This window comes from Squalius cephalus, assembly GCF_949319135.1.
Source record: "Squalius cephalus genome assembly, chromosome: 10".
Classification (NCBI taxonomy): domain Eukaryota; kingdom Metazoa; phylum Chordata; class Actinopteri; order Cypriniformes; family Leuciscidae; genus Squalius; species Squalius cephalus.
The window spans coordinates 26,531,999-26,676,177 of record NC_137131.1 but is presented as its reverse complement, the minus strand read 5'-3'; the positions used below and the strand labels follow the sequence as shown (position 1 = coordinate 26,676,177).

General features: G+C 39.2%; 6 protein-coding genes and 1 long non-coding RNA gene across 20 annotated transcripts in view; 2 read left to right on the top strand and 5 right to left on the bottom strand.

Moving 5' to 3' along the window:
- Positions 1 to 16,299, bottom strand: part of rab11fip4b (RAB11 family interacting protein 4 (class II) b) — a 42,210-nt gene extending 25,911 nt beyond the window's left edge. Inside the window, exons 1-3 of one of the 5 annotated variants that reach the window (XM_079882581.1) lie at positions 16,213 to 16,253; positions 15,988 to 16,114; positions 12,913 to 12,952 (exon numbers count right to left, since the gene is read on the bottom strand). Coding sequence is in view for 2 of the 5 variants with exons in the window: in XM_079882577.1 (XP_079738703.1) it covers positions 15,988 to 16,078 (91 nt within the window). In the remaining 3 variants the exon portion in view is untranslated. Of the gene's footprint in view, positions 1 to 12,912; positions 12,953 to 15,987; positions 16,115 to 16,212 lie in introns of those variants that run through there. The other 4 variants (XM_079882577.1, XM_079882578.1, XM_079882580.1 and 1 more) reach the window with 4 other exon arrangements.
- A 15,264-nt stretch (positions 16,300 to 31,563) lies between these two features.
- LOC307165192 lies at positions 31,564 to 34,281 on the bottom strand. Of its 3 annotated transcripts, XR_013822425.1 has the most exons (4): positions 34,220 to 34,281; positions 34,063 to 34,118; positions 32,594 to 32,690; positions 31,564 to 31,687 (listed from the first exon to the last, which is right to left on the bottom strand). It is a non-coding gene; the product is annotated as an uncharacterized lncRNA (long non-coding RNA). The 3 variants fall into 3 exon arrangements; XR_013822426.1 differs by lacking the exon at positions 34,220 to 34,281 and having other exon boundaries at positions 34,063 to 34,202; XR_013822427.1 differs by lacking the exon at positions 34,220 to 34,281 and having other exon boundaries at positions 32,594 to 32,687; positions 34,063 to 34,202.
- Positions 34,282 to 72,200: 37,919 nt separating this feature from the next.
- On the top strand, positions 72,201 to 89,598 carry trim25 (tripartite motif containing 25). Of its 6 annotated transcripts, XM_079882565.1 has the most exons (11): positions 72,201 to 73,117; positions 83,386 to 83,481; positions 83,688 to 83,921; positions 85,774 to 85,942; positions 86,058 to 86,084; positions 86,243 to 86,335; positions 86,433 to 86,498; positions 86,641 to 86,700; positions 86,935 to 87,033; positions 87,528 to 87,587; positions 87,897 to 89,595. In XM_079882565.1, exons 1-11 carry the CDS (start codon positions 72,524 to 72,526, stop codon positions 88,427 to 88,429), a joined length of 2,031 nt encoding a protein of 676 aa, XP_079738691.1. In that variant the 5' UTR covers positions 72,201 to 72,523; the 3' UTR covers positions 88,430 to 89,595. The 6 variants fall into 6 exon arrangements, with proteins under 6 accessions (XP_079738691.1, XP_079738692.1, XP_079738694.1 ...); XM_079882566.1 differs by lacking the exon at positions 86,058 to 86,084 and having other exon boundaries at positions 87,897 to 89,598; XM_079882568.1 differs by lacking the exon at positions 86,935 to 87,033.
- A 2,978-nt stretch (positions 89,599 to 92,576) lies between these two features.
- On the bottom strand, positions 92,577 to 124,104 carry dgke (diacylglycerol kinase, epsilon). Of its 2 annotated transcripts, XM_079882559.1 has the most exons (11): positions 123,189 to 124,103; positions 119,786 to 119,942; positions 118,171 to 118,290; positions 117,906 to 118,049; positions 117,470 to 117,627; positions 117,327 to 117,375; positions 116,086 to 116,199; positions 100,621 to 100,692; positions 99,284 to 99,411; positions 99,032 to 99,143; positions 92,577 to 92,865 (listed from the first exon to the last, which is right to left on the bottom strand). In XM_079882559.1, exons 1-11 carry the CDS (start codon positions 123,620 to 123,622, stop codon positions 92,644 to 92,646), a joined length of 1,710 nt encoding a protein of 569 aa, XP_079738685.1. In that variant the 5' UTR covers positions 123,623 to 124,103; the 3' UTR covers positions 92,577 to 92,643. The 2 variants fall into 2 exon arrangements, with proteins under 2 accessions (XP_079738685.1, XP_079738686.1); XM_079882560.1 differs by lacking the exon at positions 100,621 to 100,692 and having other exon boundaries at positions 123,189 to 124,104.
- Positions 124,105 to 124,847: 743 nt separating this feature from the next.
- Positions 124,848 to 127,459, top strand: cUnh17orf67 (chromosome Un C17orf67 homolog). The gene is made up of 4 exons (XM_079882562.1): positions 124,848 to 125,104; positions 126,247 to 126,334; positions 126,538 to 126,676; positions 127,203 to 127,459. Exons 1-3 carry the CDS (start codon positions 124,966 to 124,968, stop codon positions 126,653 to 126,655), a joined length of 345 nt encoding a protein of 114 aa, XP_079738688.1. The 5' UTR covers positions 124,848 to 124,965; the 3' UTR covers positions 126,656 to 126,676; positions 127,203 to 127,459.
- Positions 127,460 to 128,174: 715 nt separating this feature from the next.
- Positions 128,175 to 130,708, bottom strand: cbx8b (chromobox homolog 8b). Its single transcript, XM_079882872.1, has 5 exons — positions 130,356 to 130,708; positions 130,199 to 130,242; positions 129,881 to 129,946; positions 129,719 to 129,785; positions 128,175 to 129,507 (listed from the first exon to the last, which is right to left on the bottom strand). Exons 1-5 carry the CDS (start codon positions 130,422 to 130,424, stop codon positions 128,692 to 128,694), a joined length of 1,062 nt encoding a protein of 353 aa, XP_079738998.1. The 5' UTR covers positions 130,425 to 130,708; the 3' UTR covers positions 128,175 to 128,691.
- A 5,051-nt stretch (positions 130,709 to 135,759) lies between these two features.
- Positions 135,760 to 139,807, bottom strand: LOC307165175 (E3 SUMO-protein ligase CBX4-like). 2 transcript variants are annotated; one of them, XM_079882544.1, is made up of 5 exons: positions 139,642 to 139,807; positions 139,394 to 139,437; positions 138,874 to 138,939; positions 137,693 to 137,759; positions 135,760 to 137,583 (listed from the first exon to the last, which is right to left on the bottom strand). In XM_079882544.1, exons 1-5 carry the CDS (start codon positions 139,708 to 139,710, stop codon positions 136,195 to 136,197), a joined length of 1,635 nt encoding a protein of 544 aa, XP_079738670.1. In that variant the 5' UTR covers positions 139,711 to 139,807; the 3' UTR covers positions 135,760 to 136,194. The 2 variants fall into 2 exon arrangements, with proteins under 2 accessions (XP_079738670.1, XP_079738671.1); XM_079882545.1 differs by lacking the exon at positions 138,874 to 138,939 and having other exon boundaries at positions 139,642 to 139,783.
- Positions 139,808 to 144,179: the final 4,372 nt, after the last annotated feature.

Sequence of the window (144,179 nt, the reverse complement as noted above, 5' to 3'; positions counted from 1 at the left end):
AACGGGTCTCTCCAGCAGTGGCTTAGCGCACGCGGGGAGGACCGGCATGAGCTGCTTCCTAGGACCAGGAGGGGGCCCCAGGAGCTTGCCGTCATACACATCCCTCTCTTGGTCGGTGGCATTCTGGAGGGCCGGCCATTCGATGCCGAGACGAGCGGCCGCTCGCTCACACACCTCGAGAAGGACCGCGTGCGGCAGTGTAGCCGAGCCACTAACCGGGGCAGCTTGGGCGGACGGGATGGTTTCCTCGTCGCCCGAGCCATCAAGTATAGCGGGATCCTCGTCCTCGCCTGAGCCGGGCAGCTCATAGTCGAGCGAGGAAGCACCGGGAAGAAATTCCTCGAGTAAACCCTCAGACTGGTCAGCCCAGCTGAGAGAAGGCAAGCTCTGGGAGGCCCCCGGAGCTGCCACGTTTTCACCTACTCCCACATCCGAGTCGTACTGATCATCCTCGCTTTGGGTGGACGCAACCTTAAGTCGGCGTCGGAGAAGCTTCCTAGGCAGGGCGAGGCAATGGCTGCAGTTTTCTGGAAGTGAAAGCGCTTCTACAGCGTGCTTTAATCCCGTGCAAACCACGCAAAAGGGATGGGTATCCCTCATGGCGATGAGTGAACCGCAGTAGGGATGGGCGATATGGCCTAAAAAATTTATCACGATAATTTCAGGTATTTATTGCGATAACGATACACATGACGATAAATTATTTTCTTCTGTAAAATATCAGATTATGTTATGTTTAAGTTGTGTTGTGTTTTGTTTAATTCCATTTTTCTTTATTTATATTTAGTTTTTCTTTATTTAAAATTCGTTTTTCTTTATTTAAATTTCTTTTTTTTTCTTTATTTAAATTTCGTTTTTCTTTATTTAAATTTCGTTTTTATTTATTTAAATTTTGTTTTTTTATTTATTTAAATTTCGTTTTTATTTATTTAAATCTACCCTTTACTGTGTCAGTAATTTGTTAGTCAGAAAAATATTAGACTACATTTTTAAAAGTATTGCTTAAGTTAACAGACCTGTGTGTGTGTGTGTGTGTGTGTGTGTGTGTGTGTGTGTGTGTGTGTGTGTGTGTGTGTGTGTGTGTGTGTGTTATATCACTAGTGCAGTGTCCGTGCAGTGTCCGTTCTCGGAGCATATAAGCCCTGCTCGCGTGATGTGAGCAGACACACTCGGTCTCTCTCGCGCACTTTCGCTCGCGCGCGCAGACACACTCGGTCTCTCTCGCGCACTGTCGCTCGCTCGCGCAGTTCGTTTCGCTTTTGTCCAGTCCGGCGCCTCATATGCCGCTTCCCGCTCGCGCTGTTCTGTAGTTTCTGCAAACTTTACATATTACGGTAGTTTGCTGCTCATCTGATTTTCTGTAACCAAACCAGTTCCAAATTGTGGAGGTAGCTCCTCGCTTAACAACAAGCTTCTCCTCAGCCTCACGTCTGCCTTCCGCCATGCTTGTTTTCACTCCGCACGTGAACAGTGAATCGGGCACGCACAAAACTACGTCATCAACTAGACTTATCGTTATTATCGCGAGGAGACAAATTTTTATCGTGGGGAGAATTTTCGGCGGTATATCGCAAACGATAAGATATCGCCCATCCCTAAACTGCAGGCGGCAGGACATGCACGCGACTGCGAATCAGACGGGTTAGCAGGACCGGAGGCCATACTAACAGCTTGTTTGTGATCCATGGGAGAGGTGAAAGCTAAGACGCAGGCGGGCAGCCTGAGCGAATCCAGGTAGCGAGCGTGGGTGGCTTGCAACCAGAAACCAATCGCAACTGAACGTAACCGACTAACAATCACGCCAAGCGGGGGCTGATCAAAGATGATATATCCTCCTGTTGACTGTAGTGAAGTCAGCGAAACACGTAGAGCAGCGAAGCAAAGAGGTTGCGAGAAGCAAATAACAACTGAGGTAAGATGCTTGCTAGTGCTTGCTAGACGCGTGCTAGTGGTTTATACACTTGGTAAGGGGCGGGTCCCTTACCGGGCATTGGTCACGCGCTTCTGTCTGTCAGGCCAGACTTGGTGCAATTGGATGCTTCTGCAGAGGTCAGGTGCGGATGCCCTTCCCATAGGTGGATCTCGAAACGAGATGATGAAAGAGAACACAAAAGTTTCATCACAGCTACTGGCTAAAATTGTGTAGAAACCCATGCTACCTCTTTGCATTCTGCTTGGCATTTACAGAAGAATGGACAGAACTGGGAAAGCATAAAGCATTCTCTTCCCAATTTTTAATCAATCAGACACTGCTTCTGTGGTTTACAAAACTGGCTCTACAACTAACAGTCACTTTTGTAAGTTGATCTCACAGCAGGTGGGTGTGAATGTGTGAGAAAGAAAAAAAAGTGCTTTTTAGTATTCTGCTGTGCTGAACATGAGGGGGTAGGGATACAAAATGCCAGTGTGTGTGGTCAGGGTGCTTGATCAGCGAGTGGTCCTACAGACACAGACACACACACACACACACACAAAGAATTTTTTCTTTCATACTCTCTCACATTTCGTTGCAAAGGACAAAATCAAATCAGGTCGCAAAACTGAGGTAATTATGTGCTCTTCTATTTGTGAATAGATCTCCTCCTCCACAATATGATCATTAACTGTCTCAGCAGAGTATGGTTACCCATATTTGAGCACCCGATTAGAAATGCACACAACACGCCGCAGCGTGAAACATGACATTCAAAGCCCTGCAGGAAGCTCTTACATAAAGGATAGCAACATCCATTCGTAAAGCTAGAAAGTGAACCGTCTAAAACTCTGAAAGCATTAATATGCATTTGTGAAAAATGCACAAAAGTTAAGTGCTTGCCTGGCAAAAGCTGTTAAATTTGCATTTCACAGTGCAATGCCCCTTTAGGATAGCATTACATAATGGTCTCTATAAAAGAATATTAACATTCATAATAAAAAAAGTAAGATGGGTGTATTTTTCAGATGTTGAGAAAACTTTTCAGTTTCCAGGTACTGTACTGGACAATATGTAACATACAATATGCCATACATGAAACTGGAAAGGTCTGAAATGCTGTCTGAAAACATGTTCTTTATGAACTTCTGAGACCTGACATGACTTTACACAATTAACAATTGTGCAGGTTATGATGCAGATTTATGTTAAACTTTCTGCTGTTTTCTTTGTTCAACTGAAACCAGTTGGTAAACAGAGCACGAGGCTACTTCAAATAACCATGACAGGATGAAAACAATAAACATATGAATGATCAGGAGTATCTCTTTTAAAAAATAAAATAAAAGAAGTGCCTAAAGGAGTGCTGCCCACAAGGATATTGGCTCTGACTTCAGGAGGATCTCTTGATAAAAATCTGTTTATTACAGCACAGGGGTCAATGATGAGTTTTATTTTTTTTTTCTGTTGAAGTTGATAATAATAATAAAAAGACAAGACACTCTTTTTTAGAGTTGGCACTCAAATGTCAGGTTGATGCAACTATCCTGATATCCTAAGAAAAACATAAAGAGTAAAATAAGTAAGTAAGTAAGTAAGTAAGTAAGTAAGTAAGTAAGTAAGTAAGTAAGTAAGTACACAACACACACACATATATATATATATATATATACAGTGGTGTGAAAAAGTGTTTGCCCCCTTGGTAAATATGATCAAATATGGCTGTAAAAAATAAATCTGCATTTTTAATCCTTTTGATATTTTATTTAAAAAAATGTGCAACAATCTAACAGTCTAAAATCTAAAATAATTGAAAGTGGGGGGGAAATCACATTATGAAATAAATGTTTTTCTCCAAAACACGTTGGGAAAAATTGTTTGCCCCCTTTTATTAAATACTTTTTGCAACCTCTTTTTCCAAGATAACAGCTCTGAGTTTTCTCCTATAATGCCTGGTGAGTTTGGAGAACACCTGACAAGAGATCAGAGACCATTCCTTCATACAGAATCTCTCCATCCTGTTCTCCGTTATAAGACTTCTAGAACAGGCTGTCAGGTTTAGTTTTTTATCTGTTGGTATTTGATCGAATGCGTGATGTCATGTATCTGAACAAGATGTCCAGGACCTCTGGCAGAAAATTAGGCCCACAGCATTAAAGATACAGCAGAGTATTTCATTTTACACATGGGGTACTTTTTTATCCCTGTATGAACCAAACACATCTTAAGTGTTTGCTGCCAAAAAAGCTAATGTTTTTGTTTCATCTGAACATAGAACATTTGAAAAGTAACTGACACTACTGGAACTTCAAACGGGACAGATGAAACAAAAACATTAGCTTTTTTGGCAGCAAACACTTAAGATGTGTTTGGTTCATACAGGGATAAAAAAGTACCCCATTTGTAAAATGAAATACTCTGCTGTATCTTTAATGCTGTGGGCCTAATTTTCTGCCAGAGGTCCTGGACATCTTGTTCAGATACAGGGCATCACGGATTCGATCAAATACCAACAGATAAGAAATCTAAACCTGACAGCCTGTTCTAGAAGTCTTATAACGGAGAACAGGATGGAGAGATTCTGTATGGAGGAATGGTCTCTGATCTCTTGTCAGGTGTTCTCCAAACTCACCAGGCATTATAGGAGAAAACTCAGAGCTGTTATCTTGGAAAAAAGAGGTTGCAAAAAGTATTTAATAAAAGGGGGCAAACAATTTTTCCCAACGCGTTTTGGAGAAAAACATTTATATCATAATGTGATTTTCCCCCCACTTTCAATTATTTTACTTCAATGAAAGGTTAGATTTTTGCACATTTTTTAAATTAAATATCAAAAGGATTAAAAATGCAGATTTATTTTTTACAGCCATATTTGATCATATTTACCAAGGGGGCAAACACTTTTTCACACCACTATATATATATATATATATACCTAACAACAGGATGACACCTAACCCTAACCCTTAATTGTTTGCCATAATCATTTATTATTATTTATTAGGGAAAAAACAGCTTCACTGCTGAAAAAACAAAACCAAACCATAAAACAGACATGACTGTAGCCGCGTTTCCATTACAGATTTGCGCAAATGTTTTGCGCTATTATCTAAATATCGATAAAAAACTATTGCGAAATGACGGCGTTTCCATTAACCGATGTTATGCGACTAAAACGTCCTTTTTTCTCTCGCGATAAGTCATTCCAAAAATCACGGCAACTGACGTTGGTTTATATAATATCACAGCCACCGCATTAGACATTATTATTATAATGGAACATTATTATTAACACGTGGCGTGTTATCCAAGCATTAATGGCAGGGAAAGACCCTTATAATGCGAACGACACATGGAGTTTCTGGGTGTTTCGCCCTCATTTCTGCTCCGAGGTTTTGATTGGGGCATTTCTTTGAGATTTAGAATCCAGTATTCCTATAGTCTAATTATTTTTTTTTTTTAATGAATTTAATAAAGAACTCTGTCTCGTATTCTGTCCAAACGATCCATGTAGGCTATTTTGTGTCCATTCGTTTTTCCTTTTTTAACCCGTAATTGAAAAACGAAAATGAAGGGTTGTTGTCTTTTTAAAACGCAAAGTTGAACACCAAAATTTTAATTTGAACTGGCTACACCAGCTGCTGCGCAAAAAAGTAAATATCGACGAATTTTCAGATTTTTGTTTATGACTTTTTGCCCCTTAACATTTAAAATAGTCACAAATTAATATGGAAAACATGTCGATTTTACTGGTTTTCTAAGAACAAATTAGAACCTGGAATTGATGTTTTCCCGCAGTGCTGAATGAGAAGAGCCATTAATATTATTAATAAACTATTGTTTTGGCTAAAATCACATCTCCATCTCCGCTCCGCTGAGAAATGCACCTTTCATACGAATTACAAAATCAGAAGGTATTAGCTTTCGATTCGAATTTGTTCGTTTTAAAGAGAACATTTCAAGCTTTAGCCTATATTTTGTTTCAGTTCTCGCGCTCCAGTTTACGGAGATCATGAAAGTGCGTCTGATTGTTTTCTTTTACTTTACAAAAGCACAACGTTTTATTTTGTTATTGTGAGTTTACACAAATAAAAGTAGTTGAGAATAATGTATTATTATTTTCTGTATGACCAGAAATGATAGAGTATTTTTAAGTTGTTTCCACTGTTGATAGGAAAATGCAAGTGTTCGCGCCCGCGCCTCCGTGCCATGCAGTGCGCGCTCACACTCAGCTTTGTTCTCTTTTTTTTGCATAAAAGCGTCTTCTAAATATAGCCTATTAAATGTTAAAATAAAATAATATAAAATAATTATTAGGCCTATTTGCGTAGCTATACATAGACCTCAAACACACCGCGTCTTCTAAGTCAGGTGACTGTAAATGCGCAAAAACTGTTTCCATTGCAGTTTTGCGAAATATTCCTTTTTCGAATTGCCTGAAAAACCACCTCATGAGAGCGTAAAAACTTGTTTGCGATAAACGGGAGTTTTTGCGAAATTGACGTGTTTCCATTGAGCGTATTTTTAATTCGCAATTTCAATTTGCGCAATTTGAAGGGTAATGGAAACGCGGCTAGTGTGTCAAGGTCATTATCTTGAAATGTCACATAATTTTACTTTTTTTTTTTTTGACAAAGCAAGATTTCAGTTTATAAATAAATACACAATAGGCTAATTTAAAAAAAAATGTTAATGTAAAATAGTTTTACTTTGATTGTAAAACCACATTACATTTTTTTTAGAGCCAATAAACTTGTTTATTAAATTGTATAATAAAAATACGAAACCATATAAAACCAACATGAATAAATAGGTACATTTCTAGAAATGTGAAACGTGTTTGTAAGTTTTCTTTATCACAGACACACTAATATGTTGGTCACTTCGACATATTTTATCATCTTTCCCAGCCTGTCTGTCACTGAGTACAATATCTAAAGATATTTTCAACAAAACACAATGTTGTTAAGGACTGAGAAATTGTGAAATAGCAATGACTGACTGTCTAGTTAAGGACTTGTGAGTTTTCCACAGATGCATTATGAAGACACAAACTTACCACCCAGCAGCCAAAATATAATACTTTAATGGGTTTCAAGGCCACTGTGGGCAGCTGTTTCATGAGTACAGTGAGCTAAACTAAATGAGGCTTGCTGCACATGTACAGTACAGTAACTATATGGGCTATTTTAGACAAAGCAAGCGGTGCCCCATTTATGAAATGACTTACAGCTGAAGTGAACAGGAAAAAAAAAAAACACACTTGTAACAGTGCGGATTCAAACACAATACTAGAATGAAATACGAGTAAGAGTAAGCTTATATGACAAACCTCTCCACCTGCCTCTTACATCATTCTTGGAGAAGTCTTGATCCGTTTTGTGAAACACTGATCCCAAAACAACAAACTGGTTTGGTCAGGTAATTACATGAACTACAAAAACAGAATCTAGGAAGGTAAACTCATGCAATATCACCAAAGAGAAATAAAAAAAAATATGATCCTTCCCCAGGGCAGAATGGGTGCAACTAAAGGCAACTACAGAATCAATGGCGTACATCAGGGTCTCCTATACCCTTTTTGGAGTGTGAGGTCTCATGTTCGCCCTTGAACTGAAGAGCCATAGGGCCCTGTTCTCATTTCCATCTTATTAACAACTTATAATCATAAGCTCTATTTAACTGCTCACTGTCAAGAGAATTTAGCAATCCTCACGAGGCTGCTTTACTAACTAAAGGCACATTTGTGAATCAAAGCAAGTCAAACGCATCAAATGCAACAGCACTATAGTGCATACACTCTTGGCTAAGATCATTAATTTACACAGTCACCATATCTCAAGAACTTATGAGGTTTTGTGTCAAATATTTAATTACACAAATGCACTGTAAAAATTATTGTTGCAATTAGCTATCATAACTTAAAATTTAGTTTTAGAATAACTTCCCTGGATAACTTCCCTGGATTATAACAGCATTGTAGAATATGTTACAATATTCTAATATGAACATATGTTGCCATATACAGTATTTGCTACTGTAAACTGAAGTAAAAGGCAAGTAAACAAAAAAGGTTCTATGTATTTAGACAAGGATAATATAATGAAGGTACATTTTTAAGACAAGTTTATTTCTCAAAAATATTAGGTCGGGGAAGTCACATTTTATTGAAATGGATTTTAATGGTTATAAACTTACATAACTTAATTGCAACATCAGTTGGCCAACCCAATGGTTTGATATATTTCTGCTGTTTCATAATTGTTTTGGTATAAATAGAAATAAATGAATAGGCTTTATAATGGGTTGTTTAATGGCAAGTTTCTGGTAGCCAAGGAATTAAGTTATGTTCATATTGAGAAAATAAAATCTACTATGACAAATATTCAGCAGAGTAAAATTGATTCTAAACTGATTCTAAAAACAAAAACTGAACTAATATTAATCATACTTTTTAAAAAAAAAAAATAGTAAAAAAAAAAAACATGACTCTGAACAAAACATGATTGTTCCATTAGGTCAAAAACAGGCTCAGGTGTTTTTGTCGCATAATGGGAGGAGAGGTTGCTATAGCTGAAGGATTTCTATGTAATGTTCTTATATGTCAGCTGTAAGCTCAGAAAATCTTTGGACAATGCTATGTGTGACCTACGGGAGGTATAGCATGATGTCACAGCTAAACTACACTGCATCTCAAAGCTAATTGTGTCTTACAAAAGTTGTTATTCATCTTTGATTAAAATATCTAGATCCAAGAGAATTACAGTAGGAATTACACTTGTGATCCTTGATATTACCACATTGGAAATGAATGGGAGATGAATTTCATCTAGTGGAAACTTTTAGTGCTGCGCCCAAACAAAATCAAAAGTTCAAATTTAGATTCTTGGCTTTATTTTCTTGCAGTTTTAGAGTAAAACGTGTTTTGAAAATATATATTTCATATAAAAATTTTAAATAGTCATTTTGTGCATTTTTTATAATAAATGTAAAAAAATGTAAAAGTAAAACTTAAAGTTCACCTTTTAATTGTTCAACTTTTTCACTTCAGCAATCTAAATGAAATTTAGAATCAGAATCAACAAAATCCATCTTACCATTTATCAGATTCTATTTATACTGTAATTACAATTACCTAAATAATGTTATGAGATTATTAGATTAATGTTTTAAATATAACACTTAATAAAGAAATGAAATAAAAATGAAATGATCCTATATGATTAAAGAAAATAGTCCAACGCCGTGGTACAATGAGCACATTTAGGCCCTTAAGAGAGCAGCTAGAAAAATGGAGCGCAACTGGAAGAAAACAAAACTAGAGGTATTTCGCATTTCATGGAAGGAGAGCTCTATTGCTTACAGAGAGGCTTTAAAATCTACTAGATCTGCTTATTTTTCAACCCTATTAGAAGAAAATAAACATAATCCTAGGTATTTATTTGAAACGGTGGCTAAACTAACGAAAAATAAAGCTTCAAGCCCAGAAGTTTCCAAGCAACACAGCAGTAATGACTTTATGAACTTCTTCAATTATAAGATTGATAATATCAGGGACAAAATTATAACTATGCAACCGTCTACTACAGTATCACATCAGGCAGTGCATTGTAGTCTCCCTGAGGAAAAATTTGATTCATTCGTTGCTATAGGAGAGGAAGAATTTACTAAACTCATTAAATCATCTAAATCTACAACATGTATGTTAGACCCTATACCGACTAAGCTACTGAAAGAAATACTTCCAGAGGTCATAGATCCTCTTCTTAATATCATTAATTCGTCTTTGTCTCTAGGATACGTACCAAAAAACTTTAAGCTGGCTATGATTAAACCGCTTGTTAAAAAAACGCAACTTGATCCTACAGAATTAGTCAATTACAGGCCGATCTCGAATCTACCTTTTCTGTCAAAGATATTAGAAAAGGCAGTATCCTCACAACTGTGTTCCTTTCTTGAAAGAAATGATATCTGCGAGGATTTCCAGTCAGGATTTAGACCGTACCATAGTACCGAGACAGCTCTCGTTAGAGTCACAAATGATTTGCTCTTATCATCCAATCGTGGTTGTATCTCTCTATTAGTGTTACTTGATCTTAGTGCTGCATTTGACACCATTGACCACAACGTTCTTTTAAATAGATTAGAACATTATGTTGGCATTACGGGAAATGCACTAGCATGGTTTAAATCATACTTATCTGACCGTTATCAGTTTGTAGCAGTAAATGATGAGATGTCTCATCGATCACAAGTTCAGTATGGCGTACCACAAGGCTCAGTACTAGGACCGTTGCTGTTCACTCTGTACATGCTACCCTTAGGAGATATCATTAGGAAACATGGCATTAGCTTTCACTGTTATGCCGATGATACTCAGCTCTATATTTCTTCAAAACCTAACGAAACTTATCAATTCACAAAATTAACGGAATGCATAGCGGATATAAAAAATTGGATGACTTGTAATTTCCTACTTCTAAATTCTGAAAAAACAGAGTTTCTAATTATTGGACAAAAAACTTCCTCACGTAATAATCTAGAATACTGTCTAACACTCGATGGCTGCTCTGTTAAGTCTTCGTCGTCGGTTAGGAACCTGGGTGTGCTCTTTGATACCAATCTTTCATTTGAAAGTCACGTGTCTAGTATCTGTAAAACTGCATTTTTCCATCTTAAAAATATATCTAAATTACGCCATATGCTCTCATTGACAAATGCGGAACAATTAGTTCATGCGTTCATGACCTCAAGGCTAGATTATTGTAATGATCTACTGGGTGGTTGCCCTGCACGCTTAATAAACAAACTACAGCTGGTTCAAAACGCAGCAGCTCGAGTTCTTACCAGAACCAGGAAGTATGACCATATTAGCCCGGTTCTGTCAAAACTGCATTGGCTCCCTATTAAACATCGCATCAATTTTAAAATATTGCTGATTACTTACAAAGCACTGAATGGTTTAGCTCCGCAGTACTTGAGCGAGCTCTTAACGCATTATAGTCCGTCACGTCTATTGCGATCTCAAAATTCCGGCCAGTTGATAATACCTAGAATATCAAAATCGACTGCTGGCGGTAGATCCTTTTCCTATTTAGCACCAAAACTCTGGAACAGTCTTCCTACCATTGTCCGGGAAGCAGACACACTCTGTCAGTTCAAAGCCAGATTAAAGACACATCTCTTTGACCTAGCTTTCACATAATACATTATAGACTTCTATAATTTAATGTTAGGCTGCATATATTAGGTCAGCCGGAACCGGGAACACTTCCCAAAAATCCTGATGTACTCGTTACATCATGAGAAGAATGGCATCTACGCTAATTTTAGTGTCTGTGTTTATCCCGAGGTTTTCCTGCAGCCTGCCGGATCCAGGCCGTATCCAGATCTGACGAAGGACCTTCGCCTGGACCGATGACAACGCAGTGCTGAAGTGCCAACTAGTCTCTCCCTATGGAGGATCCCACTACCACTCTACAGATAAGGCGTTGTCGGGAAAATTCGTTTCGCGTTCCTACCCCAAAGCAACAAAATAAAATAAAATTCTTTATCAAAATTTATAAGGAAAGACAAGTACTTTGTTTAGGCTTGGCTTGTAGGGAATTCCAAACCTGCGTATATTCAAACGCACATAACTATAGAACCCATTCTAAATGCGCATGTGAACGCCATCAGCATTTCTCACAGGTTCGCGTTTAAAGTCTGTGTAGAGGGAATGGTGTCGTCTTAGCGGCCCCTAATTTAATAACAAATGATCATTGCGACGGAAGCAAATCAATCAAAACTAACTTTAGATGGAAATAACTTAACTCTGCTGTAAAGCCGAAACAATCTCTGTTACCTTAAATTATACGCTTATCTCTGTAAAGCTGCTTTGAAACAATCTACATTGTTAAAAGCGCTATATAAATGAAGATGACATGAAACAAAAACAGCCAGTAGGTGGCGGCAAGTCGTAATAAGTGAATCATAGAATCATTAATTCATGATTCAACCAATTCGTTCAAACAGGCTGAATTATTCATGAATTAAGCAAGGCCCTGTCCCAAATGGCACACTTAATATGCACTTTCGGTCTTGTGGATTTCCAATGGCTGCTGCGTGTGCAAGTCCATGAGACCATAGGGTGTCCCATTTGTCATTTTAGGTTTCAGAAGGGTGCTCACGAGTGTCCCCTTTGAGGTCAATAATATATGCGCCCTCGATGCGCACTTTTGCTGAGCCCGCACTGATGCGAGCTCTGCGTCTGCAGCAGACTTCTTCCTGACAGTGAAAGTGGCGTTACGTCACGAAAGTGCGGACTCGTAGGAAGACCGCAAGTGCTCAGGGTGCCATTTGGAACAGGGCCCAGGTGTCCCCTGGCTTTATGAATGGGTCATTGAATCATTGATTAGTTCAAAAACGGTGAATCATTCACGAATGAAAGACGCTGTGTATTGCTGGGAGATGCAACTTTTCTGCTTTGTTTGGAACTATTTTCGATAGCAAAATAGAGCAAAAACAGTCAAAATTGACAACGTTGTGTATAAAAATAGTAAATTCATATAAATCAACTTATTTTTTATTGAACTGTTGTTGCATAAAATTTATTTCACATTTTGCAATCGTGCTGATATTCGAATTGCTCATATGTGCTCATATGCGACAAGGGATGTCGTTGTAGAGTGCGGTCTCGTAGAATTATTAAGAAGTTCTCGGACACGCTGAGAATTGATTGAGAATTGAAAATTGATGCCACGGGCCAAGTTTAAACAAAAGCTAAAACATAAAATAATAATAAAAAAATGTTTTGCAAAAAGTGCACTTATCTAGTCAGAGGCCAAAAGGGCAGTTTCTTGAGCACCACGAGTCTAATAATATTGCTGCATGTACATCTTGACTAAATGGCCCATCTCATGATATTTTACATAGCCTACTAAAAATATGGAACTAGCACAGTTTCTGAACTGAAGAAACCGATCATAATGATCACAGTCAGTGTAATGTATCATACTTACTGATTCACATCTCACTCATCTGAGGAGACAGTTTTCCCTCCTACACACACCCAGGAAAAAACAAAAAGATCTGTCAAGGCCGAGCTGATGCACAGGAACCAATGAGTCACTATCCTGAGATGCATTGCAGTTTTTGCAATCCAAAGAAATACACAACATGCCCAAACCAGGGTATTGCCAATAGCAAAAACTCCCTGCCAAGACCAATTCACTTCCTGAAATCTGAATAATGAATAATCATAAACCTACAGTTTCTTTCTGTGTAATGCTATATATTAGGGGTGTAACATACACAAAGGTTAGGATCAGGGGAAGGGGTGTTAAACAGGTTAAACAGTGGTTTACTGAATAAATTGTGTCTCTATCTTTAAATGAATTCAGTTTAGAAGTTTAAGGATAAAAAAATATCTCTGCTAATGCTGTAAACTATGTAGGGAAGCCCTTACTTGCACATTACTATAATATTAAAGGTTAACAACAGAGCCCAAACTATTAGCCTAAATTCAGCTGCTATATATATTTTTTAGATATAATCAACACTCAAATAACAAATTCCATGCAAACATGTAAACTGCACATAAGGCAGTTTTTGCATTACCTTCTAAATTTAATTATATATTTTTACTCCAATTCGTTGTTGAAATATAATCATTTACACACTGGGTGTCATTGTCATGACATATATTTTACATACATTAAATAATCAAGATAACACTAACAGGTTAAGTAAAATATAGGCTAATGAATATATAGGGAAAAGGCTAATGAATATATAGGCCTAGGCTAATATAGTGCATATATTTAGTGAAAGAGTTCATTTTTCTAGCTGACTATAGTGACTAACAAGCTGTGGACACTGAATGACTTGCCTGATGTACCCTAATGTAATGCTACGTGGGATAGCTATTGTTTATAAGCTGTTTTAATGATGTCTTTCCGCCATTGAAACACTAATTGAGAGATTACATGAGATATAATACATTTCAGTAAGTTGTACTGTAACTTTCAACATACCTTCAGATGTTCATTCATGTTTTTTTGGAAGAGATAATCGCATTCACTGCTGCTTAAAGTGAGGCATCTATAATAATAATAATAATATTAATGATAATAATAATTATAATATAATATAGGCCAGTGATCTGTCACGCCACATTAAAGAGCGTCAAAACGTTATTTATTGTTTGAATTTCGTGATAAAATTGACATAATTTGAAAAATGACACTGTTTCTTATCGAAAGTAACAAAACACGGAACTTATTGCGATTATTGGTGGTTAGGCTACAACGCTGTATTCGTCTTGTACACATAAGACACAAAAATTCACGGGACGAACACGTGTACCGTTACACCCCTTACTTTTAAAATGACTTTTTAATCAAATGTCAAGGAAGAAAAATTTGTTTTGCGACAAGGTTAAGTGAGGACAACCTCAACAATGGGCTAGGGCTTAATGGGTAGCAGGGCGCATGCCATGAGAGGATGACGATACATACCGTGGTGATGTATCGCGTTTTTTCGGTTCGGTTTTAATATTGTTACACCTCACTATATATATATGGATTGTTGTTTTTTTTAACCAATATCCAGTTAACAAATATATAGCCTATAGTGTGTGTTTGTTTAGAGAGAGATTGCATTACCAGACCAAATCGCTTGTAAAGTGCATCGAAACCTGCACTGTGGTAAAGCAGTAACTCAAGCCGAGGGGTTTTGTGTGAGCGATAAGCCAGAAAAGCTGAAATTTCTTAAGGAAGCTTCTCAGAATGTCATACATATAAAATAAATGTATGTGTTAAATATCATATTCACAATTGAATAATGGTCAATGGGAAAAAAAATAATTCTGACAGCTTTCCAGAGGTTTTTATGAAGGCTGGTGTGTGAGTATTTTTATACAATATTAAGTGTGTGAAACACAAGTGAGCAATTAAATGCAACTATGTACTGGTCCTCTTGTGTCTATATTTAGCAGACTCAAACTTATTGCGAAGAGAGAGAAAAAGAGAGACTGTTTGCAGGGGGGAAAGACAGGTGACATAACAAATGTCAGCAAGATGATAGATAGGAACAGCAGTGCAGGAACACTAGCTGAAACACATTTACACACACTTCCATTACTAGTTTATTTTTAAAATCCTTTTTAAACAGTTCAGTATTTAAAAAAAAAGCAGTATGATAAAGTTATCCAAAATCAGTGTAATTGTGATCTTTCTCGAACAATGTGCCTACTTTTAGTAACAGCTGTCTGCAGGTTTAAACATCCCCTTATTTCAGCTAAATAAACCAGACAACAACAATTCTAAGAAAATGCTATGTTTGTAGGTTTCAGTTAAGCAACTGACACCCATATTCAATGACACTTGAATCATACAACACTCAAGCATTAACCCAGAACACATCTGATGTCTAGCTACATGATGAGGTGCATTCCAACCTATGTGTTCCACGAGCATGATTACTGTCAATTATATGATTAAGAATAAAAAAAATAAAAATTAAGACAAGATTGAGAAATTACAATGAGTATAGTATAAAAACCTTACTGTTGTCTAACTTTTACCAGGTTTTATGGAATATGGAAATTATTATTATATTTATTAATATTATTATAATTATTATATGCTAATAAACACTCTTCCTCCTTTTTTTTGTATGTATTTGTGGTTTGAAACTAACTGTGAAACAATTTAACCTACATATTAATTATGTCTGCTAGCCTACTAAAAATGACTTTTAGGTTTATGAACACACAAGCTGCCAGCTGCCCTCAATTAACAATTAATCTCATTATCATCTGACTGCAGGGCAATCAGACAGTTTAACAATGAGAGAAAGACAGGTACAACAGAGAACTGTTTGGAGACCAAGAAAAGACAGTCTAGCCATATTAGTGTGAGAAAATGAGGTTAAGGGGAAAACAAGAGAATGTTAGAAGTAACACAGATGAGAAATAAACAGGTAAATGTAATCATTAAGTGAGCAACACAAACCTGAAACCCTTGACATTAATTATTCATGTTCAAAGTCCATTCCTTTCCCCTGCCAAGCACAATAAAAAGAGCTAATTTTACCCTGTCTCTCACAGTTGAGGGACCATGATCTCTTCAACTCCTCACAGTCGACTGTTGTCATCCAACTCAAATCCAACAGGTGAGGCCTCATCCACTGGTAAGCTTCTGTTTCAAAATCCTTAATCCACTGCCAAGGACAAGAGAGAGAGAATCCTTATGCTGACTATTTTCATCTGCTCACTTCTTGAATTAATCTAATAGTTTCTGAAACTTGTGAAAACACACCGCACAATTCAGGCTTGCTTGACCACACACCCTCCCTCTGCACACTCACAGAAGCTCTGACAGCAGTTGTGTGTTTCCAGCCACTCCTACTCTCCCCTTCTCAAGCTCAATGGCTGTTGCCAGGCAACCGGGTTTCAGGGGAGGTCTTGTGGGTGGAGCTGAAAAAAGCTGCACACTGGCTCCTGTATAAAGCATTTGCATAATGCAGGTACACTGTGGCAAGTGCATTTGTTTGGAAAGTTTAGAGGCTTAGGGACTTGAAACATTAAAAAAAACTAAAAAAACTAAAATAAATAAAAAGTGGATCGTTTTCAGATCAAGTTTCAAAGTTAAAAATACATAAATAAACACATGAAAAAATATATATATATATATATATATATTTTACTTTCAAACTATTTGTAACACCACAAAACAAGGGGAAGTTGGAGGAGACTATATTAATTGCAACACACCACACACAAAGGCACCTAACCTCACAATTTCACTTCCTTCTTTGCTAGACCAGTTTGTTTTGTGTGAGTGTGTTTGAGCATGATTCATTGTGAAACTGGATTTGTGTGTGTGGTTGTTTTGCACTATTGCAGACTTGGGAAAAAAAACCTTTTATATTTGCAACAGTCTCCCAGAGGTGAAACCTACTCTTAAACTACTGTTACATCTGCTTTGAAATCTAATCAAGAAACAAATATGTACAAAAGCATTAAATGCTAATATATTTCCTTGAACTGTCCTGTTTCTTCCCACTCTGATCATTCTAACAAATGACCTGTGATTTCTAAAGCCCAACACTTTGTCTTCTGACCCTTTTTATTCTCACAGTTCCTGTATGTCTCCTCATATCATGTTTCTCACTGTGTGTTTGGCATTAGCTCAGGTAAATTTTCACCATCCACAAACCTGTCTTCAGTTTCCCGCTTCGCGTCACATTAATACAAGTGACTCCAAATCATACAAAAACACAGCCAGATCTTTCCTAGTGATGAAGGAATTCTAGTGATGAAGTAACATCTATCACCATATAAAATGCTTTGCAGGCCTGTGCCAATAATGCAGCTTCACTCCAGGGCAATTCCACGCAAAGGTCATCCTTACCATGAAAAAATAAAGTTTTTACCTAAAGATCAAAACCCCTTTTAAGTTGTCCATTTAGGTCTGTAATATACTGTATTAATGTGCTGCATCAGAAATTAAGAAAATTGCCTTGTTTTTCCACCACATATGAGGTGAGCAACAATGCTAAAATTTTAATTTCAACCAGCCATATTTCATGCTTTCAAAAGAGGTATCAAAGACCCCCCTTTTAAAAACTTAATTTGAACAAAGCATTTTGCTGAAAGATGGAGGCATGCCTGAGAAATAAATATACTAATTTGGTCATAACAGCACTGCCTGTTGAATTTATAAGGGCTTTAATAAAGAGGTCTCGACGCTTCAGTGCTCCGTCACGTCCGTAACGTTTTAAAGATTAAGTTTATATAATATAACAATTATAAATGCAGATAACTTGAAACTTTATATGCAAAGCTAAACTATGTTTATGCTTACTAGGATCGACATTTCATTCCACTACTTTGCTCTGAACAACCATAATAATGCGTTACGGACGTGACCGTTACGGACGCTTCACGTCAAATCATATGCACTTGTGATCGGTTTCAGGCTTACCATATATTCAATGCATATCCAATAATCGCAATAATATTTGTGCTTTGTTAGTTTTAATATGAAAAAAATGTCTCAACTTTCAAATTCAGTCTATTTTATAACAAAACGTAAACAATAGAGACCGCTCTTTAATACGGCGTGGTATATTTCTGTATATAGCGCCTCAGTGCGCGGCGGATAAAGCACACATGAACGGATCTTCTCTTCCTCTGCCAGTTACAGGACGAAATATGAATATCAGAAGGTAGTATATTGTCACAGGTCGGGGTGGGCCAAGCCAGACTGCACCCACCCCTGGAAACCGGGTACCACCTCGAGGAACGTGTCAAGGACCAGACAGACAAGGGAATAAAGGAATAACAGTTTTCTTTATTAAGTTAAGAGCAGTAATTTGAAGAATCCTAATTAAAATCTTCTTTCTTGTCACCAGAGGGAATTCGATGGCCCCCTGGACCGTAGAGGGGAGAACGATCGTGGCGGCCCTGCAGCTCGTTGGAGAGGGATCAGGAGGAAACTCACACCGTCTAGGTAGGTCACTGGGTAAGTACTCTTTACAGGACTCAAGAGGAAGTCGTGGTTATACGGACCCCATTTGGACTGGAACCAGGTAAGTACTCATGGGCGGGAGTGGAACAAGTCCCGGATGCTGCCCCAGAGGTAAGTACCCAGGGAGCGGTTGCCTCAGACTCGGACGAAGCACAGGGACACAGGTGGCGAGCGGACCGGGCCAGGAGGGGAAACAGGTAAGTATATCCCGGTAAGTGTCCTTTATGCCAAACCAGTTAGAACGGGGGCCTTTAGCCGAGACGTGAGGGAACCTTGGACAACAGGAAGACACTTCGATCGAGGCACGTGCCGCAGCTATTCCTTTTCCTTCTCAACAGGGGCAGCGGCTTGCAACGTAGGCATGGAGGGCCACCAGGCAGAAGAACACTTTGAGCGAGACGCTCCCCTTCGGCTGTGTACTGCAACAGTACAACAGAGTTCAACGGTTCAGCGGTATACAAGCGCTCAACAGTGATACCTTCTCTCTTTCTGAACAGGGCGGAGGCCTTCAATGGGGCATGTGGAGACCACCAGGCGGGGAGGACACTTTGAGCGAGACACTCCACTTCGGCTGTGCGCTGTAACCAGGTAGCAGGGTTTAACTATTCAACAGCACAATAAACATTGTTGAAATACCTTCTCTCTTTCTGAACAGGGCAGAAGCTTTCGATGGGGCGTATGAAGACCACCAGGCGGGGAGGACACTTTGAGCGAGACACTCCACCTCGGCTGTGCGCTATAACCAGGTAGCAGGGTTTAACTATTCAACAGCATATGAAACATTCAGCTGCAATACCTTCTCTCGTTCTGAACAGGGCAGCGGATTTCAATAGGAGCGTGTGGAGACCACCAGGCAGGAAGGATGCTTTAAGCAAATCACTCCACTTCAGCTGTACACTGTAACAATGCAACAGGATTTAACCATTCAACAGTAGATGAAACATTCAGCTGCAATACCTTCTCTCATTCTGAACAGGGCAGCGACTTTCGATAGGAGCGTGTGGAGACCACCAGGCGGGGAGGATGCTTTAAGCGAGACACTCCACTTCAGCTGTACACTGTAACAATGTAGCAGGGTTTAACAGTTCAACAGCATATAAAACATTCAGCATTAACAGAGCCGGGCTATCTCAAAATGGTAAGTTGGGCGCTTGATATATCAAAACCTTCCTTGGAGACGGCGAGTGAAAGACTGTAAGGAGAGAGTGCACAGCAGACTACTATTACTTCTCCACACGATGAACTTCACTCCATAACACAAACCGTGTGAATCGTCACTTCAGGCACTGCATTCCACTCGCACACCGTGCATTCGGGCCAGCACTCACCCACCGGTCTTTCTCCCACCAGATCGACTCTCGTCTCTCACAAGGGCTCAACTTCTCTCCAGAGACAGCAGAAAACGGGTGCAGCGATCGTCACATTCAGCGAGGAGCGGACAAAAGTTGGAGACAGATCAACAATTCACTCGGTGTACTAGTTCACTCGTGCCACACACTTTCCAAACTCTCAACACCACTTCAGTGTTAGTGCATATAAACAACGAATCCGATACTCATCACTTTACGTCTTCCCCACTGCTGACGATATTCCTTGGGTTTTCGTTGATAAATACTTCACTCTCTTCTTTCCACTCCTCAGCTTCAATCTTCGCCCGCTTCACAGCCCAGCCTCAAATACAAAACAGCCCGCCGACAAACACAGTATCTCACGGGAGGAGAACCACCCGACAGTCTGCTTCCTCTCTATTTTTAAAGCCCCATCTGAATACGTGTCCCTCTCACAACACTCTCTGTAATTACTCCACACCTGCTGTCAATCGGGCAATTGGCCTTGCTGCCATGGCAACAGATTCGCAGTGCAATAGAGATGGGTGTCCACTGGAGGTCTCCACAACAACACTGCATTCACAAGGACTTTAGTCTTTTCTCTAATTTTTGTCACACCGTGACAATATGATACAGTACAACTTAAAGAAGAGCATATGTCTTATTGCCATAGGATAGGACACTTCCTTCGGGATGTCGCGTTTTCCCTCTTGGTTAAAACATGAATATTCATCATAATCCCGCGATCAAACTGACAAAATAACAGTGATATTGCAATCATTTTGACTCACGACTTAAAAGTAGTTTAAAAGTAGACATTTCAGACGTCCTATAGATATATTTCTCAGGTATGTGAGGCAAGTAGCCTACATTATACGCGGAGTTTCGGTTCATTTATGAGGCGCGCTCCACTTCACGCGACGGCGCCTCTGTGTCCTGATTATATTGTCTGCTATAGCCTATTTGCTTCTTAATTAAAAAAATCCAGGCAATTGGTTGATGAAACATTGATTAAAATTAAGATACAATTTATACAAAACGAAATTCACATTAAAGAAAGGCTTTCTACAAAAAAACTAAAAAAAACTAAAGAATTGGTCAAAATCATGTCTGCCCACTGATATACCGTATCCGATATATTTGCATCTTATGATCTTACTCATGCTGTTATCCTTTCATATAATCAACATATGAAATAAAAATACAATTATTTTATTTAAACATTAATATGAGACTAAATGCCTACTCAAATGTAATGTTGGAGCGGGATTTGAGTGAACGCCGTCTTGCGTGAGCATGTTGGGGGAGAGGTACGATTTTCGAACAAACATCGAATATTATTTTTGCTTATAATGCCAATCCTTAATATTTGGTGTTTTAAATGCCAGTTTGAGGTCTCTGTGAACGTTTTAAAGCAGTATTTTAGTGCCGCTTTCAGAGCGGTCACGTCCGTAACGGAGAACTGTCACGTCCGTAACATTGTTTTTTCCTCATAAATGCGAAAACGAAAAATAACATAAAATGAAAATTTTATGTTCTGTGGAGAGCCAACCCTTCTTCATTCGGTGGGTACTATTACTTTTGGTTTTCACAGTGTAATTCACAGAATTACTAAAAAATATTTTGGCAACAAAAAGTTAGAGATTTTTTTTGTCACGTCCATAAGCATGTGTATTTCCCTCATATTAAATATAAAACGCATGCGTAGACTGATATTTTCTAATGTCTGGACTCCTTTATTAAGGGAGTATGGATATATAAACAGACGTTTACAATATATTGGTATTAAATGCATTTTCTGAGAATTTATATTTCAAGTTTTGACTGCAAATGTCACGTCCATAACGCTGGAATTGCCCTCCAGCATATTCCTGCCAGAAAACTGTCAGAACTGGCAAACTGCTGAGATCATCAGATTGATTTCTAAGAGTCCCTCCTGCCTGCACACACAGAACCCCTGCAGTTTGCAAGCTCTAACTCAATTCAAATTCCAGCGGATTTACCCCCATGAACAAATATTCTTCACATGAGGTCTACACAAAAGAATTCGATAAAGCCTCAGCTGTTCCTAGCACCTCTGCATAGCATTCAGCCAAAACTAAGCAATATTAAAATCAAACACATTTAAAGGGATCTATTTTAGTTCAATAAAAACTGATTTGTTCAAAAAACTTCCAATGGAAATTAGTTTATTTTTTATCCAGATTCTATGACAGATTCTTGATTCATGACTAATAAGCCTTCCACTCCATTTTTTAGAACATGGAAACCTAACAATGTGGCTAGAAGTTAAGCTTGCAGAACTGAGCTGCTTGTAGAAAAATCCCCTCAGCACAAAAGCAGCTACATGCTGACTTTGTAGTCACAGGAAGGATAAAGGAATCGGTCAGAGGCAGAAAGACATGCCAGGCAAAAAGTGGAAAACTATGAGAGGCCGTTTGAGACGAAACCCACTGAAACACTTGCAATACACACTGAAAGACTTGCAATACACACTGAAACACTTGCGCTACACACTGAAACACTTGCAATACACACTGAAACACTTGCGCTACACACTGAAACACTTGCAATACACACTGAAACACTTGCAATACACACTGAAACACTTGCGCTACACACTGAAACACTTGCAATACACACTGAAACACTTGCGCTACACACTGTCTGAAACACTTATGCTACACACGGAAACACTTGCGCTACACACTGAAACACTTGCCCATATATGTGAAACACTTGCGCGCACATGTGAAACACTTGCGCGTACATGTGAAACACTATATATATATGTGCATATATATGAAAGACATGCGGTTACATAGAAACTCTTTGCATAACCCTGTAATCGCCCACGTATGTTGTACCTGCACAAAGACTGCACTTTTCAAACATTTGCGCGTGTGAGAGAGCACAGACATTTTCAGTGTGTCCAGAAGTCATTTCATTGCAAACGGAAGTTTGGTTCATTTGGAAACAGAAGCGCAGTTTATTTATCACTGTAAAGATGTACAATTCTTAGTTTCATTCATGGTAGTAACATGAAAAATTAGCCATAATCTAGTCACTAGTGGAATATTGCTGCAATCTCCAGGACAAACTAACACTTAATAACATGAAATTTTAACAAAAGCCACTAGATTTCAAACATAGCCCACAATCAGACATCATTTCAATGTATTTATTTATTTTGTTTAGCTATAGTAAGTGTGAGCTTAGTCATCAAGTGTCATGCCATTTAAATGAATGGAAGGTCAAGAATAATTTGTAACCTTTGTCCAATTTCGATCTTGTCACAGCTCCCTGAAAACTATCAACAAAACGGACAACATCTGCTATTCTTACTTTTGTCAGATATATTAATGACAGAGAAAACAAGCTGTTCACAGTCCAAGTTACGAAGATTTCAAAAACAACATGGACTTTGGAATCCAAAACACTCAAGGTTTTGGAATGGAATAGAAGCTTGCCTTGAAAGCATTTGTTTCTTTTGTTTAGTATCGCAATATCGCAAGTGTTTCAGTGTGTATCGCAAGTGTTTCAGTGTGTAGCGCAAGTGTTTCAGTGTGTAGCGCAAGTGTTTCAGTGTGTAGCGTAAGTGTTTCAGTGTGTAGCGTAAGTGTTTCAGTGTGTAGCGTAAGTCCCAGCAAGCAATAGCCGTCTTTTCAACGTCTGGGTTAAATGGGGAGAGCGGGGCACAACCTAACGCTTTTTGACTTTCTCAGTTTGTGCAAATCTACTTATGGTTCAGAGTATTTATTTTTTCCCCACATTAATTTCCCACATGTCTAGTACAATTATGTGTTTTTATTTTATTAATACAGTATATACTTTTTTCTTGATATAGCCCGAAAGAATGGAAGTGAAATGTGACAACATGCCCCATAGGTGGGGTACATTGTAACATGTGTGGGGCACATTGTAACATGACATATGGCAGCTTAAAATGTTATCTGATCTAATAAAAAAAATATACAAAACAAACTAAAATATTTTCTAAATAAAATACAATTAAAAAACTTTTTCATATAAAATAATGGCAATTTTTAATAATTAAATAGAAACTCATTTTTGAGTTTTGACTACGAACACATGAAAACACAGCTATACAACATAGTTCAAAACAAATAAATAATTAGTCATTTCTGGACATTGACTCTCAGTCTTTATTCACCTTTTCCTCACGTTTTCTCAATAAAATTAATAAAAGTATAGAATATAATAGCATATTTCTAATAGGGGCACATTGTAACGCAGTGTTACAACATGGCCCCGCCTGCACAACTGCGATTTAAACCCTGCTAGTGTCTTCTGCTAGTTAGCGAAGCATTAAAGAACTATCTCAACTGTTAAATAACATCTTGGAGATTAAAATAATATCAGATTTGTCTTATTTTAAATAAATACAAAAAATAGAGATGAAAAATTAACTTAAGTAAGAAATTTACTTTTGCTATGGTTTAATAAATGTCTATGGATATCTTCCAAAAAGAAAATAATTTTGGCGGATTTTTTTTTTCTATATAGTGTTGATATGGCAACTAGTAAATAAACAAAGTTCCGTCATCCAAGCATGTGCGGAAGTATTTAAAACAAGCGTGTTACAACTAACCCCGCGTTAGGTTGTGCCCCGCGCTCCCCTAGACCCGATATAGTCCGGCTATGTGTAACCCACTTTTAGCCCAAATAACATTTAATCTGGATAAATGTATTTTTTTCCAAAATAACTTGTGAGATGTATGATATTCCATCATGTAAGCAAAGTCTACCGTGATTACAAGTTGTTTGGCTTACTTTATTTTAGGCTACATGTTATCTAGGCTGTGCGTAGCCACGATTTAGCTGGTATTCAGACCCGGCTATGCGTAACCCACTTTTAGCCCAAATAACATTTAATCTGGATAAATGTATTTTTTTCCAAAATAACTTGTGAGATGTATGATATTCCATCATGTAAGCAAAGTCTACCGTGATTACAAGTTGTTTGGTTTACTTTATTTTACATGTTATATGTGTAGGATGTGCGTAGCCACGATTTAGCTCGTATTCAGACCCGGCTATGCGTAACCCACTTTTAGCCCAAATAACATTTAATCTGGATAATGTATTTTTTTCCAAAATAACTTGTGAGATGTATGATATTCCATCATGTAAGCAAAGTCTACCGTGATTACAAGTTGTTTGGCTTACTTTATTTTAGGCTACATGTTATAGGCTGTGCGTAGCCACGATTTAGCTCGTAGGCCTATTCAGACCCGGCTATTGTAGCCCACTTTTAGTCAAAACTGATTGTAGTTTTTTGCCAGGCAGTGCATGAAATGGTTGATATTCCATCATGTTCGCATTGGTATGATATCTACAAGGTTCAATATGTCATTTCACGACATGGTCGATCTGTAGTCACGATTTAGCTCCGAATTGGACGGCTATATGCGGTCTGCTTTAGCCCACCTGGCGAAATCAAAGCAATCTGGTCTACGTACGGCTTGGCTATAGCCCAGATTCAGACCAGCGATCTAGTATAAGAATATTAGTCTTTTAAATGTTTTCGCTCACACAGCTTAATATGTTTTATGTCAAACATTCATACACAATCTACGATAAAAAATCAAATCAAATGCAATTGCATTTCCCAACCGCTAGATGGCACAATCGAAACACTACTGAGACATGTCTACTGGGACTACTGGCATTCATTGCGCGACTAGATCACTTTAGCCAAATTTCGCGAAAACATTTCCGCCATTTTATTTTACACGAGGCAGCTGTCGGAGAGCAACGGTCTGAGTGAAAATCTGAACATTTATACTTCGATCTTGTAAGTATGCGTGTTATTTTTGATATGTTCATTGTTTAAATTAGTTAGTTGTTATAATGTGTAGGAACCGTGACATTTTAACATTAACATTGCAGAGTACTATTTTTCTCCAAAAAGTTAACGTTACCTGCACGTGTTATTGCAAATGTATCTAAATTAAATGAATGTGGTAAGCATGAAACTATGAAACTTATCATTACTATTTTTTTATTATTAATAAGATACCAGTATATTTTGGTTTTTAAATTACAGTTGATTTAAAGCAAATTTTGTAAGTACTTTATATACAATTTAACAGCAGCATAGTGCAACACGAAAAGAAAAAAAACATAGTCTTGTTTGTAAATAATTAAAATATGCAGCATACATTCAGTTTTCAGTGAATTTGTTTCAGATATAAATCTGAATGCTGCTTCTCCATGTTTTGTTTTGACTTTGGAGATATAAAAGTAGCTGGCTACTGTCCCAGATGTCCTGAGAGGTCTGCTCTGGATAGTTCAGTGCATCAGAAGATTAGAAATTTACTTTGGTCTTAAAATGTTACTTTAATAACCAACTGTAGTTTTTTTTTATATTAATTTTTTGACAGACAGATAGCCAGTGTAAAAACCTCAGAACTGGAGTGATGTAATCCACTTTATTTGATTTAGACACTGTTTATTGCAAATTATCCTGCAATCAGTCAACAAAGTACTTGTCAATGACTACCATTAAATGTCTTGTTACCAACATTCATCAAAATATATTTTTTTGTGTGTGTTCAACAGAAGAAAGACATACAGGTTTGGAACCAAGTGAAAGTGAATAAATGATTACTTGTTTTTTTTTTAAGTGAACTACGCCTATAAGTATCTTTTTATGTTTATTAGAGTTATATGAGTAAGTGATAAAGAATGATTTATAGTGATAGTTCACTTTGAAATTAAATTTTGATATGTTTTAGCTCACCTTATGGGCATCCAAGATGTAGGTGTCTTTGTTTCAGTAGTTTCAATTTTTATATTTTTAGGTCAAACTGTTCTTGTCTGTCAGTCATATAATGCAGGTCTATATGGTCACCACCTGAAAGAGCATGCACAGAGAAGTCCAAATTAAACAATTCCCCACCATAAGTACACACTGATGGCCTAAGACACGAAACGAGCGGTTTGTGTCAGAAAACGAACAGTATTTGTATTGTTTTTACCTCTTATACACAGCCACGTCTAAGTGATCTGAGGGCGCGCGTGCTTCGGTGTGTGCGCGTTCTGGCTTAGTCTAAGTGCGGCGCTTGCGCGAATTAAGCCAGAACGCGGACGCATCACACACCTGGAAGCACGCGAGCCCTCATATCACTTGGACGTGGCTGTGTACAAGAGGTAAAAACGATATAAATACTGTTCATTTTCTCACACAGACTGCTCTGAAAAACGCTTCAGTGAGCTCAATTATAGTAACGCCACATTTTTAATGACAGTAACGAGAACGCCGTTTTTAATGGAGGAAGCAATAATTAGTTTGATTACTCATTATTGAAAAAAATAACGCCGTTTATTTATAACGCCGTTATTCCCATCACTGTATATGTATATGAAGAGTTCAGATGCAAAAGCCTCTAAGTGCCATCTGAAATTTTCTTCTCGAATGTTCATTTTTATCAAGCTCATATATGTAAGTTCAGTAATTTCACTTAAATGACAATTAATAGGTAATTTTCATTGCCATTTAAGTGAAATTACTGAACTTGCATATATGAGCTTGATAAAAATGAACATTCGAGAAGAAAATTTCAGATATATATGTATATGTATATATATATATATATATGCCTTGTACAGAATTGTTCAATACGCGTATCGTTACACCCCGTATTGCATCACCATTACGCGAGCAAAAATGTTCAATTATTGATATTCATTTATTTATAATATTGATATAAATTATTGTCTATATTGATATAAATTATATAGTCTCAATCTATATTCTGTTAACTCTATATTGGCCAGCTCTAGTGTGCATCCTAGCAAAAGTGATTGACTGTAATTAGTTAAATGACTGTCAACAATGCTTTTCTTGAGCAATAATTCTTTCCTTTTTCTCATTTGGCAGACGCAGTGATGACCAGCTGTCCATCAGCTACGGAATGTGAAATAAAAAACGTTATTTCAAATCATTTCAAACAAGCTCCAGGGAGGGCAGGGGGTGGGGGTTATGGATCTAAATAAACAGTTGTTAATTAAAAATTTTAATATCTTAATTTGTTTTACATATTTTTCAAATGTTTTATTTGTTCATTTTTATGTTTGAATGTTGTCTATATAATTGTTCAAAATAAATCCCTTTATATTCAATTAGTTTGGATGGATTTTCATTTATGAGAACCTGTTATATTTGAGTGAAAAGAATCCTTATGCCTCATTTTGTTGTCTATTACATGTATATGTAGTGTAATTGATGACTAGTCTATTCTTGGGCTATGGTTAGACGTCTATTAGATTTTCACTGACAGCCCAAAATAAGCCTTGTTTTAGCCTAGACCCATATTGCCTGTCTATTAGACGTATATATGTAGTCGTTTAATAGTGGTCTAATTGATGACTAGTCTATTCTTGGGCTATGGTTAGACGTCTATTGGACGTATAAATATAGTCGTTCAATAGCTGTCTATTCTTGGGCTATGGTTAGACGTCTATTGGACGTATAAATATAGTCGTTCAATAGCTGTCTATTCTTGGGCTATGGTTAGACGTCTATTGGGCGTATAAATATAGTCGTTCAATAGCTGTCTGATTGTCTATTCTTGGGCTATGGTTAGACGTCTATTAGACGTATATATGTAGTCATTCAATAGCTGTCTATTCTTGGGCTATGTTTAGACGTCTATTAGATTTTCACTGACAGCCCAAAATTAGCCTCGATTTAGCCTAGACGTCTGGGCTGTGTTTAGACGGCTATTAGACGTCTATTAGACGCGAAATTGCTTGCTGGGGTTTAGTCAAATATTGATTGTTTATAGCTGAATTAGTTATAGGCTATATACAATTATACACAACCGATTTTATTGGTTTATAGCCTACAGCAATCCTACGCATACACGTCTGGTACGAGTTTATGAATGATCTATGACGCTGTTTGGCCGTAGGAAATATTAAGTGATAACGATTTCAGTAACAATCAATTGGATAATGTTTTGATGAACTTATGAATCAAGTTAGATGAAGTTACTGTAAAAATGTATTCGTATAGCCTAGAGCTCAATTCACATCGTTTTCGTTTCAAAGTTTTACAAAAAGTCATATTGTAAGCTTTATGGCTAGACGATATCACGAAATATGTTGCTGATAAATGATGCACTGTTTGAGAGTTAGCCTAGTTATATTAAATTAATTTACCCGATATATCAGTGCCACTTTTAGTGGGCAATGAGCATGACTGCATGAAATTACTGGCATGTCAAAGTCTGATATAGACAATATTTTTTCCGCATGCTATGCATGGCTCCGTAATTTTACTTCATGCTTCTTCGTTTTTCCATTAGGATCTGTGAATAAACACAACATCGGGATTTTACACATGGTGTAGGCCTAATAATTCACTGTAGGCTATTTCAGTAAAACATCAGAAAACATCTTTATTTTAAAGCAAAACCACCGTGACAAATAAGACAACAGCTAACATGAGTCCAGCGGGCCAGTGGCGGACCACCGGTGGCAAAGTTGGCGGCCCACCGGCGGACGCCGCCGGCGGATCACTGGCGTTTTGCTCATCGTTATTCTAGCGGACCTCCAGCGGCAGCCGCCGCTTTCCCGACGGTGGTCCGCTATCGTGCCGCTGGTTTATAATAAGTGTTTTCTGGCGGACCACGGTCGGTCCACGCGGTTTATAATCAGTTACTCATGCTAACCAAAATTCACTATAATGGATAAAAAAAAAAAGCAATGTACACCAGTCTCAATAGCAGTTGCAAATTTATTTTTATTAAATTAATTTTCAGTGAACAGATGAAATGGATACATTTGCATTACATTTATCAGATTCTTTTATCCAATGTGACTATTAGTCAAGTACATTATAGGATAAGTTGTACCCTTATGAAAATTAACCATGGTTCTACCACAGCATTTGCAGTAAAACCATAGATTCTAACAAAATGAACCATGGTTTCACAACAACCAAGGTTTAAAAAAATACGTTTATAGTCATGATTACCATAATTTTACTGCAATTATTACAGCAATATTACTAGTTGAACCATGGTTTGAAAAATAAATAAATAACATGGTTGGTACAGTTGTACCATAGTAAAACCATATAGTGCTTTTCACAATACAAATTGTTTCATTTATGCTTTACAAAAAATGCATGTTCAAGGTTATACAATCGCAAAATATCCTTTAATCAGCCAGAGGCGACTGCTATTCACTGGAGAGCATCTTTTGGCAACAAAGTAATGTCCATAAGATAATACAAGTCATGAGTTTAAAGTCCTAACTGCTATCCTTCAACATTTTTAAAGGGTTAGTTTGCAGATTTTCAACCCGCTATTCTTACAATGTTGGTAATATGTTAGAACAATGTTTACTCTTTCTCTGAGTTACGTGTACTGAGATATTCCTGTTTATTTGTCAGCAAAACTGTCATGCAAACCTTCCCTTACCTTCCCCGGTTTCACAGAAAAGGCTTAAGATAGTCCCAGACTAAAATGCATGTTTGAACTGTCTTAACTGGAAGCAACTTGCACTGACATATCTTAAAATATTTCAGTGCCATTGTTTTGTCTCAAGATGCACAACAGTAATGTTTTTTTTTTCCTTCTTTTTTTTTCTAAAGTACATTTTAAAAAGCTACTTAAATATCCTAATTTCACTAAGGCCTAATCCTGGCTTAATCTAAGCCCTGTGTGTGAAACCAGGCCAATGCAATATAAGGATAATATCTGGCAGTTTTGTGTCCATCTGTAGTTGCCATCATCTGAAGTCTTCTTGAGTGTTGGTGTCATTAGAAGTCTTCACAAGTGAGGCTGGATCCACACTGGAGCTGCTGTAATCTCTAGAGAACTTGCTGAGCATCCTGAGATAGAAACAGGGAAGCAACAGGAGAAAGATTAGCATAGCTGCTGTTCATATTATTTCAGGCAAAAGATGATCATGTGCACTTTTTATTGTTTCATCACATATAACTGTAGTGCAAGATTATGAGATGTGTAAATTGAATGCTTGGCTACAGAGATGTGTCTTTTAATCTAGATTTAAATTAGGATCATGTTTCTGGGCCCCGAACATTATCAGGAAGGTTATTCTAGAGTTATTCCCTTACATTCTATTGAATTAATAGGAAATCGTCAGATTTTAATGAGAAAACATGACCTAACGAGTCAGCATTTTTATATTTGAATACTATACATTCTCACAATGCAAATGTCCTAAACATTTCTGAGTATTATCAATGTTGAAAACAGTTGTGCTGATTAATATTTCTGTGTAAACCAGTCTAACAGTTTAATCCATTTTCTTTTCTCTCTCTCCAGGATTAATTGTTAAATAGACCCAACATATATAAATGGTAGTTTACACTACTATTCAAAAGTTTGGGTTCAATAGAATTATTATTTTTATAAGAATAGAAAATAAATATTTTTATTCAGCAAGGATGCATTAAATTGACCAGAAGAGAGAGTAAAGATTTTTCAAATAAATGTTTTTTTTCTTTCTATTCATCAAATAATCCTGAAAAACAACAATGTGAAGCAGCACAACTGATTTCAACACTGATAATAATCATAAACGTTTCATCAAATCATCATAGAATGATTTCTGAAGGATAAAATGTGATGCTTCTCCATAGAAAACAGTTTGTTTTAAATGTTTTAATATTATTTCACAATATTATTGTTTTTACTGTATTTTTAAATAAATAAATGCAGTTTTGGTGAGCATAAGAGACTTCATTCAAAACATTTTTTTTTTTTACCAACAACATTAGTGTATGTTTGAAGTTTTAGTTTAGTTCCTTTATTGTCCACAAGTGGAAATTTGTCTTTGGCTTGGTTTTACTTACTAGTCATATGGGTGATAGCGCCTTAGAAATTATGATCAGCTCAACTCTGCTACGGTTCAGGACATCAGCATGGAAGGATCTAGGAACACAACATACCATTTGTCACAGAGCCAACAATATTATGCAATGACAGGTTTATTAAAAGGAAAGAAGCTACAGCAGAAGTGAAATGCAGAAAAGAGAAAGAACAGACAATGATTTCTTAATTATGATAACAAAATGTATGTTTTTAGGTTTACTTTTTCATTGTGTTGTGTTTAAAACCCTATAACACTTGTGGTGTTCCCGGTCAAAAATAACTGGCCTACAAAAAATAGCTTATAAATCACTTGTTATGCTATATTATCACCCAATTCTGGATTCAATCTTTTTGTCAACTTGTTTTCTTTCAATTAGGACTGTTTTTATATTTCTATTTGCATCTGATTAATCGTGGGACTCATTTGTCTGAGAGTAGGTATTTATGAATAATTTTGGAAATATTAAGTAAAATATGAACATGTTCATTATGTTCATGAACACATATGTGCATGTGTGCTTGCAAACATTGAGCCCTTGGACCTGAGCATGTGTGGATACATGCATACACACGCTACCCAAACACACACACATTAAAACACAGAAACTATTTTGAGTATTACACACATTCTTTTTCACAGAGAGAAGCTTGATCCTACCCTGAACTTCATCTAATATTAATTTATCCATCTGACATTGATACACACAAAACAAATCAAACTTCCTTTTGAAACATTAAAGTAGACTAGTTTGATCAACAGTGCAATATTTTTCATATTTTATTTAATATTTCCAAAATTATTCATAAATGCCTACTCTCAGTTAAATGAGGCCCACAATTAATCAGATGGAAATAGAAATATAAAGCCAGTCCTAAATGAATGAGAACAAGTTGACAAAAATACCAATGAGATAACATTAACTAGTATTTTCGGGAAAAAGAAAATCTTCTTTGTTGCTTCCTCACCTCACCTGTGTTTCCCACTTCTCTGGCAGCAGCTTTCTTCAGAAATGTTTACATTGTGGAGCTTTCCTCTGTTGTACATGGATTATTTGTGTTGCTGCTAAAATCACAGAACAATTTTTATCAATATTTGTTAACCATTGAGCAATTTTTAAGCACTCCATGTAAGTGACGTCACCGATTAACAGTACGTTTACGTTAAATAAATTAGCTCACGTCCAAGCAAAATCCAAGCAAAATACACATAAGATGTGATTAAAGGCCCAAACTTTCATAAACAAAAGCTCAAGCTATAAAGTTAGCCTAAAGGGGGTCGCACACCGGACGCGCAGCTCAGCGCCGCGCCGCGCAGCGCCACGTCTTTTAAATTCGAACACATTATTCTCTATGAGAGTACACACACCGGCGGCGTCTGTCCGCGGCGCCCAGCAACGGCTCAAGCGGGTCGCACACCGGACGCGCAGCTCAGCGCCGCGCCGCGCCACGTCTAGGACAACTGTCAACTGAAAATCCGATAACATCAGCAATTTTCCGATTTCTGTAAATAAATATAAAACTAAATGTATATTGCAGCACAGGGTTAAGTCCATATGTACATTAACTACGATTTGAGACACATACATGTAAATTTAATATAAAACTATTTAAATGGCGCTCTGTGGCGCGGCAGGATTTTGAACACGGTCCTGAAGCCGGCCGCACACCGGACGCGCAGCTCAGCGCCGCTCAGCGCCACGTCTAGGACAACTGTCACCTGAAAATCCGTTAGCATCAGCAATTTTCTGATTTCTGTAAATAAATATAAAACTAAATGTATATTGCAGCACGGGGTTAAGTCCGTATATACATTAACTACGATTTGAGACACATAAATGTAAATTTAATATAAAACTATGTAAATGGCGCTGTGTGGCGCGGCAGGGTTTTGAACACGGTCCTGAGCCGTTGCTGGGCGCCGCGGACAGACGCCGCCGGTGTGTGTACTCTCATAGAGAATAATGTGTTCGAATTTAAAAGACGTGGCGCTGCGCTGCGCGGCGCTGAGCTGCGCGTCCGGTGTGCGGCCGGCTTGAGCCGTTGCTGGGCGCCGCGGACAGACGCCGAGAGGCGCCGCCGGTGTGTGTACACTCATAGAGAATAATGTGTTCGAATTTAAAAAACGTGGCGCTGCGTGGCGCGGCGCTGAGCTGCGCGTCCGGTGTGCGACCCGCTTCAGGACCGTGTTCAAAATCCTGCCGCGCCACAGAGCGCCATTTAAATAGTTTTATATTAAATTTACATTTATGTGTCTCAAATCGTAGTTAATGTATATATGGACTTAACCCTGTGCTGCAATATACATTTAGTTTTATATTTATTTACAGAAATCAGAAAATTGCTGATGTTATCGGATTTTCAGGTGACAGTTGTCCTAGACGTGGCGCGGCGCGGCGCTGAGCTGCGCGTCCGGTGTGCGACCCGCTTAACGTTACCTCTTCTGAAAACGGTTGAGATGCTAACGGACTTTTTCGAAGACACTAAACCATTTCTATAAAGTAAATATTCAACAGAAGCGTGTCAATTACAAGTAAGATAAGTGTCAAGAACAGTTGTGTGTATTATTTGTGTGATTTTAGAGGCTAAACTCACCTGAAAGCAATGAAAACAAAAGCGAGAGACGGAGTTTTGCTGACAGTTGCAGTAGTGCGGTCCCGCGCCGTTTCCATGGCAACTCATCTCCGCTTCCGTGTTTGGGTTTGAAGCTGAAGGCGACTCGAGTGTTCACGCGCACGCACATTAGGCTACCAAATAGAACACAAGCCCTGCATGGCCATTGGGTTTTGTGCGTACAATGGGAATAAAAACCGCGCAGTGCTAAAATGTGAAAATAAATAAAGATATATATATTTTTTACTAAAACAGATATTATGTCGATCTTTAGAAAATAGTATTATGTAGCCTATAGGCTACACGTGCTCAAGAGCGTATTTAAGCAATAGGCCTACATGTTATCACTTCTCTGCTGGGTATTGTATTATTTTATTAGGCTATATTATAGGCTAATTGCACAGATTTACAGCAGTGGTTTTTATGGTTATGCAGATAGCTATATGTGAGTGTTAATATTTGAAAACATTTTTATATACATTACACGCAGATTAAAACATGAACACACAATGCGGGGGTAGATAAATAAATAATTGGATTTTTAATGTCACAGTCGTAGGGCCTATGTGTCAGGTTTTAAAATCATCGGTGCCGTCACCAAGCGTTTGTTTGCAGCCGGTGTGAAAGCACAATGGGCACGCACGCGCAGCAAACGCTCTTCCGACGCGCCACTCAGGCGTGCTGTATGAAACCGGCCTTAAAATAATTGTAATGTGGCGATCGGGTGCGGATCTATAAATCAGAGAAAATTATGTTGCGGGTGGGTGGCGTTGCATTATTAATTAGAAGCAGCCGATTCGGGTGACGTTTAATATGATCCGCGCATATTAAACGATCAAGCTTTAGATGATTTTTTTCCACAGAAAATGAATGACACAAAACCATTTAAAACTTACCAGATACATACATGAAATAATAGCCAAGAATGCGTTATGCAATGATTTAATAAATTATGTTGGTTGGAAGTCTTATTTCTCTGATGATTGGCTACACTGAATTTCTGAAAATTTCTATAGTTCATAAAACGTCTTAAGTGTGGCTAGGCTACCCTGTAGCCTATCTGGAAGCTCTACAGCATGGCCACTAGTTTGAGAACCACTAGGCTAAAATCTGTGTTAAAGGACTTTACAATTATATTACAAAATGGAGGTATGAACTTAGATATTAAATTCGATATTTTATTAAGATATTACATAAGAATGGGGTTGCTCATGCCAATATCTTATATCGTTGGATTCTTTATTGGATTATAGGGGAGAGCGGGGCACAAAGTAACGCTTTTTGACTTTCTCAGTTTGTGTAAATCTACTTATGGTTCAGAGTATTTTTTTTTCCCACATTAATTTCCCATATGTCTTCTACAATTATGTGTTTTTGTTTTATTAATACAGTATATACTTTTTTTCTTGATATACCCCGAAAGAATGGAAGTGAAATGTGACAACATGCCCCATAGGTGGGGTACATTGTAACATGTGTGGGGCACATTGTAACATGACCATATGACAGCTTAAAATGTTATCTGATCTAATAAAGAATATATACAAAACAAACTAAAATATTTTCTAAATAAAATACAATTAAAAAACGTTTTCATATAAAATAATGACAATTTTTAATAATTAAATATAAACTAATTTTTGACTTTTGACTACGAACACATGAAAACACAGCTATACAACATAGTTCAAAACAAATAAATAATTAGTAATTTCTGAACATTGACTCTCAGTCAGTATTCACCTTTTTTCTCACGTTTTCTCAATAAAATTAATAAAAGTATAGAATATAATACCATATTTCTAATAGGGGCACATTGTAACGCAGTGCGACAACATGCCCCCGCCTGCACAACTGGGATTTAAACCCTGCTAGTGTCTTCTGCTAGTTAGCGAAGCATTAAACAACTATCTCAACTATAACATAGAGATTGAATAATATCAGATTTGTCTAATTTTAAATAAACACAAAAAATAGAGATGAAAATTTAATTTAAGTAAGAAATTTACTTTTGCTATGGTTTAATAAATGTCTATGGATATCTTAAAAAATTTTTTTTTTAAAAATACTCAAAGTTTCGTCATCCAAGCATGTGAGGAAGTATTTAAAACAAGCGTGTAACAACGCGTTAGGTTGTGCCCCGCGCTCCCATAGGCTATATTCTATCTATGTTCCAAATATAATTGCGTTCTACTTATTCAGCTATAAACAATCAATATTTGACTAAACCTGGTCTATTACCTGTTTGCGTGAACTTTAACTTTGAAATTTTTTAACTGGTGCCCCGCCTCTTACTTTTCAAACCTCTTACTTTATGCCGTTCTATGGTATCGTGCTGGGGAAACAGAAAATAACATTGTGCTTTGCGAATTACCCATCGCTTGTTGGTAAATGGCGTGTGCCACAGTTTGCTTTGCCGATTGCTAGACGTGATTGGCAAACGGTTTGCCAGAATATACCCTGACCCCCAGGTCAGTTCTCGTTTGAACGTGGTTGTGTCTGTCCTGCCTGAGTTAGTTTCAATAAAGACTGTTGTTACCCTCATCTTCGTATTGTGTCTTCAACGACCACAACAGCGTTACAGTCTGCCTTCACCACAAAGAATACATGTAGTGGTGCCTAAAATTTGATCATAGCAAGATTTCTTACAAGGCAGAATAAGTAGTTGCCTACCTTTTGGAACAGCATTCCCTTACGAAAAAGAAGTTTATTTAAGTGTGCTATTAGTATACTTATTTTAAACTAAAAAATAAGAAAGTATACTTTCAGTCTACTTTTTATATACTTCTCAGAAATATACTTTATGTACTTCTCAGAATTATACTTCAAATTCCACTTAAGTATACTTGACTTATACTGACAGAAAAGTCTAAGTATATTTGGCCTATACTTGTTGATCGAGATATACTTAAAAGTATAATTAAGCATTCTAAGTATTCTTGGCTTGTGCTTGTGTTTACTATTTTGATTGAGTAGCTTATTAAATACTTTTTTAAAAACATAATATTACACACCATCTTGTAAACTAGCCTAACATGTTCAGCTTTATATAGTAACAAACTTTCGGGTGGAAGAGCTTATAGAGCAAATAAAATAAGCATGGAAAATAAGTTTATTCAATTGTTCTATTAGTATACTTTTCAACTAAAAAGAAGAAAGCATACTTTCAGTCTACATTTTATATACTTCTCAAAAATATACTTGATAACACTTACTTTAAGTGTACTTGACTTATACTGAGAGAAAAGTCCAAATTTGGCCTATACTTGTACTCAATCTTTTGATCGAGATATACTTAAAAGTTTAATTATTCAAAGTATACTTGGCTTGTAGTTGTGTTAACTCTTTTGATCGAGTAGCCTATTAAATATACTTTTTTTTACATTGTTTTTCATATAGTCTTATGAAACTTTGTTTGAAAATATTGATTAAAATATTTATATAAAAAAGATATGTTTCTAATTCTGCGTATCTGGATTTTAGTCCACTGGTGTACATAGGAATTTACTTTAATTCAACTTTTCCCCACCATTGCCTGAATTTTCCAGCTACCCATGTTTTCACTGGTATACGTTAGGGGGCGCTATGACACGTCTTCTAGTACAGAATCTCCGGATCAAAATACAGGAGAAGAAGCTGAAACAAGCGATAGAAGATTGCTCACTCAAATGTAAAATAATGTGATCATCAAACATTAAACAGCTTGTAAATCAAAACTGCTTAATGTTTCCAAATGAAATGAAGCGTAAACCATGAAGAGAAAACGACTGTGAAGCTGTGGGGGTGTCGGACTCGATCTACTCCATCTGTGTTTTGATCATCGTTCTGAATCTGATCAAGGCGTGTAGTCTTTGACAAAAATGTGATTTTCTCAACTATTTTGTTTAAAATGTTGCCTTTCTTTATGAAACTTACCGACATTCAATTGTTGATAAAAAGGATGCAAGCTAATAAAATGTTTTTAAAATTAAAGTAGAGTTAAAGGTATTTTTCAAGTATAAAAAATAACATTTGATCATAGTAGTATAGGCCTACTGCAACTGCAAAAATTGTATATAAATAGTAAACTATAAGTATAATGTTAAGTTCATTTAAAGAAAACTTGTAGTATAAAACTACTAAACTAGTAGTTTACTGAGGGTACACTAAAAGCAAAAATAATATATAAATGGTAAACTATAAGTATGATGTTAAGTTCACTTAAAGAAAACTTGTAGTATAAAACTACTAAACTAGTAGTTTACTGAGAGTACATTAAAAGAAAACTACTAGTTTAGTAGTTTTATACTACAAGTTTTCTTTAAGTGAACTTAACATCATACTAATAGTTTACCATTTATATATTATTTTTGCTCTTTTAGTGTACTCTCAGTAAACTACTAGTTTTAGTAGTTTTATACCGCAAGTATACTAGAAAGTTTTCTTTTAGTGTACTCTCAGTAAACTTGTAGTATAAAACTACTAAACTAGTAGTTTACTGAGAGTATACTTCAAAGTTGCTACAAGTATTACAATAGTGAACTACTAGTATACCCATAAGTTCACTTGCAGTACAAATGAGAAACGTAATTATGAACTAGATGTGCACTTAAAGTTTACTACTGTTACACTTATAGTACACTTAAACATATACTTTTATATACTTCAAGTGGGCCAATTTAGTCCCAAGTGGTATTAAAATAGTACACTTACAAGTTTACTACTAGTACATATTGACATTAGTATACTTACTACATAAAGTATACTTAAAAATATACTTGAACATTACTCAAGTATACTTCATAAAATGACCTTGAAGTATACTTTTTTTTCGTAAGGGTTTGTATGGCTGTGGTTCCTTAAATGCTTCTTAGGTAGCAAGCTCACTAGGTTTTTGGAACAGAGATAGTTCTTATAGGCCACATTTACACATAGCCTGGTATTTAGAGAAACGAATATTTCAATAATAACATTGTGCACACAACATCGTTTTCAAAAAAGTTGTCATTTACATCAACCCGCATAAATATGCCGTCGAGTGCCATCATACACTCTAAAAAATGCTGGGTTGGTTTTTAACTCAGAATGCTGGGTCAAGTCTGTTGGGTAATTTTGTTGGGTTATTTTATCACATTTTAAACACCTTTGGGTAGTTTTAATTTTCCCGTTTTTGGGTTAAACCTGCTGGGTCGCAACGCTGGGTTGTATCACGAGCTTCCCGCCTTGGAGATGTTTAAATTCGCTCCCAAGCTGTCATTTTGAGAGGACAAAGGGGCAAAGCAGCTGGGTGCAACTGTTTTAAGGTAAGTTTATACAATGTTTTATTTTATTTTTTATTAATAATTAGTTTGAATTAGCACAATTATAACTTTTTTCGCACCAATAATTCTTAAACTTATATAGTCCCCACCCAGCAAAAACTCGTTGAAATGACGTCGAAAAGACGACATTGCCAGTCGTCTAAACAACGTTAAAATTTGGTTGAAAAGTGAAAGGTGAAAAGACGTCTTTTTCAGGTCGTTGAAAAGACGACAATAAAATGACGTCCCAATCGCGTCTAAATTAGGTTGTAAAGTGAGTTGAAAAGACGTCTTTTTCAGGCCTAATTTCAACCGTGAATTCATGATTATATTTAATTTTCATAATACGAAAATTCACAAAAGAGTTTATAAAACCATTTATTGACACATCAAATACATCTTTCACATAAAAAACACTTTCCTGATCACATCTTAAGCCTGCATTTGATCAAGCATACCCTAAAAAAGTTATATTGTGAAATATTACTACAATAAAAATAACTTTTCTTAAATATACATGTAAATATACAGTATAAAGTGTGTAATTTATTCCTGTGATGCAAAGCTGAATTTTCAGCATCATTACTTCAGTCTTCAGTGTCACATGATCCTTCAGAATTCATTATAATATGATTATTTGATTCTCAAGAAACATTTATGATTATTATAAGTTATACAGCTTCATATTTTTGTGGAAACTATGATACAGTTTTCAGTATTCTTTGAATAGAACTTTCATAAGAGCAACATTTATTTGAATCATTTTTTTAAACAATTTTAAAGTTTTTACTGTGACTTTTGGTCAAATTAATCTATCTTTTCTGTATAAACATTTTTTCAAAACAATAAATCTTTAAAATATTTATAAAACAGAACAATGACCAATTATAACCACATTAGAAAACAGTAAAGGGATAGTTCACACAAAAATTTAAATTCTGTCATTAATTACTTACCCTCATGTCGCTCCAAACCCATAATACTTTTGTGGAGAACACAAATGAAGATATTTTTAACAGATGCCTTGTGTGCGTAAACAATTACGTCTTTATTCACAAATGATGTATCTCCGACGCATAAGATGGCCGGCTCTCTCGCCAACACAACACTGATGAATCGTGGTGCTCCATGAACACATGTCAGAGACGTATATTTTGTGAATAAAGATGCCATGTTTTTTTTTTTTGCACACACAAAGCATTCACTTCGCTTCATAAAGTTGAGGTTAAAACCACTGGAGTCATATTGATTATTGTTATAATGTCTTTACTACCTTGAAAGTTGTAGTGGCATAAACTGTGAAATGGAGGGACAGAAAGCTCTCAGATTTCATTAAAAATATCTACATTTGTGTTTCAAAGATGAACGAAAGTCTTACAGGTTTGCAACGACATGAAGGTGAGTGATGAAAATGTTTGGTAATGTTTGGCGCATTAGGTAAATGAGTTCCTCAGGGGCACCAGTAGATCTCTGCCTGATCTCTGATCTGCTCCTTCCACCATCCCAGTCCCGGATTATTGAGCCACGACAGAAGTTTCCACTCTGAATGCTTTAGCCTGGCTGTTTTTTCTCCAGCATCTAAAGTGAGAAAGAAAACAATAACCAAAATGTAAATGTAAAAAAAACAATGGTTGTCCAAAATGTGAAGTATACACTTGAGTTTTCCCTCTATATTTGTGCAAGATTTCAGTCATAGATAAATTGTAAATGTTTGCTTGATTAGACATTACCTGTCTAGCGACGTATGTTTATGCTGAAATATAATATTGGTTTGTGAATTGGTTTGGTTTGTTAAAATCCCCCATCACATGTCATTTTGTAGCGAACTGTCTTGTGTGATTAAAGTTTTGAGCTTCAGAACTTCCGATAACATAGTGAGTTTTTAGGGAGCGAATGTTTCAGTGCACTTTAAGGATTTTGTGATAAAGACGGCCCTTAACCACTGACTACTGAGCTAGAGACCAGAGTGATATGCACCCAGAGTTATGCACCTTGATTAGCTTGTTCAGGTGTGCTGGTCTAGGTTGGAGTAAAGCTCTGCATGTAAGTGGACCTTGAGAACAATGTTGAGATCTCCTGCAATATGTTCTGAACTTACAACACTGGTGTCCAGACCAAAGTTCTGCAGAGTTTCTGGTGGTCCTGGATCAGCTGCTCAGGTCTGCTTAATTGGGTTTGGAGCTAAACTCTGTGAAGCTAAACAAACTGTAAAGGGGAGAAGACAAACAATATTATTATGTTATAAATAATTTGTTCTGTGTTCATCTGCTTACCTGTACAAAGTATGCATCATGAATAAGCGGTATATATTGGATTTGATCTTTTAATTACACTGTTTTACTACATTAATACTAACTGCAAACCTGATAAAAAATGGCTGGTGGGCAATGGAAAGCCTCCAGGTGGGCGTAATGGTGTGACGTCACGTGATAACTATGAATTAACCATACAGTGCGTACTTTTAGGTTAAATAAATTAGCTTATTTCCATTCATCCATTGACCAATTGTCAGCAAAACCTTTACAAAACTATCAAAATATCTCATCTACACATAAGATGTGATTACAAGCCCAAACTTAACGTTACAGCTCAAGTCTAGTTAACCTAACGTTACCTCTAAGTTAGTTAGCTAGATGCTAACGGACTTTTTCGAAGACACTAAACCATTTCTATAAAGTAAATATTCAACGGAAGCGAGTGATTTACATGAAAGAAAGTCTCAGAAACATTTGTATGTACTATTTGTGTAATTTTATGGACTGAACTTACCTTAAAGTAGTTAAAACAACAGTGAGAGACGTACGTTTCGCTGATTGTCAGTTGAGCTGCCGTCTCGTTTCCATGGTAACCCCCTCCGCTCCAGTTCAAATGCGGCTTGAATGTTCAGCGCGCGCGCCCATTAAAACACGTAGAAGTCACGCAGCATTTACATACATTTAGATTGATGGAGTGAATTATTTGATAATCAGCTAAAATATCCTGAAACCTGATGTATTATTAAGTGGATAGTAGGCCTGTGGCCATCGCAAACTGTAAATGGAATGAAAATATGAAAGCATTGAAAATGTAAAACATGTTTGAAGTCATAATAGGCTACATTATAATATAATATATGTCTACCTTTAGAAATGGTAAACGTGGTGTAGAAATAAAATAGCAAAAACTACATGATATAATTATGAACATATTTTTCTCATAGGCTACACAAATTTACAGATGTAACACGAGGAACAAAGCTTATAAGTATTTTTTAAATGTATTTCAAATATACAAAATGTATTTCAATATATTTAACAGTGCTTCACATATAAATTAATATATTAATATTCACATGTGAATATATTATTAGTGCTGTTGTTTATCGGGGTCTACGCAGTGCTTAATTTGTAAAGGGAGGATCCTCCCCTTACACTGCCTAGTTTTTCGGCACCAGAGAATTTTTAACATGTGCTGAGGGGGTGCTAGATCATTGACGGGGGGAGCTGCGCAAAACTTGGCCACTAAATATTTAATATTCAGTTATGTTATTGATCACAATTAAAGTTTTAATTTCATCAAATTGAACAAGCGCAACATTCAGCATTCAATCAAATATTCTAAAAGATAGGCTATTATTAACAATAATGTTATTTTAACACAATATCTTATTATTTCGACATAATATGTGTGCGTGCAACAAGCAAGATGTGCATTTGTAAATCCGGTGACGCGTGTATTGATTTTTATTAATAAACAAGTGTTTTCTCTGATAGTGTCGACTCAGCTGCATAGATGAAGTTGACGATCGCCATCTCCGTGTGAACGCGCCTATAGAGAGAAATGCACATAGGCCGAATGGATTACATAATCATAGAGTAGCCTTTTTCTTTTTTCGTTTTGAATTATTTCGTTTAAAGACATTTCAAGCTTTGTGTATTTGATGTATTTTTCATGTCTGTGCGAGGCATACTCTGAGTTTCGTTAAGTTAGGATGAGATGCGCTTAACGTGCAATGCAAGTGACCGCGCGGGCACCTCCATGATTGTCTGTTATATTTGCTTCTTATTAATTAAATCCAGGCATGGTTGATGAAAAATTGATTAAAATTAAGATACAATTTATACAAAACGAAATTCACTTTAAAGAAAGGTTTTCTACAAAACAAAACTTGATGAAGTGGTCAAAATCATGTCTGACCCGCATGTCTCATATTGCGCATCCCATCTTACTCGGTCGTGCTGTTCACTTTTCATAATCAACATAAATGGAAAATAAAAATAAAAATAACACTATAATATTTTAACAAATATGAAACTAAATGCACTTAGTTGAAAGTTGAAAGGCATTTGTTCAAATCAAGTTCACGGATAATTGTGTGTGCATTTATTAATCATTATTATGATACTAAAATCATAATGCTATGTACAAAAAAATCAGATGAGCCCAGAATATGAACACAATTACACGTTAAGCATTTTCCTCCCACAGAAAACCATTATAAGAACGCTTAATGTGGCTTAATGCAGATTAGAATGTCCCCTATTTTGTCGAAATAATGAGATATTGCCTATGTCAATACTAGGCTACTGCTGTGTCCACCGTGGTCTCCACATTCTTGATCAGCGGAAACGATTTTTGCTTGTTTGGGATCTGACTGGCCAGGATTTATGCCAAATAATGTAGGTATTAATATGATTTGCGAATGTAGTTTTGTGCTTACAAATAATTTATTTCTGGCATGTGCAGTGACACGTAACTTTGAAACTATTTCTACAATCTATTTCTTCACTTGCTACAATAGACTTTAATTGTATTTATGCTACATTAGGGCTATATGTGGTCCAAAACAGACGAGCGTCTTGGGTTAAATAAACAAAGCCAAATTTTCAAGTCTTTTTTTGGGCTAAAATTGGACCAAATCAGACGGACCAAACAAAGCCCAATTTTCAACGTCGACGTTTGGGCTAAATTTGGACCAAATCAGACGGACCAAACAAAGCCCAATTTTCAACGTCTATGTTTGGGCTAAATTTGGACCAAATCAGACGGACCAAACAAAGCCCAATTTTCAACGTCTATGTTTGGGCTAAATTTGGACCAAATCAGACGGACCAAACAAAGCCCAATTTTCAACGTCTATGTTTGGGCTAAATTTGGACCAAACAAAGCCCAATTTTCAACGTCTATTTTTGGGCTAAATGTAGACTATGACGGGCCGACTTGATTTAGCCCAAAAAGCAACGTCTTAATGACGTCTGGTGCTGGGTGGGTCAGACTAAAATTGGTGATGCAACTTGTACGACAAACAGTTATTACCTCAGAATCAGATATTGACTCGCATAGTCATTTTAATGTGAGACGACAGATTAATACAGTTAATGATTCTGTATCACACGGAACTATGAAATATGTGAATATCTGTGAAAACAGAGGAAAGAGTCTTTTCTGTCACTGACAAGCGAATTGAACAAAGTGAGTCGAGTCACTCAAAACAAAACAATTAATTGAGTAATATGACTCGCTGCTCTTAGGTAAAACGCCTGCAATTGTCCTTACCGACATGTAAAAGGCATAAAAAGTAGCCTACGTAAATGTCGTGGGACCGCAGGTATAAAAGAAACTACCATCCGGTTCAAATAAACCGGTTCACACTTGCAAGTTTGAAACAAAATGATTCCCGGAAATGAATCGACTTATCAGCACCGCGAACACTTTCAAAGTGCGTGCGTGCATACGTGGGTTGGACCAGTGAGGTGATTTGGTGTGGTAAAAAGTATTTTTTTACATAGGCTACATAAATTTGTTTTTGTTAAGTGATGTAATTTAAAATTTCGTGTTTTTTTTTTCTAGTTAGAAAACCATATGGATATGAACTCTTCTCTTCGAGTGGCAGTTACCCAGTCTTATCGACAAGTTTAACGGTTAAGTTCATGTTTATTATACACTTTTGCTGCTTTTACATCTATAATTGACTGCCTGTGATAATCAACTCAACCTCGCGGAACTTAACGCATAAATTTGATCCGTGCTTAAATATAGGTAGCTCACAAGGCTGCCAACTTCTGAATTTACCAATTTATACCTAAGCTTTTGGTTCGATTCCGATCTTGATTCAATGTCGATTCATTTGGATAAATATCAGTAACGTTAGCTACATGTTCATTTTTTAATGAACCTACTATTCAAACCTACTATACTATAGTATGGCCCTACTATTCTTTTTCATTTTTCCAACTTTAGTTAGTGTGTTGTGTTGCTGTTTGAGCATAAAACAGATCTGTAAGGTTACAAAAATCAGTCACTCCAAAGGGAGATAGCCTATTTTATGTAACAGAATTTTAAGGATTGCAATTAATTTAGAAAAATTGAATCAGTCTTCTTTGGAAAATATTCCACAAGGTGATGTTTGTTGTTTTAAATCTTTAATACAACATAAAAGGCAAGGTATTTAGTATCATTATTGCATATTTATTTTTTATGTCTGTAGCTTGTTGCACAAACTTTAGTATATTTGTTGTAGCTGGTCCTGTTTCTGAGATGTTATGTCTCTTTTCTGCAGTGAATAGAGGTGATTTTGCTCTTTTGGTCCTTCCCCTTCTTCCTGCCACAGTGTATTGGTCAGAAGGTAAATCGGCCATCTATTGACGAAGCTAGAAAGGCTTTCATTGATCTTCAACTAGTGAGTATAAAACCGCATAACTGCTATTTAAATTGCATTGTAACCTGACTGGAACTGCCTGTTCATTACGCAAGGGATACTGTACATCCAGCCAGTTGATATTGCAGAATAAACTTCAACAGGTTTTATCAACACAAAGTGGAGGGATCTCGTATCACCCTGAAGGAGTTTATTTTGTGATGAAAACTGACTGGATGTACATTACCTCAAAACAATTCCTGTTAAGCAACTTTGATCCTAGACAAAAAAACAAGATCAAACAAGACATAATGTAAAGCATACCACTTATTACATGGCTTTTCGCCCAAAAAAAATATTGACTGTTGAAATCATGATAAACTCCATTTCATGATAAACTTCACACAGTTATTGAACTGAATTGAATCAACACTGAACTGACTTCAACTGAATAATGAAACCGTTGCCATTTAAACAATCTGTATTTTTGTGTTTATTTTCTTTTATAGGTCGGAACGCACATGGTGGATTTTCTAAACCGGGCAGAGTCTACAAAACCCGCGTCTAAGAGTCGTCTTCTTCTTCGGAGTCAAAAAAAAAAGTAAATTTCACTGTGTACATACAATTTTGTACATCTGTGAATTTCACTTTAATTTCCTAAGAATTAAATGGTATAAATTACATTGTTCAAAACTAATTTTCTTTCGTTCTTAACTGTATTTGACTTTATTTAACTATACTTGTGTACATTTTTGCATATTTTAAAAATGATTTTGCATTCGCTGACTTTAAAATGAATGGTCTGTTGATTTCACTGCGTATTTAGACCGTTACACATGTAATAGTTAAACGTATAAATGTCATTGTTCAGAACTAATCTTCTTTCTTTCTTTAATTGTATTTGACTATTTAATACTTGATGTATTTTTAAATGATTTTGCATTTGCTGAATTTAAAATATAATTGTCAATGTCACTGTATTTAAACCGTTAAACATGTAATAGTTTTAGAACTAATATTTATTTATTTATTAAAACTGACAATATTGAACTACTTTGATGTCAGCACTAAATGATTTTTGCATTTAAATTTAAGGTGCAGTTTGTTGTCATTGTTGCCAATTTTAACACATTTGTGAATGTCAGTTGACAAGCATTAAAAGAACAGTCTAAACATGTTCTTCATTGTTTCTTAATTCAAAGTTTTACAGTAAAGCACAGGTGAAATTATAAGAAAAATAAAAATAACCCAGCAAAAATAACCCAGAATAGCAAATCCATTAATGGTAAAAAAAATTACTACATCTTGGGTTTCTAGACAACCCAGCCTGCTGGGTTAAAATGTCACTGGGTTAATTTAACCCAGCATGTGTTCTGTCCAATATTTACCCAGCACTGGGTTGCCAATTGGGTTGTTTTTAACCCAGCCAATTTTAGAGTGTAACTATGCCAAACCTATGGGCGGCAGTGTAGGGAGAAGGATAAAGCCATGCAAGCCAATCAGAATCCTCAGAATCGACAACAACAAATAACACAAGCAACTTCCTGGCGCTCACATGATGTTAAGCATTTTCTGAAGCATAATGTGACGTTTGAGAACCGAAAACCTTTATACAATACAATACATTATACAATATTGTTTTAAAGAGGCTTTAAAGTGATAACAGGAGAATGATTCAATGATACTGTAACATAGTGATATTTAGACCAGGCTGGGAAGCGGATCCACATGCAGTAGATTTATTAAAATAGTCCACAATTTCAGAGAACACAAGGTAGCTGGGGTAAACAAAGGTAAAACACAAGATCCTCCAGGAAACGTACATACAACAACTGACAACCAAACTAATGTCAAGCAGGGTTATGAATGCTGAGCAGAACCAATGAACTAATGGAGATGTGTGGTCAAATGAGAGTCCATGGCAACAAACAAGGGAACAGAGCAGCAGGGGAAACATGAGGTGAACAAAGCAACAATGAAAACACAGAATAAGAGATTTAAAAAAATAAAGAGTCAATGACAACAGACACAGGAGACACAGGCAGGGATTGTAACATACTGCAGCTGCAGCTTTAAAAGATCAAAAGTGTCATTGTTCATCTGAAATTAGTTCAGTGTTGATTCAGTTCCGTTGTGAAGGTCATTAATTATTAAATTAGTTCATTTCATCTATAAAGCAGTTCTACAGAAAACAGTGATGTCATAGTCCAGCTCAGTTCAGTTCCGGATCAAAATCTTAACATTCAATTTTATGTACATTTTTTATATTATGGACTGTGATGGTTAAAATTGAAATTCATAGGGGTTGTTTTTTTTATTTTATTTGGGAGAGTCAAAAGTACCCGTAGTTGCAGAAACACCCTGTAACATGTATGCTCTGTGTCATGTTTCCCTGTGACCTAGTTTTCTTACAAGAGGTTTTCTCGTATTGCATAAGTTAGCTTACGCTAAGGGAAAGTTATCTTTTCTCGAGATCTGAAGCCAAAAATGATCCTTAATTTTGTATTTATTGTCAACGCAGTGTGACAGCCGGCAGACCATGGCACGCTACATAAGCGTGCTCATTGGCTGTCCAGCGGCAACTGCTGCAGCCTACCAGTGAGCCCTGTGTGACGTCGCGCCCTCCACACCGTCAGGATGGGTGTGGCCCGCGTGTATAAGAGAAAGGGCTCACAGGCTGAAAATCTTATTTTCTTGTCTTCAGCGAAGCCCTTCGCATCGCTGGATCTTGAGAGCCGCTGCCGTTGAAACCAGCGACCAGCAAGCTTAGGAGAGTGCCTGAAGAAGCCGGCTGTCTTCGCCGCCTTCAGCCATCCGTGCCTGCTACGCCATCCGGCGACATATCCTTTCATTGCTGTGTGTGCTCGCCCTGCGACACACACTTTCTCTCATTTCTCTCCTAAAAGAGCACGAGGCGTTTTTCTAAAAATGCCTCGTTTTTCCTGCGGCTCGTGCCGCTCCCCGCTCAGCAACGGAGACCGCCACCTCATCTGCGCTCTCTACCTGGGCGGGCGGCTGCCCCGAGTGCGAAGAACTCTCAATGTCGACCCTGCGGGCTCGACTTGAAGTTTTCGACCAAGCTGTCGCTCCGCCTGTCTCTGCTGGGCCGCGCGGGAAGAAGCGCCGCTCGCAGAGCCCACCGGAGACTGATGTGGCACAGAAGAGCTTCTCCCTCGCCCTCTCCGCCCCCCCTCCCGGCCGCTCAACCGCCGGCTCTAACCGCCCGCGCCGCCGCCGCGTCAGGGGATGAGGCGGATGAGTTAGACGAGGATGCCGCCGCTGACAGCTGTTCCATCCTGGCTTCTGACAGCGAGGTGTGGTCTACCGCCTCCTCGTCAATCCAGGATTCCGGCCGCACTCGAGCAGCCGAGGACGCAGAGCTTTTGCGCCTCCTCACCAAGGCCGTTGACCAGCTGGGCCTCGAGTGGTCTCCTCCTAAGGAGCCAGCGGCGAACAGACTCGACGGCTGCTTTCTTCATCGCCGCCGCCGAACACCAGCATCCAGGACTGCACCTTTCCTGCCTGAGCTCCACAGCGAGCTTTCTAAATCGTGGAATGCACCATTCTCTGCGAGAGTCTCTTCCCATACCTCATCGACGCTCTCACAGGTTGACGGCGCCGCTGAGAAGGGGTACAATGCCATTCCCCCCGTGGAAGAGGCGGTTGCAGCGCACCTTTGCCCGCCTTCTGGATGGCGCTCAAAGGCTGCCCTCCCGTCAAAGGCTTGCAGGACCACATCAGCCCTCGTCAGTCGTGCTTTCACCGCCGCCGGACAGGCTGCATCTGCCCTGCACTCTATGGCCGTGCTGCAGATTCTCCAAGCTGATCTTCTCCGCGATCTGGACGAGAGAGGCTCGGAGTCTGCTTCCATCACGGATTTACGCAGCGCGACGGATCTCTCTCTTCGCGCCACGAAATCTGCTGCCCAGGCCCTAGGAAGGTGCATGGCCTCTCTGACTGTTACAGAGAGGCATCTCTGGCTAACACTCGCTGACATATCATATATCTTTGATACCAATCTTTCATTTGAAAGTCACGTGTCTAGTATCTGTAAAACTGCATTTTTCCATCTTAAAAATATATCTAAATGACGCCATATGCTCTCATTGACAAATGCGGTACAATTAGTTAATGCGTTCATGACCTCAAGGCTAGATTATTGCAATGCTCTACTGGGTGGTTGCCCTGCACGTTTAATAAACGAACTACAGCTGGTTCAAAACGCAGCAGCTCGAGTTCTTTCCAGAACCAGGAAGTATGACCATATTAGCCCGGTTCTGTCAAAACTGCATTGGCTCCCTATTAAACATCGCATAAATTTTAAAATATTGCTGATTACTTACAAAGCACTAAATGGTTTAGCTCCGCAGTACTTGAGCGAGCTCTTAACGCATTATAGTCCTTCACGTCTATTGCGATCTCAAAATTCCGGCCAGTTGATAATACCTAGAATATCAAAATCGACTGCTGGCGGTAGATCCTTCTCCTATTTAGCACCAAAACTCTGGAACAGTCTTCCTACCATTGTCCGGGAAGCAGACACACTCTGTCAGTTCAAAGCCAGATTAAAGACACATCTCTTTGACCTAGCATTCACATAATACATTATAGACTTCTATAATTTAATGTTAGGCTGCATAGATTAGGTCAGCCGGAACCAGGAACACTTCCCATAAATCCTGATGTACTCGTTACATCATGAGAAGAATGGCATCTACGCTAATTTTAGTGTCTGTGTTTATCCCGAGGTTTTCCTGCAGCCTGCCGGATCCGGGCCGTATCCAGATCTGACGAAGGACCTTCGCCTGGACCTGATGACAACGCAGTGCTGAAGTGCCAACTAGTCTCTCCCTATGGAGGATCCCTCTACCACTCTACAGATAAGGCGTTGTCGGGAAATTCGTTTCGCGTTCCTACCCCAAAGCAACAAAATAAAATAAAATTCTGTATCAAAATTTATAAGGAAAGACAAGTACTTTGTTTAGGCTTGGCTTGTAGGGAATTCCAAACCTGCGTATTTTCAAATGCACATAACTATAGAACCCACTCTAAATGCGCATGTGAACGCCATCAGCGTTTCTCACAGGTTCGCGTTTAAAGTCTGTGTAGAGGGAATGGTGTCGTCTTAGCGGCCCCTAATTTAATAACAAATGATCGTTGCGACGGAAGCAAATCAATCAAAACTAACTTTAGATGGAAAATAACTTAACTCTGCTATAAAGCCAAAACAATCTCTGTTACCTTAAATTATACGCTTATCTCTGTGAAGCTGCTTTGAAACAATCTACGTTGTTAAAAGCGCTATATAAATGAAGATGACTTGACTTGACTTGACATAAGGGAGTCTGAGCGCGCGGCGTTTCTTAACGCCCCTCTCTCCCCCACCGGCCTGTTCGGCCCAGCGGTAAACAGGATCGTGGACCGCTTCTCGGAGGTGCAGAAGACCACACAGGCAATGAACCTCTTTCTGCCTCGACGCTCGAGCTCAGCCGCACGCCGTCCTCGCGACCAGCCTGCACAACGCTCCGCCCAGCGTCCAGCTCGAACTCCGTCCTCGCAGTGACGACAGGGCGGCCGCCCTAGATCGTACTCGACCAGCCGAAACAGGCCGCCTCCCCCGCGGGGACCCCGGCCGAGGATAGCGGTGAAACCTGAGCCCCCAAAATCCTCCTAGCCCAAGGAAGGAAAAGACGGTTAAGTCCCGCTGCGGCTGGACCACCGTCAAAGCTTCACGCTCTGTCAGTCCCCGTTGCCACGGCTACTGCAGATGTTTACCTCGCAGCCAACGAGCCGGTAAATCTACCCTCTCGCCTGCACACAACCGTTTTTACGGCGACCCAGAGAAATCTCAAAAAGAGTATAATGTCTGGTTGCACGGCTCACGCCGCATGTGTTTCAAGTGTAGTGAATGTGCCCACGTTTCTGTGTTCACCCCTGCACACAAGCACTATAAATCCCGTGTCTCTCACAGAGCCCACTCTCATAAAGCGGGCAAAAGCCGCTCGAGTGTTAGAAGTAGGCCCACCGTGCCCACACCTACTCACTGCCAGCTCTGTTACACGGCCTCTCACTACCGGTCATGTTTCAAATGTAAGTCCTGTGCCCGCCCTCGAGCGCTCACACATACTAACAAACATTTCGCCCCCGACGCCACCCTCGCACGTTGCGCCTCACACTATATGTTCCCTGTCCAAAGCCACCGGGACACTGTGTGTAAAACGGCCAGCCATCGCTGCATGCGAGCCGTCGTATCTAAGCACAGAGAGCGCGCGCGCTGCGCCCGCGCCTCCGTATCAAGCTCTCGAGCCCACGATACGCGGCAATCAGAGCCCGGAGGCCATTCTGCCCCTAGCTGCACACGCGAAAGCGTGGGAAGCTATCCCAGGCGCGTCAGAATGGGTGCTGAGCACAGTAAAAAAGGGCTATACTCTGCAGTTCGCTCGCCGCCCCCCGCGCTTTCAAGCGCGAACCGAGACGAGAGTGAATGGGAAAGTAGCACATCTACTTCGGGCAGAAATAGCGACACTTCTGTGCAAAGGGGCTATAGAACCGGTACCCCCTTCTCGGAGCGAGTCAGGCTTTTACAGCCGTTATTTCCTCGTTCCCAAGAAGGACGGAGCTCTCAGACCGATTTTGGATCTGAGATATTTGAACAAAGCTCTTATGAGAAGACCGTTCAAAATGCTCACAACCAGGCAGATCCTCGCGCAGATTCGCCCGAGGGACTGGTTTATCTCCCTCGATCTGAAAGACGCTTACTTTCAGATCCAGATAATACCCCGTCACAGGCCATTCTTGAGATTCGCCTTCGACGGTCAGGTATATCAGTACACCGTCCTGCCGTTCGGCCTGTCTTTAACACCCCGTACATTCACGAAGTGCATGGACACGGCTCTCGCTCCCCTGAGAGGTCAGGGAATGCGAATTTTGAACTATTTGGACGATTGACTGATTCTAGCACAATCAGAGGAAGAGCTTATCGCTCACAGAACAGTGCTTCTCAGCCACCTGGAAAGCCTGGGTCTCACGGTCAACTGGACCAAGAGCTCATTACTGCCCAGTCAGTCAACCTCTTTTCTGGGTGTGGAACTGGACTCTGTGGCAATGACGGCCCGCCTGTCGACACAGCGCACGCGCTGTATCCGACGCCTGGCCGCGTCTTTCCAGCCGGGCAGCACCGCACCTCTCAAGACATTTCAGAGGATGCTGGGTTGTATGGCTTCAGCTGCAGCAGTGCTTCAGCTGGGTCTACTGCGTATGCGCCCGTTGCAACGCTGGTTGAATGCCCGAGTGCCTCACAGAGCCTGGGCTTCCGGCAGCATTCGAATCAGAGTGACTCAGAGCTGCGTTTCAGCACTGAAGCCCTGGTTAGCGGCCGACTGGTACCAGCGGGGAGTGACAATGGGAGCCGTCTCGCACCGCAAAGTTATCTCGACGGACGCATCCAACTTAGGTTGGGGCGCTCTTTTCGAGGGCAAACCGGTCTTTGGCCTGTGGTCAGACCAGGATAAATGCCTCCACATAAACTGTTTGGAGATGATAGCGGTCGAGAACGCGGTCAAGCGCTTCCTCCCACTCATACGGGATCACCATGTGCTAGTCCGCTCAGACAACATGTCCGTGGTGTCCTATGTGAACCGACAGGGCGGTGTCAGATCCAGGAACCTCTGCAGACTGACAGAACGCCTTTTCATGTGGGCTCATCACTCGTTGCGCTCGCTGAGAGCTGCGCACGTTCCGGGCCACCTGAACGTCGGCCCAGACAGACTGTCCAGAGACATCATTCCCCCGGGAGAATGGTCTCTGCACCCCCAGACAGTCCAGTCACTCTGGCGCCTATTCGGCAGGGCGAAAGTCGACCTCTTTGCGTCAAGAGACAACGCTCACTGCCCGATGTTCTTCTCAAAGAGCGAGGACGCGCTGGCCCAAACCTGGCCCAGCCTCCCGCTGTACGCTTTCCCTCCGATCTCCCTGTTACCACAGGTCATCAAGAGGATCAGGGAAACGCACCACCCAGTGCTCCTCATAGCCCTGCGATGGGAGAACCAAATCTGGTACCCAGAGCTAGTGAGGCTGTCGCACTCAGCCCCATGGCCGATCCCCGTGAGAAAGGATCTCCTCTCTCAAGCCGGTGGATCAATCTGGCATCCCCATCCAGAGCGCTGGTCAAGTCAAGTCAAGTCATCTTCATTTATATAGCGCTTTTAACAATGTAGATTGCTTCAAAGCAGCTTTACAGAGATAAGCGTATAATTTAAGGTAACAGAGATTGTTTTGGCTTTATAGCAGAGTTAAGTTATTTCCATCTAAAGTTAGTTTTGATTGATTTGCTTCCGTCGCAACGATCATTTGTTATTAAATTAGGGGCCGCTAAGACGACACCATTCCCTCTACACAGACTTTAAACGCGAACCTGTGAGAAACGCTGATGGCGTTCACATGCGCATTTAGAATGGGTTCTATAGTTATGTGCGTTTGAATATACGCAGGTTTGGAATTCCCTACAAGCCAAGCCTAAACAAAGTACTTGTCTTTCCTTATAAATTTTGATAAAGAATTTTATTTTATTTTGTTGCTTTGGGGTAGGAAGGCGAAACGAATTTTCCCGACAACGCCTTATCTGTATAGTGGTAGTGGGATCCTCCATAGGGAGAGACTAGTTGGCACTTCAGCACTGCGTTGTCATCGGTCCAGGCGAAGGTCCTTCGTCAGATCTGGATACGACCTGGATCCGGCAGGCTGCAGGAAAACCTCGGGATAAACACAGACACTAAAATTAGCGTAGATGCCATTCTTCTCATGATGTCACGAGTACATCAGGATTTTTGGGAAGTGTTCCCGGTTCCGGCTGACCTAATATATGCAGCCTAACATTAAATTATAGAAGTCTATAATGTATTATGTGAAAGCTAGGTCAAAGAGATGTGTCTTTAATCTGGCTTTGAACTGACAGAGTGTGTGTGCTTCCCGGACAATGGTAGGAAGACTGTTCCAGAGTTTTGGTGCTAAATAGGAAAAGGATCTACCGCCAGCAGTCGATTTTGATATTCTCGGTATTAGTAACTGGCCGGAATTTTGAGATCGCAATAGACGTGACGGACTATAATGCGTTAAGAGCTCGCTCAAGTACTGCGGAGCTAAACCATTTAGTGCTTTGTAAGTGATCAGCAATATTTAAAAATGTATGCGATGTTTAATAGGGAGCCAATGCAGTTTTGACAGAACTGGGCTAATATGGTCATACTTCCTGGTTCTGGTAAGAACTCGAGCTGCTGCGTTTTGGACCAGCTGTAGTTTGTTTATTAAGCGTGCAGGGCAACCACCCAGTAGGGCATTACAATAATCTAGCCTTGAGGTCATGAACGCATGAACTAATTGTTCCGCATTTGTCAATGAGAGCATATGGCGTAATTTAGATATATTTTTAAGATGGAAAAATGCAGTTTTACAGATACTAGACACGTGACTTTCAAATGAAAGATTGGTATCAAAGAGCACACCCAGGTTCCTAACCGACGACGAAGACTTAACAGAGCAGCCATCAAGTGTTAGACAGTATTCTAGGTTATTACGTGAGGAAGTTTTTTGTCCAATAATTAGAAACTCTGTTTTTTCAGAATTTAGAAGTAGGAAATTACGAGTCATCCAATTTTTTATATCCGCTATGCATTCCATTAATTTTGTGAATTGATAAGTTTCGTTGGGTTTTGAAGAAATATAGAGCTGAGTATCGTCGGCATAACAGTGAAAGCTAATGCCATGTTTCCTAATGATATCTCCTAATGGTAGCATGTACAGAGTGAACAGCAGCGGTCCTAGTACTGAGCCTTGTGGTACGCCATACTGAACTTGTGATCGATGAGACATCTCCTCATTTACTGCTACAAACTGATAACGGTCAGATAAGTATGATTTAAACCATGCTAGTGCATTTCCCGTAATGCCAACATAATGTTCTAATCTATTTAAAAGAACGTTGTGGTCAATGGTGTCAAATGCAGCACTAAGATCGAGTAACACTAATAGCGAGACACAACCACGATCGGATGATAAGAGCAAATCATTTGTGTCTCTAACGAGAGCTGTCTCAGTACTATGGTACGGTCTAAATCCGGACTGGAAATCCTCGCAGATATCATTTCTTTCAAGAAAGGAACACAGTTGTGAGGATACTGCCTTTTCTAATATCTTTGACAGAAAAGGTAGATTCGAGATCGGCCTGTAATTGACTAATTCTGGAGGATCAAGTTGTGTTTTTTTAACAAGCGGTTTAATCATAGCCAGCTTAAAGGTTTTTGGTACGTATCCTAGAGACAAAGATGAATTAATGATATTAAGAAGAGGATCTAGGACCTCTGGAAGCATCTCTTTCAGTAGCTTAGTTGGTATAGGGTCTAACATACATGTTGTAGTTTTAGATGATTTAACGAGTTTAGTAAATTCTTCCTCTCCTATAGCAACGAATGAATCAAATTTTTCCTCAGGGAGACTACAATGCACTGCCTGATGCGATACTGTAGTAGACGGTTGCATAGTTATAATTTTGTCCCTGATATTATCAATCTTATAAGTGAAGAAATTCATAAAATCATTACTGCTGTGTTGCTTGGAAACTTCGGTGCTTGAAGCTTTATTTTTCGTTAGTTTAGCCACCGTTTCAAATAAATACCTAGGATTATGTTTATTTTCTTCTAATAGGGTTGAAAAATAAGCAGATCTAGCAGCTTTTAAAGCCTCTCTGTAAGTAATTGAGCTCTCCTTCCATGAAATGCGAAATACCTCTAGTTTTGTTTTCTTCCAGTTGCGCTCCATTTTTCTGGCTGCTCTCTTAAGGGCCCGAGTGTGCTCGTTGTACCACGGCGTTGGACTATTTTCTTTAATCTTCTTTAAGCGCAACGGAGAAACTGTGTCTAAAGTGCTGGAAAAGAGAGAGTTAAAAGTTTCTGTTGCAATATCTAGTTCTTCTAAGCTATCCGGGATGCTGAGATGATGAAACTGATCAGGAAGATTATTAATAAAGCAATCTTTAGTGGCAGAAGTGATAGGTCTCACATATTTGAAACACGGAGTCGGCTTTGCAGCCTTGGCTAAATGCAAATTACACGAGACTAGGTAATGATCTGAGATGTCATCGCTCTGCTGCAGAATTTCAACGGCATCAACATCTATTCCGTGTGATAATATCAGAGGTGGGAGTAAGTCACACATGTGCAAGTCACAAGTAAGTCTCAAGTCTTAACCTTCAAGTCTCAAGCAAGTCCAAGTCAATTTTGTGAAAAGCAAGTCAAGTCAAGTCAAGTCACTGCTTTATGTCAAGCAAGTCAAGTCAAGTCGTAGCTTGGGTCACAAGTCACGGCAAGTCATACAAACGTTTGATGATTTCACAGAATTTATATATTAAAATAAGTTAAAACTACATAAGTTGTGGACTATGGTTTTATTTGCAACATTTTTTTAAATATGCATTTCCACATACAGCTGAGTGGTTAAAAATCTAAAAAAGAAATAAAATTTCAAACTACATAGCCTAAAATGTAAATGTAACTGAAATTAGGCCAACATTAAAGCATGAAAAATAAATATGCCTCAAACATTGCAGTAGACCATTAAAAGATATTAAACAATTCACAATTCAAGTATAATGGTTCCTATGCCACCAAATGGCATTCTTCAAACTGGCATCCCCTTTATGGAACATGAACACATCCTTAACAACAAGTTAGATCTTTCCTTTTAAACAAAAGAATAACAAGAAAAAAACAGTAATAATTGAATTGACAAAACTTACACCTGTCAATCAGGTGGGTTGACTATTGTACATTATTAATCTGTGTGAGTGATTTATTAATATTTGTGAATGATGTGTGTGCATGTGTATGAGTGAAAGGTGTATTGTTTGCATGTCCATGGTTGTGTTTGACTTTCTCTGTGTGTGTGTGTAGCAAGCCAACAAACAAATTAATTCAATAAAAACAGGATTTCTTTTTTGATACATTGTTTTTATAATGTATGCCAGGTTAAGACTACTGTGAGGGCTCTTCTGTCCCCTTGATGATTTACAGGGGTCTGAATGGAGAAATGGAATCACATTGGTTGGCACTGTGAGCTGTTAATGAAGGCTCATGTGTGTCAGTGTAAGTGTTTGTGTGTGAAACCAAATGGCCACAGTCTGCAGGAGGTGGAGGTTATCCCTGCTGTGAGCATCTGGACACTCAACATTCACACCACCACAAGTGTCTTCCACTCACCACTCACACAACTCAATGACATTTAAGGGTCATCCTGAAAGCAAAGTTTGTGTTCAAGCATGAAATAGCATTATTAATCTTCCCCTCTCTGTATTCAGTTCCTTTAATGCAGTTCCTCTATGGAGATAAATGACATTATAAACTTCTTCACTGTAAAGGCTGGTGTGCTGCTTTCTGCTAACAAAGACTTAAAGCTGAAACAGAAAGTTCAGAGAAAAATGATGCATTGTCTAACATCATTACTGTCACATGTCAAGTCAAGTCAAGTCACCTTTTTTATATAGCGCTTTTTTACAATATAGATTGTTTCAAAGCAGCTTTACAGTGATAACAGGAAAATAATGCTTCAAAGTTTGTATGAAATGTAAACAGGAAGACATTTTCTAAGACCCTATCATTAAGTATAAGGCAGACTGGAGAGGGGGTTGACTTGTTTGTTTTTAACTGCCATACTGTGTAAATTATTATTAATTACAAATAGTGTTGCTCTTACAACCTAGCCAAATATTAAAAATAAAAGGATTACATTGTAAAAGATTAATATTGTGTACATAAAGATATGGTTGAATCCGGCTTGTCCCATAGATGGTCTGCTGGCGCGCTTAACCTCGCACGCGAGCAGATCCGTTTGCGCTCTGGAGACGCATTCAGTCTTTCCGCGTGCAAATTCCGTAATGTAAACCGTAGCAATCCACCAAGGCGCGAGCGCAACTGGCTTTTAAAGGGAATGAGAGATGAGACTCTGGTTGGTTTATTTCACGTTACGCCCAAAACACACCCATTACTCATTAAGAGAATAGGGACAACCCTTTTAGACCATGCGGTGGGCGCGCCGACCATTTTTCCCGTTGTTAAACTAGCAAAAGTGGATTCGGACATGCCTTAAGTGCACTTGCGCACTGCACTTTAGACCATGCGCTTATATTTTTAAAATAGGGCCCATTGTCTGATTGACTTGAAAATTGACATGCGGTATCTTCGTACAAGTTGCCAAGACTGCCTTTGAAGACATTCATGTATCTCGAAAAACGCAGCAGGCGGAAGGCGCCAATGAAGTTTGAACAGCTATCAGAGAAGGTTAACGGAAGCTGATCGGAATGAAATTCGCTGGGCCTGTTTGACTCACAGCCCTAGAGGCCTGTGAAAAATTTGGAAAGAACTTCACATGTGTAAAGGATTGTATACCCTGTGATTTTGGGCACATGCCCACGACATTCATACTGCATGATAGAACTCCTCATTCTGAGCAACTTTGCCTCTAGGACCACTGTCAATTGAAGCGTTCGTTAAATATTGGAGATTATTTCAAAAAACAACTTTCGCGAACTAGTCCTAGTTTTTTGGCTCAACCTCAATAAAACCCCTGCGGCACATTATTCTCGGGACTCTCTAGGTCAATAATTACCAAAATTTTTTTTTAACTTTGGCCTTTGGATAACTATAGCTGGGATTTAGAAAATAGGTGTGGCCAAGTCCAGCCAAATGCCTATCATTCCTAAAGGAAACCTTCACGAAAATAGGTGAGAACATGCGACATATGTATGATTCTGAACAAGCATGCAAACTTTTATGGAGATCCATAGGTGGGGCTATAACTGTTAAAAAGGTAAAAATGCTGCATTTCCAAATCCCATGAAATAGTTTAAAATGGCCCTCTTCCTGCCTGATTTGCGTAGAACTGCACGAAACTGTCTGTGCACATGCGTCACATGATTCTAAAAAAGCATGGAAACTTTTGTGGACATCGGGTTTCATACTTGCTAATAATACCTTTTTACGCATGTTCTTAAAGGCCTTAAAGGCCTTAAAGCACTTGAACCCCGTTAATTGCTGCTCACAGCTATATTTACCAAGATCACTGATTACCCCCACCTGTGTGTAGGGTAGCTCTTTATGTGTAAGTACTCCCTGTTTTGTTCAGTTCACTGTTGGTCATCGTAATTTTTAAGGTTTATGATTTTATGTTTATGTTCTCCTGAGAGTCCCCTGTGTATTTCTCTTTATGGATTAAAGACTATTTATATTAAATTCTTGACATTCATGTTGGATTTGAACCACATTTGTGACAGAAAAACCGACCCTCAAATTATTCAAAATATGGACTGTCTTTTGCAAAACAAACACACGCTGAATGAGTATGTGGAGGAGATTTTGGAGCAGTACCACGAGGTGCAGTGGGATGATGTGGCCCTCAAGTACTTTTTCTGGAGTGGGATGGGCAACATCTTGAGACAGAAGCTATTGCAGAAGGGGGTCACCGACCCCTGATCGATTTCATCGACTACACCTTGTGCCAGATCCTCTTTCACCATGGGAGTCATCGAGGAAGACAACATCAACTCTGACTCCCCAGAGCCAGTACCACCTCCAGCAGCCATCTCTCTGTCCGCTCCAGGAAGAACACATCGTCCCACCCCGGAGTTCCCCGGACGACCAGAGAGATTCTCCACTGCAGACCCAGAGACGACACCCATATGCCTACCACTGACACAGAGCCAGCACCCACCGCGGACCATAAACTTGAGCCCCCTCCATCCCTGGAGCCAGCCACAATGTCCACCCCTGAGCCAGAGCCAGTCGCTGCATCCGTCCCAAGAATAGAGCCAATCGCCAGGTTCATCAAGGAGTCAGTGCCAGTGAGACAGTCTGTTGATAAGCCAGTTGAGGAGCAATGGCCGACAAGCTTCTGCCTCGCAGCCCCTCGGCTCTGCCCGCATCGTTAGCCGCTGATAACAGCTGCTCTTTGAATGTAATACAAAAGCGTCAGTCATTACCTTGGTAATGCAAGAGTTTACGATATGAGATGTTTACAATAGAGTTTACGATAAGCGACCTTGTTATGGAGGATGATCAGATATTTCTTTTAATTTTATTATTAATTTGGGGTTTGCATCGCTTAAATAGAGTGCTTAGCCAGCTGAAGAGAAACTGGTAGCTAGGCAACAGACAAGTGACCAATTCTGAGTTGTGACGTCACTTCAGGAATTCTAGCAGCACGGTTCACTGAGAAGTCCGTGCCGAGAACGGTTTGTAATATGCCGTGCAGCTGTTGACTCCATCCAGCTCATCGGCTCCACCTCAGGCCACTTCACCACCAGCATGACTCTGTGAAGCAGATACCTTGGCATCACATTGGGCCTTCAGGCCCATTGCCCAACCACGGCCTGTCAGCCCTTCGGCTCCACCTTGGCTCTGCGCTCCCTCAGCTCCACGGTGATGCGCCATCATTCAGGCTCCACCGGGCTCTCTGCAGGACTGGGCCGTTCTATGAAGTATGAAGCTGGTCTGTGAAGTATCCCTTACGGAACAAAAATATATGGGAATATACTGCAAAATATAATGCGATATATTACATAATACATTTCTATATATGGGAAACTAGTGTTTATATTTTTCAATATTCTGCAATATATGCATTGACCATGTATGGCTATATATTACTACATATAAAATATTTATAAATGAAGAAAAAAATTACATGTAATATTAACAAAGGTTTATCCTTTATTGTGTACATATATTGCACATATACACTCACCTAAAGGATTATTAGGAACACCATACTAATACTGTGTTTGACCCCCTTTCGCCTTCAGAACTGCCTTAATTCTACGTGGCATTGATTCAACAAGGTGCTGAAAGCATTCTTTAGAAATGTTGGCCCATATTGATAGGATAGCATCTTGCAGTTGATGGAGATTTGTGGGATGCACATCCAGGGCACGAAGCTCCTGTTCCACCACATCCCAAAGATGCTCTATTGGGTTGAGATCTGGTGACTGTGGGTGCCATTTTAGTACAGTGAACTCATTGTCATGTTCAAGAAACCAATTTGAAATGATTCGAGCTTTGTGACATGGTGCATTATCCTGCTGGAAGTAGCCATCAGAGGATGGGTACATGGTGGTCATAAAGGGATGGACATGGTCAGAAACAATGCTCAGGTAGGCCGTGGCATTTAAACGATGCCCAATTGGCACTAAGGGGCCTAAAGTGTGCCAAGAAAACATCCCCCACACCATTACACCACCACCACCAGCCTGCACAGTGGTAACAAGGCATGATGGATCCATGTTCTCATTCTGTTTACGCCAAATTCTGACTCTACCATCTGAATGTCTCAACAGAAATCGAGACTCATCAGACCAGGCAACATTTTTCCAGTCTTCAACTGTCCAATTTTGGTGAGCTCGTGCTAATTGTAGCCTCTTTTTCCTATTTGTAGTGGAGATGAGTGGTACACGGTGGGGTCTTCTGCTGTTGTAGCCCATCCGCCTCAAGGTTGTGCGTGTTGTGGCTTCACAAATGCTTTGCTGCATACCTTGGTTGTAACAAGTGGTTATTTCAGTCAAAGTTGCTCTTCTATCAGCTTGAATCAATCGGCCCATTCTCCTCTGACCTCTAGCATCAACAAGGCATTTTCGCCCACAGGACTGCCGCATACTGGATGTTTTTCCCTTTTCACACCATTCTTTGTAAACCCTAAAAATGGTTGTGCGTGAAAATCCCAGTAACTGAGCAGATTGTGAAATACTCAGACCGGCCCGTCTGGCACCAACAACCATGCCACGCTCAAAATTGCTTAAATCACCTTTCTTTCCCATTCTGACATTCAGTTTGGAGTTCAGGAGATTGTCTTGACCAGGACCACACCCCTAAATGCATTGAAGCAACTGCCATGTGATTGGTTTATTAGATAATTGCATTATGAGAAATTGAACAGGTGTTCCTAATAATGCTTTAGGTGAGTGTATGTTCCCATTTAAATGTGAATGTATAGTTCACACACACACACACACACATACATATATACACACATTATATTTCTTTTGATTTTATTATTAATTTGGGGTTTACGTCACTTAAATAGAGTGCTTTCAGTCAGGATTTAGAACGTATCTGTCACGATGTGGTTTTGTGTCCTGTCATGTTTAGTGGTTCCCTGTTTGTCTATTAGTCATCCCAGGTGTTTCTGATTAACCACACCCCCTTGTTATCTTGTTTAGCTTGTATGCCTGTGTATATAAACCTCTGTGTTTCAGTTGTTGGTTGTCGGTCGTTGTTTGCTGTAGCTGTTGCCATGTTTCTGTCCTGAGTTTTGTGTTCCATTGTTTGCCCTGGTTTTCCTTGTTGTTTTATTAAATTTAGTGCTTGCGTATGGATTCTCTCTCCGCTTCATTCCTGCCTCATTACAGAACGACCGACCAAACGATGAATCCAGCAGCATTAAATGAGTCTCTTCACGTCATGCCTGCAAAGCCTGAGTCTCTTCGCGTCATGCCTGCAAAGCCTGAGTCTCTTCGCGTCATGCCTGCAAAGCCTGAGTCTCTTCGCGTCATGCCTGCAAAGCCTGAGTCTCTTCGCGTCATGCCTGCAAAGCCTGAGTCTCTTTGCGTCATGCCTGCAAAGCCTGAGTCTCTTCGCGTCATGCCTGCAAAGCCTGAGTCTCTTCACGTCATGCCTGCAAAGCCTGAGTCTCTTCGCGTCATGCCTGATTTTCACAGCCTGACCCGGGAGTTTGCTGGACAGATCGCGGCCTTGGCCCTGGATAGCCTCGATCTGTTCCAGTACACCTGGGGATTTGTTTCTCTCGCTGCCTCTTGCTCTCTGGGTGACGAGGCAATTAAGGTGTGTTACCGGCTGGGGGCTAGGGAGGTTGACCCGAGGGAGCTCCCCGATCTCTCCGGTCTGGATTGGAGAGAGGCACTCTCCAGATGTCTGGAGAGCTTCCTCCCGTGGCACGCAAGGTCAACACCTGATCTTCACGTCCCGTCCAGTTATGCCGCATCTTCGCCGCCGCTGGTCCCGTCAAGCTCAGAGCGCACTTCTGCTGATCCAGAGACTGTTCACGTCGCTTCTGCTGATCCAGAGACTGCTCACGTCGCTTCTGCTGATCCAGAGACTGTTCACGTCGCTTCTGCTGATCCAGAGACTGCTCACGTCGCTTCTGCTGATCCAGAGACTGTTCACGTCGCTTCTGCTGATCCAGAGTCTTCACAGCTTTACGTCTCGTGTGCCCAGCCTGAGAATCTTCACGTCATGCCAGCCACCGGATTGGTCTATGGCCGTCAAGGACTGGTTTCCAGCGTGGCCGATTCCCCGCTGATGTCAGCACGTGCTGCCACGAAGGCCATCGTTCCAGGGTCTCGTCCCGCCGAGCCAGAGCTTCACGTCAGTCCTGCCGAGCCAGAGCCAGAGCTTCACGCCAGTCCTGCCGAGCCAGAGCCAGAGCTTCACGTCAGTCCTGCCGAGCCAGAGCCAGAGCTTCACGTCAGTCCTGCCGAGCCAGAGCCAGAGCTTCACGTCACGCCTGCCGAGCCTGAGCTTCACGTCACGCCTGCTGAGCCTGAGCTTCACGTCACGCCTGCCGATCCAGAGCCTGTGCACGTCACGCCTGCCGATCCTAAGCCTGTGCACGTCACGCCTGTCGATCCAGAGCCTGTGCACGTCACGTCTACCGATCCAGAGCCTGTGCACGTCACGTCTGCCGATCCAGAGCCTGTGCACGTCACGTCTGCCGATCCAGAGACTGTTCAGGTCACGTCTGCCGAGCCAGCGTTTCCAAACCAGATGGCCGCCGCCGAGCCTGTGTCCCCTGACAAGATGGCCGCCGCCGAGCCTGTGTCCCCTGACAAGATGGTCGCCGCCGAGCCTGTGTCCCCTCACAAGATGGCCGCCGCTGAGCCGGTGGTGTCTGTTCCTGAGCCGGTGGTGTCTGTTCCTGAGCCGGTGGTGTCTGTTCCTGTTCCTGAGCCGGTGGTGTCTGTTCCTGTTCCTGAGCCGGTGGTGTCTGTTCCAGTTCCTGAGCCGGTGGTGTCTGTTCCAGTTCCTGAACCGGGGTCTGTCCGGGTCCATAACCCCATAGCTGCCCCCAAGAAAATTTTGGGGAGGGGCAGTAGGTCCCCTGATGGGATCATGGCCACGCCGCCATGGCCGCCCGAAGGGTCTTCTCCGCCGTGGCCGCCCGAAGGGTCTTCTCCGCCGTGGCCGCCAGAAGGGTCTTCTCCGCCGTGGCCGCCCGAAGGGTCTTCTCCGCCGTGGCCGCCCGAAGGGTCGTCTCCTCTCTGGCCGCCCGAAGGGTCGCCTGCACAGTCTGCTCCGCCCTGGCCGCCCGAGAGAAAGTCTCCAGGCCCTCTGCTGCTCCACGGGCCTGGCCCTCCATCCCACCCCCGAGACCGCCTCCGCTTCACCGCCCTCCTGAACTTTTTTGTTGTTTTTTATGGGCGTCAGGAGCCGCCCATAGGGGGGGGGGCTATGTCACGATGTGGTTTTGTGTCCTGTCATATTTAGTGGTTCCCTGTTTGTCTATTAGTCATCCCAGGTGTTTCTGATTAACCACACCCCCTTGTTATCTTGTTTAGCTTGTTTGCCTGTGTATATAAACCTCTGTGTTTCAGTTGTTGGTTGTCGGTCGTTGTTTGCTGTAGCCAGGGCCTGAAGTTAACTTTTTTGACCACCAGCCACTGTGGCAGGTGGATTTAAAAATCCACCCGCCACAGTGACTTTTTACCAGCCAGTTTTTTTTTTTTTTTTTTTTTTTGCCTCATAAAAGGTGAAAAAAAAAGGAACTGCACAAACATTTGTTCTTTAACTTGTAAGAATACACATTTAAGTGCTGTCAAGTTATTAACGAGATCCATACAAGTAATAATAACTCTTAGAATACAGATATAGACCGAGTGCAGCTCGTAGGCTATGTAAACAAATCACACGCGGCTGTGTTGATCGCTGGGCAGCTGTTAGTTACAGCGTTCAGGAACCGTTATGTTGCGTTCGCACCGGACGCGAATAGCGCGTCAGGCGCGAATTTAGACGCATATTCGCGTTTGGTGCGTATGGCTGACTTCGTTTAAATGTCAAATAACAACAGTTGCAAAAAAAAAACAAAAAAAAACAAAAAAAAAAACGCAAAGACCCAGCCGCTTTAGTTACTGTTTCTATGTCCGACAAGCTACACCGCGCTCACGCCAAACCATGATCTCACGCAATGAAAATCACATCGCGCAGCAGAGAGGAGGACACTGACAACACGCTGACAGACAAGACAGTCCAGGTTACTTTTGATTTTAAACAAAGTATCAACGTTAAAATTTGGTCATTTTTAAAGAAATTTAGACAATACCGTTTTTGTGGCTCTGTAATGTGTCTTTACAGATCGCTGTGGTGCCTGCTTGTGAACCGATCATCTCTTCTTTCTAGTTAATTTATAGCATAAAATAAACATGAATGAACATAAGAAGGAATGAAGTTTTAACTGCGGAAAGATGTCAGTAGGTCTACTCAGTACACTCCGTTTTTTCAAGTTCAAATCATCCAACGTTGAACTCTCCTGACTGCTTTGTCGGACAAAAAAAAGGCGGATTATGATTGGCCAGATCGCCGTCAATCAAACTCCCCGCGAAGGGTCGATTCTCATTGGCTACCTGCCAATGTGGCAGGTAGATTGACAGTGTTACCCGCCAATTGCAGAATTCACCCGCATTTGGCGTGTGGTCGGGTGTTAATTTCAGGCCCTGGCTGTAGCTGTTGCCATGTTTCTGTCCTGAGTTTTGTGTTCCATTGTTTGCCCTGGTTTTCCTTGTTGTTTTATTAAATTTAGTGCTTGCGTATGGATTCTCTCTCCGCTTCATTCCTGCCTCATTACAGTATCACAGTACTGAGACAGCTCTCATTAGAGTCACAAATTATTTGCTCTTATCATCTGATCATGGTTGTGTCTCTCTATTAGTGTTACTCGATCTTAGTGCTTCATTTGATACTATTGACTAGGGCTGTAACGATATTCGAACCGAACCGAAAAACCGCGATACACCACCCACGATACGAATCGCGATACTCTCATGGCGTACCGAACACGCCCGCCGGTATGATGAAAGATACAGTATACTTACTGAAAGGCATCATAACTCGTGTAATCGCTCAGTCAGTGTTTCAACAGCGGAAATACGTCAATAAAACGCTTAGTTTTTCACATAGCTTTATTTACCTCAGGCAAGTCGTTCAGTGTCCACAGCTTGTTGGTTTGCTAAGGAAATCAACTCTTTCACTAAATAAATGCACTATATTAGCCTATACATTATATTTTACTTAACCTGTTCATGACATCTCGATTATTTAATGTATGTTTAAAATATCTGTCATGAAAATGACAGCAACTGTGTAAATGATTATATTCAATAATAAATTAGAGTAAAAACATGTTAATGTAAAAACTGCCTTATGTGCAGTTTACATGTTTTCATACAATTTGTTACTTGAGTGTTGATTATTATTATATCTAAAAATAAATAGCAACTGAATTTAGGCTGAAAGTCTAGGCTCTGTTGTTAAGCTTTAATGTTATAGTAATGTGCAAGTAAGGGCTCCTATATAGTTTACAGCATTAGCAGATCATTTTTTTTATCCTTGCGAAACGTTTACTTGTAATTGAATTAACCTCTTAAGTGTCACCGGCCCACCGGTGGGCCCAAAATCATTACATATTTAAAACAGTAATATCCTATAATAAACATAAACTAATCTTGACAAACTATATATCATTTGAAAGCTTACAAACTCTAGTTTTCATATTTGGTGAATGATTTCCAAAATAAATTAGAGAGGAGCTGTAATTTATCAATTTGCAACAAGAATATTTTCATATTCCTAAGGCGTGTTCAGACCTTTATTTTGAAATAGCAATGAACATGAAAAATCATGAAAGAATGGATGAAACTTCAGTTTGTTTTCATGCCAAGAGTTCAAAAGATATCATCCATTCAATTATTTTAGAAAAAAATATATTAATATGTTTTTAATAACACATATGGAAATGAAGGCGCCCTTATATGGGCAGTAATGGAGTCTGGTTGTCACCTAGTGAAAATGTTTGGTACTGCGCCCAAACAAAATCTCACTGAAAGCTCATTTTTTGAGATATCAACCTAAAATTTGAAACACAACTTATTCAGATTTTTGGCTTTGATTTTCTAGCAGTTTTAGAGTCGGCCAGGTTTTAAAAATATATATTTTATATAAAATATGAATAATTAATTTTTTTAAATTGTACATTTTCATAAACACAAACTTATATAACTTTTTTTTTGTTTCACTTTCTTAATTTATTTCACTTCAACAAAAATCTACCAAATGTCTTCTTTAAAACAAGACCAATTTTACGTCTATACTCCAAAGCATTCTTTAATTACAACCATTTAAAGTCGAAATGTGCATTTTCATGTATATTTAAAAAAAGGGGGGTGACACTTAAAGGGTTAATTTAAAGACAAGGACACAATTTGTTAATTAAAGCACTGTTTAAAAAAAAAAAAAAAAAACATTTTTAGCTTTCTAAACCCCCCACTCCACCTAATTGAACCTAGATGAACCGAACCGAACCGAGACATCTAAACCGTGGGACGTACCGAACCGTCAGTTTTGTGTATCGTTACACCCCTACTATTGACCACAACATTCTTTTAAATAGACTCGAAAATTATGGTGCCATTAGTGGAATTGCATTAGCATGGTTTAAATCATATTTAAATTACCAATTCACAAAATTACCAATTCACAAAATTAATGGAATGCATAGCTGATATAAAAAACTGGATGACTAGTAATTTTCTACTACTTAATTCTGAAAAAACAGATTATAATTATTGGACAAAAAACTTCCTCACATAATAACCTAGAATACTGTCTAACACTTGATGGCTGCTCTGTCAAGTCTTCGTCGTCGGTTAGGAACCTGGGTGTGCTCTTTGATACCAATTTTTCATTTGAATGTCATGTGTCTAGTATCTGTAAAACCGCATTTTCCCATCTTAAAAATATATCTAAATTACGTCATATGCTCTCAATGACAAATGCGGAACAATTAGTTCATCGGTCATGACATCAAAGCTAGATTATTGTAATGCTATTATGGGTGGTTGCCCTACACGCTTAATAAATAAACTACAGCTGGTCCAAAACGCAGGAGCTAGAGTTCTTACCAGAACAAGGAAGTATGACCATATTAGCCTGGTTCTGTCAACACTGCATTGGCTCCCTATTGAACATGGTATACATTTTAAAATATTGCTGATTACTTACAAAGCACTAAAAGGTTTAGCTCCGCAGTACTTGAGCGAGTTCTTAACACATTATAGTCCTTCACATCTATTGCGATCTCAAAATTCCGGCCAGTTGATAATACCTAGTAATATCAAAATCGACTTGTGGTGGTAGATCCTTTTGCTATTTAGCACCAACACTTTGGAACAGTCTTCCTAACATAATCCAGGAAGCAGACACACTCTGTCAGTTCAAATCTAGACTAAAAACACATCTCTTTGACCTAGCATACATATAACACATTATAGACTTCTATAACTGAATGTTAGGCTGCATAGTTTAGGTCAGCCGGAACCGGGAACACTCCCCATAAATCCTGATGTATTTTACATCATAAGAAGGACGGCGTCTACGCTAACAGTCCCTCTGTTTATCCCGAGGTTTACCGCAGTCCGCCGGATCCAGGCCGTATCCAGATCTGATGAAGGACCTGCGCCTGAACCTGACGACAACGCAGTCCTGAAGTGTCAACTAATCTCTCCCCTGTGAAGGCCTCCTTCCCTTCCCTTTACCTCTGTACAGATAAAACCTTTTTGGGATAATTCCGGTTCACGTGGGTACATGGAAGCGATAAATAATTCTTTATTATAAATTTAGGCCAGACAAGTAGTTTGTTGAGGGTGACTTGATGTGCATGTGCAGGCCGTCTGCATTTTCGCGGGTTTGCGTTTTTGATGTTTGAAGATAACCTTTTTTTCTAAAATGTCAAGGCTTGCACCTTGGAATCTATTTCAGAGTTTGCGTTCTCGAGCCACTAGGGACTGTTTGGTGCGGATGAGCGGGCCAGAGCGCGTTGAGTGTTTTCTGTTAGAACGGTTGTGTTAGCGGCCCCTAAGTTAATAACTAATGATCTTTGCAACGGAAGTGAATCAATCAATCAATCAAAACTAACTTTAGCTGGACAATAACTTTATTCTAGAGCTGCTGTAAAGCCAAAACAGTCTCTGTTACTATAATTTCCTATTATAACTGTAAAGCTGCTTTGAAACAATCTATATTGTCAAAAGCGCTATATAAATGAAGGTGATTTGACTTGACTTGACATTCACGGAATGAGTTACAACAGATTTCAAGTTCCCAGCATGATTTGCTTCTGACTGTTAAAGGAGAGCAAATGTTAAAATTAAGTGTTATTTGATGTGTTTTGCTCAATATTAATATAGGGGGAGATCTGTTAGTGTTTAATGTTCTGTTATTTTGGAATTTAAAAGGTGTTCTGGTATGTCTTTGTTTTGGGGTTTGTTTTGGGGTTACCACTGTGCTGAAGAATAGAGCCTGTGGTTCGGTTGACGATTGGCCGAACATGTTTTCTATAGTTAAAAGTAATGGCTGTGCACTCCTCAACACAGTGATAGTCTCTTGGCTAAATACTTTAGTACATGCAGGTGTGCTTGTGCTTTTGTGAACTAGCTTGAAAATAAGAAACATTTATAGTGTATATTATTATAAAATATATGAAATATATTACATTATATATTTCTCTACATACTGTATGTGTTTATAATGTATGAGTAAATATATCTGCAATATATTACACATGCAGTACCATATCTGATCACATATACAGTACATCTATATATTATGAAGTGTTACTGAATATGAAATTACATACATTATGATATATTAGTAAATATATTGTAACATATTTTTCAATATATGAAAAGTGGCAATTCCTTATGTATTATTCAATGTATTGTAATATATTAACACAATATATTATTCTGTATACATTTCAAATGTTATATCATTTAATCCATAAAGGTCCAAGTGTGAGAAGATTATTGTTTTAAACAATCTCTAAGTATAATTGGGCGGCCCTTTTGCAACCTGTTGATGTTCAGTTCAAAGGTTCTGGAGGTGTCCTCTAGAAACGGTGCTCACTTGAGAACAGGTGACCATTAATTATACATTAGATCTGTCTAGAAGGACAATAACAACAACAACAACAACAACAACAACAGTGAGAGATAGTAGCATACTTCAGCCTTGTGTCAAATACACTTTAGAGTCCAGAGTTGGGCCATTATTCGTTCAAATAATGAATGAATGGAATAATTCAAATAAATAGGTATCTGTAAATGTACATTGTAAATAGGCCTATCTGTAACCAGATGAGAAATTCATAAATAGCATATTAAATATCTGAAAACTAAATACAGATGAATTATTTTAAGTAGGTTATTTAAATATTTAAAGACAGGTCTGTCAATTGTTTATTTTAAACAAGTTTCTTTTAAACTTAGATAAACTCCGGAATAAAGTCTAATTCTTCACCACGACCCACAAATGTCTCCTGCTCTGTTCGAGATCACAGATTCAGAAAAAGTTGTATTTTTTCCATTACTGCAATTTGCTTAAGGGGACTTAGCCTACTGGGACTTAAAAAAATGGCACTTCATGACAGAAAGGTTGCCGACCCCTGGTTTATTTAAATAACGGTAATGATAAAATGATTCTTTAAAAAGTATAAAAACATCGATTTTACTGGCAAACAGTGTCCTCTTGTGTACATTTGAAGAACATGATAGTTGTGCCTTCACGCAAAATATATATTAATAATAAATAAATAAAACATTCTGCACAGAGACAGCATTAAAACAAATTTTCATTCTATCCCCAAATCAAATCTGAATGTAGCAGTCTGGTAATGGCATCATTTATCGTGATGTCCGCTTCTTAAACGAATCGTTGAACCGGTTCTTTTTAGTGATCTGGTTGAAACAGTTCACCGAATCTGAATCGTCGAGTCAGCGCTTATCTTCAAGTCAAGTTTCTCACTTTCGCACTTGCCCGACAGTAGAGTAGCCTATAGGTCCAACTCGAACTAAATCAATACCCCGGAGTATATTACTCCAACATTACATTGAACTGAGAGATGTTGTGCTGAGAGAACTGATAAGCACGAACTGTTGATACTGAGCATGCGTGTTTAGGCTTTGCTCTGTGGACCTTCACAACAAGGCACATAAGTTTCGTTTCTCCGCTGCCGCCGCCCACTGAAGCAGTTGTTTGTCGTCAGTGATTGCTGCTTCCTCGACGTCCCACAATGGCGGAAAATATGTCTCTACTTGGGCTCGAAGACGAGTTGACATGCAGCATTTGTTTATGTCTTTTCGAGAACCCGGTGAGTTTAATCTGTGGACACAGTTTCTGCGCCAGCTGTCTCGAAGCGACATGGAAAGACAGAACATCATCATTGTCTTGCCCTCAATGCCGAATGGCTTTCAGCAGTAAACCAGAACTCAAGAAGAACACCGTCCTCAGCGCGGTGCTGGATGCCTATAGAATAAAAGCGGGTGTCCCTGAACCCGTTAAGGAACCATTTGAGGTGAAAAAGAAAGATCCAGATGAAATAAAATGTGACAGCTGCATGGAAGCCAAAGCGGTCAAAACTTGTCTGACTTGTATGGCGTCTTATTGTGAGGATCATGTCAGGCCTCACCGGGAAAATGCCATTTTCCGGGCGCATCAGCTGTCTGACCCGCTGCCAGATCTAATGGAGCGTCTCTGTTCCGATCATGGCAAACTGATGGAGTTCTACTGCATTCAGCACCAGAGCTGCATCTGCAGCAACTGTCTGCAGGGCGTTCATAAAGGCTGTGAGTTCATCACCGCAGATGACCGGCGCTTTAAACAAAAGGTTGGGCCTATCTTTACATTTATTTGGAAAGTAAAAGTGATTTTTTTATTTTATTGTATGATAGATAAACATGAAAATTTACTTTACAGTCAAGTCACCTTTATTTATATAGCGCTTTTTACAATACAGATTGTATCACGTATAACATGCAAATAATACAACAAAGTTTGTTTCTAGAAGAAAATTGCGTCATCATCCACCTTAAGTAAGGCAGATCAATAATATTGTTGAATATTAAATGTCCCCAACTAAGCAAGCCAAAAGCCAAGGCAACAGTGGCAAGGAACCAAATGGCAAGTAGCCTAACCAAAACTCCATCAGGTGGCAGAATGGAGAAAAAAAACCTTGAGAGAGACCAGGCTCAGTTCTCCTCTGGCCAACGAACGAACAGTGTATGATTATGATTTTGGCAGCATTACAGGTCAGAAGTGAGATTGGATCAGAACATTCAGAATATTTATCCAGTTCCATCTGGTTGGAAGTCGGAGTCATCACGCCGATACAGAGACAAGTTTATTGAGATTCAGTGCCGGCTGTTGTGTCGATGAGGCCTTCACAGGGCTGATGAGGCAGGCACTTAAGGGATGCGTTGTGGATGGGTCCAGGGCAGCGCAGGTCCACCATCTGATCTGGTTACAGCCCAGATCCGGCTGACTTCAGTAAACCTCGGAATAAACAGAAAGACTAACATTAGCGTAGATGCCATTCTTCACATCAGGTGTTATAAGAAGTGTCCCCGGTTCCGGCTGACCTATTCTATGCAGCCTAATAATCATTTAACTGATTTGAATAATAGAAATGTATAATGTTCTATATGAATGCCAGGTTAAAGAGATGCGTTTTTAGTCTAGATTTAAACTGACAGAGTGTGTCTGCTTCCCGGACTATGTTAGGAAGACTGTTCCAAAGTTTAGGTGCTTAATAAGAGGGATCTACCGCCCATAGCTGATTTTGATATTCTGGGTATTATCAACTGGCCAGAATTTTGAGATCGCAGTAGATGTGAAGGACTATAATGCGTTAAGAGCTCGCTCAAGTACTGGAGCTAAACCATTTAGTGCTTTGTAAGTAGTCAGCAATATTATAAAATGTATACGATGTTTAATAGGGAGCCAATGCAGTGTTGATAGAACGGGGCTAAAAGGCCTATTTCACAAAAAATGGCCGCCGAGACCGGAAATAGGGTAAACACTTTTCCGGTGAAAGCGCTAGCAGTAGCAGTCGGAGGACAAATGCGGAGACTAAAGCGGCCAGTCCTGTTGCGTACCTTTTTAGGTTTGCACTCATAGAAGAAACAACCCTATTTATAATTGCACAGCTTTCCTTGTGACGAAATGTTGAAAAAGCGCTGGATTTGGGCTATACCGAGAGAAGAGTGGCACTTTTTTTGTGTGCTAAGCACTTCACGGAGGATGAAGTCCGTGTAACTTAACGTACGAGTCTACGAGAGTCCGGTCGTAGATATCTTACACCGCAGGCCGTGCTTTGTAGGTTTTCATGGAACAACTGGGGGAGAAGGTAAATCAGGCCAGACACAGACGACAAAAAGACGTGTCTGTGGTGTGAAGGAGGAAGCAGATGTTGAAAATGGAGTGTTGATGCCGGTTCGGGAGTGATGCCCTGACAAAAACATGTTTATATTGCACTTGATTGTTATCTAATTTCCACGTCATGCACTTTTATTTATTATTATTAACTGTTGGCAAATTAAAATTGTTTGTAGAAGTTGTTTTCTGTAACTTTATTAAAAATGAGTGAACGCGGAGCAGTTTTTCCGTGAGCGGGACTGGAAAACCCGGAGTGGATCAGGAGCGGAGTGATAACAGAACGCTTAGAGTGGAGAGAGAAACATGCTTTTGCTCCACTCCAGGCTTTGATCACATCCCCCTAAGCAGGGTGAATAGCCTACACCTCGTCTTTCCCATTCAAACTAAAATTAAGACATTTATTACACTATTTGAGAAATGTAAGCATATTTACAGCATTAAAATTATGAACAGTGAATTTAAGATATAAGGACAGGGGGGAACCCTGATATTGACGGAAATCCGTCGTATAGGCCTACTCTCGTAGCGACTGAGAACTTTAATCCCTGTATATTATTAAGTGTATTACTGAATATAAAATTACATACATTATGATATATTATATCATAATGTATGTAATTTTATATTCAGTAATACACTTCATAATTATGAAGCGTATTATATAAAATTACATACATTGTTATATTAGTAAATATGTCTCACATTTTTAAATATATGAAAATTCTTTATGTATTATTCACTATATTATAATAACACAATATATTATTCTGTATATTTTCATATATACTGTTAAACCATTCAATATATTGATCATTCATATATAGGGAAATATATTTTCTTTTCATAAGGGGACCCGACAGTAAAATGTGATTTTGTAACATCATGATTTTTTAAAACATGTAATATCACTCACTTCATTCATGTTTTTAGTCTAACCATTTTTTAATTATTTGCCTTAATTTCATTATTAGACCTACTAGCAACGTTAGGTCAAATTCACTGTAAAGATGTACAATTCTTAGTTTCATTCATGGTGGTAACATGAAAAATGAGCCATAATCTAGTCACTAGTGGAAGATTGCTGCAATCTCCGGGACAAACTAACACTTAATAACATACAACAAAATCCACTAGATTTCAAACATCACTTCAATCAGACATCATTTCTATTTATTTATTTATTTTGTTTAGCTATAGTAAGTGTGAGCTTAGTCATCAAGTGCCATGCCATTTAAATGAATGGAACTTTTTTTTTTTTATGTAAGCAAACGTCAAGAATAATTTGTGACCTTTGTCCAATTTCGATCTTGTCACAGCTCCCTGAAAACTATAACAAAACGGACAACATCTGCTATTCTTACTTTTGTCAGATATATATATATCTAAGAGAAAACAAGCTGTTCACAGTCCATTTTGAGAATGAATGGCGATCATAGCGGGCGGCGGCGCGACCGGAAGTATCGTTACCCTACTTCCGGTCTCGGTCGCCATTTTGTGAAATAGGCCTATATGGTCATACTTCCTGGTTCTAAGAACTCTAGCTGCTGCGTTTTGGACCAACTGGACTTTGTTTATTAAGCGTGCAGGGCAACCAGCCAGTAGAGCATTACAATAATCTAGCATTGAGGTCATGAATGCATGAACTAACTGTTCCACATTTTTCATTGAAAGCATATTTCGTAATTTAGATATATTTTTAAGATGGAAAAATATGGTTTTACAGATGCTAGACACGTGACTTTCAAATGGAAGATTGGTATCAAATGGCACACCCAGGTTCCTAACCGACGACGAAGACTTGACAGAGCAGCCATCAAGTGTTAGACAGTATTCTGGGTTAATACCAGGGGGGCAGGGTTTCATATTATTTTGAAGTTTCCCCGGGCGCCGCCATTGGCTAGCTGACCATCACCTGCTGTTAGCATCCCATTGACTCCCATTCATTTTGGCGTCACTTTGACAGCGAATAACTTTACATCTGAGGCGTTTAAAGAATCAATTTGTCCATTATTTATTTCTAAAGAAACACGAAAATGTATAAAAGGCTCAATTACCTTGTATCTTACGTTATGGCCCCGTAGATGCAGTTTTTGTAAAAATAGGCTAACGATTGCGTCATAACCACGCGACTCTCTGTCGCACAGTAGAGAATTACCGTATGGACAGGAGGAGAAGCTTGCGCGCAATCGGGGGGACGTGGAGGCAAAATGACAAAGTAATTAATCAGAAAACCTACTAAAAGTTTCTCCTGCTCCTAGCTCATGGACAGCTCCTACTCACACTCTCCGTCTCTGCAAGATTCGAAAGGGAATGATTCACATTTCTCTTGGCATAGCTACTAGAAGACAGACGGGTTGCTCACGTCACATCTACGTCGTCAAGCTCAGTTTGAGTCTGCGCAGTACGCTCGACCATCAGGAAGTTAGTGCTTCTAATTGACAGTGAGACTTCACTTGTCTCCATTGAATCCAATGGGGTCGCTGTGTCCAGTTTATATACTGTCTATGGTTAATACCAAGCGTGCGGCACAAGCCCTGAAAAGTGAAGCCAAAACGTCTCGATCGCCCCCCGGTGACTGGTCCTAGTATAGGTTATAAGCTCCGCCTCCCCGTGTTATTCAACGGGACGTGAGACCAACTAAACAATTAAATACACTTCAAATATCTTTTTTACAAAGGTGGTTTCTTTCATTTGCTGTCGTTTTTATCACGCTGATGTAAGTTCAAGTGTCTGTTTCAAAAATAAGTTGGTTTTTAGTTAGTTACGTGATGCGGTGTTGTAACGTCATGATTGACAGCTGTGATTGACAGGTTCTCTGAGCGAAGTAGTCACTGAAGCACCAACGGACATTTTTTTCGGAATCTTCAGAGGAGATTGTATTTACTTTATTTTAACAAGCCTCTTGTCGTACTGCAATCAATTTTTAAAAAAGTCTGCGAGAGTGAGGGCGGAGCGTTGATTTCGCGGCTTTACTTCCTGCTCATTACTGCGCAGGTCTGGTCCCGAGATCGCTACTGCGCAGACTCAAGTTCCAATATGTCAGCACCATATCGGGACACTGGCGGCTTCAGTTCTCATCAATGGAAGAGAGCGAAGGGGCGTCGTCCATCTTTTTTTACAGTCTATGGTTAATACCAAGCGTGCGGCACAAGCCCTGAAAAGTGAAGTCAAAATGTCTCGATCGCCCCCCGGTGACTGGTCCTATGGTTAATACGAGGTTTTTTGCCCGATAATTTGAAATTCTGTTTTTTCAGAATTAAGTAGCAGGAAATTACTAGTCATTAATCTATTAATGACTAGTAATTTAATAGTCAGCGTAATCTATTAAAGTAATGTTAGTGATGTAGCTATACGTTTACATGATACCTTCGGTTTCATTTGGAATGAAATCATTCCGATCGAAGCTAAAAAATGCATGTGTAATATATATAATATAATGCACGCGCATAGTAGAGTGGGGGAAAATGCCCCCTTAAGGTCTGTTTTTTTTTTTTTTTTTTGTGAAACAAAAGTTAAATGTGTCTAGAATAATATGAAGTATGAAAAATGTTTCATGTTTTCATGTTATTAGATTTAAAAAAAAAAAAAAAAAAAAAAAAGATTTGTACCAAGGGGGGTGTTAGGGGTAAAATGCCCTCATTCTGACAAAGCAATTTGCTTGATACATTTACAGCAAAATCAGAGTACAAGCAGTTTTAGCATAACATTTAAAAGACAAGCCAAAATAACAGTAGATAAATATGAATATTTATTATGAACCTGTTACGCACGGTTTTAGAACAGATTATGAATAAGAACAATAAGTTCAGAATGTCTTTAATGATCCACACGAGTCAACTCAAATACAGACAGGCAAACCAATACAACTCAGGCATTAATGAGACCGGACAAAGAACACTGAAAACACAGGAACTTACTGGTGATGATAAGGATTAACTAAGATTAATAAATCCTGTAGAAATTATTGTTTATTCATTGTTAGGCTAGTTCATGTTGCCTTTTGAAATCAGGCTCTCAAAGTATATCAAAATTTTGATTTAGATTTATCGGCCAATATATTGGTTATCAAATTTTCATATTTGAACAGCATTCCTAAAACTTATTTCAAAGTTTGTGTTCTCAGGCCACCAAAACACTGTTGTTGCGTAAATGAATGGCCAGAACGCATAAAAAGTTTTCTGTTTTCAGTTGAAAATGCTGTCGTGTAAACAGCCCCTAAATTAATAATGAATAATTTTTACAACAGAAATGAATCAATGCTGAACTTGATTAAACAGGACAATGACTTGCTTCTAGATCTGCTGTACAGACAAAACAATCTTTTTTACATTAATTTCCTGTTATTACTGTAAGGGGATATACAGTCTAGGACCCAAGGACCAGATGTTTGAAAGAAGACCCTGAGTCAGAATTATAATAAATTGAAGAAAGGTTTTGAAGATAGTTTGCAGTTTCATCAGCAGAAGTCAGCTTCAAGACTCACACAGGAGTTCATAGGCCACCCCCCTTACAGTTACAAAGATCACAGCAGTTATACCCTACAGCTACACCAAGGTCTAAGCTACGTCCTTGCTTCAGGTTGCAGCTCCTGATTGGCTAAGAAATAGATAAACATACTAATTTTCCACACATATACAGATAAACAGAAGCATATCTCCATCGATGATGCAGCTGACACTCGGACCCTGAAGTTAGGCGTCGTGACCTTCCAGGTCGCAGATTTGGGTTGCTGGGTGTCAGCATTTCCAGAACAACAACTCAGTCAATCTCCAATAATGCCGGTGGTTTCTTAACCTGTAACCAAGAAGACTAACACACACACCGACACACAGCTTTTCCAAGGTTGGATTTGGCTAGGCTCTAACTATAAACAGGAGAGTCCTCTCAAAACATCAAAATAATGCGTTTTTTCTCTCAAGGAGAGGACACTTTAGTCTAACTGGAAAGTAAGGCTTTAACAAAGAAATGATCCTTAAACTATTGGCTTCAATGACCCCTATATGTTTTAACACGTTGAAGACCTTTCTCAATCTTTCATTTGAAAGTCACGTGTCTAGTATCTGTAAAACTGCATTTTTCCATCTTAAAAATATATCTAAATTACGCCATATGCTCTCATTGACAAATGCGGAACAATTAGTTCATGCGTTCATGACCTCAAGGCTAGATTATTGTAATGCTCTACTGGGTGGTTGCCCTGCACGTTTAATAAACAAACTACAGCTGGTTCAAAACGCAGCAGCTCGAGTTCTTACCAGAACCAGGAAGTATGACCATATTAGCCCGGTTCTGTCAAAACTGCATTGGCTCCCTATTAAACATCGCATAAATTTTAAAATATTGCTGATTACTTACAAAGCACTAAATGGTTTAGCTCCGCAGTACTTGAGCGAGCTCTTAACGCATTATAGTCCTTCACGTCTATTGCGATCTCAAAATTCCGGCCAGTTGATAATACCTAGAATATCAAAATCGACTGCTGGCGGTAGATCCTTCTCCTATTTAGCACCAAAACTCTGGAACAGTCTTCCTACCATTGTCCGGGAAGCAGACACACTCTGTCAGTTCAAAGCCAGATTAAAGACACATCTCTTTGACCTAGCATTCACATAATACATTATAGACTTCTATAATTTAATGTTAGGCTGCATAGATTAGGTCAGCCGGAACCGGGAACACTTCCCATAAATCCTGATGTACTCGTTACATCATGAGAAGAATGCCATCTACGCTAATTTTAGTGTCTGCGTTTATCCCGAGGTTTTCCTGCAGCCTGCCGGATCCGGGCCGTATCCAGATCTGACGAAGGACCTTCGCCTGGACCTGATGACAACGCAGTGCTGAAGTGCCAACTAGTCTCTCCCTATGGAGGATCCCTCTACCACTCTACAGATAAGGCGTTGTCGGGAAATTCGTTTTGCGTTCCTACCCCAAAGCAACAAAATAAAATAAAATTCTTTATCAAAATTTATAAGGAAAGACAAGTACTTTGTTTAGGCTTGGCTTGTAGGGAATTCCAAACCTGCGTATTTTCAAATGCACATAACTATAGAACCCATTCTAAATGCGCATGTGAACGCCATCAGCGTTTCTCACAGGTTCGCGTTTAAAGTCTGTGTAGAGGGAATGGTGTCGTCTTAGCAGCCCCTAATTTAATAACAAATGATCGTTGTGACGGAAGCAAATCAATCAAAACTAACTTTAGATGGAAAATAACTTAACTCTGCTATAAAGCCAAAACAATCTCTGTTACCATAAATTATACGCTTATCTCTGTGAAGCTGCTTTGAAACAATCTACGTTGTTAAAAGCGCTATATAAATGAAGATGACTTGACTTGACTTGACTCAAACACAAAACAAGTCCCTATTTCATTTCTGGAAGCCGGGATAAATAAGCAAGCACTGTTACTGCATTCAGATATCAAATACAGACATTAAAGAATACATGAAAGGAACATTTCAGTAATCACACTGGTCATTTCTATAACAAAGTAAAATCTCCAGAGAAGTCATTTAACTCATTTGATATTTAGAAGGAAAAATATTGATTAATACCTTGATTATAATCACTCATTACATTTATATTGAAGCAGCAGTGGATTCCAATCCACCCCCTTCATCACTTTAAAGCTACACTGTGTAGGATTTTCTCCCATCTAGCGGTGAAATTGTTTATGACTACCAACTGAATATTACTTTCTAGCCCCTCCCATTCCGAGGGCGTTTTAACTCCTACGGTGGTCATATTATTTCAAATCTGCCGGCAGTCGCGAGTAATCTCCCTCTTGCATTCGTCACGGTGCCACTGAGTGTAAAAACGCGAAAGGCGAAGCTTGAATTTCCAGGTATGTCCGTCTTTGGCTAATGTATTTTCAAGATGGAGGCGCAACATGGCTTCCGCCATTCGAGCAACTCGCTTGTATGTATTCTAAATGGCAGATTCTACGCTTACGAGAATACTTGATTAGTTGGTAGAAGTAATTACACATTAATGAGCACATATCCTTTTGAAAGAACAAAGTGTTTTTTGCTAAGAATCAACTTTAAAAATTACACAGTGTAGCTTTAAAGCTGCTTTGAAACAATCTGTATTCTAAAAAGCACTATATAAATAAAGGTGACTTGACTTGACATCAACCCGATAACTTTATTTGACATTCATGTAAACACTACATTTGGATTGATCAATTGGAATGATTTCATTGCGATTGAAACAAAAAGTGTCCATGTAAACATAGCTTTTGGCCAGTTCATTCCGATTGACATGGTTACTTTTTTTATTCCGACTGTGCTAGTAGTCGGATTATAATCAGATTATTAGGGTCCATGTAAGCACAGCTGGCGCACCTGCGTACACTGACATAAGCATTTCAATATGAATTCTGTAATTTCATTTCTAAGTCATGTCACTAATCATGTAGGCTATGTCAGTAATTGCAGCGCTGTAATACAATATATGTCATTGCAGCGCTGTTATAGGTTACTAAGTATTAGGACTCTTGGAATGCTGCTCAGGCAATTTAATTTGACCACCAAAACAAACTTTTGTATAGCTTTTTATGTACACTTCACAATAACTGATTTTGACTGTGTTTTTTTAATCGTAGTAATATAATAAATTGACCCTAAGCAAAATACAGAATCAATTAACTATCTAGTCACAAATGTTTTGTGACATCAAACACAGGTGGTGTAATAACGTCTGCTAATTAATCAGTTCAAGAAAGCAATTAATGCCAAATTAATATAGGCTAGTTCATTTGCACAAACAACAGAAAGACATTTTTTATCATCTTATGAAGTATGTAATTGGTGTACACTTTACACCTGTATATGTATATGTAGTTAATTTATTCTGCAGCTTTTTTCACAATGTAATTTCTCTGTAATGAACATGGCTTTTAAGGACTAGTTCACTATCACAGGTCGGGAGTTTCAACCACTCAACAAGTTTGCCACACAATGTTTGTTGAAAACCTACAGGGGAAAATTGCAATCATATTTAGCTAATAATGTTGTTGGGAAATGCATTATGGGCCTTTCACACAGGACGCGGTATGCGCTTGCCCTTCAGATACAACGCGATTTGTGCTGCGCTATGACGTAGGCGGAGTTTTAAAAACTTATATGGGGACACATATTAAAAAACTGTTTACACACATTGCCATCCTACAAGTTACCTGACTGTTAAAACACAACTATTTTTAATGTAAATCTGTCTGTCTGTTAATGTAAATCTGTCCGTCACAGAGCGCAGCGGCAAAAGTTGAACTATTTTGAACTTTGACCGCGGCGTGCGCGTGAGCACGCCAATGATGCGCACCGCTGCGCTTGCGCTTTGATCGACGCAGCAACAAAACGTCCTTGCGCGGCGCAAGCCATTGATATGAATGGGTTTTATAGCGCAGCGCCGCGCATACCGCGTCCTGTGTGAAAGGCCCATTACTGATTGGTTGGATTTGTTACATTAATGCAAGAATAAAATGAGCAAACCTTTAATTCCCCTTGGAGTTGATTAGTAAGGCTAGTTGTTGCTGAATGCTTTTTATTTCTTCTTTTTTTTTTCTCATTACAGCTCAAGCATAGTGTCCAATAATCTAATATTTTTTTTGTTTTGTTTATTTGACATGCAAACATTGGATTGTGTGGTCTGAATCATTCAGCAATGAAGATATTCTCTAAAATACTTTTTGTCCTTTTATTCTTGAAAATATTTTAGACTGACCTGACTGACAAGCTCAACATCCTTGAAGACAAAACTGACAAGAATCAGCAGGTTATCACACAGATGAAGGAGCAACAAACCAAATTAAAAGTTAGTAAATGTTCATTTTTATTTGGGTATTAGCAGAATCAGACAGACTGATTCTGATGTAAGATGATAGGATTCAAGATGTGCATGTCCCTCCCTTTACCTACCATCATGAATTACACTCCTTCCATGCATCTCAAACATCAGGAGCTCCATAAGATGGAGTTTTAGACTTTGGGCTTACATTTTCTTTGGTGTTGCTTTCCCAGGAATTAGCTACAACCCGCAAACGTATTCTTGAGGTAGAATACAGGCAGATCAGAGAAGCGATCGACCGTGATGAGAAAGAGGCAATGTTTGCTATTGATAAGGAACAGGAGAAAGGTCAGAGCAAACTGGTCTCCTTGATGAAGAAATTTAATGAGAACATCGAGAAGATGAATAGGACCAAATCTGAGATCAACATACTGCTGGACCAGTCGCAATCCCTCACATTCTTAAAGGTGATGCACAGTATGATTTTAAATTAAAACTTTTCTGCTTTATAACTCTTATTTGTACCTTAGATTTACAGTTGTAATTTAAATTATTCAACCACTGCAAATCAGTTTTATTGGCAAAAATGTACAGACTTTCAGCTGTTTGCAATGAACAAATCAAACAAAAGTAATTTAAATAGCTCAACACAACAAATGCTTCAAGTGGTTTTCCCAAATTCAACTGAAAATGCAACTTTTACTGACTTCAACAGTCTCAAAATTATTCAACCTCTTCATGGCAAGCATATTTAGTACTTAGTAGAACACCCTTTTGCTGTTATGACCTGCTGCAAATGAGATGTATAACCAGACACCAGCTTCTGGCAGCATTTCTGAGGAATCTTAGCCCATTCCTCATGAGCAGTGGCCTCCAGTTCAGTAATATTCTTGGGTTTGCGTGCTACAACTGCCTTCTTCAAATCCCACCAGAGATTTTATATGGGGTTCAAGTCAGGTGACTGTGATGGCCACTGTAGAATCTTCTGGGACTTCTTTTGCAACCAAGCCTTGGTGGAATTTGAGGTATGCTTGGGATCATTGTACTGTTGGAAGGTCCATAGATGCCCAAGCATTAGCTTCCTCACTGACGGCATGGCGTTTTCTCCTAGGATTTCCTGATACTTCAATGAACCCATCTTGCCTTCCACACACTGCAGGTTTCCAGTACAAGTTTTCCAGATAATGCAAAGCAGCTCCAGAGCATCACAAAGCCATCACCATGCTTAACTGTAGGCAGAGTGCTCTTTTCGGCATATGCTTCATTCTTCTTCCTCCAGACATACATAGGGCTGAAAAGTTCCAGTTTTGTTTCATCGCTCCACAGAAACGAATCTCAAAACTTATATGGCTTATTTATATGATTGTGAGAAAGTTGGAGCAGACTTTTCTTGTGCTTTTGGTGTACGTCTTGGAGTTCTGGAATGCTGAAACCTAAGTGCCTGTTGCAACTAAGTCTTGCTGCAGGTCTTTTGCAGTCACTTGAGGGTTTTTCTGAATGCCTTCTCAGATATCTGGTTGCAGCAGTTGATGGCCTCCTTTTTCTGCCCCGTCCAGGTAGTGTAATCATTGTTCCTTGTAACTTTGAACTCGCAAACTATGCTTCCAACTTTTTGGAACATTCTTTTGACTTAGCCATATTTCTAACATGCAGTCAAATGTGACACTCAACAAACTTAGCCTGTTCAGATATTTAATGTGTTCTAGCTCAAGCACATCTGGTGCAACTAATGAAGCCCTTGATTAGTTGCATCAGCTGTTGCGGTCTTGCACATTATAGAGAGTTGCGCTTCCCTGATCACAGTCCAGCAGGATGCCCACACGGCTTGTGTTGGGATTTGTCAACACCGTCTCGATGCTGTTGTGCCATGCGGAAAGCTTTGAGACAACCCCTTTGAGACAACCCCTGTTTTGCAGATTTGTGTTGTTCAATTCAATTCAGGGGGTTGAATAATTTTGAGACTGCAGAAATCATTAAAAGTTGCATTTTCAGTTGAATTTGGGGAAACCACTTGAAACGTTTGTAGTGTTGAGCTATTTCAATTATTTTTGTGTGATTTGTTCATCGCAAACAGCGGAAAGTTAAAATTTTGCCAATAAACCTGATTTGCAATGGGGATTGAATAATTTAAATTACAACTGTATATAATCAAATCTTGTGGGGTGGGGCATATGTGTGAAGCTCAGTTTAAGAGCCTGCTTGTCAATTCAAGAAAATTCAACATGAGCTCTCACACTTGATCAGTTTTATACCTAACCTGAATGTTGTTCGATGCCACTTGTATATTTGGATTCTTGAATTTCCCATTCTCTGCCACAGGCCTCTGTGGATTTGCCCTCAGTGGTAAATTTTGAGCCCTATAACCCTCGCATGACTGTGGAAGGTAAAGAGGTGATAGCTTACCATTCCGCTGCAGTTGCACTGAAGGAATGGATCACCAAATTAATGGAGCAGCCAGCAGAGAACAGAATCTTTGTACTTAAACCAGGTGTGTTAGTGTGGGAGCTTGTATAAAATGTGCAACTTGTTTTGTTTGCAGTAAGTTCAAGAATACAGCAACATCATAGTGCATGCTTAGAGTTCTGACATACATGTTTTTACAGAGTTTGAAAAATCTGTTCTTGGTTCAGGTGAGATTGTCTTTTTAAATGATTGGTGTGGATATCTGGGACATAATCACATAAAAACATGTTTATACAAATGATAATGTTGCCTGATTGTATGTCGTTGAGGTTATCCTTAGTAAAGCTGCTGGCAGAAGATGTGAACTAGTGCTCTAATTCTCTAGGAAACCAATTCCCAATTCCTGCACTCCTGCAAAATCCACACCTGCCACATCCAAGAGAGTATCCAAGAGATCTTGTTGTGAGCCAAGAGATGTGTAAGTTGTTACTCCTTTACAAGTGAATGGGCTGTTTTTCCTGATTCAGTACATCCATCCATCACTATTCTTTCATTATTCTCTTGATATATTTCAGCACGTATGAATTCTCCCAGCCCAGCCTGCACTCCCAAAACCAAGGCTCTAGGAGCTAAACAGAAAAGTAAGTCAAGTGTATATATATTTTTATATATACTATACTATATATATATATATATATATATATATATATATATATATATATATATATATATATATATATATATATATTACACCTTTCTCTCATTGTTCCTTTTTCCTAATAGACAAGAATCCTAATAAAGAGCTCAAAGATCACAAAGAACGTAAAGACCAGAAGTCAAACAGTAAGCTCTGACCTCAATATGTTCATTGTTTTACAACTGTTATTACTGTTCATCTGATTAGCGTTATGTGTGTAGAACATATTCACTCCTAGTGATTGGACTGGAAAAGGAGGGGCCTTTGTTAGTATCTTATGGTTCACAGAGATATTCTCATATTTTTTTCTGAAAAGGAATGTGAATCAAATTAGTATTTATTTTAAATGTTTCTAACATTACATATATCTTCTTTGCCAGGATCCAGGAATCCCCCTAAAGGAATAAATCCTGTTTTCTCCAAAAGCATGGAGAACTTGCTTGACTTCACACCTAAAACTGTAGACATACTTGACATATGTATGTGGGAAAAGTTCTTGTTAAATGTTCCCCTTCTAAATGTAATCTTTTCTGTAAGGAGTCTGTGCTCCTCATTGTAATTCCGGAATAGACTTTAGATTCTACTCTAAAAGCAATCAATCAAATCAATCAATCAATTAATTAATCAATAGAAATATATTTTCACAATGTAATTTCTCTATAACAAACATGGCTCCTTAGGACTACTTCACTATCACAGGTCGAGAGCTGTAGCTCTAACTACACAAGTTTGTAATGCTGTTTTCAAATGTTCGTTGAAAATCTGGTTTCAGGAAATGGCAAATAATTGAACACTCTGTTGGTAACACCGAAAATTACAATCATACTTGGCTAACAATGCTGTTGGGAAATGCACCCCTGATTGGTTGGATTTGTTATACTAGTGCATGTATAAAATGAGCAAACCTTTCATTTTGGAGTCAATTCTTTAGTTGTTGCTGAACGGTTTTTATTTCTTCTTTCTCTCTTCACAGCTCAACCTCTTAGTTCACCAGCTGCGCAAAACTTTGTTAAAAGGAGTGAACTTCTAAAATGTGAGTAGATAGTTTCTCCCTGTTTCACAGACAAGACTTAAGCCTAGTCCCAGACTAAAATGCATGTTTGAACTGAAAGCAACTTTCACTGACATATCTTAAAATATATCAGTGCCATTGTTTTGGCTCAAGATGCACACCAGTAATGTTTTGTTTTTTTCTAAGGCATGTTTATAAAATCTACTTTAATGCACTAATTGCTAAGGCCTAATGTCTGTGAAACCAGGCCTTAATATTTTATCCATTTGTCCATCTTCATCACTTTATGTGATAATCACATTTATGTGCTTGTGTGTTTCTCCTGTCTAGATGGCACTATCCTCAATTTTGATGTCAGAACAGCTCACAAGCGGATTTCCCTGTCTGAAAACAACACCAAAGCGACAGTCTCGGATGACCCTGCTCACTATCCAGATATACCCCTTCGCTTTTCTGTCTGTTCCCAGGTGCTCTGCACAAAGGGTTTCTCTCAGGGCCGTCATTACTGGGAGATCAAAATGAGCAGTAACAACTTCTGTGGATTGGGCCTTGCATATGGAAGAATTGACCGCAAGGGTCCTGCTAGCCGCCTGGGGCGTAATGCAGAATCCTGGTGTGTGGAGTGGTTTAACGTGAAGCTTTCTGCATGGCACAACAGCATCGAGACGGTGTTGGCAAATCCCAACCCAAGCCGTGTGGGTGTCCTGCTGGACTGCGATCAGGGAAGCGCAACTCTCTATAATGTGCAGGACCGGGCCATCCCCTTCCACACCTTCGTCTTCCCCTTCACTGAGGCTGTTTATCCAGCTTTCTGGATCTTCTCAAATGGTTCCTCTGTGTCTCTGTGCAAGCTCAGCAATTGAAACTGTATGAGGTGAACTGATATACATTTTTATTAAATGATGTTTCGTTCATCCCAAAGGGGACACAAAGAATATCTTTTTTTTTTTATTCTCTCATCATTTTGTCCATCCATTGAAAGTCCACTCAAGCTTCAAGTTTATGAAAACATCCAGTGAGGATTGTTCTCACATCACAACCCTCAAAGCAAGCACGTTTGAACTAATGAGGCTTGTTTTTGTGCATCAAGTAAGCACGCTTGAGCTGCTGTTGACCGTCTTAGATACTATGTGTGTGTTGGATGTTTAAATGTGAATAAAATCCTAAATTAAATCTGTTCAATCATAAAGTCATAATTTCTCTTTTTCTCGATTTATATGGATTACATTTACAATGTCTTTATGAAGTCTTTAAAGCTTGCTTTGACTTTAAATGGATGGACAAAAATTTAGTATAAGTAAAAAATAAATCTTAATTTCTGTTGAATGAAAGGAAATCACAAGGGTGACTAAATGAATACAGCACTTTCATTTATGGGGGAACTTCCCCTCTATTTTTTTTTTTTTTAATTATTATTAATTTTGTGTTTTATTATATGGTTACAATATGGGGTGTCTTTCAAAGGACCATGGCAGACAATCAAGCCAGGGTTGTCATATTACATTTTTAATTCAAATTTTAATATGTTGGGATTGTACAGGCTTCATAAAGCATACTTTGTAGTCCATAAATGTTCATTAATATCTTTTAATATTGACCAAAAAAAAAAAATGATTGATGGATGGATGGATTGGTATCTAAAGGCTAATACAATCAAACTGTCATTATTGCAAAATAAACCTCACCAGAGTGTCAACCAGAATCGAGTATTACAAAAAGTCATAATAGTCAAATATCACTGATCCATTAAGGGGTAAATTAAGTGTACATATGTGGTTTGCAAACATCAAATGTGACATTCATTGTTCTCTGAATTCTGTTAAGTTGCAGATTTTAGTTGCGAATTGTTTGAAGTGTTTAACTTCATGACATGATTACTCCTGACATTTGTTGGTTTTATCACATGGGCAAAGTCCATTGCCAGTGAGCTCCAGATAGAGTTGTCTTGGTTCCTGACCAAAGTATCCTGGTTTGCTGCAGTCAGAACTGTTTTTAAGTGTTTCAAACAATAAAAATTGGTTTCACTTGCAGTAAGGAAATATGTCAGTCTATAAAAATATTATAGATGATTTTCTACAAGAATAGCTCAGGAAGTTCTATAGTTAAGCATATATTGTTTGATTTATTCAATATTAAAATTGTGGTTAATATGGCATGTAAAATAATTATATAAATATATATATACATAATAATATACATAAAGTAAAATATCAGAATGATGATAATAAAGGCATGAACATACCCATGTCTCATATAAGAGTACATTTAATATTGTGTAGATGTATTCTTTCTCTCATTGTTGTATTTATCCCACTTGTTGTGATATTAAGTTATGGAATGACTTGATCCTGCTTCTGAAATGGTGATTGTTCGTTTGTGCAGCTCATTTTGTTTTCAGTGCTGAACAATAAAATGTTCAATAATAATAAAAATAATAAAAACCAAATCTTTAAACAAAAAAATATGTTTTAATTAACTTTAAATAAATGATTTAGCTGAATCATCACCAACTTGTAATTTGATTCACAACAAATTTACAAACAAGCCCACATTAAACACATTGCCAGGAGAAGCTACAGATCAAAACTATGCTTTATTTGCACTTGAAATACAAGTCATAAGCCATGGGTGTCAACCATGTCATGTTTCTAGCATATAGAAGTCAGTGCAAAATATCCCAGCCTTCAATATTCAATAATAATAATAATAATTCATTACATTTATATAGCGCTTTTATTGGCACACAAATCACTTTACATAGAAGGGGGAATCTCCTCAACCACCACCAATGCGCTGCTTCCATCTGGATGATGCGACGGCAGCCATATTGCACCAGAATGCCCACCACACACCAGCTTATTTTTAAAGGATTTTTAATAACAACAGAGAGTCAGGACCTCCTTTAACGTCTCATTCGAAGGACTGTGCTTTTTGACAGTATAGTGTCCCCGTCACTAAACTGGGGCGTTAGGACCCACACAGACCACAGGGTGAGCACCCCCTGCTGGCCTCACTAACACCTCTTCCAGCAGCAACTTAGTTTTCCCAGGAGGTCTCCTATCCAGGTACTAACCAGGCTCAACCCTGCTTAGCTTCAGTGGGCAACCAGTCTTGGGCTACAGGGTGATATAGCAATACAGTAAATCCAAATTTAACACTCCCAAATGATTAAAATTATAAATCATTAATATTCCCACTGAGAATAATATTCCTGTTTAAAACTCCTTTGACACATTTAGAGCATGTGTAAACAGTGTCTAGTTTTAGTAACATTACAGATGTCTTCAGGAAACAAAACAACAATTAGAATGTGTAATTACACAGTTCTAAAGAGGTTTTCATCACAACCACTGCTTCAGTATTTATAGACATAAACATTATGGATAAAAGTAGTTACAACATGTAATTTCAAAATAAATTTTCATTGACACTAAATAATAAATATACACATTGCAATTTAGATTTTATTCTTTCCTAGGGTTTTCAGAAATTACTGAACTTGTTTTAATAAGACTAATACAGCAGTCTACATGTCAATGCACAGCTGAATTAAGATAATTTAACAGGGAAAAATAATCAATCTTTACTGCAGAAAAAGGATATATACAGTATCTATAATATTTTTGGTAACACTTGTAAACATTTCAGCTTCCAAAGAAGTATCAAAATCTCCTTCACAATTATCTATGAAAAATGGCTGCCATTTTCATTACTTTGAATATGAAATTAACTATTAAATGAAGTAAAATTATGAACCATTCAAATACATTACATTAGCAAAACCTCAGATGTATCAAGTTAACAGCAAAGTTGTCCTGAACGTCATGTGCTTTATCAATGTCATAAACAGAGATAGATATAACTCATGATGTCATTGCCACTCCTACAGCTATTATTCTTTTCCATACTGTCTTAGTTTATCAAGAATATCACTGATACTAGAGATCACTTGAGCATGACTCACACAAAAGCTGTTTGTCACAACCATCCAAATCATTGTTGAGTCATCAAATGGGACATGATGTCATGAAACTGAGCCTAAGTCAGCAAAAGATCAGGTGATGATCAGGTCATGAAGGGAGGGGAAGCTACTATTGTACTGAAACGAGAAAGACATGGAAGAGAGGAATAAAATAATCCTATTAGGATGGTCATATTATTCTAAGCAAAGTTAATCTCTTTATGTGCAACCATTAAGTGATCTTTTTCACACACAAACAAAAGATGCATAAAAACTAAGATCTACAGAAAAGTGAGAGAACGTTCAATAAAACATAAAATATCTGATAATCAGCATATGCAAAAAGAAAAAGAAAAAAGAAAAGTCACACTGAGGGGAAAAAGAAAATAAAGAATGGTTTCTTAATCCAGTGCTTTGAAACATTTTACTGCCGTTTCATAAACAAACCCAATAACACGTATGGAATACTTAAAATAATAAGATATCAATGGCACATTCTTCCACAATCTACTATAGATTAAAGCAGTGCAAATTTGTTTCACAAAAGAAGTAACAAAAAATAACCTAAGCAAAATTATTGCACAGCTTAACTTATACAACTCAAATACACGACTTCTGTAGCGAGTTGTATATTCACAGGCCTATGACACTCACGATCAGTGCAAGACATTCATGTCTAAGCTTTGGTTGCAACATTCTCCATTGGACTGAATTTTTTGATTGCCTGAGCTCTGCTTACGGCTAAATATGATTCCATTTTGGACTTTTAACGGCTAAAACCTTAGTCACTTCTTAGAGCTTCCGGGTAACACTCCCTGTGAGAAAAAATATACACACAACAAACAGATGTTTCAACAGAGACAGACCTCTTGTGGACAGTTTATGTTATGTTGGAACTGGGGCTGTGCTTAAAGGGGGATGCCTAATGCTTTAGAGAGAAAGAGGCTTTAAAACTCTCAGGAATAACCACTGCAGATGTTATTACTAGAGTAGCACATGCACATTATGTACGTTTACGACTATGACATCAGACACTTATCACATCTGGGTTTCTTCTGTTCATGGTGTGCTACTTTCTGGGGTAGAAATAGCACAGACAGAGCGATTATATCCTTACTAAGACTCTGACACGGTTTCCTGTGTGTTGCTAGCGGTGTCATTGTGATCGGCTGAGGGTTCTTCAGTCTCTGAGGTGCTGGAGTCATCATCATCTGTTTGTTCTGCACTGTGGTACAGCATGAGAGCCTGGGTCTTATGGGTAATGGTGATGGTGCATGGACCCTGCGCCCACGGCTCTCCATCCACCTGCATTGGCATCCGAGAACTCTTCAATACCAGCTACCACAAAGCAGCAAAAGGATAATCATGTTTTCATCTTTCTGTTTGTTGTTGGACAGTATAAGTGTATATGACACAGAATGAAAATTACTAACAGTGTTTGTGTCCACTGGCACAGAGCAAGCAGAGCAGGTGTTTTCAATTAATTCCTATGGGTTTTGAGCAACATATTTGTGTGGAGGCTTGTGGGATTGACAGCGGACCAGACAAAGCATTAAGAGCTTCCGAGAGCATAACAAAAGTTGAGAAAGGCTTAACTTTATGCAAATGAGGAGCAGACAATGTCAGACGGCAGCAAATAGCTGTGAGGTTTAGGTAGTTACGTTTGTCTATTGTAGGTTTTGCAGTTGTTACATACATACATAATAGTTGGACAATGAAACTGAAAAACCTGGTTTTAGACCACAATAATTTATTAGTATGGTGTAGGGCCTCCTTTTATGACCAATACAGCATCAGTTTGTCTTGGGAATTACAGATACAACAAGTCCTTCACAGTGGCCAGAGGGAGTTTAAGCCATTCTTCTTCCAGAACAGTATCAAGGTCACTGTGATGCTGGTGGAGGAAAACGTTTTCCAACTTGCTCCTCCAAAACGGCTCAAAAATATTTAGATCTGGTGACTGTGCAAGCCATGGAGATGTTCAATTGCACTTTCATGTTCATCAAACCATTCTGTCACAAGTCTTGCTGTGTGTATTGGTGCATAATCATGCTGATACATGGCACCCTCTTCATTGTCGCTTTTCTTACTTACAGAAAGCGAACCCGCTCTCCCCCTTGTTGGGCCGCGCAGATTGCGCCGTTCACAAGGGATGACAGAGCGGACGGTCACGAGCAACGTTCAGCGCGCGCGCCTCACTCCCCGGCGAAAAGAGGAGAGAGAGTGTTTTCGTCCCGCTGTGGCCGGACAAACCGCCAATTCTCAAACATTTCTTAGTCCCCTCTTAAGTTCAGGCGGCTGGAAATATTACTATTGCAGTAAACGAGCCTGTTTTTAATACACGCACGACTGCAAACAAACATGAGGTCGTACTGTTATATGCTCGCGCTAACCGAAAGCTAATGTGTTCTCCCCTGTAGCCCAGTGGCAGAATCATAGGCTGTAACGCCAGAGACCCGTGTTCAAGCCCAGCTCTCGCGGCAGATAAATTTTTTTACTGTTCGCTTCTCCGAGCTCGCGTCCAGCTTTTCTTACATACAGAAAGCGAACCCGCCTCTCGCACCACATGGTGCTCGATTATTTATGAGCATCTATACACGAGGGAAGAAAAGACGGTTAAGTCCCGCTGCGGCTGGACCACCGTCAAAGCTTCACGCTCTGTCAGTCCCCGTTGCCACGGCTACTGCAGATGTTTACCTCGCAGCCAACGAACCGGTATATCTACCCGCTCGCCTGCGCGCAACCACCGTTCTCACGGCGACCCAGAGAAATCTCAAATGAGCATAATGTCCGGTTGCACGGCTCACGCCGTATGTGTTTCAAATGCAGTGAATGTGCCCACGTTTCCGTGTTCACCCCTGCATACAAGCACTATAAATCCCGTGTCTCTCACAGAGCTCACTCTCATAAAGTAGGCAGAAGCCGCTCGAGTGTTAAAAGTATGTCACGTGTCCACCTCACCGTGCCCACACCTACTCACTGCCCGCTCTGTCACACGGCCTCTCACGACCGGTCATGTTTTAAATGTAAATCCTGTGCCCGCCCTCGAGCGCTCACACATACTAATGAACATTTCACCCCCAACGCCGCCGTCGCGCGTCACGCCTCACACTATATGTTCCCCGTCCAAAGCCACCGGGACACTGTGTGTAAAACGGCCAGCTATCGCTGTGTGCGATCCGCCGTATCTAAGCACTGAGAGTGCGCGCGCTGCGCCCGCCCCTCCGTTTCGAGCTCTCGAGCCCGCGATGCGCGGCGATCAGAGCCCGGAGGCCATTCTGCCCCTGGCTGCACACGCAAGAGCGTGGGAAGCTCTTCCAGGCGCATCAGAATGGGTGCTAAGCACAGTAAAACTAGGCTATACTCTGCAGTTCGCTCGCCGCCCCCCGCGCTTTCGGGCGCGTACCGAGACGAGAGTGAATGGGGAAGTAGCACATCTACTTCGAGCAGAAATAGCCACACTTCTGTGCAAAGGGGTTATAGAACCGGTTCCCCCTTCTATGAGCGAGTCGGGCTTTTACAGCCGATATTTCCTCGTTCCCAAGAAGGACGGAGCTCTCAGACCGATTTTGGATCTGAGATATTTGAACAAAGCTCTTATGAGAAGACCGTTCAAAATGCTCACAACCAGGCAGATCCTCGCGCAAATTCGCCCGAGGGACTGGTTTATCTCTCTTGATCTAAAGGACGCATACTTTCAGATCCAGATAATACCCCGTCACAGGCCATTCTTGAGATTCGCCTTCGACGGTCAGGTATATCAATACACCGTCCAGCCGTTCGGCCTGTCTTTGGCACCCCGTACATTCACGAAGTGCATGGACACGGCTCTCGCTCCCCTGAGAGGTCAGGGGATGCGAATTTTGAACTATCCGGACGATTGGCTGATTCTAGCACAGTCAGAGGCCGAACTCATCGCCCACAGAACAGTGCTTCTCAGCCACCTGGAAAGCCAGGGGCTCACGGTCAACTGGACCAAGAGCTCATTAGTGCCCAGTCCTCTTTCCTGGGTTTGGATCTGGACTCTGTGGCAATGACTGCCCGCCTATCGCCACGGCGCGCACGCTGCGTTCAACGCCTGGCTGCGTCCTTCCAACCAGGCAGCACCGCACCTCTCAAGACATTTCAGAGGATGCTGGGTTGTATGGCTTCAGCTGCAGCAGTGCTTCAGCTGGGTCTATTGCGTATGCGCCCGCTGCAACGCTGGTTGAACGCCCGAGTGCCTCACAGAGCCTGGGCTTCCGGCGGCATTCGAATCAGAGTGACTCAGAGCTGCGTTTCAGCACTGAAGCCCTGGTTAGCGGCCGACTGGTACCAGCGGGGAGTGACAATGGGAGCCGTCTCTCACACCGCAAAGTTATCTCGACGGACGCTTCCACCTCAGGTTGGGGCGCTCTTTTCGAGGGCAAACCGGTCTTTGGCTTGTGGTCAGACCAAGAGAAATGCCTCCACATAAATTGTTTGGAGATGATAGCGGTCGAGAACGCGCTCAAGCGCTTTCTCCCATTCATAAGGGATCACCATGTGCTAGTCCGCTCGGACAACATTATCCGTGGTGTCCTATGTGAACCGACAGGGCGGTGTCAGGTCCAGGAACCTGTGCAACCTGACAGAACGCCTTCTCGTGTGGGCTCACCACTCGTTGCGCTCGCTGAGAGCCGCGCATGTGCCGGGCCATTTGAATGTCGGCCCAGACAGACTGTCCAGAGACATTATTCCCCCGGGAGAATGGTCCCTGCACCCTCAGACAGTCCAGTTCCTCTGGCGCCTATTCGGCAGAGCGGAGGTCGACCTCTTTGCGTCGAAAGACAACGCTCACTGCCCGATATTTTTCTCGAAAAGCAAGGACGCGCTGTCCCAAACCTGGCCCAGCCTCCCGCTGTACGCTTTCCCTCCGATCTCCCTGTTACCACAGGTCATAGCGAGGATCAGGGAAACGCACCACCCAGTGCTTCTCATAGCCCCGCGTTGGGAGAACCAAGTCTGGTACCCAGAGCTAGTGAGGCTGTCGCACTCACCCCCATGGCCGATCCCGGTGAGAAAGGATCTCCTCTCTCAAGCCGGTGGATCGATCTGGCATCCCCATCCGGAGCGATGGTCTCTGCATGCATGGATAATCAACGGATACACGTTGACCTGCCAGAAGGGGTTGTGAACACGATCACACAGTCTAGAGCTCCCTCCACGAGACGGCTCTATGCATCTAAATGGTCTGTGTTCTCTAAATGGTGCGCTACTAAGAGCTTCGATCCACGTACATGTGGGGTCCCGCGAGTGCTCTCCTTCCTACAGGAGCTGTTGGATAAGGGCAGGTCCCCTTCCACACTCAAAGTGTATGTGGCGGCTATTGCAGCGTTCGCTGAGACGACGCGCAGCCGGGCAATAGGAAGGAACGAGCTTATTATCCGTTTCCTCAGAGGAGCCAGATGGATGAATCCCCCGCGGCCCCCCGCGGTTCCTATTTGGGATCTGTCCTTGGTCCTGGAGGCCCTGAAGGCTTTTCCCTTTGAACCGCTTGAATCCGTGGATCCAAAGTACCTTTCGCTCAAAACCGTTTTTCTGATAGCTGTCTTCAGTAAAACGCGTGGTGGATCTGCACGCGCTATCTGTTAGCCCTGCATGTCTTGAGTTCGGACCAAATGACTCAAAAGTCATTCTCAGACCGAGACACGGTTACATCCCCAAAGCGATTGGAACCCCCTTTAGGGCACAAATCATCTCCCTTTCGGCTCTGCCAGCATCCGATAACGGGGACAGTGATAACCTCCTATGCCCTGTTAGGGCGCTGAGAGTTTACATCACGCGCTCCGCCGCTTTCAGGCGTTCCAAGCAGCTCTTCGTTTCTTTTGGCGGATGCACCAAGGGTGTCGCCGCCTCGAAACAGAGCCTGTCCAGGTGGATAGTGGACGCGATTCCTGCCTTGCAGGCTAAACTATTATCAGTATAAGTGGCATGTATGCTCTGCCCAGTCGATTATGCACAGACCACGTTCACATACTGGTGATATTTCTGGTATGGCACCAAGGGAAGGAGTATTTTGTGCTCAGACCGGCTGTGCCGCTCTGTTCCTTTATTCCCCGTTATGCGCTTGTGTACTGGTGCTGGCCCGCGCCGCTGGCCGCCCGCCCTACACTCTACACCCTACACCCTACACCGCGCTGGGATTATTCTCCCCACAAATAGACTGTGAAACCGCTCTATTTCTTTCCCTAATATGTGCTTATGTACTGTGTGGGCCCGCGCTGCCGGCCGCACTATTTACATTGATATGTATAGACCGGCTGTGCTGCTCTATCTATCTACGAAGTTAAGTGCTTTGTACATGTGTTGGCCCGTTTCTCCGACCGGCCACCTGTTTTCAGCGTTATGTTTTCCCCGGTCTCCCTGGGATTCATGTGCTGGATGCTCGGCGCGCACGGCGTTGACAAGGGGTTCCCGATGCGTAAGCAACTTACGCAATACGAGAGAACCTTCCGTAAGAGAACGTACTCGGTTACCTAATGTAACCTCGGTTCTCTCTAGAAGAGGGAACGAGTATTGCGTAACCTGCTGTGACGCGCCACGAGCTTTTGCGCTTCAGACTACGAAAACCAGATATTCAGCCTGTGAGCCCTGCGTATATACACACTGGCCACACCCATCTTGACGGTTAGAGGGTGTGGAGGGCGCAAAGCCTCATTGGATGTGACGTCACTCAGGGCTCACTGGTAGGCTTAAGCAGTTGCTGCTGAGCAGCCAATGAGCACGCTCATACAGCCTGCCATGGTCTGCCGGCTGCCGCACTGCGTTGACAATTAATACAAAATTAAGGATAATTTTTGGCTTCAGATCTCGAAGAAAGAAGACTTTCCCGATGCGTAAGCAACTTACGCAATACTAGTTCCCTCTTCTAGAGAGAACCGAGGTTACATTAGGTAACCGAGTACGTTTTATATTTTATCGATAAAATCCAGATTATTACCTGGACATCCTATTCAGACAGCTTCCTCTTGCATCGACAGTTACTCCTGTTGGATGTGGTTTGTCTTGAGTGGTTGTATGCTGACATTACCCTGGATACCATAGCTCTGCTCACTTACTGATGGAATATAAAATCAGTGAAGCTTGGCCACCAGACCAAGCATATATTGGCGTGAAACTTCCAACAATATCTTGGCCAGTGTTTCAGTTTCATTGTCCAACCCCTGTATATGATACATTTTGAAGTTTGGATGCTTTCATTGTGAATAGACTGGCTGTTAACAAATGTTTATTAAATTTACACCATATGTTTGTTTTTTCAGCAAACAAAACTTGTATCTTTCCAACTGTAATAGTGTGTATATATGATGATTATATTTGCCATGTACTGAAAACAAACATAGATTAAAAACACTCGCTACAGACTCCCCAAAGGCGTTATAGCAGTTTGAGTGGCCCTGAGTGGAGTCTTGCCATTGCAGTGTACACACCCACTCAAGCAACATTAATGCTGTATGAGTAAAGAACATTTTTATGGTCTCACCCGTACAGTATGTGCCTGTCCCAGCCTCACAGGATTGGCCAGTTTCACCTGGATCTGTGCACAGTGGAATGAGCCATATACCCCCACCACCTCTAATAAGCCATCATCCACACTGAAGAAAGAAAAATGTATTTTCAAATGTCATCCTATTGTGATCCAGATCTGTGAAGTTTAATTTAATTTTAGCCTATGTTCACAAAGTCTAACTATGAGTCTCTAAAGTGTACAATACAGTGACATCTGGATTCTCACCATGTTGGAGGATAAGGCTCATCTCCCATTCCCTCCCACAGTCTACATCCACCACCCCAGTAGCCGATATTACACACTATTATCCCCTCCAGATTGGGCAAAGTCACTTGCTCTCCATCCAGCTCCAGCTAAAAAGACACAATTAAGCATTAACAAGCATTAGAACATCTATTAGAAACACGATTCAGTTCAGTAAATGCAAGACTTTACCAATAATTTAGTTAAAGCCCTACATTATTTTCTGTTTCACTTGGATGTACATCACAATATGGAGGAAAAGATCTGTCGCTACTTCTATTTCATTGCAACTTTAAAAATGCACTTTTGGTCTGAGATGTGGTCTAATGGTTGCAGCACATTAATGCTGTATTCACATATTCTCAACAATTGCATTTTGTTTTCACCTTCATAGTTGACAAACCACCCACCATGGATAATATTACAGTTGAAGCATGTAGTTTTTTCAGTATTAAAACAATTTCTCCTATTTCTGATTAATGTGCGGAGCAGATGTGGCTACAAGTAAGCCATTCGTATATAAGAAGAGTGTAAACACTGATGCTTTCAAAACTGTTTAGTCCACTCGTGTCAATTTCTGTCTAACGGCATTTAGGTTGGATCTTAACTTTTTTGTATGAACAATGGTAGATAGGGGAATGTTTGGGAAACCTGTTTAGAAAGTCATTATGTTTACAATCCCATTTGGTTCTGCTGTGGCACAGAAATAAGCTGCAGCTTTAAAGAAAATTCTGTTCTCAAATAAGCACCAGGAATCAGTAACAAACATTAACAATATAGAGCTAGATAATGTTTGTTAGAAATAGATTCTTAGTATTTGTAAATTCTAATAATTATGCTAGACTATTATCACATTTCTTTTTATCATCAGTTTTAATCGAGTTTGAAACAGTTATTCATCATTACAGTATTATTTAAGACACAACAGTGGCCCAGTCCCAAATGATACCCTAAAAACTTGCAGCCTTCCTACGAGTCTGCACTTTTGTGACGTAACGCTGCTTTGGCAAAAATGCGCATTGAGGGCGCATATCAGCTGCAAAGGGGGTGCTTGTGAGCCTACAATGACAAATGGGACAGCCTATGGTCTTGTGGACTTAACGGACACGCGCACACAGCAGCCATTGTAAGTCCACAAGACCCTTAAGTGCATCTGAAGTGTGCCATTTGGAACAGGGCCAGTAAGGTAGTAGGACGTCAATGTCAAGGCTACAGACTTCCAGAGAAAATGCTAATCATATGATGATAATAACAAAGGCAACCATCAGAGAACACTTTTCCTAAAAAACTTTTCTCAGGGAGCAAGTTAAAATGTTTACCTCAATCTTCTTATCCAGATCTTTACATTCTTGCACTAAACAATCTTTGGTACCATAGAGGAAGTACACTGCCTATGGGAAAAGACAATTGGTAGTACTATTAGCCATTAATTTACAAAACACTTCTGTTTTAATGAAAAAGGAGAACATAGCAGTGCATTAATACAGGATAAGTTGTGTAGTAGGCCTACTAATAAGACATATTAGCATTAACTAATATGTGTTTTTTTAGCCCCAGTTTATATTAGGTTTATTTAACTACTAAGTACTGGTGTTAAAACATCACAAATGTTTGGTATAATGCACTTACTGTTTTCATGTTATATTGCAAAACACCTTTGCTGCTATTGAGGTGAGATATGGTTAATGTTAGGGAGTATGGTTTTGTTTAAGGCTGGGTTAAAGGGTAGGGGAAGGGTTTACATTGTAGTTATAGATGTAAATACAGAGTAATTACAAATACCATGTGTGTACACAATAAGTGCATTGTATCAAAAAATAATTTAAATGTTAGTACATAATAGTTAAAAACGGTTAATATAAATAATTATATAAAAGCATTTTTTTTATATAATTGTGGATGTATAATCCAACAACAGAATCATAACATTTTCTCAGTTTTCTTTCGAAGTGGAACTTCGAAGCTGTGTCTTGGTGTTGATGCTATGGGGAATGCCATCAGCGTGACCGGTGTCTGAGCATGTGTAAACAAACATCAATAATTTTTGGCAGATGGCAGTCTATGATGTCACATGTGGAAAGCCAGAGAGTATAAATGGGTGCCTGGGTTACAAGCTTTTTTGTTTTCAAGAGCCGTTAGTTTGCAAGCGCGTGAAGTAAACAATAGAGAGCAGCGAGACAGTTTGTTCCTCTGTGTAGGCGTTATCCTATACCTGAGGACTTACATGAGCTCTGTGTCATCTGACTTGGAGCGGAGCACATATGTTCAGCCCTTGATGGATGCCCTCACAGTGACAAGTTTACATTAAGGAAGCTCCACTCATGCTTGTCTTTTTTTCAAGTGCCTGTGCCCCGTGGATAGCCCTGCTGCTGCTGCTTCCCGTCACCTGTGGTTTTTCTCCCACATTTCCTTGTGGGCCATGATCGTCCCTGCCCTGTGAGCCTTCCATTTCTTCCTTATCTTCACACTGAGTTGGGAAAATCATGTAAGAACCCATACTGAGCCTGCATTTTTTCCTTTCAGCATTCAAATTATTTAAATGTGGAGGGATTATGTGAGTGTGGGTATGTGAAGATGCCCTCCGTTGAGGAGACGCTAGCTAGCTATCTTTCACAGGGCTTCAGTAAAGACTTCCTTTATCTTCAGTAAAGGCTCCAGCTTTACTATCAAATCTGTGCCAGACCACCTTAAGGCTTGTAGGCAAAGCATATGCGGCAGCGAGTCAGGCTGGTGGTGTCCTGCACACCACGATTTTAAATTCGTCTTCGTGTCAACGTCACAGGATGTTGTTTTCTTGAACTATAATACATCAATAACTCATCTGTGTTTCATAATTATTCATGAGACTGCATGTCCTTATCCTATGAGAAGACGTCTTGCTTAATTATTCATGACAGCACACATTGATTTCCTATTACAGTTGCTTCGAACAGTGAGATCGCAAACAGTAAGTGAGAGATGCATTAATGGATCAAAAACGAGTATTTGCTTTTGCTTTGTAACCGATCAAATGGTTTATAAAAACGCAGAAAAATAAGCCTCAAAAGTTATCAACGATGCAACAGCGTTCATATATATTTTCAAATGCAGAGAACAAATGTAAATGGCTGTGCACTTATTTGTGTAATAAATTATAGCTGTCACAGGATATGTACTGTATGTATTTGTGTAATTTACAGTGAGCTTACAAAGCCATGTGTATATTGTGTTGATTGTAATGTTATTTGCAGTGTGCATTAGTGGGAAACTTTGATACTTTTAATGAGTGAATCAAAAGCCGTTGCTATGTTGTCAGTCTTCCCCTCCACTCCGCAGTTCACCACGCCCACTTTTGTAGCATTTTTCAAAACTGAGGTGAGAACTGACTGCTGCTATAATAGGGGGTTCATGACCCTTTAAAGTGCCGACATCAGGCTTTGTCTTGGACTGATGATTCAAGAGGTGCATGTCGCAATCCGACCCATGAATTGATATGGTCATTGGAAAATGCTTGGTGTTAGCACTGCTGAGAGTAACTGCTTGAGAAAGACAGTTGCAGAGAGATGATGCAACCACTCTTTGATTTTGGGTTGCCTTCGTCATGTTTACTGGAGGTTTCAGTTGTAATGATTATTGGATTATCAATCAGAAAGCTATGCATCTGATAGTGATTTTATAGGAGGTGGTCACGGTGAACCATACAACCCCTTCGGTTATTCTTGATCATTACTGATCTGAGATGATAGTAGAAATTACTTAATCCTTATTTTGATTCTCTCTCCAGTACTTCTAGAGGACTATATAAGTCGACTGTGAGTAAAAAAAAACCTCCATGTATATGCACTTTTGGGATTATATGAAATATCTCACATCCTTCTAGGACTCATGGTTGTTAACAACTGTTGCTTAATAAAGCATGTGAATAAAGCAGGTTGTTTATATTTTTTGGGAAAAATAATAAGGAAAAGAGAGGATGGTAGCTGACCATTCTCTCTGTCTCCTGTATAGCGCACTGATGTGCAGATTTTGTAAATATAGTGCAAATATTACTGTCATGTGATGCAGAGACTTTTTCATGGTGTTGGTGGTAGGTGGTAGGTTGCATGTCCGAGGACATCCCATCCTCTTCACTTGGTAGGAGAATGGACTGCCACAATGGAGATGAATCAGTCATCCCTCTGTTGCTGCCCAGGTCAACTATTCTACTTTCGGGAGGCTCTTGCTAGGGTAGAGCTAATGACGAAGATAGTATCCTCTCTCTTTTTCCTTCCTTATGCATAAGGGTCGAGTAGGATAATGTGCTCCCTGGTGGATGGGCTGCAATCAGTCAACAGTGGGCACAAAGCTATGGTAAACAGAAAGTCACATTTGGTGGAAAGCCATGCATCCCATGCATATTTGTGTTAAGTAAGCTTCCTTCTTGACAAAGTCACCTTAGGGTTGATGCAGGGTAAATCGAGTTTTGTTGGGCAGTCCGCAAGCGTCCATCTGTTCCATTTATCTCCCTCCCCAACCAGTGTAGGGGTTTAAAGTAGAGGTGTAGGTTTCCCTTGGGTCATGGTTGCTTGGTAATAATAGTTGATGTGGGCAGTACGCTACGAGTCCCATTCACCTCTTTTACACCCCTCTCCAATTTGTTTTGGAGTTTAAGTAGGGCTAAGAACTTCCCTCTGCATATTTATTTACTCAGGGTTGAGGCAAGGCAGATAAATGACGGACAGTAAACAGTCCACACAGTGTCCTTCCTTTCACTGGCCTCCCTCCCCAACTGTCGGGGCCGGGTCACTTGATAAAGGAGTCACTTTGGGCAGAACGCAACGCATTCCACACTCTTCTTTTGCTGCCCTCTGCAATTTCTGAAAAAGACTGGAGTTCTAAGCAGGCCTGAAAGCTCCCCGTAAACAAGTACCCCCTTAGGGTTGATAATAGTTAAATGGTATTATGGTGGGCAGTCCGCTCTGTGTCCCTTTATTCCATTTACCTCCCTCCCCAACTATGGTTGAGGCTTAAAGGTTAAGGACTTTTATAACCTTGGGATGGGGATTATTAATTAAGCCTGGTGACAAGGGTTATCATGGGCAGAACGATGGGCAGAAGGGCTCAAAGTAGATTTGTACGCTCCCACTTTGAATGGTTTGCTTCTTAGTATGAGTCGCGCTAGTTGGAACATTATGTGTCCCATACTAATCTTTTCTGCCCTCTCCGATTATTTGGAATTTAAGTAGGGCTAAAAACTTCCCTTTTAGACTCCCCTGCAATTCCCTCGGGGTATAGTCTGGTTCAAGACAATCTCTTTGGGTACCACAATGTGTCCCATGGTCTCGTTGCCTCCCTCCTTTATTATTTGTTTGTGGTTAAGATATATGCTTCCCCTTGGATGGAGACGATACTAAGGTTGTAACTATGGGCAGACTACTTCTAATTTTTCATCTAAAGCAACCCTCTATGCAAACCTTGGATAGAATCACCATTGGCTAGTCAATTTCTTTGTTTACTCGCCAGACGGATATACTACACTGCTCAAAAAAATTAAAGGAACACTTTGAAAACACATCAGATCTCAATGGGGAAAAATATCATGCTGGATATCTATACTAATATGGACTGGGTAATGTGTTATGAACGAAAGGATGCCACATCGTTTGATGGAAATGAAAATGATCAACCTACAGAGGATTGAATTCAAAGACACCCCGGAAATCTAAGTGAAAAAATTATGCAGCAGGCTTGTCAATTTTGCTGAAATTTCATTGCAGCAACTCAAAATGGTACTCAGTAGTTTGTATGGCCCCCACGTGCTTGTATGCATGCCTGACAACGTCGGGGCATGCTCCTAATGAGACGACGGATGGTGTCCTGGGGTATTTCCTCCCAGATCTGGACCAGCGCATCCCTGAGCTCCTGGACAGTCTGAGGTGCAACCAGGTGATGTCAGATGGACCGAAACACAATGTCCCAGAGGTGTTCTATTGGATGTAGGTCAGGTGAGCGTGGTGGCCCTTCAATGGTATCATTCCTTCATCCTCCAGGAACTGCCTGCATGCTCTCACCACATGAGTACGGGCATTGTTGTGCACCAGGAGGAACCCAGGACCCACTGCACCAGCATAGGGTCTGACAATGGATCCAAGGATTTCATCCCGATACCTAATGGCAGTCAGGGAGCCATTGTCTAGCCTGCAGAGGTCTGTGCGTCCCTCCATGGATATGCCTCCCCAGACCATCACTGACCCACCACCAAACCGGTCATGCTGAACGATGTTACAGGCAGCATAACATTCTCCACGGCTTCTCCAGACCCTTTCCTGTCTGTCACGTGCTCAGGGTGAGCCTGCTCTCATTTGTGAAAACCACAGGGCACCAGTGGCGGACCTGCCAATTCTGGTGTTCAATGGGAAATGCCAATCGAGCTCCCTGGTGCTGGGCAGTGAGCACAGGGCCCACTAGAGGACGTCGGGCCCTCAGGCCACCCTCATGAAGTCTGTTTCTGATTGTTTGGTCAGAGACATTCACACCAGTGGCCTGCTGGAGGTCATTTTGTAGGGCTCTGGCAGTGCTCATCATGTTCCTCCTCGCACAAAGGAGCAGATACCGGTCCTGCTGATGGGCTAAGGACCTTCTACGGCCCTGTCCAGCTCTCCTAGAGTAGCTGTCTGTCTTCCTTGAATCTCCTCCATGCTCTTGAGACTGTGCTGGGAGACACAGCAAACCTTCTAGCAATGGCACGTATTGATGAGCCATCCTGAAGGAGCTGGACTGCCTGCGCAAACTCTGTAGGGTCCAGGTATCGCCTCATGCTACCAGTAGTGACACTGACCCTAGCCAAATGCAAAACTGGTGAAAAACAGTCCAAAAAGATGAGTAGGGAAAAAATGTCAGTGGCCTCCACCTGTAAAACCATTCCTGTTTTGGGGGTTGTCTCACTGTTGCCCATCTAGTGCACCTGCTGTTAATTTCATTAACACTAAAGCAGCTGAAACTGATTACCAGAGTTAAGGTTAGTTAAGGTTCTGATACGGGAGATGCTTTTCGCAGATGACGCTACCCTGACTGCACAAAAAAAAAAAAAAAATTCTCCATTGCTGACTACACCTTCGAAGTGGTAGATAACTTTACCTACCTTGGCTCTACCATCTCCAGCAACCTCTCCCTGGATGACGAGCTAAACACTTAGATTGGTGAGGCAGCGGCAGCTATGGCCCGCCTAGCAAAGAGAGCTTGGGATAATTCCATGCTGACAACCCATACCAAGATGAGGGTGTATCAAGCTTGGATGCTCAGTACTCTAATATAAAGTAGTGAAGCATGGACCCTGTACTCCGGGCAAGAACGCAGACTCAACTCATTCCACCTGCGCTGCCTCAGGAAAATCCTGGGCATCACCTGGCAAGACCTTGTCCCAAACAAGGATGTTCTGGCCAAGGCGGGAATACCAAGCATGTTTGCATTACTCTCTCAGAAACACCTGCGCTGGCTTGGCCATGTCAGTCGCATGCAGGGTGGTCGTATACCCAAAGATCTACTCTACAGCGAGCTTGCTACGGACTCCAGACCAGCAGGAAGGCCTGATCTTCGCTACAAAGATGTTTGTAAATGAGACTTGAAGGCAGGCAACATCAATCCAGCAGTCTGGGAAGCAGCAGCTGCAGATCGCTGCAGATGGAGGCAAGCAGTCGAAGCAGGGATCAAAGTGTTGGAGAAGAAAAAGTACGAGTGGGAAGAGCGGAGAAAGCGCAGATGGCAGAGGGTTGTAATAATTAGAACTAAAACTCGGTAACCATGTATAAATGCATTGCGTATTTGTCATTTGAACTAAACTTGGAACTGGTGGTGGTGCTTAAGATATTGTTGGTCATTCAGTGTTTCAGTAAAAAAAAAAAGATAATAGTTATAGATAATAGTAATTATTCTTAAAAGATACTAATAGTACTACTAATTCTACTACTAACAATATACAATGCACTAAGGATTGATGAACTGCTGGGTTCATGAATATTAATCACGTTGTAAGGGTTAGCTCGAACTGATTTGCTGAAATATCAACGCCAGCCAATGAGATTGCCGTTTGCGCATTAGTTCTGCTCATACCGAAGAAACCGGCATATCTTCTGCTTGTTGACAGGTAAATACAACAAATAATATCGTTTACATGTAGCGCGTCAATTCTGCGAGGTATGTAAGACTCTCGCTCTCTCTGTGTGAGAAACACAGCGCCCTCAGCAAAGCGTCTGCGAGTCATGAGCCTTCACACTAGAGTTTACGGTACGTCAAATACAGGTACGCTGCGCATCCATTGAGCTAAATTGAAATAGTACAGATCGCTTGACGGAGAGCGAAACTCTCAAGCGCTCAGTGTTCAGCGAGTGAAAATATATCTATGCTAAACTTATACTTAGCCTCTAACACACTGGTGAGTAAAATCTAATAATTTATTAGCCAATGGCTAATGATAGACATTATTTAGTCGTCCAAGATTTACTCTAGTCGAGTGAAGATTTACTCACATTGTAGAGGGTTGTAAAGTCAGAAGTTTTAGGGGTTATTCCCTAGAGCCACCGTGTTTCTCTTGCATAACTCACATATGACGTGCCATTGGATGTTGACGCATTCTTCTGACTCCAGCTATATCCTTAGAGTCACTTAAGTGCTATGCTCGCTCTGTTTGTGCATACTCACAGTGAGGCAGGCATTCTTCTGCATGGAGTAGCAGGTATTGCGTTCCCCATAGCTTCAACACCAAGACGCAGTATTGAAGTCCCACTTTAAAAGGGAACATCTCAGGTTGCGAATGCATCCCAGGTTCCCTGAGAAGGGGAATGAGATGCTGTGTATTGTTTCCATTCTTCAGGGCATGCCTGCATGTTTACTTCAGACAAAAGAGTTGATGACATGTAAACGTCATAGACTGCCATCTGCCAATAATTATGCCCAGACACCAGTCACACAGATGTCGTTCCCCATTGTGTCAACACCAATACTTGTCCCCCTTCTCATGGAACCCAGTTGCATTCGCAATATGAGACATTAGACATTAGATAGACAAAAAAAAAAGGAATATATGCTTACATACAGTGAGGAAAATAAGTATTTGAACACCCTGCTATTTTGCAAGTTCTCCCACTTAGAAATCATGGAGGGGTCTGAAATTGTCATCGTAGGTGCATGTCCACTGTGAGAGACATAATCAAAAAAAAAAAAAAATCCAGGAATCACAATGTATGATTTTTTAACTATTTATTTGTATGTTACAGCTGCAAATAAGTATTTGAACATCTGAGAAAATGTTAATGTTTGGTACAGCAAAATGAAAATGTTAATATTTGGTACAGTAGCCTTTGTTTGCAATTACAGAGGTCAAACGTTTCCTGTAGTTTTTCACCAGGTTTGCACACACTGCAGGAGGGATTTTGGCCCACTCCTCCACACAGATCTTCTCTAGATCAGTCAGGTTTCTGGGCTGTCGCTGAGAAACACGGAGTTTGAGCTCCCTCCAAAGATTCTCTATTGGGTTTAGGTCTGGAGACTGGCTAGGCCACGCCAGAACCTTGATATGCTTCTTACAGAGCCACTCCTTGGTTATCCTGGCTGTGTGCTTCGGGTCATTGTCATGTTGGAAGACCCAGCCTCGACCCATCTTCAATGCTCTAACTGAGGGAAGGAGGTTGTTCCCCAAAATCTCATAATACATGGCCCCGGTCATCCTCTTCTTAATACAGTGCAGTCGCCCTGTCCCATGTGCAGAAAAACACCCCCCAAGCATGATGCTACCACCCCCATGCTTCACAGTAGGGATGGTGTTCTTGGGATGGTACTCATCATTCTTCTTCCTCCAAACACGTTTAGTGGAATTATGACCAAAAAGTTCTATTTTGGTCTCATCTGACCACATGACTTTCTCCCATGACTCCTCTGGATCATCCAAAAGCCATGACGTCTTAGTGTATTACCAACAGTAACCTTGGAAACGGTGGTCCCAGCTCTTTTCAGGTCATTGACCAGCTCCAGGGCCGGATTAACAATTTCCTGTGCCCTGGGCAACAAGACTCAAGGGCCCGGTGTAGTTAGGGGGGTTCGGGGGCATGCTCCCCCGAGAAAATTTGGATTTCTCTGATCTACATATGTGCAATTTAGGACTTTTGAAGGCCAACAAATTATAAGAAATAGGCTATCTTTAAAACCTTGTCATTAGATTATTTGTCAATACCTGCTCTCTCCTCATCTTCATATTTCTTTTTCTCCCAGTCTCCTTATCCTGGCCTATTTCTTCCCCTCCTAAAGCTGAACTTAGTCTTTTCATTTTCGTCTGTGTCAGTGACGAAAGTTTTTTTTTTTTTTTTTTTTTTTTTGACATATTTATAGAACATTAACAAAAAGGCATTCGTAGTTTCATATTTTACAAACAAACCTGAGCGTACATACAAATATTACAACACAATATACATATGATTCCCATCAGCAGGTTAAGTAAATTGAAGCCAAGGTAAAACATAATAGTAATAATAACAATAAAATAAAAAAAATAAAAAATAAAAAAATAGAAGAACAAATAAATATATAAAGTAGGGGAGTAAGACATTATTCATTTATAAAATCAAAATCTTCCAATAAGGAGTACAAATACATTGCTTTAGGACTTTTCATCCTTCTCACGGTCTCCAAATATACTCTAAATTCCTCCTTAAAAACCAATAATCTTGGAGGGATTTTGAAAAATTTACATTTGTGTATATAAAAGATATCTTTTTATCCTTTATTAATAGTCCAAACTTAACAAATTCCCACGACAATATCAACCTTACAGGTATTCTTTGTTGCATCCATCTCAATGCATCATTCCAAAATTTGTTTACCAAAATGCACTGAAAAAACAAGTGTTCAACCGTTTCTATCTCTACCTTACATATTTGACATAAATTTGAATCCCCAACATTAAATCTCATTCTTAAAAATTCTTTTGTTGGATATATATGATTCAGAATTTTAAAGTGCACCTCTTTACATTTAGGATTAACAGGAAATGAAAGAAAATTGGTCCTAATTTTACACACTTCTTTCTTCTCATAATGACGAAAAATATAATTTCTTAATACCGGTCCTGGGAAACATTGATGTACTAAACAGTCTCTTAAGAATTTGTTAGAACATTTTCTGTCAAGAAAGCTTACATTTTCTATAATAAGTTCTTGTAGTTTAGTTATTATCCTTGAATATTTCAAATGTTCACTTACTAATTTAAGCATCGGTAATGGAATATTCTTGATAATTTTTTCATACATTTTAGAGGAGCAGCTTATATTGTACTTACCACAAAAAGCAATATGGCTCAGTATATTACCAACATTGTCCAATACATGTGTTAGTGACCATATGCCTTTCTGCCACCACTCATCAATAAACAAAGATTTTCTGTTCACAGTTATACATCTGTTGTTCCAGATTGACATATTATGAGGGCTAAAATTATGCTTGAAAATCAATTTCCAGTATAATAATACTTGTTGATGGAAAGCAGAAAGTTTTACAGGGAGTTTGGAAAGTTCAAAGTCACATTGCAGCAGAAAACTTATGCCACCACATTTGTTGAATACGATAGAAGGAATCTCAAACCAGAAGGAGGACTTATCATTAATGAAAGACTGCAACCATCTAAGTTTAATGACCCCATTCATAATATCAAAGTCAATCGTTTTAAGACCACCTTCTTCATAATTTTTAATCATATCACTTTTACGTATATAATGACTCTTCATTTTCCATATGAAATCAAAGTTTAATTTGTTAACTGCCTTTATCTTTTTTGCAGAAACTGCTAAAGAGAAACATGGATAGATGAATCTAGAAAGATTCTCTATTTTTGTCAATAAAATTCTTCCAAAAATTGTTATGTCTCTCTGCAGCCAAGTATTCATAATTAATTTACAATTATCCAAAGTTTTATCAAAATTTAACTGTTCTAAATTATCCCTCCTCTTAGATAACCAGATACCTAAATATTTAATTTCATTTTTAACTGGGATATTGTATAATGTTACATTAGGATGATCGTGAATGGCCAATAACTCACATTTTGACATATTTAGCTTTAAACCTGAAGCTTCTGAAAAAAACTTGATTAACTGAAGTGCTAGGGGTATTTGCTGTTCATTTCTTAAAAAAAAAGAGTAGTGTCATCAGCAAATTGACTGACAATAAAATTATTACCTTCAAAATCAATGCCAGATATGGTTCCCATTTTGAGTAAAATAGACAACATTTCTGCTACCATTATAAATAATAAAGGTGAACATCCACATCCTTGCCTGATGCCTCTTCTAACCTCAAATCTTGGACATGTACCTTGAGTAAGAACTACAGAACTGTTTATGTTTTTATAAAGCATTCCAACAATACTAATAAATTTAGGACCAAAACCAAAATGTTTAAGAGTTTGAAAAATAAAAGAATGCTCCACCATGTCAAAGGCCTTATAGAAATCCAGAAATAAAATTAAACCATCTTCTTCAATTAAATGACCATATTCAATCAAATCAAAAACTAACCTGATATTATTATGAATTGACCTATTCTTTAAGAAACCTGATTGGGTAACACTAATAATTTGTGATATTCCTGTTTTTAATCTGGAAGCCAGTGCTTTAGTAAACAGTTTGTAATCAGTATTTAGTAGTGTTATGGGGCGTAAATTATCTAATATCCTCTTATCCTTTCCTGGCTTAGGTATCAAAATGATAAGCCCTTGTTTCATAGTTGGCAATAATTCAATATTATTAATACACTCTTGTAAGGCTTCAAATAAAAGATATTTTAGGTCATCCCAAAAAAACTTATAAAAATCTGTGGTTAACCCATCAGGACCCGGTGATTTACCAGGTTTACTCTGTTTAATCGCCGCATCAAGCTCTTGTATGGTTATGTCTGAATCGCATAGTTCTTTAAATACACTATCAATAGACGGTATATTATTTTTTATCATCTGAAAAAAAGAATTAGAATTAACAGAGGAAAAAGAAGAGGAATACAATTTGGAGTAAAATTTAAACACCTCTTTTACTATTAAGTTATGATTTAATTGTTCTACTTGGTCCACTATTAAACTACTGATCGAATTTTTCTCTTGTCGTCTTTTCTCCAAATTAATGAAGTATGAGCTATTTTTTTCCCCCTCTTCCAGCCACTTAGCTCTGGATCTCACATATGCCCCTTTTGCCTTTTTAATATAGAATTCATCTAGAATGGAATGAAGCTTAATAAGTTTTTCTTTATCTTCATCTGACATGTTAGGTTGACAACAGCATTTATTAATCTCTTGTATTAACTGGATTTCTTTTTTACGTTTCTTTTTCATCAGATTTTTGCTAAAGGTCATTGAATATTCTCTTAATTTATGTTTTAAGAATTCCCATTTAATACCACTTGGCATCTTTTTTACTTTAAATTCAGCAATTATTTTTTTAATGTATGTACAAAAATCAATATGATTCAGCAAGTCTGCATTGAATTTCCAATAGCCTCTAGTATTACAAGATTTATTTCTTTGTTCTAAGATTAAGTTAATCACACAATGATCTGTTAAGGGGGCACCTGAAATATTGCATTTAGTCGCATTATTTGAAAGAGATTCAGATCCGAGCCAATAATCAATTCTCGACTTAGAAGTGGCATTCGGTTTGAACCATGAAAAGTGTCTGGCAGTGGGGTTTAAGTTTCTCCAAATATCAATTAAAACATTGGATAAGCAGAAATTTTGAATAATACTGTTAACATGAGAAATATTAAATTTAGACGGTTGTCTATCCATGTATTCATCTGGTGCCATGTTGAAATCGCCGCCGATTAAAATATAATCTGTAGGGTAACTAGTTTTTAGGTCACTTATGACATTTGTTATTGTCTCCAACAGACCTTTATTCTGGGTTTGGACATTATATCCATACACATTAACTAAAATGAAAAATATTGCGTCCAAGTGTAGGACCACTGCAAGCCAATGGCCATTAACATCAGCCTTGTGAGTAATAATCTTGCCTGGGCATTTATTCATGCATATTGCGACCCCTGCAGACCGATTTGAACCGTGACTAAAAATCATATCATCCCCCCACTGCTTTTTCCAAAAGGTAACATCTGACAACTCTGAATGTGTTTCTTGCAGAAAAAAACAATGTGATTTTTGACTTTTGCAAAATAAGAAAATTGCCTTCCTCTTAACTGAGTCCTTTAAACCCCTACAATTTAAAGAAGAAAATGAGATATCAGATTTTAACACGAACATGAACAATGAAACAGATAAAACTTAAAATTGAATACAAAAACTAAAAATTTAAATCCAAATAAAGATGTAGACTACGTGTAGAGTTTGTGGGATAGAAAAAAACAGAGTCCCATTCCTTTATCACCCCACCTCACCTCATATCAAAGAGAAGTAGTCAATACCCTTTTTAAGAGATACGTTTACCCTCGATATATCCAAATGGACCTCTAAACCCAGCTGCCTTGCCTTCCTTTCTGGCTTGTTCGATTCTTGGCCATAATTCGCGTCTCAATAGTCTATCTTCTTTCGTCAGGTCTTCGGCAAAACGGATGCCAGCTTCTTTGCACACCGATGACGACTTGGTTCTCTTCCATACTTCGTCCCGCACCAATCTGCGGGTAAAAAGAATGATCACCTCTCTCGAACGACCAGTCTCCTTTCTTCCCACCCGATGCACGACATCCACAGCCTCTTCCATAGTAGAAGCAAACTCAGGCGTTATCTTGCCCAGAAGTTGAATTACATCTTCTCTTATGCGCTCGTTTGAGTTCTCCTTGAGACCTTTTATGCGAAGACACCATCTTCTCTTGTATCTTTCCTCTTCCAGCACACGAATTTTCAGATCATTATTGACTTCGGACAAATTTTCAATTTGTTTCTCCATCATTTTCATTTTGTCTTTGCATTCTCGTAACTCCTGCGCATTTATTTGGACGGACTTAGCAACGCTTGCAATCATCGCACTGTGCTGCTTCATTTGCGTGCTTAATTCTTCGTGCTGTAAATCTACCTTAGTTCCAAGGGCTTTAATCGCATCCAGAATAGCCGAGTTGGGCACCTCGTTTTCCTCACTCTCTGTTGGTTTTTTAGACTTTTTCCCTTTTTGGGGTTTACTCGGTGTGGGTGGATCAGAATCAGCACCTCTCTCCCTTTTGCTCGAACCTACAGCTATTTCCATTTCGTAACAATGTTCTTCCATATCGGCACCACAACTTTGGGTATGTGTATTAGCAGGTGGAGGTGGAAAAAAAACTTGTCAAACTAAACTAACTTGGGAAATTTTGTGAGAGCACGAAACAGCTTGACTACTCAGTCCGCCATCTTGCCGGAACCCCTAAACTTCGTCAGTGACGAAAGTAAACATAGGCTCAACTGATATTTATACGTTTTATGAATCATTTTCTTAGACAAGTTAATTCACTCAAGGCTACCAGGAAAGCTGTAGCCTAAGTCAGTATTGCCATTAGGAACCTTCTGCAAGCTTTGGAATTTGAAAACGTCTGTTTTTAAATGTTAAAAGTAATTTTAAATAATACAAATTATAGACTACGTTTACCGCAGTTGGTGGAATTGGCAGACATTCCCTTAAGCATCGTGCGCTGTGGAAACGCGTCAAAGCATTCTCAGGTATAATTATGCAGCATTAATGCACAAATGATTTTGAATGAATATTTTCATCATGTCGATATACAATGGTCACATAATGTTAAAACTAATCTTGCTATTGATATCTTTGTTAGACTACCGGCCCTATAGAACAAATGTCCGGCTAATATCGAACCTAAAACGAACTTTACCGCGCTCAACCAGCGGGAGTGCATTTCACGAATTAGTAATCGCTGGCATTCAGCGGGGAGGGAGGAAAGACTTTGTCTGCGTGAACCCACGTAGATGCACTTTATGCAGTGAAGACTGTAAAGTGTTTGATAACTTTATTAAATTTCTGTGTATTTCCTCCTACCTGTCAGGGCCCCTTAGATGCCATGTGCCCCTGGGCAAGTGCCCAGTTGCCCTAATGGTTAATCCGGCCCTGACCAGCTCCTCCCGTGTAGTTCTGGGATGATTTCTCACCTTTCTTAGGATCATTGAGACCCCACGAGGTGAGATCTTGCATGGAGCCCCAGTCCAAGGGAGACTGACAGTCATGTTTAGCTTCTTCCATTTTCTAATGATTGCTCCAACAGTGGACCTTTTTTCACCAAGCTGCTTGGCAATTTCCCCGTAGCCCTTTCCAGCCTTGTGGAGGTGTACAATTTTGTCTCTAGTGTCTTTGGACAGCTCTTTGGTCTTGGCCATGTTAGTAGTTGGATTCTTACTGATTGTATGGGGTGGACAGGTGTCTTTATGCAGCTAACGACCTCAAACAGGTGCATCTAATTTAGGATAATAATTGGAGTGGAGGTGGACATTTTAAAGGCAGACTAACAGGTCTTTGAGGGTCAGAATTCTAGCTGATAGACAGGTGTTCAAATACTTATTTGCAGCTGTATCATACAAATAAATAGTTAAAAAAGCATATATTGTGATTTCGGGATTTTTCTGGACACAGTGGACATGCACCTACGATGACAATTTCAGACCCCTCCATGATTTCCAAGTGGGAGAACTTGCAAAATAGCAGGGTGTTCAAATACTTATTTTCCTCACTGTATATAAACGTATTTGCACCGAAATATGTAGTTTATCTTAATAAACATATGTAGAAATACTCTTATAAGCTTTTTGGATTTCATTTTCCTGTGAAATGAAAAGATGGACAGGTAATGCACCAGACCTTATTGATGATTCGGCTGGAGAAAAAGGAAGGTGTTTTCTCTCTGTGCGCATGAAAGTTCAGTGCCATGAGAGCATCAGGACCCACTGAGAAATAATTATTCATGGCCAACACCTGCCGAGAAAACAGCTTTGAGCTAAAATCACAATCTCATTTCTTCACCACTTAAAGCTGCAGTCCACAGTTTTTCCTCTTTGTCACCATCTCTGTTCGAAATCTGCAATTGCAGTTATTCGCGGAATTATCAATTTTACGGGCGTTGTGCCTCGGCATGGCAAAGCGCGGATTAATCCAATGTTTTGAGGAGAATGTGCGGCTGTCAATCATGGATGTGGTGTGGATACTGTCATTTCGCAATCACAGATTCTACTTTTTGGAAGTATGACCAACATAATAATTTTCACCAGAAAATGTCGTCTGAACAAGTAACATCCACTTTTGTTCTGACCAACTAATGTTAAGGGGAAAAAAGCATTGCAGTAAATCGCGCTGATTAAATCTAACGATTGCTTATCATATCACGTCAAACCGTGCAAATTATACTTTGTTCTCAAATTGTTAATGTTAACAACATCAGCATTGCGTGAATACATTTAATGTCCTTTCGATATTTATCCTTGTTTTCGCATGGGCCGGTTGCAGTCTCTTTTTTTCTTCAAAGTCTTTCACGTTTTACAACGGGTAAATCTCCAGATGTCACTGGTGATTGTCGTTTGAACCTTTCCGGTCCACCATCAAATTGATAAGTTTAATTATATCAAGTGCTGCAAGAAAAGGCTATAAATCTCCACCTCCAACATCCTCACACACAATATAGCCTACTACCCGAGACACCTTCTTTATGTTTACAGATGTGAAGTAATGACGCAAAGACATGCTCGAATTTCCCGCGGAAATCCACCAGTACCACTGGAATTAAATACATTATTACAAGCTTACCATTTTGAATCGAGCTAAGGCAAGCGCATAGTTTGAACACTGGCTGGTTATACTTGCTCAAAAATTAATTTTGGATAATTTTTAACCCAAAAACGTTACAGACTGCAGCTTTAATGAATCAAAAGCACCATGAATGATATAATAAATACAACTAAATTAATACATAGTTATTTCATGGAATGTTATGCTAATAAAATAGATTTTATGCCAGTTTAAATTACTTTAACATATAATTTCTTGTGCACTCTGAAGTACTATAATGTTCCTTCTGGTTGTTCACATACTGTATAGTGTATACTGACCTTTGGCTTACGAAAATAGTTTCCTTTGGAGGCAACTTGAACTTTCCACCTGAAACAATCAAAGCAGGAATTCAAAATAAATTGAAGAATAACAAAATCCAAACCTCATAATACAAGACTTTACAGCACAGCCAGGGTCTCACCTGTCCATCTTGACTACTTCAGCCTCTAGAACATTCCTGAGCACCTGTTCTACTGAGATCTCACCAGCGTATCCTGCTCCCCATCCCAAAGAGTTTGATAAATCATTGCCTGTGCCCAACGGCAGGATGGTCACAAAAGGGATAAACTGATCTTGACCCTATTTAGAATAAGAGACCAACAAACAATATTGTATAACCCAAAAAACAAAAAAATACTTGTTTTTCTTTGAAATAACACCACAAATGTAAAAATAATGCATCGCATAATGACATTACACATCCTACTAGCCAGGGCACATGAATGTACAGTCTATATATATACAGTATATATTACGGCACTTAAACACATGAAAAAAAAAAAAGCTTGGTTAACATTCACATCTGACTTTAATCTAATGTATCCACTCAACTATTTAGCTTATTGTACAGCACTCACCTTCAGCTTCATGGTATCAATGGCATCCAGAACCCACCCCACTGTGCCGTCTCCCCCACACACCAGAACACGCACACTGCCTGGGGGCAAAAGAGTACACAACTGCAGGGCTTTAGAGGGGGGCAGCTCAGACAGATCAAACACCTGGGAGAAACAAAACAAATTTGATTATCCTTCAAAAAATATATACATAAAAAGAGACTGAATACATAGAAACAGAAAAACACTGGCCAAGTGTGTGAATGTAAGCAGAGTCAACTTCTACCTGTACAGGGTTCAGAAGGGTACGAAATTCTCCCAGCAGAACCTCCCCCATGTTGTTGCCACTTCTTGTGTTTGCCAAGATCAATACCGGAGTCCAGCCACACCCGCACAATGCAGCAAGCTACGAGCATACAAATAAACAATTACAGTCAATTAGGTTCATTTAATTACATTCATCCAGTGGACAGTGCATGAATTGATCATTTCATCACTGATGCTGAGGAACTGAGGGACAATTTTTCTTGATTTGGTTCTCTTTTCTACAAATTGTAACTTTTCAAAAAACTTAGTACTCAGTTTGTAATCGAATCAAAAGTGTAGTTTTTAAAAAGTTTATGCATATTTTAATTTGGCATATAATAAGTGTTTCATATAAGAAATAATTTGCACGTCAAGTAGAAGCTTCTGTGGCTTTTTATAAACGAGACGCTGCACTGAAATTATAGGGAGGGAATGCAGGGTCTTGTGATGCATTTTTTTCAAAGAACTTCATTTAAACTTGATGCAGCGACTATACACAATATGCTGAAAAAGCAACAAGACTGTGCGAAACAGTCAAAGATGTCTATCTAAAACATTCTTACATTGAAAAATACATCAGCCAGAAATTTATACTGCAATATACCGGTACATTTTTTAAATTCTCAGTGTTAAAACACTACTACCACAACTTATACTACACTATGGAGTAGAAGTAGTTCATAAGTATGTAAAATGGGACACATCTAATGTGTTCTACTCTCAGAATTAGCTGAATATTTCATAATGATCTGATTCTTACATTTTAATTAATTGATTACACATGATATTCCAGGCACAATGGCAGATTTTGAAAGAATGGCATTCTTAGGATTTTTAGGACATTCTCTAATTAATGGAGGAGTGGTACATTTTTTTTCCCGAAAAATGTACCACTACATGTAAAATAGTACCAGAGATTATTAAAAAAGACTGTATAAATTAAAAAAAAGTACCACTCTGGTACCACTCAATCAGGATTATTCAGAGTGTAAAAATGAGAGAAAATCTGTTATGCAAATAAAAATGTCCAAATCTTAAATGAAACTACATTTTTATTATTATTTTATGACATTCCCTGAGGTCCACTAATTGACCTTATGTGCTAGGGAAACAAGCACACAGCCATCTTTAGAATTTTGTCTTTGAACTCTGTATATTTATAAGGTATCGCTGCCGAAGAGCAGGTGAAGTGGATTTACTTATTATAGTTAGCAAACATTATCATGAGCATTGTAATGTTTGAAGTGGATGTCATAATAAATATCAGTAGAACAGGAAGATTTTAAAACAAGCGGTTCATTCATAAATTTGTAAGATCTTACCTTTATGCTGTGGAAATACAAAACGGTGGAAATACAAACCGAAATACAGAACAGACTAACAAGGAAGTTGAGTTCTGAAACTTAGTGTATGTTTTTATAGCACAATGATGTCTTGTATGTCAAAAGATCAAGGGAAATTTGATGACCCCTTAAATACACACTAAACAATTGATTGACAGACAAATCTGCCTCTGTGCACAGCTAAAACTTTCGAAAAAGAAAAGAAAAATGTCTCTGTATGACAGATGTTTTGGTTTGTGAATAGATCCTCACCTTGCTGTACTCCTCAGGGTGCCTTCGGCGGAGCTTGTTGACTTGATAGAGGTAATATGGAGGTATGATAACAGAGCGAAACTCTCCAAGATCACACAGATCATCACTTAGACTTGGAAGGCAGTCATCATGCACTGTTGTCTGACACCATACACACCTATTCCCGAATAAAAGCAGCAAATGTGAGTGAGGGCACTTGTAGCTTGTTATAAAACACTGAAATGGATACTTTATTGACTGCAAACCCTCTGTAGAAATCTCATAGTAAGATTTCTTATCTTCAACAAGATAAGAAATCTCATAGTAAGATTTCTTATCTTCAACAAGATACAACCTTAAAGGAGAACTCCGGTCAATTTTAACATTGAGCTCATTTTTTTGTAAATTTGGAGTGCTGTCAATACAGAGAACAACGACAAAAATCGGTGTTGCCTACACCGTGTTATCCTCTTTTTAAAATTTGCACCCTGTTGACTTCAATGGGGCAATATTTAAACCTGCTTTTAGCCTCTTTACATCCTTGATGTGTCATTACAAGTGCACAGGTCATGTGAGTGATTCCTTCAGAGTGAACACGAGTGAATCTGACTGCAGTAGATGTGAAAGATATGGATAAAAATGATGTTATTTAAAGGAGAACTCCGGTCAATTTTAACATTGAGCTCATTTTTTTGTAAATTTGGAGTGCTGTTAGTACAGAGAACAACGACAAAAATCGGTGTTGCCTACACTGTGTTATCCTCTTTTTAAAATTTGCACCCTGTTGACTTCAATGGGGCAAGTTTTAAACCTCTTTTAGCCTCTTAACATCCTTGATGTGTCTTTACAAGTGCACAGCTCATGTGAGTGATTCCTTCAGAGTGATCACAGGTGAATCTGACTGCAGTAGATGTGAAAGATATTAATAAATATAATGTTTATTCTGCCAGCGCACATACCTGTATTTTCTTCCTGTTTTCGGTCGAAGCCCATAGTAATCGATTGTCGAGTTCACACGCATAGGTTTAGTTACCTATGATCACGTGCGTGAACTCGACAATCGATTACTTTGGACTTCAACCGAAAACAGGAAGAAAATACAGGTATGTGCGCTGGCTGAAATAACATCATATTTATTAATATCTTTCACATCTACTGCAGTCAGATTGACCCATGATCACTCTGAAGGAATCACTCACATTAGCTGTGCACTTGTAATGACACATCAAGGATGTTAAGAGGCTAAAAGCAGGTTTAAAACTTGCCCCATTGAAGTCAACAGGGTGCAAATTTTAAAAAGAGGATAACACGGTGTAGGCAACACCGATTTTTGTCGTTGTTCTCTGTATTGACAGCACTCCAAATTTACAAAAAAATTTGCTCAATGTTAAAATTGACCGGAGTTCTCCTTTAAGCCAGCGCAAATACCTGTGTTTACATCCTGTTTTCGGTTGAAGTCCAAAGTAGTCGATTGTCGAGTTCACGTGCATAGGTTTAGTTACCTATGATCACGCGCGTGAACTCGGCAATCGACTACTTTGGACTTCAACCGAAAACATGATGTAAACACAGGTATTTGCGCTGGCTTAAATAACATCATTTTTTTACATATTTTTCACATCTACTGCAGTCAGATTCACTCGTGTTCACTCTGAAGGAATCACTCACATGACCTGTGCACTTGTAATGACACATCAATGATGTAAAGATATTGCCCCATTGAAGTCAACAGGGTGCAAATTTTAAAAAGAGGATAACACGATTTTTGTCGTTGTTCTCTGTATTGACAGCACTCCAAATTAAAAAAAAATGAAGTATAAAGTTCTCCTTTAATAAATCATAAAATAATGGCACAAATGATTTCAAAGTGATTTTAAACTCACAAAAGCTAATCTGACACCAGTTTAGTGCTACCTTTGACACTGAGGATTAAGGTGAAAGAAACTGGTCCAGGATCGCACATTAATAGTTAGATTACTGGGATTACTGACTTTTTAATCAAATCGCGCTTTGGAAAGATTAAACACATAGTTTGTTCTGACAACAGTCAGTGATGCATTTTCAGGTGCTTCAACAAAAATAGATTTCTCTCATTTGCTATTGCTCTTCAGGTTATTGCCATCCTTCTTGCTATGTTAAGTAGCAAAACACTTTTCTTTCCTTTAAGATTTTTTTGTAAATATTAACTTTGACTTTTGTAAATATTGATAAAACTATGGATGCTGCAGGAGGGTGGGCGTTAGTTCTAATCAAAATAGTCTTTCTGTTTATGGTGAGAGAAATTTTTTGTTAAAACGTTCAAACCCCTATTAGAAAGCATTGTATTGTTTGCCATTTTGCCCTTGTTCTTCCTCAAGAATTGAGTTTCTTCCCATTTCTTTTCTTTTTTTTTTTACAAAACTGATTTATTAATCCTTGGAAAGTTGCTGACCATCTGAAAGTGCCATGACAGAAAAAGGGAACAACCCCAGCAAATATTTACTCTTTCACTATACTAGGCTAGTGTAAATTTAAAGGGTTAGTTCACCCAAAAATGAAAATTCTGTCAGTAATTACTCACCCTCATGTTGTTCCAACCCCGTAAGACCTTCGTTCATCTTCAGAACACAAATTAAGACATTTTTTATTAAATCTGAGAGCTGGATCACTCCTCCATAGGCTTCTAAGTGACTGAAACTTGCTGGCCCAGAAAAGTTATTAAAGACATCGTTAATATAGTCCAAGTGACTACAGTGGCTCAATCTTAAGTTTATCAAGCGACGAGAATACTTTTTGTGCGCAAAAAAACAACAAAAATAACAACTTTATTCCACTATTCATTTCCTTCCTCCTGTGTTGTACGTCACACGCATCACACACATGACCAGCGTTGGCCAATAGTGAGCCTACGTGTGATGAGCAACACAGACGCGCTGCGCTAAAACACTACGTGAACTCACTCGAGGCCCAGAGAGAAGGAAATGAATAGTGGAATAAAGTCGTTATTTTTGTTTGTTTTTTGCGCACAAAAAGTATTCTCGTCGCTTGATAAACTTAAGATTGAGCCACTGTAGTCACTTGGACTATATTAACGATGTCTTTAATAACTTTTCTGGGCCAGCAAGTTTCAGTCCCTTAGAAGCCTATGGAGGAGTGATCCAGCTCTCAGATTTAATCAAAAATATCTTAATTTGTGTTCCGAAGATGAACGAAGGTCTTACGGGGTTGGAACAACATGAGGGCGAGTATAATTACTGACAGAATTTTAATTTTTGGGTGAACTAACCCTTTAAGAACTTTTCTTCCAGGTCTATGTTGATTCAATATGAGCCACATTTTATTTTACTAATTTATCTCCCATGAAAATTCTCCAAAAACACGGTTATGTGTGTAATGTGTGCTTTTCTGTGATTTCAATCATAAAACTCAGGATTATACTAAGTACCTATAGTCGCAGAGTTTAGGTTGAGTCCCGCACTGCTGTTTGCACTCGGCACAGTAGCTGGCGAGGGGCACATTTCCTCTGACCCACTGGTGGCAGAACCTCCCATCTGTCTTACTCTGGGTCATGATCTCCTTACATGAGAGGCTGCGATCTGCTCTGTGTATGCACTGCTCATCCGCACATATGCCGCAGCAGTCACAGAACGCCCCCTGTAGGATGGGCTGAGAGCACACGCAACAGTAGGTGGGCTTGTTGAAGAGGTCCGTGTAGTGCCAGCCGTGTTTGCCCTTTCGGAACAGATCTTTCAGCTGAACTTTGCGTTTTGGACGCTGGAAGCTGCACCACAGTGTGATGAACACTGGGACCAGAACAGCAACCACGGTCCAGAGGAGCAAAGTCCACTCCTCCCGTAGTTCCTCAGTGCTATCCTCCATAGCCACAATTCTAATTTTACAGGACCTTCGTCACGCACAAGTCAGACCAGCTGAGAATGATCAGTAAATCCCAGCGATCGTCATCAGTCATTGTACCGAAGCTATGAGATCCCACAATTATCTTCAATTTATAACCCCATCCGAGCAGCAAATCATCACATCGACAGGCAATGCAACAAACCTGAGTCACACTGATGTTACAGACCAGCCATCGTAAACATCCTTGCTATCAAACACTTGGTACAGCAAAACAAACCGTAAGCTGATCAATTACATCCACGTTTATTCTACGTTTTATTTTCAAGGGGGAGATCCCGTCGTCATCTTTGTTACCCACGCACTGCACTGAAACCAGTGGAAGAATACAAACAGCGGTTAAAAATCCTTACTAGATTCATCTAGTTTAATATACGGAAACGGAAATGATGACGTAGGTCTATGACGGATCATTTTCAGTGACCAATAGAAACACAATACGTGAGACAAAAAGCGAATTGTAACAGTCCGAAACTGTCTGCGTCCCAGGATCATGGAAGAAAGAAAAATAATAAATGAGGTAACATAATGATATAGGTGAAAAAGTTAAGAATTATAAACGTATGCTAAGGATAGGCCTAATAGTGAAAACCAGACATATTTATTTCTTTCTTCTGCTTCTTCTTCCTTTTTTGTGAATAGGCTATAATTAATGAACTAGATATAAGTCTACTGTAAACATGTTAGTAATTTTACCAGAAACAATGTGAAATGCAAAAAAACAAAAAACAAAACTGTTAATTAGCCTATTATAAATAGGCCTATATTTGATTCTTCGAGGCAATATTCAAGGAAATTCACTGTAGAAATGTGTTTTTAAAAAAGTAAACATTTTAGCATGTTATTATTTATTTAGCCTATTCTGAAGGTGTTTTTTTTTTTTTTTTTTTTTTGTAGGGTGTTTTGTCTGGGTTTCTGTGCACTGTCGATGCCTGTTTATAATAATAATAAAATAAAAAAACATTTATAGAAATAGGCCTACCCTTTTTTATTTAATCGTTTTCCACCTGGATGCTTGTCGGGTGCGAAGCAGATAGTTCGGGCAGGTTGATAGAAATACACCATAATGTCTGAAACATTGTCATCATATTTTTATCCATACATTTCTTGCACCCACACGGCCACTTTTTTAACCGTAAGTGTTTTAACCCAGGACGTAATTAAGAGTCAGACGTTATAGTTTAAGTGAAGGCGACATCTTGTGGAATATGTCTGTTACTTCATCCAGATGTGCAGGCAGGAGTCGTCTATGGGATCTGTATCCAGTGGCCTGTAAGCAGAGGTGCTGTGGTGGGGGCAACTTCTAAATGACGTTGCCATGTATTTCTCCTCCTCATAAGTTTGGTAAAAACTCAAGTGCTGTTATTCCGAGCCGAGGACGAACAGAAGTGAAAATGAAGCTGTTGGCATGCTTTTTTTGCGTTGTCTTATTGGCCTTCTCCACTGGTATGTTTTTCCTGTGTATCTTATAACATGGGTTCTATTTGCATATCACTGTGTTTGTGTTTTTTTATTTAGCTTTTTTTACTATGGCTTGTGACTTTTGTATGCAGGTATACCTGTTTTACCGAGTTTTATTTTCATGCTAAATAAGAACTTAAAAAAAAAAAAAAAAAAAAAAAAAATATATATATATATAAATATATATATATATATATATATATATAAGACCTTTGAAAGTAGCCTGAATAGCTTCTTTATTTCTTTTATTCCTAGCTACGACTGAAATAATATTAAGTTCTGTGAGATTGTTTTCATTCTTAGCCTATAGGCCTAACTATTGTCATTGTTCATTATATGTAGGCTTTGCCTATATAGGCCTATATTCATATCCAGCATATTGCTTTAGTTGCTGAAATTTTTACCTGAACACACTCGTCTTTCAATATGTAATAATTTTACATGCACTTTCCGGCCCTCTAATAATTAAATAATCTTATTATAGACTAACATGGCAAAAACGTATTAAATGCTGTTCGGCTGTTTATCTGCCACGTTGGTGTTTACCGTAACGGGCTCATTTTCATACCCCTCGCGGGTCAGAGCTCCGGGTCACGCGCGCGCTAGGGCGCGTTCCCCGGGGAGACGCGATCATGAATGGGTACTTTGTGTTCTTCCATAGAGAAACACTGCTGGGAAAGGGAGGGAGGGAGGGGTTAAAATGGGGAGGGAGGAGAGAAAGTGAGTGAAGTGTAGCCTATGTGTATGCGTGCGTGCGTGTCCGTGTGAAAGGGAGAGAAAAGAGGGAGATAGATGAAGAAAGAGGGAAAGAGAAAGGCCAAAATTCATACAAATTAGACCCCCAAAGGACTCGAGGATATCTGAAAGAATAAAGGTTCAGAAGACAGAATGGCCGCCTGAGGAAGAATAGAGAAAAGAAAATTAGCATGTAGCTAATTCTTATTAAGGATTCTTATTTGTTTGCATAAAAATATGCATGACATTTTTTTACAGCATATGTAGCCCCTAAATTGTGAACCAGTTTCTATCTATTTGTTAAATTTAGTCACATAAATAAATTATGCTGACATTACCATGAAATTACAGTATGAAAATGTGACCTTGATGCAGTTATGTCATTTTTCTAGATGCAAACCCCATCATTAAGGAGAGCTTTGCAAAGCAGCTACTCCGCACTAAGAGACAGAAGCCTGGACACCCCGACGAACCTATGAGTGGGGAGCCACCTCTCCACTCCTTTTATTCACATATTTAATAACAAAGCTTATGAAAACATCATGCATGAAAGCCTGCAATTCTTTGTTTTTGTGAATATGCATCTGATCTGTGGTCACATGGTTTTAAGAACAAAATTCCTAAATCAATAAGTGAACTCAGCTTCATGTCAATAGAATTCAGAGTCCATTGTGTGTATTTCAGGAACACATGCTACATATGCAGAGGCTGGAGCAAAGGGCTCGAGAGACCAATATGGAGCACTGGCTGAACCCTCACTGCTTCCCTCGTTGTGACCGCAACTACGGCTACCCTGTGTAACTGGCCCGCAGTGATCCATAGGTCCTTCTCATCTTAAGCTTTATATCTCTCACTGAAGACTGCAATGTCTGAGCTTACTATGGTTTCATTATGTAAATTGTGCCTTCACTCTTTTCTTTCTAAATAAATAGAGAATTAGGTTAAGAAAGTCAGGTTTGCAACTCAAATGTGTCCAGACAACAACAATTTGGTTAAAGGCAACAATAATGTTTTACACACTTCACATCATTTTTTTAAACAATGGAGCTGAAACAACAAAAACAGGATAAATACTTTATTCATCTTTATTTAGGGTTTAAGTTATTATAGCCTAATGATTATTTATTTTTGTGTGTGGCGGGTAAAGGAATAGAGTAGGCTATACTTACCATGGTTAAATCATACGTTTCCTTTGGACTTTTGTTGCGCTGTTTTGCCATGGATTATTAAGAAGGCGTACAATTAAATGTAACTGCGACCTCATTGCTTTTATCAAGGAAATGGTTTATCATTTAGGCTACTAAAAACTTGTTAACTTAGTTGAATGCAAAGTGATTTTTTTTTCCAGGCTGAAGACAAGAATTCCGGTGACGACAATGCTGATATAAAGACAACGAAATGGATTGCAATCAAAAAGAAAAGATCCAGAAATGCTGAGGAGGCCAAGGACACAAAAACCACGAAGACACGTGGTTTAGCATCGATAGTATAGGAGCATAGATGTCTGATTTAGATGGAAAATCTTAGAATCGGTGTTTTATAAACGAATTACAAAATTGCATTTTGAATAAGAAACCAATAATCAAAATAAAAATGATTTGCTTCAAATTTTGATTGTGACTGTGGTTTATCATTTTGCGTCTGGAGTATTTTAGTTGTATTATAATTGGAATCTAAACAACCGAGTTAAATCGAAACTAAAAAGATAATTTAGAAGATGCATGGTGTCTATAAACATTGACAAGAGTTTGACCTTTACACTGCAATATCTGAAGGCCCAGCAGTGACTGTTTGAAAGCACATTAAATGTTATATAAACCTAAAAGTTTAAACTTTTGTCAAGTGTCCAAAAAAAAAAAAAAACATAAAGGCCAAATAATTAAAAAAATATATAAAAGGCTATAAAATAAAACCAGTAAGTAATTGTATAACTAAATTAAAGGTTTGGGAATTTTTCAAATATTGCATTTAATACTAAATAAACATTTAGGCATCAGGTTAAAAAAATAATAATGTAGGGATAATATATATTTTATATATATTTTTATATTATCCTCTATATATTTGTAAATATGATTCAGTATGACTCGTTGAGTATGGATATTGGACGTGCGCTTTTCCATTTAAGATGCCATTAAATAACTTTTTATTCGCACTTTTTACAGATCTCTTATACTTACAAAATCGACCAACAAAATATGTAGAATAAATAAAAGTTAATTTAATTCATTACTATTAATAATGTAATATGTAATATAATGTAATATAATATTTATGAATACTAATTTGAGCTGAAGCAAAAAGAAACAAAAGAAACATGTTCATTATTATTTTACATTTTACTTTTGAGTTTGAGATGAAAAACAGATTTTTATTTTACACTTTTATATCAGTAAATTAATATGGTTGTTGTACCGTGACACAAGGTAACTGACAATATAAACTTGCAAAAAAAAAAAAAGAAAAAAAAAGGTCAACGTAAATTACAAGATTTCAAAATGTAATGACAAGACGCAATAATATGACGCTAAATGTGCAATATGTCAACTTTAAGGCTGTACATAAATGTTTGAGTTCGTGTGGGAGAACTAATAGACTTATATATATTTATTGTTAACAATTAAAATGTATTTACAGCAAATGATCTAAGAACTCTTGTATGCATTCGGACGCAGTTCTAGCATTGTTTAACATGTCTAGCATGCAAATATCTTAAAGCAGCAATTTCACAATAAATACAGATTTCAGTGGGACAGAAAACGGAATAAGATTTTTTTTATACAATACACAATACAGAATATTTTTGATAATAAAAAGACCTCTGAAGAAGGGCAAAATCATCTTTTGTCTTTGAAGAAGCCTTTATCTGTGCTACTCTCTTTGATCGTTACAGTCAGTAAGTTTGTCGTCACATCTGTAACTAAAACTTTCTCCACATTGCTGAAGGAGGGTCTCCAAGCATCTCCCTCCTCAGGCTCTCCAAAAATGCGTGACACTGGGATTTTGGCGATAAGTGAAGGCTGTCTGCTGGTGGAATCACCATGTTCAAATGTCCTTCGTTTTGAATGATGCTTCAGGTGTTTGTGGTGAAAGAGGCTTGTTTGTGGATTAGTCCTGCTGGAATGCAAATTCCACTCTGGAGAAATGTGCTGGGTACTCCTGCTTGGAACAACTCTGTTTTGTTTGTGTGAATAGGTAGCATCCATGTGCTTGTGAGATATTTTAATTCTACCAATCATTTCAGAGCATCTCTCTTCGTCTTCACCCAAACCCAACTTTGCCATTTTGGAAGGAATGCTTGCCATGGTTTCATCTGCAGCTCTTTTTGCATGCCCTGGATGCAAGGAGCTTGTGTAGCCATCTGTGAACCGTAATTTGGGCTTCCGTCCTCTCTTTTTTGGGGCAAGGGTAAATGCATCAGTGCTGGGTCTTGGTGAGGATGGAGAACGACGCTCCCTTGGTTCTGGAGGTGAATGCCTTACGCTCTCCCCTCGGTTGACTGTGCTGGGAGGGAAAATGGTGGGAACCACAGCACGCAGTCCCTCTCTCGATCTAGGGGTTATCACAGGCTCTGGACTGGGATATGCAACATGAATGCCCCTGGATGATTCATTCCTAAATTCGTAACACTTTGCCTTTTCTTTAGCTTGGGCCTGCAAAAATATATGATTTTAAAAAATAAATGCAAAAAACAAAAGTATGCCCTTTTAAAAAAAAAAAAAAAAGTGTTATTCATTCATGTATAGGCTACTATCAAGGGCTTGAGTGCAAACCCAGTTACATAAAAGTGAATATTATACACAATATATATATTTCAACAAAAAAGATGTTCAAAAACAATTTTAATAAATAAATGACATTAACCTTTAGAAGAAAAGTCTTCAGCTTAGGTCCTCTTTTCTTGGGTCCAAATATTTCTCTCTCACGTTCCCTGAATGAAAATACAAAAGCATGTGTGAAAATGTCTGTATTTTTGACCGCCTAATAATATAATTATTATTATTAATCTTTATTTATTTATTTTACCGCTCTTCAAAGGCAACGAAAAGGCGCGAGTCTAGGATATTTTCCTCTGGTTCCCAAGTACTGTACCTGTGAGAACAAAAAAAGTTTCACGTGATGACTGTCCATCTCTAGCTGCATTTAAACCACTGCTTTATCGGCAACTAGCAGCAGGGCCAGCTAATGTTGCAGCATGCCATCTGCCAAAACCAGTCTGCAGTAATAACCAGCATGGTAACCTGCCAGCTGATGTATGGCCTTCGCGATATTTTGACAGCCATCGCTGTCACTAAAACGATAGACAGGCACGATAGACAGGATGGGCATGCATGCATTACTCACTTGGGTGACCAGCCCTTCCATTTAACGAGATATTCCATTCGACCCTGTGCGTGCAATCAGACACATACACATAAAAAATAAATTTCGTTAGCGTGAGCCGAAGACATGAGCACATATATGCAGAAAAATGTCGATATCACTCTCACTCAACACATACCCGTCGTATTCGTCTCTTGATGATCGACTCGGCCGCGAACACCCTCTCCCCGACAGCCGATAGCTCCATGTTTACCTTCGTCTACCGTTAGCTTGCAGCGAAGCTAGCTGACTGCGAGCGCGAGTCCAGTCCGCCTGCTCTAGCTTCAGAATTCCATACAGCCCATAATACTCTCGTGCGCAGCCAGACGTCATCACGTTCTTTAGCATGTTGCCTTAGCACCGCTTGTAGGTGGAAACATTTTGAGTCCGTTCATTGGCTCCGCTGTTGCTAAGTGGCCGCGACTTGCTTCTTAGTGACATACATGCATTCTTGACAAAAAATATGATAAGACCTCCTCGGCTGAGCCTGCCCTGAACACATACACGTTAAAGTTTAATCGTCAAGACTATAGGCTAATACAAGAAAACGTCATCAATGAAACGTCAACTGATACAGAATATGTAGGCTTGGCTGTATGAACTCTAATTTGTATTTTCTGAAACAAGCATAATTCATAAGATTTGTCTGTAAATAGCTGTAAATAATAGGGTAATATAATATAGGCTACACCTGTTATGATAGGAAAATGTATGGCATCTTATTTTTTTACCAATATTCTGCTATTCACAAAACTATTTGACTAATTCCGCTAAAATCTTAATAATAATTCCGCTAAAACGTCTTCATCCATGGCAAACGTCATGTCATTGTTGGGTTATTGATGTGTCCTGCAGAGTAATAGCCTGTTTGTACAAACGAATGATTCTTATGTATTAGGCTATAGCCTAAAAGCCTAGTCGGTAATTAAACTGAATCTGTGATATCGCCTAAACAATGATCTGAGGCTATTCGTTACACATTATTTGCTCTAGGTCTAGGAGGTAGCCTACTAGATTGTGTTAGCCTATTTTTGATGAAGAAAAACGGACCGCATAGCCTATTCATGTTTATCCCGTAGCCACACGTCTGCTCAAAATTATTCGAATATTTAGATTTGGTCTCCAACTGGCTCTTTCGAAAATAATAATAGGCTAATTATAATAATAATAAATAAAATGAATAAATACAAAATTAATTGTATGATGCTTTTGTGTAAGACATTTAGCTGCCAAATGAGAATCAAAAATCAAATAGATCGAAATAGATTACAGCATGCCTACTAGGCTACTAAACTGCTTGAGTGCAAACCCAGTTACTTAAAAGTGAATATTATACACAATATATATATTTCAACAACAACAACAACAACAACAAAAAAAAAGATGTTCAAAAACAATTTTAATAAATAAATGACATAACCTTTAGAAGAAAAAAGGTTATACTACTAAACTAATTCATATACTTCTATTTTAGGCTATATTTCGCCTATAAAATACCCCGATTTATGTATAAAAAATTTAAAAATTAAAAAAACCAATAATGGTGTAATAATGTATGCTAATAATAATAATAATTAATAGCTCATGACAACAAGTCAACAGTAACTTCTGGTAAAGACAACTAAACAACGAAACATTTCATAATTATTGTATCTTTATTAGTAGGCAGTTACTATGCACTTCTAAAAGTAACCTCTGTATAGCCTAGTTTCCCTTATAACGATTACATGGGTCAGGTGTTACTGCATTAACTTTATTTTTTAGCCCAAACAATCTCGAAACAACAGCAATAATGTTTTAACAAAAATAAGATTTCATTTATGTTTGTTAATTGAAAACAGATTTAAATTTTAGAGAAAAATATGTAGATAATACAATGGCCTATTAGGCTATATATTATATAAATTATGTAGCCTAGCCTATAGGCCTGCATAAAATAAATATAAAAATATGAACGCTACTTTTTGTAATTGGTCCATATAGCCTATAATTCAATTAAACAATCTCACATAATTATGTTGGTTTAACGAAACAAAAAAAGAAAAAAATATGAATATATATAATAAATATTAGCCTACCTATAATCATTGAAATATTATAGCCTACACAGCCTACAGCTAGACATGTGAAGTAAAAACAGTCATTTTTTTTATTACCCACTCGTGACCATAAAAAAGGGAACTAGGCTATGTTATCGAACATTTTCCGAAAATGTTTAGGCTACTGATGCTATAGCTAAATTACGTTATTAATGAATAGGCAAATTTCCTGGCTGAATTACACAGGCCTACTTTCACAAGCAAGCGTTTAAATGTATTGTTTAGAAATAAAATTTGGGCAAAGATAGGCTTATCTTAATCAATGAAGATCATATTGATTGATAACTTGGTGCCCTGCAAAATTAAGCGTTGGATATGCAGTGGTTCATTCGGTGAGTGAAAATGATGTAGGCTAGCTATATCCGCTGCAAAACAATGAACAGTTTGAACAAGATAGACCTATTTTGACGATTGTAAAATAATTTTCTCCAAACTAAAATCAAGGCGTTTTCAGTTTTTTTTGTCTTTATGCATGAACAGGGTTTATGGTTGTTTTGTTTTGTTTTGTTTTGTTTTTTGTTTGTTTTTGCGGAAGATGATTGGTGGTTTGACTACTGCAGTGCAGTGGTTATATCCGTATACGCGATCTCGATCGAGCTGGAAGAATATTATTGGTTCGCTCGTTTCTGGGCAACCAGCATGAGAAATTGTGCACAATTTACAAAGGAAATAGCAATTACTACTATTATTTCTGCAGACTTTTTAAGAACATTTTCGATAAAGTAAAAATAAATAAAAAAAACAGTAGGCCTATTCGATGTAAAAACTTTTCTTTTTTTGTTTTGTTTCCCTATTCCCGTTGGATTATTTAGATAGGCCTACACTAAGACTTCTTAGATATTTAATGGGCCCATAGTTATAGGCCAATTTGGGATTTTAAATCGAGAGCTTTCATATTAGTTTACCTGTAGCCTACAGGGTAAATTCAGGTTGATTGGGACACTTTTTCCCAGTCATCTCAATGGCATATAGCCTATATATATATATATATATATGTGCTATAATTATAAAATTGGTATTAAAATTGAAAAAGTCGTGCATTAGCTACGGTTTACAACATATGTGCCAAATAAAATTAATCTAAGCCTCGCCAGTAAACATGTGGGATAACCTTGTATTAAAAATATTTATTTATTTATTTATTTTAGGTAAATAAAGAAGAAGAAGAAGAAGAAGAAGAAGAAAGTATGTAGTCCAACTGCAGTTATAGCTTATTCTGCAGATTATTTTATGTTTACAAGCGTCCTAAAGACGATTTGTATTAGATTAGATCATATTATTTAAAAAAAGTGATTAACATTGAAAGATTGGCTTAGGTTTAAAATATAGCCTTCCTATCACCACAAGCAGTTAAAGGGTCCATATCTCAACCACAGCGTTAGAACGCTTCTTTTCTCATGATCAAATCACTTTATTTTAATAAAGCGATCTGTGGCAATTTCAACCACAGCTTTCAGAACATTTCTGTGTCCCCTCTCATTATCCAACGCTTTATTTTATTTTATGTGCCCATAAATAGCCTAATGTTTAACTCAAATAATTTGTATTATTATTTTCAAAATAATATGTTCAAAGCATATTTTAAATAACCTTGCGAAATTAACAATCGACAAAATGTGCTGTAAAGCTGAATTCGTAAACTGATCGCAAATAAAGTGGATGGACCAAAGGAAGCCATTTTATAACCGCAGCGAAAGCAGCTTTATCTCAGACGGTGCAGCATGAGGAAATGGTTGATTCCGTTTCATTGCTTTTCCGAAGCCCATCTTTGACAAATTTCACGGTTAACCAACCCCTGCCTCATTTTTGGATGGACAAATAACTCATCCACGAGCCCATCCAAGCAGTCTTGCCGTGAGAAAGAGACGTTTGCTGTCCGCCATGTTAGCGCTGACACACACACACAAAAAAGAGTCTGGTTTTATACATCAGGCTGTTCAAAGCTTTACAAGCTCAATGATAGCAAGCAAAAGCTACCACGAAGCCTATCATAATTAATATTCTAATATTCTAGCCTACGGTGTGTTTTACCGATAAACCTTTGACGATGCATAGTAGCCTAGGCTATTTTTGTCGGGGTTGTATGGAGCGTCTTGCGCATAAATAAAGTTTATAAAGAAATAAGGCTAGCATATTATAGGCTATTCTATTTGGAGGACATAAAATATAAAGTCTATAGCCTACTATCTGTAAAAGCGACATTCATTCACATTCTGGAATGCTTTATGGGGGTTACATATAGGCTAAAGACTAGTCTACTGCCTAAATGCCTGTTAAATGTTAATTGTTGAAATGTCAGCGCTATTTTAACTTCTTTTTCTGAGAGCCGCGGTAAACCCATTTATTAATCCTTTTTGCGTTGTCTGTCAGTCTTACCACTAACCTCAAAATGTGTGCTGAAAAGACTTACAGGAGCAAATATGCTATTACACCTTACCGAGTTCAGGGAATTAGATTTTAAGCAACAGTGTCCGATCCGATTGTAAGACGTGTTTTATTATTTTATTATCATTATTTTGACCACCTGAGGTTCTCGCCACATTGCTTGAGTAAAATGCTGTGTAGGCTAATCATTCACTGGGCTCAACCGTAAACCTTATCTGATCAAAAATGGAAAACGCATTCGAAGGCGCGATGAAAGTTTCCCTCTTGCTTTCACTGGTCTGCTTTTAGTGCCTGATAGCTCAAGGAATTTCTTTGTATGGTTGTTTAGAGGCAATATCCATCATGAAAACAGATTTAAGTTTTCTTAGATAGCCTATTCCTGTTTAGCTATGTTTCTTGTACCAAGTTAAAACATATGACATCTCTTAAACAAAAATGAATCCTGCGACAAAATTCTTGACAGCCCTAATGTTTTAAATTGGATGATTTACCTGATCTCGATAATGTCCAAATTTAGGCTAAGGGTATAGCCTACAGTAGATAAGCTTAACGCTTAATTATACACTATAAAGTCATACTGTACTTTTTTAGGTTTTAAGTTAGGCCTTCGAAAACGTAGCTTCGAAAAGAGAGACAAAACTGCTGCCAGCACTCCAAAAGACGTGCCTAATTTTCAGCGGATGATATATCATGCTCTATAGGCTACTAACTGTACGCGGAATTGCCATGGTTCTTTTTATTGAATCAATTAAATGTGACACTAGGCGAACCCCGTAAGCTAATAATAATAATAATAATAAAAAACATGAGTTACTTACACTTAAAACATGAGTTACTCCAAAACTTAGTCTTAAGTGTCATTCACCTCCCTGCTCATCTGTGCTGTTCAGGAGTTGTGCAAAGTTCATTCTGATATTGATATCTTGTGCATTTACATGATAGTAATGATGCTTTACTATCTCTCATATGGCCTATCTGTTAGCTCGTCTCACATCAGTGCAAATGGAACTTCTTCATCACACACCTGCTTGCAGTACAAGCAAAGACTGAGATCTTACTCAAGAACATAAAATAAAACTTTTAATATGCTTAGACAAACCTTAATAACACATTTCAATTGACATTTTTTAAAACAAGGACTATAAACAGATCAGTAGAAAACATTTCTCAGTATTACATGTGTAGCAAGTGCTCCTCCTTATATTTAAGCCTTCTGAAATAATGGCACTTCAAATAGCTTTGAGCTAATATGAAACAAGCTATTGACAGAAAAACCTGTTTAGTTTATTTTTTCTATCCCTAACATGGAATAGATAAATGTGTGAATTTGAAAATTAATTCATTTTTTTGAATGCAGTCTGAAACTATCAAAACTTTACACTAGATTGTTTCAAAATATTCAGGCAAGTTTGAGGACTTGATGATTAAACATGCTTTACATTTTTTTACAAATTCACAGTAAATAGTCAGTAGTCTTTATAGACTTTATATCCATCATATATTCCTAAACTTAACATACTCCTTGAATGTCACTGTGAGGCAGTTCGCTGTGACATCAGTGATTATTATATTCCCCAGAAAAGGTGTAAAGCTTGGAACAGATTTTTTCATTTCTATCTCTACTTGTCCTGGTGTGGACACCACTTCTTTCCCAGTTGCAATATAGTTTCCAATCTGAGAATGTGTAGAAATATTTCTCTCTTCTCTCGACCTTACACAGCTGAGGTCTATGGGTTCATCTTGGTTGAAGTCCAGGATTTCAAAGTCATGTACGCCAGAGTGCTTATGGTCATTGAAGTCTGTGGTGCCATTGCAAGAGTGAGATAAGTCAGTATTTGGAGCACTTATACTCTGAGAACTTAAGAACCTCTTAGCCTCCCCACTACTACTGTCTGCCTCAGAGCAGCAACGCTTTTGAGGGAAAGTTGGGGGACCATATTGGGTAGATTGGGTGCCTCTTTGATCATTCATCTCAAAAGGCAATGGAGTCAGACTGGTTTTGGTTGTCAGTTTCAAGGGTTGTTCATCAGATGCATGCTCTCCGGTCCTGGCAGGCTTCTTTGAGTTGTTTGGTTCAAACACAATGGAGCATGCTTTTTTAGGATTGTCCTCTCTACAAGATGATAGTCCATTGGAAAACCTCAAACAGGCAGACTCAGCTTTACTGTCCTTTTTTATCACTTTTACAAGACTTTGCTTCTTTGTGTGCTTTATCTTCTCTGTACACTCATCTGTTCCACAGGACTTACAGTCCTGTGCTTGCCTTTTTTTCTCAGCATCAGCCATTCCCTTCTTAATTTTAGCTGTCTGTGTGCCATTTTCCATGTACTTGCTCATGACAATGACAATGCGCCCGTTTTTATTCTTGTTCTTCACAATCTTCAGTTTGCTGCTTATTCCATTGGCAGGTGCTGTGTCCTCCTTTGCATTGTTTGCAGTCACGTTTAAGTCATCTCTACCGTTTAGTTTAGAAAGGTTTTTCAACTCCATTGTAATATTCCTCACCTTACTGAGGCACCCAGAATCCTTATCTTGAACCCATTTCTGCTGTAGAGCTGGAGATAAATTCCATTCCTTGTCAGTCAACTCAGGAACTTTGGTCTCTCTGAGCCTCTGATACAGGGAGTCATACATTTTAGGGTTTGGTTGATAGTGGTGGTGTTTCTTGCTGTTGAGCTGGTAGTAGTGCTTCTTTTTCCCATTTGTTCGTGCATTTCCCTGCTTGTCTTTTGGGTTGGGCTGGTAGGGATGGTGTTTCTTACTGTTAAGCTGGTATTGCTGGCTTTGAACCAGGTCTGAAGTTGCTTTGGGTTGGTTATCCTCATCCTGAGACACACCCTGAAGGTCTGTAAGAACACTGGATCTTCGGGCAAATGATGGTACCTTGGAAATTAGACAAATTAACAATGAGCTTTACAGTATAAACAGGTGTGACTTTCACAGAAGTTAATTGGGTACATTGTGTTCGTGACATGATTGTAAGTAATATTACCTGCAGGAGAAGATGTTTTGGTTTTGGCCCTCGTTTGCGATAACCCATTAGCTGCTCTTGTCTTTCCCTGAATAGAAAAGAGTTTTAGATTATACAAAGCCATGAAAGAAAGAAACACATGACACAAATATATTTAACTTTTGATTTATTCAGACCATTGTCCCATTATGGGACATGTCAATGACTGTTTTGTGTATTATTTAAATATGCACTTAATTTGCCCACCAGTGGCATTACATACAATTTGATTACATAAAATAAAGAACATTCTGTGTTGCGTCAGACAGCACACACACCTTGTTTACTAATTTGGTGGACAATCCCAGTTAGAAAGAAAGGGTAAACAAAAAAGAAAACCAGAAAGATGACAAAACTCATTAATAAATTATTATATGAATAATACTGCTATTTGACGGGTTATTTGACAGGCTTTTCTGGCTTATATTATTTATTTTTTTATCTCAAACTACGTCCATGAGCTGTAAAGAAATGGGCCATTAGCTATTTTCCCATCGACCTTCTATAAAACAATATTGCAAAAACCTAATTAGACGACCTAGAACGATTTTATACTCAAGGGGCGCGTGCAATTACTCCAAACAGAATTCCTTGTCACGAGGGATACCGCTAATGGTGCACGCAGATGCCAGTCAAAGGGGATGATGAATACCCGACAAAAAATGTGTGCGGAATGCACATGTAACGACGAAAAGCTGCCCATTTGTAATGCAAAATACAGTAAATTAGAGTGTGTATACACCTCGGCTGTAAGCTTTTTGGTTTAGGGCATTTGGAGATGTCTAAAAGCGAAAACTGTCAGCCCCAGACGAAATGAATAATAGTACAATATTGAAACAGCGTACGTTTGTTTATGATAAATGGTTCCACAAGGATTGCAAGGCGTCTCAAAGGATCACATTTTCTGGCCACGTCTATATGTAAACATCCTTTAATGGCTGTGCTCTGACCGTGGCAATTCAGTCACACAATTCAGTCATAGCCTATATAATGGCGCGCCTGCGCACAAGTTCTCTCCCGCTCTTGTGTGCTCCCCCTTCAGTCACCGAGAGAGAAAGTGAAAAAGAATGAGCACGAGCGCAGCGGTAGTGAAAGCATCTTCCCTCCTTTTCTCCTTTCGGCTGTACAAGGTCAGAGCGTCAAGCCAAGGCTGCATGTCTCACCGGTTTTGGAAAGCGACGAGAAGTCTCGGGTCCAGAATATTTTCCTCTGGCTCCCACGTGTTATATCTATAGAGAGATGAAAGGAGGTGGAGAGCGAGGGAAGAGGGGGAGAGCAGAGAAGCATGAATATCACCAGCTCTCTCAACCGAACTATCTAACGTGGTGGCTGTCATCTGAATGACTAACAGGAGGCACTAACAGGAGGCACTAACAAGGTCCTGTTGAACGATCCGATTAAAACAATATTAAGTAAAAAATAGCCTACTGATAACTGTTTGGTAGCCTACTGTTAGTATAATATCGTTTTAAAATATACGATTATTTTGCATTACAGAACCCCATTTCTACAGCATTAAGCTTAAATATGAAACAATATTATTTACCATAAAATACATTATTTATTATTTACACCCACCCCTCTCTCTCTCTTACACACACGCACGCACGCACACTCACACACACACACACACACACATTGAAATAGCACAGCAAGCAAGTGACATCTTGAAAGGAAACTTACTTGGGAGACCAGCCTCTCCACTTGACTAGGTACTCAAACCTTCCCTGCAAATATCACAAAAACAAAGCCAATTACTATTGGAAATTGCTGTAAATATAATAAATAAATAAAACATTACTATTATTCAGAGTTTCAGAAACAAATCCATACTCTTGTGGTCTCGCTTTTAAAATACAAACATTACTTGCACGTTTAATACGCTTACAACATGAACAATGTAAAGAGTGTGTTAAGAGAAAACCGTAAACCTTTCTAATGCGTTTCTTTTCGATGCTTTCCACCGCGAAGACGTGCTCACCCGCGGCGGGCAGCTCCATTTTCAGCGCGCGCTGTAATACTTTTCAGTGCGCGCGCGATCGCTTCTCAAGTGAGACTCAGTTTTAACTCAGATGAGCTGTACAACGTACTTCATGCAAATAGCAATGGGCTTGACGTCACACAGGAGGGGCGGTGTAGAGGCTGGTCAGCCCTGTGCCGCGGGTTTAGCGAACGAATGAAGAGTCGTTAGCAGCCCTTCAGGTCCGGGGCGAGAATTCTTCCTTCATGACGTAAAGTAGGAAACAATCGTGGCAATTAAACCATTTTTTAAATCAAGTTTGATTGCTTCATTATTTGTCATTTAGCAGTTTCGGGTGACTGACAGGCTAAATCATTATCAGCATCTGAAATGTTTTTTTTTTTTTAATGTGTGATTTACCCTCCATTTTAAGTTTATATCAGTGCCGGGACAACTTTGAAGATAATATTATAAATGAATAGCTGCTAGATAGGCCTATACTAAAGTGAAGAGTTAAGCTATGAACAAATGCTTGTTTGGTTATGTTGAACAAACACCTAAAAATCACCGATGTTACACTAAAACCTATGGCATAGCCTACCTTCCATGACCATAATAAATTAGATTATAACATAATCATTTTTTGGTGTCCAAGACTAGGTTTGACCAGGACGAAGACTTGACTAAATTTAATTTGGAAATTTGATTTGGTGCATGTTTAAAACGTGATAGGTAGACATAGCGCACGCCTAGGGCTACTCGTCCTAAACAGTTTATTTTATGTTCCGAGATCTGTCGTCGTTTGGGAAAACTGCATTAAGAGAGGTTACAAATTATTTTGTTGTTTGGATACAAGTCGCCTAGACTATGATCAACAAAATGTAGTTGTTTAGACTCATTCAACGCACGTTAGAGTTTACTGCAAATATAGGCTACAATATGTAGGTCACTGTGGTTGGTCTACAAAGCCTCTAGCACTCAACTAGCTGATAGGCATTTTCATCTGACATCTGCCTTCTGACGGCCAACGGCTGCTGTAGGACCTGTGAAACAAAAACTGCAGTGGCAAACGAATGTGTGAAAACCCTGGGCAATCATTCACTGCATGTGCCACAAAGGCTGTGTGTAGGCTACTATCTTAAGTGGGAAATCTCTCTCTCTCTCTCTCTCTCTCTCTCTCTCTCTCTCTCTCTCTCTCTCACACACACACACACACACACACACACACACACACACACACACACACACACTTAAGAAATACTCATTTAATAATGTGCACCCATACTCAAAATATGCACTGATACACTTGCACACATACACTTAATAATATGCACAATCATAAAAACATAATAATGTGACTTTGCGGCCACAAAACGGTACAAATCTTCAGAAAAATTCAGCATGATAAGGGTTAACTGCAGGCGGCAATTCTCAGCCTATTGCAGAGAGGCACGACTGCCTTTCCTTATAAGGCAATGACTGCTGAACAGCAGCAAAAATACTTGAATATATGCTATTAAATGAAGCATTAGTAGCGTATGTATTCACTGACATTTTGCAGTTAAAACTGACTTCTCAGATAGATAAAAAGTTTATCTTCTAAAGAATCTTGTGCAGGAGACGAATTGTAGCATTGCAAACAGTTTAATCGCACGAACCCATTTGTGTCATTTTACGGGAGATTCTGTAGTGTAAAATGAAGTTTAACCAATGCAATAGCTAATTTTAGCAATATACAATCTTGAGTTAGTCTACTTGTTTCATTAAAGAACAATATTTTAACATTTTAAACCTGCTGATCTCTGGTGCTCATATGGGAGATGTTCATGTTACTAGGCTAATTTAAATCATGTTAAATAAAGAGTTGGGTCTAGTCTTTCACATACTGTGCCTCAAGTACTAACATAGTTTAGGATGGGCTGCACTTAACAAAATAAAATACAAGTGTTGTAAGTAACATCACCGCAAACCAAGAAGAACACAACTGTGGCTTCAGATTAAATTTCAGAACAACTGACACATGCTCTCTCTTCTTACTAAGCTACTGTATACAAAAAATACTGTGAATAATCTGGAAAAACTACGTAAGAATCTGTGTAACTACTGAAAGGAGAAAGGATCGTTATACAATAGAATTACCTCTGATTATCCTTCAATGCTGATGCGCATGAAACTTTGAATGCAACGAAATATTTCGTTTTATTCTGCTGTCAGCGCACAGTTTAGATGTCTGTCACGCTTAAAATAAGAACATTAAACATTGCTTAAAGACCTTGCAAAAAGAAGCAGAAGCTCTCTAGGTTCAAGGGTTTGATCAAAGGGATGTTTTCAAGAATTCATTGTCACATAGATCTTAAATCCATGACTATACGAAGTTCATGCTGCCTTCGAATGTATAACGTTGAATGTGCGAAACCTACTTGTCGCAGTTACTAAAAAGGTTGTAAAGGTAACATTAGAGCCTGACAGTTTTGAACTCGAGTTTGGCTGGTTGTTCTGTGGTTTTATGAAATGCATAACTGGACACCGCAGTCTTCGTCATCAACTCTTATAGTCATTAAAATATCATGCAAACTCTTTAAAAAAAATTGCCGGTGTCTGGCCATTTGAAACATGTTAATAAAGTCATCATCGTATTTGAAAGCCAATTTAAAATTTCCGTCTTATGTTCTCGAAAATGTTCTCTGGCACCCAGGGATGCAATTTCGTTTGCGGGTAAAGCTGAGCTTCGGGTGCATCCATCGTTGTCTCCTTGATGCTGGTGTTGGCACCAAGAGTTGATGCTCTTGCAGCTTCACGTAACGTCAAAACATGCCACGACTTTTTCATGATTTTATTTTTTATTTTTTTTTTTTTTTTTACATACTGCCCTGCTGAACAAATAGCGAAAAGACCCAAATTGGGGGACATGTTTAGCAGTATGTCCTGCATTTTCCTGTTTCTTTATTTATGTTTTATTTTTTATTTACTGATATCTCATGGCAATAATGCCTAATCTAATCAGGTGGTTTGAACTAAATTACGCAATCCATTTCACCCCATTTCACCCAGTCTTAGTCACTCAGAATTTATTGACCATTACAATTCTATGTTATGGGTGTCAGGAAATTTCTCTTCTCAGAACATGACCACAGTTGTCAGAGGAACTTATACCTGCTTAGCTATACCTATTTTCAACACCCAGTAATATTCACTAGCATGCTTCATTAAGCAAGGGGAAACAAGAAGATGATTTTGCAGTTATTTGCTCCTTAAGAACAGTACAAGCAACAAAAATATCTTTAAAAAAGAAATAAAAGTAGAGCATGTAATAAACAGCCTCCATCAGACTTAGTTTGAAATTATTTCCTTGGTTGTAACTCATCCATCAACACTAATTATATTACACCTCAGTGACTATGAAGTTCAGCATTGAGCGGAGTATGTGCATTGAACTTGAACAGTTTCATCCAGCTTGGATGACTATTAATATCTGTCACAACAATGCAAATGGAATGTTGATGACTTGAATGTTGATGAAAAAAACTAAAGATAGAGATGGGGTAGTGAAAGAATTACAACAGAAGTGTAGTGAGCAGATGCGTAAGATGAACCTCTAAAACATTTGTTCGGAACTCATTTGGCTTGCTTTTACTTTTTTGGGTAAAAATGCATAGTACTTTGGTTTAACAATCAGCCATGCAGGTTGAACAGAATCAAAGCTGTGGGAAAATTACAGAAAATGAAATAACATTTTTAGAATTCATTTGATATCACCATCAGTCTGTCAACCAATTTTTAATTCATGAATAATCACTGAACATTCATTACAATTAAAGTTGAAAAATTATTATACTGTACCGTCATAACCAATCCAAACAGTTTGTATTAACAACTTTAAACATTTGATAATGCATATGTAATCACACATATCTATTAAAAAAACTCCAAGTTAACATGAGTCATATATCATTATCTATCTCTCAGCTAATATTAAACAAATGAAAACTTTGTTGTACAGGACCTATATGTTTTAGAAGTGTTTGTGCCTTTTATATTTATTAAATAGAGTCAACAACACATTTCAGTTAATATCCAGGAAGACTGGAGCAAGAATATACAGAGGGGATCTGGGAAACATAATCCTATAACCTTCAGTTAATTTACATAATGTTGTGTTGCGAGTTTCATTCAAAATATTCAACAAATTTTGGGAAGGGCCTTTGTTTCTGGGCCCCTTGTACTGTGTGTATTGCTTTGGGGCCCCCTCAGCTAATATCAGTGTCCCTGCCCTCGGGAGGATCTTTGTGGTTCCCCAAGCATGGCTCTGGGCCAAGGACTCAGTAACTCAGTCCCACCTTTTTCCTCTTTAGTGCCGACCCTTGGGTAACTATGCACCTTTTGAGTAATAAGTTGATGAGGGACTTATACCTTGACTTCTACAGGGACTTGATTTTAATATGAACCCTGCATTGCATTCTCCTGAATGATGACTTTAACCATTGTCAAAAAGCATGTGTAAGGTTCATG

Excerpts from the sequence above, each read along its gene's own strand:
- trim25 (XM_079882565.1), top strand. The coding sequence starts at position 72,524 with ATGGCGGAAAATATGTCTCTACTTGGGCTCGAAGACGAGTTGACATGC. Across the intron at positions 83,922-85,773 it reads AATCCCTCACATTCTTAAAG|GCCTCTGTGGATTTGCCCTC; the intron begins GTGATGCACAGT and ends TCTCTGCCACAG. Across the intron at positions 86,499-86,640 it reads TCTAGGAGCTAAACAGAAAA|ACAAGAATCCTAATAAAGAG; the intron begins GTAAGTCAAGTG and ends TTTTCCTAATAG.
- dgke (XM_079882559.1), bottom strand. The coding sequence starts at position 123,622 with ATGGAGGATAGCACTGAGGAACTACGGGAGGAGTGGACTTTGCTCCTC. Across the intron at positions 119,943-123,188 it reads CCTAAACTCTGCGACTATAG|GTGTGTATGGTGTCAGACAA; the intron begins GTACTTAGTATA and ends ATTCGGGAATAG. Across the intron at positions 99,144-99,283 it reads GAGCCTTATCCTCCAACATG|TGTGGATGATGGCTTATTAG; the intron begins GTGAGAATCCAG and ends TTCTTTCTTCAG.
- cUnh17orf67 (XM_079882562.1), top strand. The coding sequence starts at position 124,966 with ATGACGTTGCCATGTATTTCTCCTCCTCATAAGTTTGGTAAAAACTCA. Across the intron at positions 125,105-126,246 it reads CTTATTGGCCTTCTCCACTG|ATGCAAACCCCATCATTAAG; the intron begins GTATGTTTTTCC and ends TCATTTTTCTAG. Across the intron at positions 126,335-126,537 it reads CACCCCGACGAACCTATGAG|GGAACACATGCTACATATGC; the intron begins TGGGGAGCCACC and ends GTGTGTATTTCA.
- cbx8b (XM_079882872.1), bottom strand. The coding sequence starts at position 130,424 with ATGGAGCTATCGGCTGTCGGGGAGAGGGTGTTCGCGGCCGAGTCGATC. Across the intron at positions 129,947-130,198 it reads TGGAAGGGCTGGTCACCCAA|GTACAGTACTTGGGAACCAG; the intron begins GTGAGTAATGCA and ends TTGTTCTCACAG. Across the intron at positions 129,786-129,880 it reads TTCGTTGCCTTTGAAGAGCG|GGAACGTGAGAGAGAAATAT; the intron begins GTAAAATAAATA and ends ATTTTCATTCAG.
- LOC307165175 (XM_079882544.1), bottom strand. The coding sequence starts at position 139,710 with ATGGAGCTGCCCGCCGCGGGTGAGCACGTCTTCGCGGTGGAAAGCATC. Across the intron at positions 139,438-139,641 it reads AAAAGAAACGCATTAGAAAG|GGAAGGTTTGAGTACCTAGT; the intron begins GTTTACGGTTTT and ends TGATATTTGCAG. Across the intron at positions 137,584-137,692 it reads CAAAACATCTTCTCCTGCAG|GTACCATCATTTGCCCGAAG; the intron begins GTAATATTACTT and ends CTAATTTCCAAG.